This window comes from Arvicola amphibius, chromosome 11, assembly GCF_903992535.2.
Source record: "Arvicola amphibius chromosome 11, mArvAmp1.2, whole genome shotgun sequence".
Taxonomy (NCBI): Eukaryota; Metazoa; Chordata; class Mammalia; order Rodentia; family Cricetidae; genus Arvicola; species Arvicola amphibius.
Window position 1 is genome coordinate 97762043 of NC_052057.2, and position 144179 is coordinate 97906221.

The window sequence follows — 144179 nt, forward strand, 5'->3', positions numbered from 1 at the left end:
CGGTGATAACCAAAACTGGAGATGACCAAACTGTCACCTGCAAATATTTTAATTCACATGTCCTAGGGGACAGTGGTCACCAAGCTTCTAGTTCATTCAGTCCACCCAGGCAGCTAGCACATGAATTTGGAAGAGGTTCTGGAAGCCTGCTGGTCAGTCAAGGACAGCCATGCTTCTCATGCTGCCCTGGGACACAGCAGAGGCAGGTGTGCTGGTTCATCTTCATCAACACCTTGACGGAAGTCAGAATCAGGAGACACCGCTCCGGACATGCCTGTGGGCATGCTTCCTGGCCAAGAATTAGAAAAAGGGGAAGGTGGTAGAAATGGGAAGGAGGGGAAAATGATACCAGTATAGTCTCAAAAAATGAAAAATAAAAACGAGAAGATGGTGGCACTATTCCGTGTCTGAGGTCCCAGCAGGAACGCAAGAGCATCCACACTCCTGCCACCCTCAACTGTGAGGTTTCCTGTCATCTCGTGTCTATCCCTGTCACAGCGAGAAAGGTCTAAGTACACACAGCTACAGAGGCACTTCTATCCATGTGGTGACCAAGAGCGTTCCACGTCCCTTGAAATAGCAGGAGTTTTAAGGTGACAGTGAGGTCATTCAGAGCTGATGGCAATACCAACATCCTGGGCTGCTCATCATGAGCTGTGTGATCTTAGGAGGTTACCCCACCCCCAGCCTGTCTTTCCCCCACGTTAAACACTTCCAGGGCTCAGTGTGATCGACTGATAATGGGGAGAAGGCCCTTAGTAGACTGGGGTTAACCTGAGGGGTTCACTCAGGTAGGATGGGAGCCCAATAGCTTGGTCCATGGCTACAGACTCCGCACAGGGTCTGGCTCACATCTCAACACGATGACGCAGTCCTCTGGCCACGCTGCTCCTCCTGCCGAGGTCCCATTCTCAAAACGGTCACTCAGGTACCCAGAAAGTTAGCAAGCCCTGCCTGGAGCATGCCACTCTCCTTCACAGGGCCTGCTATGCCAGGAAGCCCAGTCCAGGAAACACATCTGCAGGCTCTGCAGAGACCCTCAGGGATATACTTTTTAAAAAAATTTAAAAATGGCTTGTAATATATATTAAATGACTATTTTATTTACACACCCTATTCATAAATAATTGCATCCTCTTCGACTGCACAATAGTTTCTTGACATCTAACGATTACAGAGTGTACATCTAAAAGTAGATGGGGGCTTACTCTGGCTTATGACATGGTCTCTAGTGTTTACACTCAATATGCACACCCAGAGACTCAGATGTGCACCAGAGGGGTGGCTCCCAGGTCCTCCTGGGCTCCCAGCACCAATGGGAAAACCTCGCCCACACAGGTAAGTTCGTGATAGCTGGAGAACAAAGAGATGCGGGCCAGGGCTCGGCCCCGCCCACCCCTGGGCCCCACCCACCCCTGGAGCAGCTCCACCTTTGTTCACCCTGGAAGGCATCTCTTTGGAATGCGAATATTTTAATTCACAGAAACTCAAGGAGGGGGTGGGGCACGGGCCGGGGTGGTGCGGCAGCAGGCTGTCCCTCTTCGTCCAGGCCTTCTCCAACCCTGTAAGTGACAACAGCATTCTGAGACATGCAGTGGTGTGCCAGGACCATACACACGACACACTGGACACCGATGGCAACACAGGGAGCTGGCCGGGGCCCTGCTGGCTCCTCCAAGGATCAGGTGGTCACAGAGCAGGGTGAGGCTGGTCTTTCAGAGAGTCCGCACAGCCACTGGGTAGAGCAGGGACAAGTGCTCCGCCCCTTTGATGGGCAGCTTCCTGGTGGTGTAGTAGTGGATGACTTCCGGGACGCTGTCGAAAGGGGGGCTGTTCTGACCCAGAACATACTTCTCTTTGGTCTTGGCCAGTTTCATGTGCATAAAGCCCTGGTTGCTCCTGCAAAGGAAACACGGATGTCAGAGAAGTGTGTGGTGTCTCAGGGGCAGGGAGGCACCCTTAGGGAGCCACTGGCTCCTGCTTCTGTATGCGCATGTTCTCCCCAGGAGCTACCTTTGATCACGGTCCAAGGGTGCAGCCGCGATCTCCCAGGGGTCTAGGACAAGGGGTCCCAGCCACACCCAGGAGCACCCTCCACTCCAGCATCTGATTGAGGTACAGGGTTAACCACTGCTTATGGAAAGACTTTGTATCTGGAAGGTTCTGGGGACTGGGGGTTTTACTCAGCCCTCCTGCTTGGACCTGTTTAAACTCTGCAGTTATACAAGACATCCCAAACTGAGAGGCGGCCTTGGCCAGCGTGGCCTACATGAAGAGCAGACAAACTGTTTTCTTAGACAGAGGATAACTGTCTCAGGAAAGGGCAGCTCTTCCAGGAGCTACACTTCCTAGGCAGTCAGCCACATGACAAGCTATACAGCCCATGGAATGTGGGAAGCTTTGCTCTCGACCCAGCAGTCTCCCAGGCACCCAAGGTGGAGTTTCTTCCTTCATATCAGCGGCCTGAGGACAGTGCAGACTCCACCTGCACTTGACTCTCTGAGCTGTGGTAACACATGCCCCACCCCAATACTCAGTTCCCCAAGAGCCTCTGAAGAGCAGGGCCAGGCCTCTGTGCCCACTCCCCTTGTTTCAGATCTGACCAGAACAACTTAAATAAACCAAAGGAGAGGCAGTGGCAGATTCTGACCACGTGTTCTGGCCCATGACAGTCTGGCAGTGGGTAGAGGTCATGGAGAATGAAGACCACTGCCTCAACTGCTGGCATTGTGTCCCCGAAGACCCTTCCCATTTGAGGTCATGCTCCCGCTCACACATGCCTCCATCACCCTGCCGCCCCGTGTAGGCTGCATGCCACTTCCTGTTCATTCACCCAAGCCTGAACTGTGACCACTCCTGTGCAATTTACCCAGTGCCTGTCATTTGTTAGGAACCTAAGGTTTCTGATTGGGAGTGTGCTGCTATCTCAGGGCTCACCCCTGGTAACTTGTGAACAGCCCTAAGGACCCAGCAGTCAGGGCTACCTAAGGAAGCGAAGAGTCCCATGTGGGCTCTGGGGGGCTGTGGCCTTCCTGAGCCCCAGTTCCCTTTCTGGTTTCTATGCTCCAGTGTGGTCCTTAAATCTGACCTGTCCTCTGGGTGAAATGGGAGAAGAAATGTCTAATGAAACGCAGGCACTGAGCAATCCATCTGCGCATAGTAATGTACTTAGAGATGTCACCCTGGGCTTAAAGGAAATCGTTCAGAGAGCAATTACATTTCGAGAGAGAATAATTCTTGTGAAGAACTGAAATTTAAATTGAGAGTTTTAAGGGTGTGATGTTCTAATTACAAAGCCTGTGGCAAGCTCTACTCCCAAGTGAAGGGTCACTACACCTGAATCACCTCGGTGCTAGAGGAGATGCTGTGTGGAATGCTGGCTCCGACACCTGGGAAGGTGAGCATGTCACACAGAAAACATAAAGCGCAGCGTGGCCAAGGACTCGTGCCCCCAGCATGATGTACAGCCCACAAACACCAGCCAGCTGGGAAAGGACCTGGAGCTGCAGTGGTGACGCCAGGTGTCCCAGAGCCCAGCTCAGCCTGGCTGGTGTACAAGGGTGCCAGGAGTGGCTATAATTCGTCACTATCCTGGGGGTGTGGGGGTGTGTGCATGCACTTGGGGGTGCTGAGTGTGCTGAAGTCATGGAAACCAAGCCACCTAGCTCTGAGATCCTTCCACAGTCCCACCCGAAGGAGCAGGGGCTGACATCACAATTCCCACTGTATGTCAAGGGGTCAGAGCAAGGAAGTCATAAGGCTAGCGTTAACAGAGATTTCCACGCTAGATTCTTGTGTGCTCTAGCAGGGAGTGGGTGGGGACAGCTCTAACTGTCACAGGTGGAGGAAGGTATGCCTCTATTTCTAGGCAGTGGCCAGTGGAAGGGCCCCACACTTCCTATGCACACGGAGGACTTGAGGATCCTTAGTGCTCCCTTAGGCAGGGTGGCAGGAGCAGCAGGAGGGCCTAAGCAGATATCCTCTCCATGCAGAGCCTCCATGACCCTGGTGTCAACCTCACCAGGCAAAGGCAGATCAGAGACCAGAGGGTTGGGGAGGAAGACGATACACAAACTGTTCCAGGAACCAGGACTGGCCTATCCCAACCTGTGAAGCTCCAGGTCATGAAGACGGGATGGTGGCCCTACCCTAAGAGGCTCCTGCATCTTCAGTCACTTCAACGGTCACGTGACACCCTGTGTGCATGCATGCACACACTGAAGTACGGGGTGGTATCACAGCTTGGCTGGTTATAAGAGATTAAAAAATGCCAGGTGGTGGTGGCGCACATCTTAATCCCAGCACTTGGGAGGCAGAGGCAGGCAGATCTCTGTGAGTTCGAGGTCACAAGAACTAGTTCCAGGACAGCTAGAACTGTTACACAGAGAAACCCTGTCTCAAAAAACCAACCAACCAACCAACCAACCAACCAACCAACCAACCAACCAACCCAACCAACCAACCAAACCAACCAACCAACCAACCAAACTAGGGGCGGCTTTAATCACTTGTAGCACTGCACGAACAGACAGCAGCAGGTGTGCGGGCTCGTATTTTTTTACTGTCTTCTTGACATAACCTGGAAACAGCATGCAGGTTCTCTGCTCTTGACTGTGGATGTGGTATGTATGATCCGCTGTCTCTAATTGCTGTCTGGACATTTCCTCAATGAGGAACCTGGAACTGTGAGTCAACTAAGCCTTCCTTCCTGAGTCTCTTTTGTTCTGGTTTCTTGTGGCTGCTCACAGCGAGATGGTTTAGTGAAAAGTTGCCTGTGGCCACTGTACCCTCCTCACCCCTTAGATACCCTGGAGGAAACAGGCCAGAGAGGCACCCAGCAAGGGGGCTTCAGAGGCCACCAGAATTCTGTGCTGACATGTCTAGGACTAGAGGGGTGGGCTCTAGGCAGATCCTGAGCCTACCCTCTGCAAGGCACGGAACAGCAGCAAGGATGGCATGGTGGTTCTGGATGGCACTTTTCCCAGGGAGCTCTGACAGGCTCCTGCCAACCGTTTCTTTGTTGGTTCTGTCTCCTTTGATAGGACATCTTGTGAGAGTGAAGTCACAATTAGGGGTGTTTCTGGTGGGTGACCTGTCAAATGAGTCTTGTAAGGCCCAGGGAGGCAGGGTGCTTGGGTTGTCAGGGCACTTAGATCGCTCATTACCATCACAAAAAGCACCTCCTTGTCACTGTCCCCAGGATTAGCAAGCACGCCTGGCGTGTGCTGGCCTAATAACAGGCCCCACCTCGCCTCCTAATCATGAGCTTTAATAAAACATCACTCAGCCCACAGCTGCCCGCCGCTAGCCAGGGTGCGGGGCCTCACCTCTCGCTTTTAGACCTAATTGCTTGATGCATATTTCATGAAGAATCCTGGGTAATAGTTATGTTAAATCGTTTCTTTTCATGATGAAATGACTTAAAAACACTTGCATATAATATTTATGTGGGAGAAAGGAGGAAACAGCCCTGGGACTAGCACGGCAGGACCAGCCACAGGAGTCCGCACAGAGCGTTTCTGCTCCGCCCTGACTTACTTGAGTCAAGTGCTTGAATTCTTTTTTAGCTCTGGATCATCATACATGGTTCCCAATGTCGATTCAAAATTCAAGATACTAGTCCTTAAGCCTTACCAGACTCAGCTAAGCTTACATATGTAGCCTTACCAGACTCAGAGCTAAGCTTACATATGTAGCATCACTCATAGATGGGGAAACTGAGGCTCAGAGAAGATGGGGCCAGGATTTGGATCTGAGTCCTTCCTTTCTCTCTTCCTCCAGAAACAGCCCATGCTGGCCTCAAACTTGCTATGTAGTCAAGAATGACCTTGGGCTCCCAATCCTCCTGCCAACTCTCAAGTGGCAGGATTAGATGTCTTCAACCATGCCTGGCCTCCAACCTACGTCTCTTGGTCTCAGCAGCCTGAGCATCCTTCTCAGCCTGGCACTCAGGCCTTGCAGCGGCCACTGTGACCTCATCTCTGACCAGATGCCCAGCTGGATGGGTCCATGTGGGTGTTTGAACCTGTCCTGCCTGAGAGAAAGCTTTGTGAGACCCACACACAGCTGGCTACCCTATCTGCTCACTGTGATGCTCCCAGAGGAACTGACTCCAGCCTGCAGCCAAGGTTCTCCAGGAATTCCACCCTTTCTCCACTGGCTGACTAGTCAGGGTCTGCCTGGAGCAGAAAACTGAGGCCCTGACTCCTCCCCAGCTGCAAGCTCTGGAGGGAGAGTGAGCCCAGAAAGGTTTGGGGGTGGTGTGGGGTGAGGCTGTCAGAGGAACAGTCCTGTGAGGTGGGTACAAAGATCCATAACTCCCAAAGCACGCCATTTTCTCCAGGGGCTAAGACTTCTTCCTTGGAGTTCAAAACTCACGTCCGGGATCCCTGAGCGGGCCACTGCCCTTTGCATGGGCTCACACACATACGCAAAACCCACAAATACAAGACCAGTTTCTTTCCTATGTTTTGTTTTCCTGAAGGGTGCAGCCATGCATTTCAAATGCATTCAACAATGGAGGAAGATGGACAGTCCACAGCCCCTTCCTCCACAACAGAGAAAGGACTAAGCTTTGAGGCCTGAGAGGACAGGTTTGGTACACAGGACACACCATCTGCCCATGATGGACAAGGACATTCATGCTAAACTGACAGGAAGTGAGGTCCTGCTCTAAAGACAAGCCTCTGGGATGTTAGGAGACAGAGTGGCTTGGAAGGTAACCATGGCCTAGTCCCTCCACGGCCACACAGCGACAGCCAGTTTTTCCCTCAGATCTCTATTCCCCTCTCACCCTTCCAGACATGGTCTTGCTGTGAGCCCAGGCTGGCTTTGAACTTCCTGCTTCCAAAAATACTTGGGATTTCATGAAGGGAAACCCAGGTATTTCCACCTACTCTGACTCTGAGGGACATGGTGCTGGGACTGCATCTCTAGGGAAACCCTTGGCACATCATGGAACATGTGCTCCAGCAGGGCACATGTTCTGCTAGGAGACTTGAGAACACAGGATCACCAGTTATCCGCTGTATAGCTGCCCTGCAGGGTTTATATACCCTCACAACCAGGCCTCCTAGCCTTAACTTTCTGGGTGGAGAAACAGTTGATGCTAACTGCCTAACTGCCTAAGGAGTAAGCCTTTCATCTCTCCTGGTGACACTTTACACTAAAGTGGGTAGAGACTGGCCCTGGTGACAAGATAATCAGATGCCATTCAGTAGATAAGACCTCAGATTTTGGGAGGAGGAGGAAACACATACTCCATGGGGGCCACGGTGATCTCTATGGACTATAGGTGATTTCTCTATGGACACCTTCCAAATCTCATGGCAACCTTTTTTGTTTTTAAAAAAGACAGGGTCGGCCGGGCGGTGGTGGCGCACGCCTTTAATCCCAGCACTCGGGAGGCAGAGGCAGGCGGATCTCTGTGAGTTCGAGGCCAGCCTGGTCTTTCTTGCTAGTTCCAGGACAGGTTCTAAAAAAGCTGCAGAGAAACCCTGTCTCGAAAAAAAAAAAAAAAAAGACAGGGTCGGGCTGGAGAGATGGCTCAGAGGTTAAGAGCATTGCCTGCTCTTCCAAAAGTCCTGAGTTCAATTCCCAGCAACCACATGGTGGCTCACAACCATCTGTAATGGGGTCTGGTGCCCTCTTCTGGCCTGCAGGCATACACACAGACAGAATATTGTATACATAATAAATTAAAAAAAAAAAAAAGGGTCTTGCCAGGTGGATCTCTGTGAGTTCGAGGCCAGCCTGGTCTACAAAGTGAGTTTCAGGACAGTCAGAGCTGTTAACATAGAGAAACCTTGTTTGGGGGAAAAAAAAAACAAAGACAGGGTCTTGGGGCTGCACAGATTGTTCAACAGTTAACAGCACTGGCTACTCTTTCAGAGAACCCAGGTTCAATTCCCAGCAGCTCACAACTGTTATTCTAGTTCCAGGGAATCTGACATCCTCACATAAATATACAGGAAAGCACAACACCAATGCACATTAAAAAAAAAAAAAAAAAAAAAAAAAAAAAAAGATGGTGGTGATACGCATGTTTAGTCCCAGTACCTGGGAGGCAGAGACAGGTGGTTCTCTGTGAGTTCAAGGCCAGTTGGATCTATAAAGGCCGGCCAAGGTTACCCAGAGAAACCCTGTCTAGAAAAAAAAAAAAAAAAAAACCCTCTCCCCTAAACAGGGTCTTTCTGTGCAGCCTCAAATTTGGATCGCCCACCCCCCAGGGCTGGGATTAGAAGTAACCACAGTAGGCACAGTAGGCAGTGCTGCCCAGGGCCTGATCGCCTGAGAAGATCTTGACTGTTCTCTTGATTCATGACAAAAGTAGGTAGGTGGACTGGGCTAAATACAGATGCCCACTCTACAGATGTGAAAAACGAATGCCAAAGTGAGAGAGAAGCCTCATGTTCTGGACCACAGGGCAAGGACCCTGGCGCCCCCCCAGACGGTAAGCAGAACAGTGTCCTTCGCTATGGACTGTGCTGTCAAAGTTCACACACAAGCAGATGCCCTATGAGTGCAAAGAGGTGGGAGGACAGGAACAGGCTGAACATCCGCACCCCACCACCTCATAGGGCCTTCAGCGACAAGCCAAAGACTGCCCAAGTTGTGAACAATGTCTAAACGTAATCCCTGCTGAGCCAAACAGCGTGATTTATAGCCAAATAATTACCCTTTCAGTAAAGACACTGAAGGGATCAGCCTTCCTCAAGCGCGGAGTGACCCAAGTGAAAGCCTTCTGTAAATCACGGTGTGTCCTCGCAGTGCCATCTTCAGGAGGAAAAGGCCGGCCCTGCCTGACACACAAAGAGGAGGCTAGGCAAGACAAGATTATTGGGGCACAACCCCACATGACGCATCACCCTAGCAGCTCTCAATGACAAGACTTGTACAGGAGTGAGCCGCCATGTCTGAGGTAGCAAGGCCATCTGGCTCCTTGGTAAAGGCTCAAGACATAACACTGGACCTGCCAAATGGCTTGGTTCTCAAGGCTTCTAGGCTACTTCCAAGACCAATCTCTACACCCATCCCCCCTATTCTCTCACAGGAGGGAGAGAGTTCTTGGGCCTGAGATCTAGTATACTTGGGAGACAAGGATGGATACAATCCAGGGCCCTAGGCCAGACGGCCCTGGGTATGAGGCTCACGCTACCCCTCCTATGCCATGCTCCTTTAGGCTCACTCTTTGATCGGAGCAAAGGGGTCCTCTCAACCTATATAAGGGACATCCTGAGTTTTTAAAGAGTTTTGTGCCAGCAGTTGAAGAACAGGCAGGATCTCTTCTAGTGCAAATGCAAGGGCCAGGGCCGGGCCCCCAATATGGGCCTCACTTCCCCTGCCGAGCAGAAACTGCCATACAACTGTTGCCCATCTGGTCTGTCTGCTGGCTCCAGTCTATCTGGGCCCAGGACCAGCATGTCCCCCCAAGCCTATCTGGTCTGTTGTTCATGGCCAAACTGGCAACCTCAAACCCATGATGGCCAAGTTGCCCTCTGGCTGCAGCCTCCCTAGTTAGTTGGTAGTTTTGTCTCTGAGCATCAACGGGTAGAGCAGGTGATACTGGCAGGGTGGTTACTGGCCTGAGATTCACTGCCCCACATGACATTCTAAAGTATAACATTTCCACCCAGCTGGTGGCTCAGGCCTGTAATCCTAGCCCTCTGGTTGGCCAAGACAGGAGAGCTGCAAGTTCAAAGACAGCCTGGGTGACAGAGTAGGTTTAAGATCACCCTAGGTGTCTTCAAGAGCCTGTTTGAAAATAAAAGGTAAATAGAAGGGTATAGTTCAGTGGCAGAGCACCTGCCTGGCATGCACGAGGCCTGAGGTTCACCCCACCCCCATACTGGAAAGACAAAACAAACCCACATTGCTATGTGAGGGATCCACATGAGAACAGGAGGAGGAGGCAAGCAGGGTGAGGTGGGAAATCCTGGAACCCCAACATCTGGGAAACAGAGACAGGAGGATTAGGAGTTTGAGGCTGGCCTAGGCTAGTCAGTGAGTTTCAGGCCAAACCAGGTGACCTGAGAGCCGTTTCAAAAAGCCAAGAGGAGGTCTCTCTATTGATAAACACGGTCTACCAATAAGCATGACCTCTAGCAGGTGCCAAGAGGAGAGGTCTCTCTATTGATAAATGCGGTCTACCCATAAACATGACCTCTAGCAGGTGTCGAGCACTCGCTGGGGATATTCCTGTATTCAGAGCTCTCAGAAAGAAGACATCACCGAGAGGCCCAGCAAGTGGCAGGGGCAAATCCCTCTACTCCATCCATGATCTGTCCATGCCACAGTGCCCTATGAGGTCATGGAGGGTGACAGAAGAAGCTGCCATCTTCCTACACTGGGCTCTACAGTCCTCTAACCTCAGGCGGGGTTTCTCCAGTTCAAAGGCGCATGGTGGACTGCCAACAGCCCACACATGAACACTGATTTACAGTGGGAAAAATCCCAGCTGTCTTCAGGAAACAGGGCAGTAGGGTTGAGAGTTCAGGATCTTGGCCTTCTTCCTCCTCCAAGGCCTCAGTTTCCCATCTAGACATTGAGAAGCACCTTTGTAGATCTACCTGAGGAGGCAGACAGCTCGGTGAGCGCTGCATGCTCTCACTGCTCACCTGCAGCCAAAGCCCCCACCACAGGGTCTCAGCTCTGCAACGCGAAGTTCCTCCTCACAGCTTGCCAGTGGGAGCTGCAGCTCCAAGCTCTGGTTCTGGCTGGCCTTGGACTTGGTTCTATATGCCCTGGAAGACCAAAGAGGAGCACCGGAGGCAGCTCCTCCCCAACTGTCCTCACCAGGCACACTCACCACTCCCCTCCCTCCGGTCGTCACTACTGGGTTTATAGCCTGACTGGCCTGGCTGGGGTCACTGGTGGGTTTATCTAGCTAGGCCACCTGCATTGGCATACATGCATAAACTCCATCATTAATGGTGGGTGTCTGCTGACCTCCCGAGGGCACCTCTTTTCTCTCTTCCCCTCAATCTCAAAGAACAGAATTCTACTGACCCCCACCCCCACCGGCCATTAGGTGCAGAAAATTCTCACCTCCCTTCCAAAACCAAAGGACACATGTTCAAGATGATTAACAAGCAAAAGCCACGGTTTAGGCCACACTAAGAAGATTGACAAACAGCTCCAAAAGATCATGATCACTTCTCAGTTGTCTGGGCTTTTGGAGGACAAAACCACTCATGTTCAACATTCATTGTGGCAGCTTACTGACATCCTCTTTCCACAAGGTAGAAAATTTTCTCAAAATTAAATCTGTAGCTCTTTGCTCCTAATGAAATTGATTTCTGCCTTGATACACAACAAAGCCTCCATTTTATTATTTGGCCAGGGTTTGGCTACATTAATTATGCTTCTCCCCCCAGCACGGCTGCATGTAATTAGTTACAGTTACTCACTCACCAGCAGAGCGAGGGACTCCCACAAAGTGTTCACCCTAGATGGTGTTTTGGCTTTGGAACCACTGTGGACAGAAAAGATTATTTCCATGGCCTGAAAACAGTAACTCAGAAGGGGTACGCTGCTCTGAGGAGGTGGAGCGCCTAGGTACCCAGGTCACATGGTCCAGGTATCCGAGTCTCAGTCAGAACTCATGCACTGTCCCAAGCTTGCCACTGTCCCTGGCACCATTCCACCTGACTCAGAGGACACTGGTCCCACAGCCTGTTTAAGTCGGCTCCCAACACCAGTGTCCAGAAACTGCATGAGACTTCAGGGTGCAGGGCGATGCCTCACACTTGATGGAAGACGGTGTCTAGCACACTGGCAAGCCAAGGTGTGGAGAACTGTGTAAGGATGCAGCACTATGATGGCTGATGGCTGGCATAGCTACAGGTGAGTAACCCCTGACGCCCCGAGCCCCCGATCTTGAGAGGCAAAGTGGGGTACTCTAGGCAATGGCGACCACTGGGCAGGATTGCTCAGTGATCTGTACTTACAAGAGGTCCTCCTGATCATAATCTCTCTATTGCTTCATGGTCACCCTGGGGAGACTATCAGAGCCTTTAGATATCTAGATACCCAGGTAGATGCAGCTCAGTGAATGACTTAGGTGCCAGCAGCCTCATCTATAAGGCGGCAACTTAGAAAGCAGGGTCGTCCCTGGGTTTACACAGACCAGTTTTAATCTGGAAAGGAAGCTGGGTAAAGATTACACCTCTGCTAGTCTACCTGGCTTTCCTGATCTGCAAGGATGTGCGCAAACTCCACCACTCTCCTACCAGCACATGCTGACCCGCTCGGCCGTCTCTGTGGTGGACTGAAACCAGGAGACAAAATAAGCCACCCTTCGCCTGCAGATGTTCCTTTCAGACACTGCGGTCACAGTGACAGGACGGCTAATACAAGTTTTGTATATCCTATAAGGCCCTGTCCAAATGTCACCATCTTCAAGAAGCCTCCTAATGTCCCATTGGAATTCGTCTCTTCTGCTTGTGTGAGCATCTGAGAATATGGCAGGGTGAACCCCACACCCACAGGCTACCAGACACGTGGATTTTCAAAAGAAAAACTTTCAAAAGGGGTGTGGAAAAGATAATCTATTTAAAGCATTTCTAATAAGTCAGCTTTGCCAAATGCAAATGTCTCTGCTATTCCTCTTGGGTGAAATAATCTTAAAGAGAAACAAAGGGGGAAAAGCACATGCATGAATAAAAGTGGCAAATGCTCTTTTGGGGGGGACAAGGACTGCTAACTGGGGGACCCTACCTGGACATGAACAGGGTGGAGAAGTGGCAGGATGTGCCTCCTCACTCACACCCCGCCCCCAAAGCCAAAGGGTGCTTTTAAAGCTTTAGCATTTGAGCTATGGGAGGCAAGATGAGGGCTGTAAAACCCGGTGTCTGATTTTATAAATCTGCCTCAAATCTCAAGAGCGTCTATGAGGAAAACAGGAGAGGGAAAGACAATGCTCACAGGGCTCAGAAGGGTCAGAGGTGGGACATGGAGACTCGGCCAGCAGCTTGTCACAGTCTCGACCCAAGCAAAGCAAAACTTGGCTCTAACTACTAGGTGACCTAGGGAACAGTTAAATCCTGTATATGGTCTGTGGTTTACTGTATGGAATGGTGGCTCTGAGATACAAAGGTACTTCTTTCTCATGCAGACAATCTCTGCAGCTGCCCTAGTGGCCTCTCTTCCTACAACATCCCAGGGATCTCCCTAGAGGCCCCAAGCAACCATTTCCTGGATGGCTCTGGTGAAAAGTTCATTAAGTACATTGTATTGATAAACTGGTGTGAGGGTGACCGGGAAGACGTGTTCCGGTTTGCAGAGACCTGACAGAACCCCTCGAAGGAAGTGCCCAGGCCACAGAGGCTTCCTGGTGACAAATGGCAGTTGGAATGCCTCCCCTGGCGGATGAGCTACACAGGCAGATTGAAGGAGGCTGATAGGAAATAATTAAAATCTGCTGGAAATGTAATCGGAGTGGTTCAGACACTGGAGAGGACCTGGGAGGAACAAAGGACAATACTGTGTGTCTGGCAGAGGGGAGAGGAACAACCATCACCTCCTGGCACAGAGGGCATGGACCTGCAGTGAGAGGCAGACTCAGCATAGGACCTAATTACCTCCCAGGCCTGCACAATTGGAAGGAAGGGGGGGGGGCAGTTCTTTTAAAAGCCAACTGTCCTGATCCCCTAGCTGCTCAGAAACCTGGACACAGTCCTCAACTATGCCACTCCTTCCCCTTTGTCACCATCCACCAACTGTCCTTGCCCTTCACTGAGCTGGTACAGCTGCCGCCCAAGCAGCCAGCTCTGACTCCTGACCTAAGCACCGGCAAAGGAGCCTCTGAAAAACCAATGGAGGTAACCCCAGCTCTTCAGCTGGCTTCAGCTTCTGCCTAGATACCCCAAGTTTCCATGCAGCACCTCCACATCTAATTGGAGCAGATAGCTAAGGAGGGGGGATCAGAAAAGAACAGAGTCTGGGGTCAAGGGGACTCTGCCTTAGCCTCCCGCTGCTCCATGGCCTAGAACAGGTTCCTATCTTCTGCGAACCTGGGCTTCCTCCATAAAGAGGGAACAGTGAGGGTGTACTTCCCACTTGAGTGGCTTGAAAACTGCACTCAGACAAGAAAGTAGAAACCCCATGGAGTAAGAGCCAGAGAGAGAGAGCAGCCTCATTTTTGGGAGTTTAAACCCACATTAAATGCTAGGGTCTTTATCTTCAGGCTTTTGACAGTTACAACTGACTGGAAAAGCTGCCAGAGGACGCCTTACATGGATTCTGCTAGGAACATCTGGTACAGTCCTGGTGCTAAGAACGAGGTGCTTTCTGCTCAGAGGGACCCCAGAGGGCACAAAGAGTGTCACTGACACCTGAGCTGCACTCACAGCTGCGGCACCACAGGACCTCTGCGATCTCAGGAAGGAGCGCACGGTTCCTGTTCTTCTCATGGCACTACCACAGGTGTCCCACCTCTCAGTGCTGTTCACACTGGACATGTCTCAGTTGCTGTGCTGGGAACTGCTGTGGGATGCCCATCTACCTGGGGTAATGCAGAATTTGAACCCCTGTGTTTTGAACTTGCCTGTACTTTTTCTAGTGTCTCGTCACTACTCCAAACTGTTGACACACAGGCTCTAGGTCCCGGCAAGCGTCTGCTGGCAGCAGGCACAGCTTGTTCCTTCTGAATGGCAACTGCCAGTGCTTCCTTTTCATTCTGTCGGCCATCTGCACACTTCAAACTCACCGCTCTCCCCAGCCCCCTGCCAAAAGCAGAGGGCCCCTTTGCCTAAAGCTGGAGTTCCTAATTATCACACTTCCTTTAGCCTTCCAGAAGAAAACACAGCACACCAATTGACAGAAGAGTCATCTTTACCTTCAGCGGTCCCGAAAGGACGGGGACCCCTCACGGACTGAGAGCCCCATTCTCACCCCCAGCCCAAGCTGACCTGTGTCAATACTGACTGAGCTTTGTGATGGGAGGTGGGGAACGACTTCCTGTTTCTGAGCTTTGCTTTCATCTGTTCCCTGAACCCCAAGATTCTTGCTCATGACATCTTCAGCACTCCGGCCCTGGCATGCTGCATGGCATGGGACAGGGAAGCGAGAATGAGATTCTGGTAAGAACAAAGTTTCACTGAGAGTGTACGGATATGGTGCGAGAACTGGAGGGGAAGCAGGCAGGGACGAGGGCAAGGAAGAAACGCCAACCTCCTGAGACAGTTATCATCTACAGCCTCCAAGAAACACAGGTCAGAGTCAAGCAACATCTCCAACTGCGCACAATCCAGAGGAGGGCGGCGGATTTGACCCCCGTTCTGTGAGACTCGGGTTCTCAGTCATGGAAATGGAGGCTTGCTCTAGTTGCAGCCACATAAGCTCTGTCTTCTTGAGATTTATCTATTTTATGTGTACAGGTGTTTGCCTACATGTCCACCTGAGCACCAAATGAATGTCTGGGGCCCACAGAGGTCAGTAGAGGGCATCAGATCCTCTGGGACCAGGGTTACAGAAGAGCGGGAGCTGTCACATGGGAGCCTTCTCTCCAGCCCCAGCACAAACTCTGCCCCCACTGTAAAGAGCATGGATATGGGCAGAGCCCCCTTCCCCTTTCCCTATAACCTGTGGCTTTCCAAAGTTCCCAACGAAGACAGCCCACAATCAATAGCCAGGCTCCTGCTTAAGGTGTATTGTGTGGGACACTTCCAGTCCCGGCCTCTTCGTTAAATGCCCAGAAGGGAGAAAACTGAGGCTCAGATAGCCTACGCTATTCACTATTCCACTTGGGGGAGTTGGTCAAGGGCTCCCAGTCAGGATGATGCAGAGCTAGAGAGAGCACCTGGCCTGCACTGGACCACCTCTACCCTGGGGAGGGCGCTGGATGCCATGTACTGCTAAGTGCTACTTTCTGCCCTCCCAGGCTCCTGCCCCACCCCTTTCTAATCCTCTGCACTCACCTAAGACAGTTCTTCTCCCTCCCCAGGCAGGGCCATCACTGAAGTCTCCTGTATGTCCCCTCCTCCAGCTTACACCCAACTCAGCAGCTCAGAAGACCACAGGACACACAGACAAGCCCAAGGCCCTGCGGTCAGAACTGGGTAATGCGGGGGTCACTAGACAAATAGTAACTGTGCTTGAGCCGGGAACTGCACACATACTGCCTTCCTTGAATGTTTGCCCTTACAGGGGTTCACCATGCTCTGAGACATGTTGGGGACCAGGGGGATGTGTGGCTGGACCGAAGCAACTCAAAGGGAACTCAAAGGCTGTGGGGAATCCTGGCAGTGCGGCTTTTGGAGTCGCCCATGGTTCTTTTTTGGTTTTGTTTCAGGACCTTGGGTTTTAGAGCCCTAGCCCTGGAACTCTGACGCTGACTCCACAGAAGGTAGTGAAATCTGTGTTCCCCACTGCTGCATGCAGGGCTCAGCTTCTCCTCCCCCTCTCCCTCCCTGCAAACATTTATTATTTCTTGCTCCTGGCTGTCAGCAGCAACAAACTAAGATTAATCACTCGCCTGCCTGGCTGGACCCAGACATGCCCACTGTTTGAAAACTCTCTCCTTCACCATACAAATCAATGAGGGGAGAAGAGAAAGAAAAATATCCCAAACTGAAATTCCTCCCCTGAGCTCTGCCAGACTCACGACACCTACCTACCCTCTCCTACAAACCAGGGTGCATTTGTTGGGCGGTACTGGGTGTACAGCAGTCAAAAGAACCCATTGTTCCAGGCAGATGCAAAGGGATGTCCTTAAGCATACAGGGGTCTTTCTTCATAAACTTCTCACCCCACCCCACAGGGTGGAGGTGGACCTGCCCTGTCCTCAGATTCAAGGAAGGTCTCTGTGGGCCCACTGCAGAGCTGCGGAACTAGAAGCCAGTGTGGTGGTCGAACCCCAGGCCCTCACCTTGTTATCACCTGCCGTTTGCAGCATGGGGACACGGCAGAGGCACTTGCCTAGCATCAGGTGGCTGGTGAAAGGCTGAACCATTACTCCACCCCAAGTGCCTGACTGAGCAGCAGGGTCCCCTCTACATCTGAGCTTCTACCCCATGCTCTCATGCTCCTCGCTCCAGCCCTTTCACGGGAGATCCCCCGCCAGTGCCCCGACTCTGCAGATTCAGGTCACATAGGTGTGGCACGTGGGACACAGGGAAGCCAAAGCTGCAGCCTTTCCCTTTCTTACTGATGTTCCTAGAACAAGGCTCAGAGAGCATTACTGTTGCAATGTACACTTGCAGGAACTCCTCCGTTCTCTGAGATAAAGCCCCATCCTTTTGCCAGGTGATGGGCTGTGCCACTCCCGGGCATGGGCCAATGTGGAATTTGTTGTTTTTAACATGTCTGTGCCTGCTCCCTCTCCAATGTCCACCACTTATAACCTTCCTATCTCTCTCTCCTGTTTCCCCCATCTTGTCCAGATTCTTCTGCAAATCTTGCAGAACTAACACTTAAAGGGCCCTTTTATAGTTCAACGTGCCTGAAGAACCCTACTAATGAGACTGTTCCTCACTCTCCGTTCCTTTCCCCAGGCCTGACTGCCTTTCCAGGGAAAAAAGAGGGCGTTGGCTTTTGCTATTTTCTCACCAATTGCTAAAGGCTCAACCTTTTGCTTGTCTGGCTGGAGAAAGCGTGTCCAGCACACCCAGGACCAGTGGCAGGCGTGAGGCTAGTACATGCTGTCAAGCTCAGGGGACAAGAGACACCTGCAGCAGGAGAGACTGAGAGTGATGAACGTCATTTGAAGGATCTCTGAACCAGCTTCAAAGGTGGGTGTTGTCCACAGTAGGGGGTGACAGACACATCTGAGGTGTGAAGGGGGATGGGCTTAGACCTTGCCCAACGCACAGGGAGCTAGAGGGAGGCAGTGTTATCAGACCCAGGGGGAGTCACTGATCCCCACGAAAACAAGTCACTGTCTTCATTGTCAGAGTAGTCAAATATGCACTCAAGGGCAGAGTTACGTCCACTGTGAATCTCCACTGGGGATGTTTTCTCATTTAGATAAATCCTTAAAGTCACTTACACAGCTGACACCCTAAGGCCTTCTGATCAAATGTAAGAGTGTATTTCTGTATCTGTGTGTGCCACAGTTCCAACCGCAGCCTTGCTAGACACCTTAGCAGGCATTCAGACCTCTAGCCTCAGACGAAGATCTGGGAATCTGCCCTAGCCCCTGCACGAGGCCATCCTAGCACAAGTGTGCAGGCCACAGACATCGATCTGCTGATGGATGAGAGGACAGACTCTGAGCAGAACCCATTAGCCAGTGGCCTTGTCACCGAGAATCTGACACACTCCTCTAGGAGACACAGAAGTCCTGTGAGGCTCCTCAACACCACACCTTTACCCTCTCTCTCTCTCTCTCTACTGAGGAATACTTGCATCTCCTAAGGGTGGTGAGCAGCTTTTGCCCTAAAGCTTCTGACCCTTGGTCGTGGTGACCACCCGCTAAAGGCCACCTCTGGGCATCCAAAGTCCTTGGTGCAGTCCTGCATGCTGCAAGGCAGTCAGAATGAGCATGGTTGTGAGTTTGCAGCTGGGTCTGGCTGTCCGCCTGGGCTCTCTCTCTACAGACCCAAGGTACGGAAGGTTCCAACAAAACTCTTCCAAGGGGAAGGATGGAACAGGTAAAGGGCCCTGTTCTAGGGCAATATAGGCTTCTCCAAGTACATTCTCCTCCACAGACCTTTCTCACAGAAAGACCCAATACCCACATGAAAATGGCCGGAGGCTGAGAAGAGAAATAGCTGGAATTCCAATGTCAGCTTGCAACCTGTCTACGTGTGATATGGGGCTGCCATTCTGCACCAAGCACTGGCAGCAGGCCTGAAGATGTAAGAGACCACATACTGCACACAGGCTGGCAAAGGTGGTGCTTGTCCAAAGCAGCCAGTACCCACAGTACCACGGCTGCCATTTGTGGACAAGGGTCACAGAACATGGCTGTTCTGGGAAGCACAGCTTCAAGGAAAGACACCTAGGTGAGCAGCACTCTGACCACCAGGGGTGGTACTCTAATGGCTCTAGACGAACAAACCCAACCCTCCTGCTCCGGCTCTTGTGTGGAAGAGCAGTCGCTACACAGCAGGCCTGGTGGTTAGATCAGACAGAGCAGGTACAACAAACCAGACCTCAGGCTGGTGGCCAAGGGCTCTTGTGCAGCAAGCTAGATGCCACTGGCTGGGGAAGCGCAGCTGATTTACCCAGAGAATGCCCACCAAGCAAAAGTAGAGGCCGAATCCACAGGCAGGGACACATGGGGAGCCAGTGGTGCCCATAAAGACTGTCAAAGTCTGACTTTTGCTGGTCACACGCTGACGATGCAAACAGGAAAGCGAAGTGACCACCAAACAGTGAGTGGCCGAACACGACACCTTCTATACTTTGGACCACAAGGTCTCGTGATATAATCCCAGCTGGCCTATAACCTGCTTCGTAGACCAGGCTGGCCTCAAACTCACAGATATCCACCTGCCTCTGCCTTACATGTGCTAGGATTAAAGGGTTCTCACAACAGCAACCCAGCACATGGAGGGTCAGACACGCTCATCAATCACCTGCTCTGCGGGCCTCAGTTTCCCAGTCTACAGAGTGAGGCAACATGTTCCTCAACAGAGGACTATATGAAGCTGAAGACAGGCGAGACGTGCTAAGAGCCAAGCACAGGTCTGGGCTCACTGCACACGAGAGCTCTTCCTAGCTAGTGGCCACACTTCGGAGGACAAGCCTCTTTCCTCTGGGAAAGCAGCAGGGGGCATCGATCACAGCTTGTCTGGGTCCCCATTAAAAACTATATTCTTCACTAGACCCATACAGGCACACTCCACTGTTCGGGGTAGGCAGAGGGCATGAGGTACTCACTTGAGGGAGAGGGAGTAGTCATGTTTGCTGGTCTGACTGTTGCGGACAAGGTAGCTACACTCCTTACAGAGTCGCAGCAGATTCTCGGCATCGCTTCTGCTGATGGCTCCATGATACCATCTGGGGAGAGGACAAGCGGGGAGTCAGAGTCGGGCGGGTCAGCACCCCCCCACCCGACCTCCAGGAGGCTCAGTGCCCTCAAAGGGCAGCTGCTGACTCCAGCCTCCCGTGGGGAGGCTCGACAGCTGCTCTGTCAGTGTCTGCCACAGGTCAGATTCTGAGGGAGAAGAGTGACAAACGCCTGGGTCCCTTCCCATGCAAGGCTCACAGGCCATGCCGGCAACCTAACACCAGGTACTCTGTGCCCATCCAGTTTGCCCTGTGGTGACAGGTGCTAAGGAGATGAAAGTGAGGCCAGATCCCACAGCTGGGGCTGTGTCAGGCGGGGCGACCAGGAAGCCTGTGCAGACCGGAGGAGGAAAGGAGGCCCCGAAGAACGGCAGCTAGAAAGAACCTGTTGTGGCAGAGTCTAGTGTGGGCACAAGACTAGTCTGGGAAGGGTGTTGGAAAGAGCAGCCAGAAAGGTAACAGGGCAAGAGTAGTGGAGGCAGGAGCAGGCAGCGTGGCCCAGGGAATTTCTTTCAATGAAATGGGCTCCTAGAACATGCCAACAGGAAGCCTCCTGGGCAAAGGAGAGGACAGCTCACTAATCTGAAAGAGCCTGGCTGGACCCTGCTCCAGTAGAATGGCCCTGGCACTAGCTGGGTACTACATGAGCCAGAGAAGGAGGAGGGGTGTGTGGTGCAGGGGGCATATGGCCCCACCTGGCCACAGAATGGGTCTGTCACCATGAATCTGTGACTGGGAAAGCTGGAGACAAAATCTCAACGGGGCAGCAAAGGCCTTCAGTGACAAGAAGGAAGGACTCCCCATACCTCTTCTGTGTCTGTGCTGGGTCCACGAAGGGAACATTGCAGCAGCAGAAGTGACTATGTGGTGGGTTGTCAGGTGTGTGTGTGTGTGTGAGTGTGTGTGTAAGAGAGAGAGAGAGAGAGAATACACTACAGACTGTCAATCTGTCTGTCTTTCTATGGTTGCACAGAAACAGAACACAGGTTGGGGATGTTAGGGTAACATAATCAGAAAATTTCCAGGGATGCCGGGCCCTAAGGCAGCCATGGAGAGAAACAGCCAAACAAAAACAAAGTTGGCTTCACAATCAAGTGGCCCCAGATGTGGAGAGCCCAGGCTCAGGAGGGCTGTCCTGAGTGACATCCCCCAGCAAGCTGACAAAAGCATTCTATTAGGATCACATTTCTAGCCAGCTGAAACCGAGCTGTCCTCAGGGAAGGCAGGAAAAGTTCCCTAGGGAATTGCTGCCTGTTGTCTGCCCTCCCTGAGCATAGGGACTGGAAGAGAGACAGAGAGAGGGGCCCCAGGGGCCTCGTTAAGGGTAGTTCCTGGTGGCAAGCAGGTAAGATCTAAGGTCCTGTCCTGGCTGCTTTATGTTCAAAGAAAGGAGGGGCTTGGAGTAGAGGATCAAAAAAAGGGCAAAGGGCACTGATCAGGAGCCAGGAGATCAACAGGCAGCCTGTCGGTAGGAGGCCAGAGATCACAGGCTGTCTCGGGCATTCGGCCTAGTATTGCTGGATCTGAGCAAGGCACCACCTGGAAACACGCTGAAGCCTGTGGAGATGGCAGCCAGGTCAGACTCAAGGGGTCAGGGAGACTCAACCACAGTCACTCAACCCAGCCAATAGCAACTGGTTTCTCCAGTATTTACTCACTATACCCTTGATCTCATGGGACTGACATGGAGAGGAAGCCAGTCTGGACAGCACCAGTGTCCCACAGGAACCAGGAGCTGGGATAACTACTGTGGTAGGAGGTCCCTTCTTCACCACTAACAGTCAGGAAAGCCCTGGAGGACACCCGGCCTGAGAACCGGTATCACCCAGGTCTAGACTGGTAAGAACTCACTGTATACGGAAGGACCGTTGCTGTAACCATGCCAGCAATAACTACCGCTCACTTTACAATGCAGACCTACTCTGTGCCGGCAACACCAACCGCTCACTTTATGCTCTCCTCAAAAAAATTATTTATTTAAGATAGGGTTTCTTTCTTTAGAACAGCCTTGGCTGTTCTAAGGCTGTTCGAGAACTCACTCTAGAGCAGGATGGCCTTAAACTCATAGAGTTTCTTCTGCCTCTGCCTCCCGAGTGCTGGGATTAAAGGTGTGCGCCACCACCACCCAGCATAACCTCTGTCTACAACAGGCACATGACCGGGCTGGGGACAAGAAAAGTCCCAGGCGGAGGTAACAGCAGGGAGAATGGGGTCCAGGTCATGAGGCTGGGCCTTAGTTTCCCTTTACTGCACATAAACTTGCTCAGCCTGGAGAAACTCACTGTAGCCCAAGTACTGGAAGCTGGGGCTTCATCCCGGAGTAGGGGAGAGTTGCAGCGACAGGGACCTGGCAGAGCAGAGGTGTCACTGTGGTCACGAGCAAGGGCAGTATGGGTAGACCTCAGACACGGCAGGTGAGAGATCTTGGAGAGCTGATGAAGGGCAAACAGATGCAGCACAGAAGCTGTGCAGTGACCTAATTTACACTGAGGGGAGGTTTCCTTCAGACTTAGCAACTAGGATGAAAAATGACGGAAAGTGACAGCTCAACATTTCACAGTCCCCCTGCCAGTCACTGAGGGTGAAGGTGGCAACATGGTGTGATAAGACCGGGCCTGGCCAGGGTCAGGAGCTTAGACCTCCCAGGAGCCTCTGTCATGAGGGGCCAGTGATCAACTGTACTTACAATAAAGACGTGGAGGAGGGCACAGCATCTAGAGGAAGCAGGGGCAGCCCCGGCGCTGCATCAGTGAACTTACATTTGTTTCTCCAGTGGAATGGTGGGATCCACTCTCTCTCCCAGAATCCCACAGAACTCAGGGCTCCCGTGTTTGATGGGCTTGAAGCCTCCTCCAGGAGCACGGAGCTGGCGCCGTCGGTCCCGAGAAGGTGACGGGGAAGATTGCCGCTTCTCATTGCCGTTGAATTGGGCTGTGAGAAAGGAAAGGAGAAGACAGATGCAACCATCACCTGGAGTCCAGGCAGCACTCAGTGGGCAATATTCTGTATGGTGGCGTTTTGTTTACGCTGTAAGACATAAAGCCTGCCTGAAGATCAGAGTGTGGAGCTAGCCACGCTCGTTAGCCACAGAAGCCAGGCAATGGTGGCACACACCTTTCATCCCTGTACTCAAAAGACAGGGGTAGATGGATTACTGTGAGTTCAAGGCCACCCCAACTACACAAGATCGAATCAATCTAAAAGAGAAACAGAGCTCACACCTTTGATCCCAGAATTTGGGAATCACACACTTTTAATACCAGCATTAGGGAGGGAGTCAGGAGTGATATGGCTAGGCGGAGAGAGGAGGAAACAGGAGCTCAGGGTATTCAGTCTGAGAACTTACAGAGAAAGGACACCCCATTCGGTCTGAGGATTTTGTAGAGGTAAGAACTAGTAGTTAGTGGCTGGCTGCTCTACTTCTCTGATCTTTCAGCTTTCACACCCTAACATCTGATTCCGGGTTTTTATTATTAAGATCAACTGGAAATCGCACTACAATTCTGCTTTGCATTTGACACTCTGCAAGAGTAAGGGAGGATCCAAAAATGCTGAGTTTTGCTATGGCCTAAGTGTGTCCCCAAAAGTTCCTATGCTGAATGAGTCAATGTTGGATAGCAGGCCCTTAAAGGAAGGACTTGAACTGTGAGCACCTCGGGAATGAATCCCGAGATCCTAAACTGGATCAGCCACCGTAAACAAGAGGAATGCCCCAGAACACCCAGGTTTTTTCTCCCACAGCTGCCAGACCAGATCATGCTTGCTCTTCCTGCACCAGGCCACGGAGCTGCCAGCATCCAGAACCATAATCTCCAACAGCCCGCTTTTGTTTGTGTATTACCTAGACTCGAACATTCTGTTATAACATAAAATGGGGCAAGGCAGCGTCCCAAGACAGGACATACAGAAGTTGCCAAAGTCAGGCTGCATCTGAGGGGCTGGCTGTATCTGGGTTACTGAGCCCAGTCCTGTCCCTGGAGAATCTCCCTCAATTTTTTAGCAAGGCTCACAGCTCTCCCACAAGGCCTCTGTTCTATAAAAGGCTGGGGCAGGGGTGGGGGAGAGCTCCTCCTAGGGCGTAAACTCTGCCCTCAGGTGACTACTCCCTGTCTACCCAAGGCCACATAGGTGCTCTTCAACCTCTCCGTCCTCTTTTCCTGGAAAACCCTACTGAGCTTCTACATGGGGCCGCAATGCTCCTGAGTCCGTTTCTCTTCATTTAGATATTGTGCATGGACAGACGCAAGGGAAGAAGAGAGCTCCCCCCCCCCCCCCGCAGGCAGAATGCTGCATGGTAACAGAGGTCCTCAGCTCTTTAGAGAGGGGAAAAGGTGTGTGTGTGTGTGTGTGTGTGTGTGTGTGTGTGCGCGCGCGCGCGCACATGCGTGGGTGAGCAGATGCCTACAGAAGACAAGAGTAAGCTGGAGTTATTAGCAGCTGTGAGCCATCTACTATGGGGGCTAGAACTCAGCTCCAGCCCTCTAGAAGAGCAGCCATGTATTCTTAACCATTGAGCCATCTCTCCAGCCCTGCGACTCACACTCTTAAGTACAGGCGACTAGGCCTTCTGACACCCAGCTTCTGCTCAGGTTCAGGTCTCACCCAACTCTGTGGCCTTCAGAAGTACTTCTCTCAGGAAACCCCAGAACTCCTCAGCCATGGCATCTAAGTCACCAGTCTCCTTGCCTGGCTCCCAAGAGTCACTGAGAATGGGCTGTAGCAGCACTGCCCCCACCTCACACAGTGCCTGCAAGGTAACAGGTGCTCAGTGCAAACTGAAAAAACCTTAACGAGCTGATGTTTTGCTTTACTGGGAAAAAAAATATCGGTTTTCCTACCAGATAAATTGGATAAAACCTAAGAATGTCCTAGTCGACACTATAATTCCCCACTGGATTAATTTATATACATCCTTTGGCATGCTTAATACTGCAGCCATATATTTTAGTGAGAACAGTGGTGATGAATGACAAGCTTAATTAGGCAAATCATTTCACCTAAAACACAAATATACAAACTCCAAGTGCAGTGATTCGACAGCCAAAGGGGGAGGGGGGCCTGAACAAAAGCTCCAAATACAACCGCTTCCATCCCTTCTAATTAAGTTTCTCTTTAATCTGCAATTTTAAATGGCAATTCTTTTAATTTAGTGGTTTTCTGTGAGAGATAAAGACGCAATTCCTCAGAATATCTGCATTTAGAGGAAAACATGCTGCCCCCGCGAGTTGTTCAAATGACAGAACTTAATGAGTCCCACCGATAGGCAATTAAAGAGCAAGTTGGAATCCTGCAGAAGGGAGGGCCACTCGGGGTTGTGTAGAATGAGGAGGTGAACATCTGACTTCAGTTCCCAGGCTAGAGACTAGTCCTGGTAGCAGGAGAAGGGTGACCCAGGCAGTGTCCTCAGGGTCAGCAAGTCAGCACCTTCGCTTGGCCCCAGATGTCTACCCAAGAGTTGTATTCAGGGGACGGGGTTCATTACTCAAGGGCTCCCATTTGTTTTACTGGGCTTTCTAGATCGTCTCGAAGCTGGTGCTCCCCCTCTAATAACCTCCATAGTACTCCTGTTACGGTGTGTTCCTGGCAAGCATGGATGTGTGCGGAACAACAAGGATGAGCCCAGGACTCTGTGTCCACAGGGCCAGGCTTACCCCAATCTGTCTTTCCTTCTTCACAAGAACAGCCAAGGTCTAGGTGGACAGAAGCTGTGGTCTCCCTCACTTGGTCGCTGCTCCATCTGAGTGGCGTATACAGGTTTCCCAGGACTGGCATGCCCACAACTCCCTAGAGGAGCTAGCCTCTCCCTGTGGTTCTAGTCCTTGGTAGTGTGTCTGCTGCTCCAGGGACATACAGTCACTCTACCCAACACCTGGGAAGGTTTCCCTTCAGCTCTCTCCAGTCCCTTTTCAGCTCAGTTTACTCTATAGCCCAGCCTGGAAAAAGCATGAGCTGTTAAGTTTAGCGGTAGAGTCCTTGCCTAGCACACACAAGGTCATGGTTCCATCCCTAACACTAATAAAATGATGGGGGGGGGATGTTGTTGCTTCAGTGTTGTCTCCTTCCTGTCCACTGTTCAGAGCAGACAGCAGCCGCCACAGCACAGCCCTTCACTGGTGCCTCAGTGGCCTGGGTTCAAAGGCAAAACCTCCTCACCCTACTTAGTGCTCAAAGTTCTTAGTATGGAGGCTGCCCGATCCCTAACATACATGCCTTCCCGCTTCCGCTTTGTCTGTCTAGCCTTAGTCTTCAGAAGGTCTTTCTTCATTATGCTGCAAAAAATTCTACCTATTCCACAAAGTACAGCCTGAAGGTTTTACCTCCCAGAGTGGCTTTGCCCTGGGCCCCCAGGCAGAATTCCTTTAGCCCTGAAGTGCTTGGTCCACACAGCCAGGTCAGCATGTGCCTATTACAGGAAAGAATGCAGCCATTTCCACAGAACCAGATGGATTCAGCCCAGTCCCTTTCTGCCATGCAGTTGGCTCCAGGGAATGGCCCACAGACTAAAGCAAGGCTAGGGAGGAGCAGCAGCTCTGCATCCCAACTTGGGAGTCAGGGACACCTGGCTTTCATTCTCCAGCACCATTCCGTACCATGATGTTAGGAGTATTTCTAAACTTCCCTAAGCTCAGCGTCCACATCTACCAACCAGGGCTGATAACAACCTGGTAAGGAGGGGCAGGCTGTGGAAATGGTTCAGGCAGGTCCTCCATCAGTGGCTGACACCTCTCCACGGTCACACTCACAAGGGGTATGTGGGTATATATGTGTGTTTTCATATATTCACAGGACCTGGTATACAGGTGATAACCAATACCTACTGAATGAGAAGTCTCCTCCTAGCTCTGCAGGGTCATCCCATCTCCATTCAGCCCTGAAGGCTGCACTCTCTCTGTGCCAGCGGGTTCTGGGCATTGAGGTCAGATCTTCAGGCTTGGAGGCAATGCCCTTCACCACCAAACCACCTTGCCAGTCTCAACCAAGTTCTTTTAGAACCCTCTTGGAAACGATGTCATTTTTATATTTAGTACGTCTATAGACGGATCTGAGAACACATTTCCCTCTAATCACCACAGACAATCTGTGAGACTGGTGCCCTTGTTATAAACAAGGCCTGTGTGGCCAGAGAACTTGGCCCAGCTAACGAGGCAGACTGCCATGCTAGGCTACTGGCTAGGCCTCAGCCCTTGAGCTCTCTGCTGAGCAGCCTTGGGGCCTCCTCCAACCTCGTGTTACCCCTTGTGGGGTGGGCACTGCCCTACTGGTCAGCCTGCAGCCTCTGACTCTCCATTTTCTAGCACAGGACTGAGCCTCCCGCAGCAGAGACAGCAAGGCCAAAGAGGAAGGAGATGGTGTGCAGACTCCGGCTGCCACAGGTCCCCTCAGCCTCTCTGCGGATAAACCAGAACTGAGGAACAGCCCTCTCTATAAACCTTTGGGATACACAGGCGGGGCTGGCACTGCTCTGAGTCTGCACTTGTTCACTGATGCCCTACTACTCTAGAAGAGACAAGGTGCCCAGGAGCCTCTTTCGTGCTGTGCTCTGAATACAACCATGAATGCAGGGAGCCAGGTGGACGTCGCCATGGTGCGGAGGGGAGACTGCACCTGGTTTCGGAGCTGGAGTGGGCTACCTAGCCCAGGGCTATGAACACCCACACAATGCACTCAATCAACACTCGTGCACAACTTCCCTCCTGTACTAGCAGGCCTCTGCGGCCAGTGTTCCAAACCTGCATCCTACATCATGTCACTGACCCTACAACACACCCGCAGACACCCGAGAACCCCGGTTTACAGATAAGGAGACAGAGGTCCCTCTCCCCACCCTCCTGTGCGGGCGAGCCTGTTCACCCCTCCCCTCGGCCCTCCCTCTAGGAAGGCTATATGGAGGGTAGCCTCACAGAGGTTTGCATCTCCAGGATCATGAAGAAGTCTCTGGGTTCACCTTGAAGACACACACACACACACAGGCTCTGGGCACTACTGTCACCTTCATAGGATGTGCGAGACAGGGCTGGTGACTCCGAGAGAAAGGTTGAGGGTTCCACAACACCATCATCACACAGCTGTGCCTGGCCTGGGAAGGTAGACACAGGACAAAGAAAACACGGACACCAGAGCTGAGTGCTGGCTGCGGAAGACCTAGATAGGACTAAGGAAGCACCGAGGCCTCCTCAGCTGAGAGAAGCCATCTTCTCCATCACAATTCAGTCCACAGATAAGAAACATGGGGCTAGAAATGGGACCTACTCCTCCAGTTAACCAGCCCTGAACGTGGGCTTGAAACAAGGTCTCCTCCATCTTAGCCTTAGCAAGTTCAGCACAATCTCCTTAGGGTACAACAGGTCTCAAGAGTCCACAGTAGTAATGACAGGGATAACAACATCCACCACCTACCGAGCATTCCCTAGCCCCAACCTTAGTGCCTAGTATCACCCTCATTCTACCGATGAGGAAACACAGACAGACTGTCACTGATAGCAAATGGCAGCTTTAAACGCAGATGCCTTCCTGAGTTCAGGGCTGGGCTCATCACCTGCCTGTCACCTGTTACTGGGAAATGCTCAAGGCTAAGGGCCTGTGATTTGTACCCTTTTCATCTGCAGACACTCACACGACTCCAGGAGCCTGGGGAAAGTGATTATCCCTCCATCTGCAAGCCCAGGGAGCTGCCTAGCCCAGGCTAGCACTTGAGGAAGTCAGTTCACAAGCCCAAGCTCCAGGCCATGGTGTATGTTTGTGCCACTGCCCACTGCAGACAATGAGGGTGCAAGAGGGAAGACGCGCCAGCGGTCGCCGCTCTCACAAGGCTGCTGGCAGTGGCTCCTCCCCCAGACAGGAAGGGCACACTTTCAGTTTCTTAGAGGGAATTCAGTCATAGAAGGAAGAAAGGAGGTCAGGCAGGGCAGCAGCCACACAAAAGTGTCCTCCTACTCAAGACTGGCCTCATGTGGCTAAGACACAGGTGTCTAGCACCCAAGAGGGACAAGAACACAAAGAACCTGCAGGCACACAGCCACTAGGGAGCCTAGCCTGGGACAGTGTCTGGGACTTGTGTGACCAGGCCTGACTGAGCAATGTTACAAACATCCCAACACTCAGTGGGCACCAGGCATGGGCTGGGTGGGGACCCAGCTGTGCACAAGGCAGGCTTTGACCTCACGCAGCTTACAGTCTCCACCCCCAGGATGATCTCTGACCTGCCCGCCCAGCAGAAGGACAAGGCTACTTACTGGCCTCCACACCGGAAAAGGCATCTGTGGGACCGTTTCTAACAGCACAATTAATAGAGGATCCACAGCTATGACATGCTGGTGCCTTTGTTTTTACTTTTTAAATATCACTAAACGAACTCATTAATGCATCAGATACAAAAACCAACCAGAGAAACCTGTCCCTCAGTAACATTTGAAGTGAGGGATCCCACAGCTCTCACTGAACCCCACCCCTTGGTAGACCTGTTGTTCACGTGCATGTTAAACATTAATTTCGGTTGTTACTCATTACACAGCAAAAAGTTCCCCAAACAAACACAATTATTCATTTCCTCACAGGCCCAAGGCATTCTGGGAGGTCATGAAAGAGGCTGGAGGCTTTCTGGGACTGAGGAATGCCTGTTGTGTGGCAGCCTGTGACCAGGTCTGAAACTCCCTGTGGGAGACCCTGCAGGTTCTGGGCCTGTTTACTCTGAGCCCTCAAGGAGACACAAGGAGCAGCAAGTGTGAGCAGTGTACAAATCACACAGCGCCAGAGTACCGTCTTCAGGGTATGTGCACCGTGGGGCACTAAGACAAGAGAGCAAGTGGAGCAATTGCTTCTACCCCAGGAACCGCCCAAGCTACCCTATACCAGGTTCACAGACACCTCTTCCAGATGAAGAAGATGAAGAAGATGATAGTGGCGAGGGTAAGCCCATCCTTCAGATGGGCCCAAGCTCACTGCCATGTGACTGCAGCTAAGCCACTCCCTCCCTCTGAGCTCCAGTGCTGCCCTTCATGCTAAGACGGAAATAATACCCACCCGGCAGGGCTTTATAGGGTTACTCTAAAGCGGGTTTGTAATTGCTGCTCAATAAAAGCTGGCTTCCTATGCACTCCTCCCTGCCCATTCACCAGACCCGGGTTCCTTTAAGTCAGCCACTGAGCTGGCTCAGATGACTCACAACTGTGTAGGAAACAGCCATACCTAAGTCACTCTCCCTTTCTCTGTCCTTTCCAACGCCCTTCCTAATGTTGAGAAGGTGTCAACTTCAGAAGGGCTACCTGTGGAGCGCTGGCACAGCATGAGCACCCATGGGATCAGGGTGACAAGGGTGTATGTACCTGGCTGGTCCAGAATGTGACAGGAGGCCCAGGCCAATCCGGGATGGTGAGAAGGGGCTGTCGTGTCAGGGGAGGCCTCCTGGAAGGGCTGCCACTGGTGTGACCTGAGAAGAGCTGGGATGCCCCTCCCTGGCTCCCTCAGCCCCACTCCTACGCACAGGTGTAATCAGTCAACTGGAGGTATCCACATGGGGTCTCCAGGGTACTTGTCAGTGGCTTACTTGCAACTCAAGTTCAAAGCTCCTAATCTAGGAAGAGCAAGCACATCACTTCTAGAATGGGGTGAACAAGGAGTGAGGGCTGGGTAGCGGCAGCTGACACGGAGTGGAGGGTCAGGGTCCCCACTGAAGAACTGCTTTCCGGGCCACCGGACCTGCTTCCCATTGCCAGGCAAACTAGGAGTGAGGCTGTAAACGAGGCCTCCAAGGCTGCTAAGAGCCTCTTCATGCAGCACTGTTTCCATAGTAAGCTTTATTTAATTCAGCAAGCCCCTCCTGAACTCCAGAAATAAACCTCAAAGGCACACCCCTTTAGAGCTCACAATGCCTTTTCTTTCTCTTTCTAGAGATTATTTATTTATTATGTATACAGTGTTCTGTCTACTCTTTGATTCACGCCAGAAGAAGGCTTCAGATTTTACTATATATACATGATTCTGGGTCGCCATGTGGTTGCTGGGAACTGAACTCAGGTCCTCTGAAGAGCAGTCGATGCTCTTAGCCTCTGAGTCATCTCTCCAGCGCTCTTTTTGTTTTTCTTTTTCCCCCCTTGAGACAGGGTTTCTCTGTCTTGGAACTCACTCTGCAGACCAGGCTGGTCTTCAACTTAAAGAGCTCTCCTTGCCTCTACCGCCCGAGTACTAGGATTAAAGGTGTGCACCACCTCCCCTGACTGACACATGTCTTTTTATCCAGAGATCTTCCTGGATCATTAGATGCTCATGTTGCAAGATTTGTGACCACCACCTCTCTTTAGATGGGAAAACTGAGGGTCAGGAAGATGAGCATCCTGCCTGGGGGCTAAGTTAACAAATGGCTGAGCTGGCAAGCAAACATGGGACTGTCTGATTCCTGCCCGTTGGTCTTAATGGATGAGACACACTGTCCTCAACTTTGAAAGGCAGATCAACATGCCCAAGAGATGGTATAGGGCACAGACAAGGGCCCCAAGTAATGGCTGAGAGATAAGCCCACCTGAGCATGTTCTGTTTTCTATCTCTGACTATGGAGGAACCCAGGACACTGAAGAGAGACAACGTTGAAATGTTGAGTGGCAGAAGAAGCAACTGTCTCTCCAAGGCCCACAGGCCCCCTCTCAGGCTTACACCCCCTGGTCCTGCTGCCGGAATGCACACCATCGAGTGCTCTGATTATCTCAGACCCGTCTGCACATCTCCCACATCCAGACGGCCTAGTCTTAGGCCAAGTTCTGTGCACAGAACCTGTTCACCTTGCAAGCAGTCACATCAACCTTCACTACCTCAATAAGCTCAAAAAGAAGGGCGTACCAAGGGTTAACTAAGGAACTGGTGAGATTTCTTGTCTAACTCCCCAAGTTCCGTGCACATTTATCTTTTCTTTCTTTTTTTTTTTTTTAAGCTATATACATTCTATCTATCTTTTCCCAATACATAAGTCCCCTCCGGCCAGGGACAACCCTGTTCATTTACCCCTCTTTCTCGGGTGGACTTCCTGGAACCAAAACCGAGCGAAGGACGTCAGGATTAACACATATACCCCAATCCACCCTCACCTTCTGAGGGTGACCTCTCAGCGTTCCCTAGTTCCCAATATCTCGGCTGGGACCTCTAATTGCCGCGCACCGCACCCCCGTGTCTGCGTTCGGTGCGCTGGCACCCAGTTCGTGAGCTTCGGGCAAGGGTCTGGAGGTTAAAATACACAAACACATACAGACAGAGAGACAGCGACACGGGTCATCCTTGAATTCCCCAAGAATGCCCCCTTTATTGTGTTCAGGGGCAGATTATATAGATAGCCATGCCGCAGCCAAACCCACCAGAAACTACTCTCCTGCCATCAGGAACTCCTGAAGGTTTCGTGCTCAGAGCAGCTGTAGGCACTCAGATCAGGGGATTATAAGAAATTCAGGATCTGGGGTCTCACTGCTCCCAACACCCAAGTCCTTATCCTTAACGAAATGTGCACTGCATAATCCTGAGCAAAGGTAAGACTGTCCTTCCAGGGAGCTAGGACCACCTCATCCTCGCACAATATCCTCCTCTCAGATGTAGAGCGACCACAGAATCGTCCTGTGAACTAAGGTCCCAGTGAGACACGGACAAGAGGGTCTGTCGGTCTGTCTGTCTGTCAGTCTCTCCTTCTCTCTCTCTCTCTCTCTCTCTCTCTCTCTCTCTCTCTCTCTCTCTCTCTCTCTCTCTCACACACACACACACACACACACACACACACACACACACACACACAGCTCAGGGCAGGGCAAGACAGCATCCTGCAGGCTATACAGCACCTGTTCTACAGACTGAGACCAGTGGTCTCCCTGCTTACTCTCACAGCATGCTGGGGCTCCAGGATAATAGGCATGGGCTCAGAACTGCCTACTGTCCACAGTCCTGCTGCAAAGTGAGTCTGTGCCCCCCACCTTTCTCACTGAAGCCGCTACAGCAGCCTCTGAGGCAGGAAAGTATATCCACACGGTCAAGCTCCACCCAAGCGCCTACCTCTGGATTCTGGTCTGGGTCTCCCCCTTCAAGGGCCCAGTTCTATGCCGTTTTGGACTTTGAAAGCATGGAAAAGACCCCCACTCAGGTTTCCCCAACCAGCCTGAGCAGGAAGAGTCACAAAAACAGAGCAGGAAAGAGAAGAGGCAGCTGTGCTCAGCAAACTTCATCTTCCACAGCTGTTCCTAAGAGCACTGCCAGTTCCCGAACACTCCAGGAACTCACTTGCATGTGCATACCTGTTCACGCACGCCCCATGTGTATGCACACTCAAGACAACATTTAGCAGCCACTCAATAGGAAGCTCTGCCCTTCATTCCAAGAAGCCACACTTCAGGGCTGGCAAATGGGACCATGATGACACTCAGCAATCCAATCAAGTTGCTGCAAAACATCATCATTACCTGAGAAGTGGCCTGCTGGCCTCTACCCACTGCTGCGTGAATAGAGAAGACAGACTGAAGGCTTGTGTCCTCCAGCTCAGGAGTGATGCACACACCTCCTTTTTCAACCCAGGAAATGAGTAGGGAGCTCAAAGCTGTCTGGGATGAGCATAGCCAGCATCTGCTCTGGAGTGGGGCATGTGAAGCCAAGAGACTTGATGAGAGAAGGCAGGGCAAGAATGTGAGTGGCAGTGGCACCAGAGATAACAAATCAGTGACTCGAACCAAGGCCAGAATGGATACTGTGGGTCTTACTGTCAGCTAGTTCTATCCAAGGCCTTTTGTGAACAACTACAGGTAGAGAAGTTCTAAAACTTCCTCCGAGCATGAGTGGGCAGGTTCCAGACAGACAGCCTTCTGAGAGATGATGTCCTCCAGGTTAAGTGTTTCTCACTTGTACTTCTACACAGATCACCTAGTGATGTGAATCTGGTACAGCATACTACAACTGTGTATGTCTGGTATAAGGTCCAAACTTAAATGATGCCTGTCTGGTGTGTGTGTGTGTGCACGCGCTTGGTTATATGTGTGCATGTACCAAGGTATATATGTGGAGATCAGAGGGTAAATGGCAAGAATTCTCGTTTTCCATCATGTGGGTTCCAGGGCTTGAACTGTGGTCAACAGGCTTGGTGGCAAACACCTTTATTTACTCACTGAGCCATCTCACTGGCCCAAGATGTGAGATTTCTGAGCAGCTCATAGGCAATGCCAACACTGCTGGTCAGAGACCATGTTATAGAGTCAAGTGTCAGACTAGACGAGAGCATCACAGCAACAAGAGTCCTCCAGGTCCCCATGAGGATCCAGGACAAGACAGGGTAACACTAGCACCTGTCTGTGGTGCTGACTCATGCTTGGACACAAGGTATCCGGGACAGCTGCCACTTGCCCTCTTTCTGCCCTTCAATCAAGTCAGTGTTTGCAAATGAGCTATGGATGGCACAAACTCCTCCTTGTTGGAGCCTACCCCCTTGGGTTCCCTTAGGTCTACAGAAGCAGCTCTGTGATGGTGTGAGAAGACTCACAGCCTAGAGGGCAGGCAAGGGTATCCGTAGCAGGCATGGCTAGGTACCAGGGTGGTGCTCACAGAGACAAGGCTATTTGAGCAGGGTACTGGGAGGGTTAGGCTCTTTCCAGGTAGGCTGTGATGCACATTTCAGGAGGGGTGTGTGCAGGGCATGTCATATATCCTGGGAACAACGTAGGGCACATGCTGAGGTGTCTAGAACATCACCCGAGGGGCCTACGAAGGGAAACAGAGTCTAGTTGTGCATAAGAAAGAACATTAAATAAGACTCTCCTATGACTTTATTGTGGGATTGGATCAGTCTCCCCGTGCCTCTTTTTGTGTCTAAACTCTTATGTGCAGTTAAGTGGCTTGGCATCTGGCTTACCCGTTTTAATCTTACACAGAAGCATTGCTCTTGGTTGTTATCAGCTCACTCCGAACCTCACTTACTCTTGACTGTGCAATATTCCACCACATGGATGCACAAAATTCCTCTTAACAACGCTTGTACCAGTCATCCCAGTGGCCCCGACTTCTCATGAGCATAAACTGTCTTTTCTCAACTTGAGACCATCAGGGTGAGCATAAAGTCTCAGGAGTGTGCCTGAAATCAAAGAGTGTGAGCAGGGGTTTCTGACTTGTGACATGTGGCCATATCATGTTGTAGAAAGGCTGTAGTGGGGTCACTTTGATTCTGGGAGACCAAGTAAGAGGAGCCTCAGCTCCGAGCGGGCTCATGTCACAACTACAGATGACAAACACAGCAGCCCCTGAAGCCATGAGGAACCAGATGAGACCCAAGGGACTCCATGAGGCCCAGGGGACCAGCCCTGCAGGTGGGGAGACTGGACTAGAAACCTGCAATGCCAGTCTGGAGTTTCTTTTTGGCCTGTCCTCTTTTCCCTCAGGAACCTTTATCATTTTTGCAGGGCCACTGGGAACTAGGAAAAAGAACAGCCCAATTCAACTGGTGTTAGCCTGGCCAGACTGGACCCCCTTGTATTTTGTTTACTTCCGGTGGTGCTGAGCGTTCTTCAGCGACTGCCTCCCAAGCAGGGCCATTGCTCCTACCTGCCAGGGCGGGGATGGTGACCCGATTCCATTCCCAAGGCTGGTCGTACTCATCGGCGGGCCTGTCATCATCCTGGGGTAGTTTGCTCTCCCGCAGCCGAAGGCTCACAGTGCTCTCCGAATCTGAGTCCACACTCTGGCCTTCAGGTTCATAAGGGGTGTCATATAACTGGATGCCTTTGTGTTGGGACCGGACACTCTCCTGCCTCTGGAATTCTGCAGGCGAAAAGGGAAGAAGGAGAGATGTTATAGACATGTAGTCCCCAACCAAGGACCAGGTCTGATGTCAGAGCTGCCAGCCATAGAGTTGGGGACTGGCGGAAACAATCCCTTTCTATTTCTGGCTGCCCTGCACTGAGACAGTGCCTTCCCAGCACTCTGGGTGAGGATCTGCTTCCCAGGACCATAGCTGACAATCTGACAGCAGCTCTCTCCACTGTCTTCTCTGTCTTCAAGAACAGGAGCCAGTTGTGAGCAGGAAACGACAAGTACTGTCTGCGGCTCTGTCCAGACCTCTTACCTGACAGCTTCACCACTGAGCCTTTCAATCCCATTCCCACAGAGCCACATTGGGGCAATGACCCTCCTGTGCCCACCCAGCTCATAGATCAAAGATTTTCCCTGAGAGGACCTGGCCAGGCTACTCTGCAAGCCTGTGAAGCTGAGTGGTGCCTCCCTGAAGTTCTATACCCCAGAGTCCGCTCAACTGAATATGCTGGGGATTAGGAAGGTGTGGAAACAAGAGGCGGCTTCTTCTGCGGAGGGACATGGATGACCTGACTAGTCATCCATGACAGCACACACATTTCAGTTGCTTATTCAGAAAAGAGAACAGCTACCATGATGTTGCTGGCATCCTGAACTCAGGCCTTCTTGGCCAAGCAAAGAAACTTGATTGGCTTCTAGATCACGAGAAGCACCTTTGCTGTCGAGGCTTCTCCTGGGGAGGCTTCTATTTCTAGGAGCCAACACCCATCACCATGAGACCGACCTGAGGATAAGGGAAACTGAGCATGGTGGGGCAGGGCAGGAGAAAGGAACCTGCATTTGAACTCACAGCTCTGCTCTGGTGTGTGGAAGCAGAGAAGGACGGCAGCACCTGAGGTAGAAGCAGGCTGAGCCAAGACCCCATCACAGAAAGAACAAGCTCATAGATTGCTGACTTTTCTTTCTGAAAGTCTCACAACGTAGTCCATAGAACTTCTATTATGTGGTCCAGACTAGACTTGAAGTCATGATTCCCCTGCCTCAATCTCCCCAGTGATTGGAGTATAGATAGGCAAGGACCACTGCACTTGGCTCCAATTTTAGTAGGTTTTTTTTTTTTAATTGTATAAAACAATATATGTAAAACTTCTCCATTTCAGCCATTGTTACCTGGACAGTTCAGTGGCATTCAGTACAAGCACCATTGTGCAGGCATCACCACCACTCAACCCTAAAACTTCCTCATCTTCTCAAACTAGAATTCTGTACCCATTATACGGGGCTCCTCACTTCTCCCCAGCCCTTAGCAAAGTATCTCACCTCCCTCAGTCTGACTACTATGGCCTGCTACTTCCCGCAAGAGAATCAGATCTGTCCTTCTGAGGTTGGCTTACTGCACATAGCATTGTGTTTCCAAGGCAGGGCCATGTGGCAGAACCTCACTCGTCTTCAAGGCTAATTAATTCCTCATCATGTGAACATTTGCTGTCCCCTTGTGCTGTGGTCCCAGGTTCACGGAGACAGTGGCAGTACAGCCGGCTACAAAGGTGTGTGGGACACACTTTCCAAACCAGAGGTTGGATGCTTAGAGACATGGCAGAGGCCACAGCCTTGCAGGACAGCTGCTGGAATACACGTGAATGACGGGCGCCTTCCCAAGCAAGAGCGCTTCTGAACTCTACTCTACAAGTCAAGGCCACCTCACCAAGAAAACAACAGCCCTCCTCCTGGTCTGATGAAACTGGCCAATGGCTGCACACTGCCCTTCAGGACTGCATTAACTCTTGTGCCAGTATTTACCAAAGTTTATTTTACCAAGTCCCATACCAACTTTATGGCTCTGGCTTCCAGAACCATTATTGTATTTGTTGTTAAATTCATTTTAAAAAGGAAGTTTCTGGCCGGGCGGTGGTGGCGCACGCCTTTAATCCCAGCACTCGGGAGGCAGAGGCAGGTGGATCTCTGTGAGTTCGAGGCCAGCCTGGTCTACAAGAGCTAGTTCCAGGACAGGCTCTAAAAAAGCTGCAGAGAAACCCTGTCTCGAAAAACCAAAAAAAGAAAAAAAAAAAAAAAAAAAAGAAGAAAAAAAAAAGGAAGTTTCTGTAAATGTCCCAGAAGCAGTTATCTTGCCCCCAAAAGCTACTGATTACAAAGCCTGAATGAGAAGCAAGTCCACTAGACTGGTACCCTGCAGAGCACCCAAGGCTAGCTAGCAAGTGTTAGACAGCTGGCGGAGATGCCGGCACAAACTACAAAACATAACAATTTTCATTCTCACTGGGCTGTGGTGGTGCACATCTTTAATCCCAGCACCTGGGAGGCAGAGACAGAGGCAGAGGCAGGACCATCTCTGTCAGTAGGCCAAACTGGTCTACAGAGCGAGTTCCAGGACTGGCTCCATAGCTATTGGGGAACCTGTCTGGGAAGGGGGGGAGATGACACTTTCATTTTCTAGAAAGGGAGAAAATGAACAGGGAAACCCCTCTGACTGTGGCTTGCAAGCCATGTAAATGTATCTCCGAAGAGATGTCCCTTTGGTAAAATGTGGCTTTTCTTGGCTTCCATGGTACCATGCTTCCCTCTGTCACGCAGAGGGGAAGGAAGAACAGAGAGAGAACAACACTGATTGTAAAGCACCACGAGCAACTTCACCAATCACTTCCTGAGCCCAACTACCCAGGCTACTCACTGCTTTGAAGGGGTCCTTTGACATCTCCCTATTTGTTCTGAGGACACAGATCCCGGGGACGCTGGGGCGCAGCTGATAAAGCTGACCTGGGAGAACCTCCCTCTTCCTCACTCTGGCACCCCTTTAATACAGATCCACATATACTGCCATGACCCCAACCATAAAATGATTTTTGTTGCTACTTCCTAACTGCAATTTTGCTCCTGTTATGAATCATAATGAATATTATGACTTCAGGCAACCCTGTGAAAGTTGTCTAGCCATCCCCCTGCTTCAAAGGGGTCAAGACCCACAGGTTGAGAACCAGGGCTCTAAGGGCATAAAGCAGCTCATAGGTACACTTTTGTGGGGACCACCGAGCTCTGCCCCCCAGAAACCAATACAGACATTCAAGTGAATGGGAGAGGTAGATGAACAAGAACTGACAGAGAGCCAGACACCACTCTATATCCCCGATTCCCGTTAATTTGTTAAAATCCCCGACACCAGTGATGACATGCCTGGAAATGCCACCTGCATACAGCTTCGTGTCAAGCAACAGTGAGAAGAAACAGGCACACTACATCCACAGCCGCCTAAAAGGAAAATGTGCTGAGAACAGATTAGCTATTCAATCAGAAGGACCTGCATGACACCTCTCATGCAGGATTGATTGTTCTTTGCGAAATCTGGGTCTGTAATGGCAGCTTAGGCTGTCGGGATGCCATTGTGGTCATTAAAACCAGCTTCCCTCTGTCTTACGGGGTAGATTTAAATTTTAATTAGGGCTCAACAATAGGGAATAGTTAAGTAAATTATGGCATGTTAACTGGATGGAATATTAAGCAGTCATTAAAATGATAAATAGGAAGATAATGTAGCTACATGGGAACACGGTTGAGCTAAAAAATAAAATACAGAAATGTTTGTGTGTTGAGAACCAAAGAATGTAACTGAACTTCCTAAACAATTTCTGGCAAGGTGAACACCCGCAAAGGGAATTCTGCTTCCTGCTTAGGAATTGCTCAAAACCAACATGGCACATTTTACCCATAACATCTAAACTGAGATGACAGCAGTGTCCCAAGTACAGACATGGAATAAAGAGCTGAGAACCTACAAAGGAAGGCAAACTGCTGCTATGGAGAGGAAGAGACCATTGTTTAATTAGTTTTCAAAGTTGTTGTGAATAATGAATAAAGATGCTAGTAAAGAAAAAGATGTAATTAAGACAGGAATACGTGACACACTAAGCAGACAGGCTCTCCGGGGCGGGGCTGTCTGTCTCAGAAACAGCCACCAGCCCGAGCCCCTGAAAATGAGAGCACAGCGAGCAGCTCCTTTCCCGAGAGGCTGCCAAGAGCACCAGCAAGACAAGGGCCACCAGGCCAGACCACCTGGCAGGACATGGCGTTTCCTGCCTCATGACCGTGGCACATCCCCTTTATTAACCAGGCCCGTTGGTGACAGTCCCCAGAGGATCTAGTAGGGGAGTTGGTGCCCATATGGTCTAAGCCACAAGTTAGAGACATCACCATATGCTTCTTAAAGGAAAATGACCTTCAACGCTGGTGGCAGGCTGTGATTTCATGCCTTTTGGGCAGCAAGCAGAAATATTAAATTGACAGTGTGGGTATTTCTCTTGACCTCTGGAGTAGTAAGGTTTTCAAGTAGATCAAGGAAAAATACAGAAACAACAAGGAACACATCGTACATTCCATAGAACCAGAGAATGTTAGATCTGGAAAAGCCAGGGTCATAACTGATAATCAAGGAAGAGAGAGGCAACCAGACAGGTGGAGCTTGCTACAAACCAGAAGCCTCCTGGAGTGATGCGGTGAGGGGCTAGATCTGGGATCTGTCGAGATGAGGCACAAGCCACACTTTGCCCTGTACTTGCCAACTCTCTCCCCATTTTAAAGCAGTTCTAGGTCTGCAAAAAAGCTGAACCCAAGACGGACGGATGTCCCACGTATCCTGTGCCTCTAACCACACACAGCCGTCTCCATTATCAGCACACCCACACAGCAGCTAGTTGTAGCTGACGAGCCTACTGATGTCAAACATGTGAGGTTCACTCCTGGACTGGGATTCAGACAGATGTGTAATGGGATGTTCTCCATTGCTGCAGTATGCAAGGCATTTCCACTGACACCGAATTATCTGTCGTTTGCCTAGTCTCGGCTCCTTCCTCCAACTTCTGGCACTCTCCTATCTTTCCCCATTTCCATAATTTTACCTTTTTCAGAATGACATATGGCAGGAATCAGGCAGTATGCTGACTCCTCGGATCAGCTTCTTTCTCTACAACAATTTTCATTTCCTTTATGCTTCTTCCCCTTTTTGATAGCTCAATTATAGCTGTCTCTTTAAGAAACAGTGTGTGTGTGTGTGTGTGTGTGTGTGTGTGTGTACACGCGCACGCATGTGTGTTGTACGCAAGTGCAGCTCCCTGCAGAGGACAGAAGAGGGTACTGGGCCCTCTACAGCTCCAGCTCCAGGCAGTCAGTTGTAAGCCTCCAGATGTGGGTGCTGGGAACTAAACTCAGGTCCTCTGCGAAAGCAGCAAGTGCTCTTAGCTGCAGAGTCAACTCTCAGCCCTCTCACTTCTAAGTGTTTTCAGCAATACTCCACTGTTGTGGGTGTTCCAGGAGTCCATCCAGATACTACTACAAGGATATTTGGTATAGGAGGTTCTTTGTTCATGTGTTGCTTTCATTGGTAATGAGTGAAGAAACTGCTTTGGGTCTGATAGGGCAGAACTTAGGTAGGCGGAAAAGACAGAACTGAATGCTGGGAAGAAGGACAGAGTGAGAGATGCCACGGATCTTCTGCCTGAGATGGACCAGATGCTGGTTAGAATCTTGCCAGTAAGCCAGTAACGTGGCAATACACAGATTAATAGAAATGGGTTAAATTAAGATATAACTAGAGCTAATGGGCCAAGCGGTGTTTTAATGAATACAGTTTCTGTGTGGTTATTTTGGGTGTAAGCTAGTCGGGCAGCCGGGGCTCTCCTTACAACAGATATTTTGCCTGTTTCGGGGCTTTGGCAATTACAAATATTAAATATTCTTGTGCAACTTCTCTGGGTAATATGATTTACAGACTGTAAGAGAATATGTTTACTTTTGGGGAAAACTGTCAAACTATTTTCCAAAGTAGCTGAAGGATTTTGTACTATCACCCAAACTTCTGTTGTACACATTTTCCTTTTTGCTTGGATGCTACTGAGGAATGGAAGAAGCCAAGGTCATAGAGACAATCAAAAGAGGGAGGAAGAAGGGGGGGCATGACTGGGACAGGTAAAGCTGGGTGCAGGCAGGAGCTGCATGGAAACAGTTTAAATCTTGATATGTAACTTGATATGTAACTGATATGACCCTCTGTATGCTGTGAATATATTTCATCACCATTGGTTAATAAGGGAGTTGCTTTGGCCTATGACAGGGCAGAATATAGCTAGGTGGGAAATCCACAGATATAAGGAAAAAAGAAGGCAGAGTCAGGGAGACACCAACAGCTGCCAGGGAAGCAAGATGTGAGGTAATGCCACAGCCATGTGGCAATACATAGATTAATGGAAATGGGTTAATTTAAGTTATAAGAGCTAGTTAATAATAAGCCTGAGCTAATAGACCAAACAGTTTTTAATTATTAATAACCCTCAGAGTGGGTTATTTGGGAACTGATGAGTGGGAGAGAAACCTCCAGTTACATGTAACCTCAGCAGCTATGTTAACTTGGGTGATGAGTTTTGCTCATCTTTTCTATATAAATTTTGATTTGTAGTAAAGTCTTATTTTTTTTTTTTCGGTTTTTCGAGACAGAGTTTCTCTGTGGCTTTGGAGCCTGTCCTAGAACTAGCTCTTGTAGACCAGGCTGGCCTCGAACTCACAGAGATCCGTCTGTTTCTGCCTCCCGAGTGCTGAGATTAAAGGCATGCGCCACCACCGCCCGGCTTGTAGTAAAGTCTTAATATATACATTTCTTTCCAATACAGGCAGCCTTTAATCTGGGAATTGAAAGTAGACATATCTACATTTAAAAAAAAAACATACAATATACTTCATGAACAATAACTCATCAGAGAACTAGAATAAAATAATTCTTTTGTTGGCGGGGGAGGAAAGACGAGGTTTCATTATGTAGCCCTGTCAGGCCTGGATCTCAGAGATCCACGTACCTCCACCTCTGAAGTGCTGTGGTTAATGCCATACACCATCACGCTTGGTCTGAAGTAATTGTTTTCATGACCTTCTCCAAACCCATGAGGAATCTTTTCCTTCCAAAAGATTAAGTAGCTTCTTCATTTTGGAGCTCCTATCTCAGGTGCGTCCTTCCCTCTCCAGCACCCACCTGTCCTGGAGCTCCTATCTCAGGTGCGCCCTTCCCTCTCCAGCACCCACCTGTCCTGGAGCTCCTATCTCAGGTGCATCCTTCCCTCTCCAGCACCCACCTGTCCTGGAGCTCCTATCTCAGGTGCGCCCTTCCCTCTGCAGCACCCCACCCTGTCCTGGAGCTCCTATCTCAGGTGCGCCCTTCCCTCTGCAGCATCCAACCTGTCCCGGAGCTCCTATCTCAGGTGCGTCCTTCCCTCTGCCAGCACCCCACCTGTCCTCAGTGTCACTCATGGTCTCTAGACTCCCAATATGAGAGAAGGCCCAATAGATAGAGGCATGGTCCAGGCTCTAGTGAGACTTTATGCATACAAACCCACGAACGGCACAGCTTTTAGCTGGGGACAATCTGTGAGGGGCCTTGAATTGAGACCCGGGATCATGCACAATGCTGTGGCAGAGAAATGGACACAAGATAGAGGAGACAAGGCCAGGGCACTGGAGAGTCTGCAGACATGCAAGGGTAGATGCGTTGTATGAAGAAGGTGGAGTGGCTTCTGGGGGCCTTGAGCACAAAGTTCAGCACCTGAGAGTAGACACTGTCCCAGAGCCTCTGGACGCAGAATGGAGTGGCACAGGTGTGCAAGGTGTGCAAGGTGAGTGAGACGGAGAAGCACAGGTGTGCAGCAGGCTCCCTGGGAACGGCAGTGCTGGCAGCAACTCTCACCTCTAACCTTTCCATCCAGGTCTCTCTGAGAATCCACAGCAACTCTCAAGTCACAGAACAGCAGGGCTCAGCAGGGACAGGGTCCTGAGAGTTCTCCACCCCCAGGTCTTGCTGTCACTCTCAGCCTAAGAAACCTTTCCTCTTCCAGAGCACATCAACCAGATGACATCACCAGCGTCACCACCATCTGACCACTCTTCCAGGCTGTGCAGCTATGGGGACACTGTGCCTGTAGGTGGGGGAGACTGAGTCTCAGGTAAGGTTAGGAAAGATCGCATAACTAGAACTGTGGAGCTGCTATGGACCAAGCTGGCCCACAAAGAGCCCTCGATGAGGAAAACCTTGGGTCTTAGAGTAGGGGAGGGCAACCACTTAGGTTGAAGGATGAAACCACCGAAGACCGCCTGGGTTGACAGGACGTTTCAGCACTTGCTGCCTTGGCTTCCTCCTCACCGCGTGTGAGACTAGCGCACCAGCCTGGGAAAGATGCCGTGAGCATAAAGAAGCTACACAAGTCAGAGGTGCCTGGCGCAAAGGAAGCACCCTAAGAGCATCACTGTTTAAGTTACATGGAGCTTCCCTGAGCCCCACACGACCCCTTCTCCGAGACTGTCTTTTCCCCCACAGCCTCAGTGATCCACGTGCTGTAGCTGGACAGGGAAGCCCTCCTATGGGAACTTTAAACCTCTGAACCTGTCTACACAACTTCCCATTTCAGCAGCTGCTTGCGCGGTCTGACCCCCCCATGTGGAAGTCAAGCTCTACGCTACTGCCGTGCGTGATCTGAGACAGCCACAGGGAGGTCTCGGCATGTCCAATCACCACAGTGCATGCGTGGGGAAATCTGAGGCCTGGAGGCCTGCACTCCTGGACCGGGTTCTTCCTGCCTCTCCAGATGCTTTCTGACATCTCTTTCATCAACTTGTCTTATTCTCATCTCTGGGAAGCAGAGCAGGCCTTTGAGGTATTAAAAGCACATCCAGCAACTCGACCAAGTGAGGCGCTCCATTTGAGTGGTGGGTGGCTGTTCCTAATTAGACACACAGCTAAAACTCAGCCTGGTGCCAGGGTACCACATCAAAGGGATAGACATGTCCTCCTCATAACATAACCTGAACTGTGTTATACCTGCCAGAGAAAACCCTCTCCCTAACAGAGGCACTTGCCTGGGTGTCCAGAGTTCAGGTGTTCCTTGGAGGTGCCTCAGGGATAGAACCTGGAGACAATCTGACCCTATACACAGGCCCCGTGTCCTGCCTCCTCTAGATAGTTCTAGTTCCCAAGCTGCATAGAGCCAGGAGCTGAAAACTAATTAAGACCTAGTTGACATCTCTTTCATCGGTGGGCACAGAAATACCAACCAGCAGAGGCTGGGCTTTGCAGAGCAGGAGGATGGAACCAGAACAGTCTCCGTGTGTCGGACAAGCCTTACAACTTATTCCTTATGTTTTATCCCTAGGAAGACAAGAACGACTCAGAAGGAAGCCAGGATGAGGTCCAGGTTGCTCCCATCCCTTGGTTATCTTCCCAGGGACAGGGCCTTCTCTTGAGCACCTTGTTCTCTGGCCTGAAGTACCAGAGCGTAGACAAAGCCCTGTTTACCAAACATGCCCTCCCTGATTTACAGAGCTCCTTGGTATTCTGTGCCATTTCTGCTGTGCCTTTGAGCTCAGGCCATCAATCTGTATCATTTAGTGACTGCCTTTGGGGCACTCTGTTGCCCTCCCCTGTAGAGAGTGAAGGTGAAGGAAAATGGGGGTGGGGACAGACTTCCGTTTAAAGGGGATCACTGTTTTAGAAGACAATGCCTTTACTTTTTTTATAAAAATAAAGATTTGTGTATGTCTGCACATGTGTGTACATGTCTGCCTACCCGCATGTATGGGTGTATGTGCACATGTGTTTGTGGGTAAATACACAGAGGGTATTGGATGCCTTCGAGTTACAAGATACAGGTGTTTGTGGAATGCCAGGTGTTGCGTGGGTACTGGGATCCAAATTCTAGTCCTCATGATTGTGCACCAGCAATTCAACTGGTGAGCCATCGGCCCAGCCATCACATCTACTTAAAGTCTATTTGAGTTCACAGGCAAGTGAGGAGCCTGCCGGCTTTTCTTCTCCAAGCACTCACTGACACCCTATTATGCACAACACTGGCCCCTACACCAGAAAAATGTTGAGACAGACTCTTGGTGAACTCATGGTTCAGCAGGAGAATCTAGGCACTATCATCTACCATCGACTGAGTTTAATAATGGTTCTTTGCTTCTAGCGCCCTGCTATAATGCCAGGTGCTATCCTTGGAGTTGGGAGCAAAGTTCCCTCATCCCAAGACACACAGAGAAGATAATACATGTACAAAATCTAAAAATTCAAAACCTACAAACTTTTGAGTACTGACATGACCTCACAACTACACACTGGGCCTCATGTTATAAATATATAGGCTGCAGTCAAAATTCGGCACGCTGAAATATCATATGTAACTATCTTTAGGCTATCACCAATAGGTGTGTATAACATATATAACCTTCGCGTTTACACCTGGGTACCAATACGTGGTTCCAATACGTCCCCAAGTCCAGGACACATCCCAAATCTCAAAACTTTTCAGTCGCAAGTATTCTCAATACTCAACCTGAACTGCACTGACAGATACAAGATACAAGGTCCAGAGTCAGGTTGGTGGGTTGCCAGCATCCTCAGGCCAACCCTGAGAGGGTGAGCTGAGCATTCCCAGGCTTCCCATGCTGCAGAAAGAGGCCAGGGCCCAGCAGGGACTCAGTCTCTGCGAATGGAGTCAGACACAAGTCCATCAGGACTGTCCTGGTGCAGAGGGCCTGTGCCTCTGGGGCAATCTTCCATTCTGCTGAGCACAAAGAAGCCTGGCTTCCAGAGGGACCTGGAAGGGCCACTCTCTAATGTGATAAAGCCATGGGGGATGAATTTTAATGGCAGACCAGTCAGAGCTACAGCCCTCACCCTTAGCAGGTCCTCACATGTCCTCAAGGGGGCGCAGAGCCAGCTCTGGAGGAGCCACAGGACCCTCCTGAACTGTCAAGTCTACAGCTTAAACTGTGGAGCAGTAGGGCAGAGTGTGGAAGGCAACCTGTAGTTCTACAGTTAACGCCACTCTGAGTACTGGGGGCCAGGTCTACTGAGCACAGTACACCCAGCTTCCCTTTTACTCTGACAGCTAGGAGGTGGTAACTCACAGACCTGGCTATTTTGCCATGGCGATGGTGTGAGAAACAGGCAGAGAGAGCCTGGTTCCAGAGTTCATGCTCTCAACACTTGGCCATCTGTACTACCCTTCCAGTCAGTCAGTGATATCCCCATTCCACTAGGTACAAAAAAGAGCATGAACTGAGGGTCACAAGTCCTGGAAGGGCCAGGTCTCGCTGAGCTGAGTGACAAGGGACGTTACTTTCCTGCTTCACAGTCTATCAGTCAGTCGGTCAGGTGACTGGGACTATCTGGCAAGGCCATAGGCAGGTGCCTACAGGCATCATTAGGGTCAGCCTTTGAAGGAAAGGGCAGTGTCCTGGACTGGCGGTTTTACCATTCAGCACTTTCTGGATGCTACACAGGTAGGCAACCCCTGTCGGTCCTCAATCCTGCAGCTCTAAGCTGGAAACCACAAACTGAGAGCAAGTATGGAGGCTTCCTTCCCAGTGCTGCCAGAAACCTCTTCTGGCTGGTGATCCCATCACCTAACTGAAGCACCCTGCCAGGCTTTCCAGGCACACTGGTCAAACCCCAACTGTCTGTAGGCTCCTTAATTGGTTGCTGCCTCATGCTGAGGGAACGTTGCTGGCATCATGCCCCATGCCCAGTGCAGCTGTCCAGGGGAAGGGACCTGGTGAGACTTGGCAAAAAATCTGCCTAGCCTTCCTCTTGAGAGAGGAGTTAGTTCCTCTCAAACCCTGGCCTTCTGGACAGAGGCAGTGAAGCTTCTGGCCCAGGACAAGCCTGGCTCTCTGCTCATGGGCTGTGTGACCATGTACCCAGTCCTCTGGAGCTGAGATTCTTCTCAGGTGAGACAAGAAAGTTGAGCAGATGATCTTAGGACTTCCTCACTTTGGAGTCCCTCACAACCTCTCAGAGCACCCTGAAGGCTCAATTAGCACTTTCTATTCTCGAGCAGTGGCCTAGCCCAGGAGACCACCAGCTTATCCAGTAAGGATCCTCACCCCACTCAAGAATGATGCCCAGACAAATTTCAACCCAAACCTAGCAGAAAGGACAGGCCTCAGGGAATTCCTTGTTCTCCACAGCTCAGGACAACCTCTGTACTGCTGGGATCTTACAGCCCCCAACTATAGGAGCCTGGCAGGCAATACTGCCATGCACACTTAATGGGGAAATGGGAAAATCAGAATGAAAAGGACTTGCCACAGTCACAGGTGAGGTCAGCTCCTGGGTAAGGGTTATTATTCCTTCCCTTTGGTCCTCCAGCTCTGCTGTCACCTCTTGTATTTCTCAGTGTCACAGCACAACGGACCCAGTAAGGAGAAGGGGAACAGGAAGGTGGACTGGAGAGCCAGGACCTGAAAGCTGATACTGCCCAGGTTAGCTTCCAGTGGGCTCCTTTCACCAAGAGCTCTTACAGACCACTCCATACACAGCCATCCTAAGAGTCTGTGGGGCCGGGCGGTGGTGGCGCACGCCTTTAGTTCTGGACAGCTAGTTAAACAGAGGAACCCTGCTTGAAACAAAACAAAAAAACCAACCAAACAAAAAACTATGGGGGAAGGGGAGCACCTGGCAGAAATGAAGTAGAAGAAAGCAAACAGCAGCCCCTCCATGGGGTCTGAAAAAGTGTCCTGCAGAGCTGCAGAGAGATTCCACACTGAAAAGTATCACCCACTTCTGGAAACCCAGAGCAGAGGCCTTGGAGACTGAAGCAGGGACAGACTTGACCTGACTCCTGGGGTAAAATGCCAAGTTTCTGTTTAGTTTTGGACACAAAGAATTGAAACCTGAGGGATCCAAAGATGAATCCAACAGAGGCAATGGAATCTTGGCTCCACCCAAGGGGCGGGGAGAAATTGGGGGACCAGGCGAAACTGCCTCCAACTTCTAGCAATACAGAAGCTCCCTCTGTGCTTCTGGGGCTGGGTTCAAGTCTAACCCATCTCAACACACACCCGCCATACCTAACAGACTCTTCTTCTCCAGATGCTCCAAAAATACTAGCTGAGGGGAAAATATAAACAAACAAGTCTGCTACAAATTCAGAATTTAGCACAGAAAAAATATTTTTAAAGTACTTGTCTATTCTAGAAAAGAAATAGCACCAACAGATTGCTAGAAGGAATATAAACTGAGGATGGCCTTTTCAGAGGTAAACTTGGTAGATTTAATGAGAATTCAACACCACATGGCCCAGAGTTTATTTCTAAAAATATCTAAACCCACAAGCAGAAATAAATGGACTTGTGTGTTCACTGCAGACAGAATGACAGAAGCACCTGCGCTCCAGTCACCTGATAGAGTCATCTACAGGAACTAGTGACCCCAGACAAGCTCTGTGACTGGCCAGCGTTTATGGAGAAGACAATGTGCTTGCTCATATGAATACATAAAGGTGCCTATTGAAAGCCAGCGAGGAAAGGGCCAAAAGAATGTGTGAATGGGCTGGTGAGATGCTTAGCAGGTAAAGAAGATTGCCACCAAGTCTGACAACCCGAGTTTGAGTTCCAGGACCCACGAGGTAGGAAAAAATCTCCTGCAAGTTGTCCCCTGACGTACATATGTGCACATGCATGTGCCTGTGAGCACACACACCCAAGCACATACAGACATGCGCACACACACCCAGGCACACCCAAACACATAAATAATAATTTTAAAAGTAAAAAGAATAGCTTTTAAAAACAGCTTTGATTTATTTATTCTTATTTTTTGTTTATTGGTGTTTTACTTGCATGTATGTCTGTATGAAGGTGTCAGATCACCTGGAACTGAAGTTACAGACAGTTGTGAACTGCCATGTGGGTGCTGGGAACTGAACCCACGTACCCTGGAAGAGCAGCCACTTTCTCTTAAGTGCTGAGCCATCCCGCCAGTCCCCTAGTTTTTTTTTTTTTTTTTTTTTTTTTTTTTTAGAAGATACAGACTATTGGATTGGGGAAATAGCTAACGAGCACTCGTTTGCTATGCAAACATGAGGACCTGAATCAGAACCCTCAGCACCCCTGTAAAAACTGTTTGGAACCCTAGCATTGGGGGGCAAGGATGGACACCAGAGCTTGCTGATAGGTATCCAAGAATCAAGGGAGGAAGGTTTCAGCTTCAGCGACAGACCGTCTCAAAGGAGTAAGGTGGAAGACACCTGGTGTCTTCCCCTGACGGCTGCCTGTTCACACACAGAAGGGAGCATACAAGTTACTAGCCACCCTTGCCCAGAACAGGCAGTTCTGCTCTTTCACTACAGGTTTGAACACTGGCTTTTTCATCCTAGTCTCACACATTTCTTTAGACCACCCGCCTCAAGGACTGGGTCTTACTATGTAGCCCAACTGGCTTAGGAAGTGCAATCCTCCTGCCTCAGCTTCTGGGTGCAGCAGTCTTCGTTACTGGTCCTGCCAACACCTGCTCCTGTCTAACTGAGACAGGCGCTTGCTTTACCTTAGCCTGGGGGCAGGTGGGAGCAGGAATTTCCCACATCTGCTTTCATCAGCCAACTGCACTGTGGAACCCCCTCATTGTCTACCATGTTCTGCTGTGACAGGCTCTGGATCAACATCTAGGGATTATTTCCATACAGTTCCTATTTCATGTGTTTACATGTTCAAAGCTTGAACTGAACTGGTTTGTCTTTACTTAAATTTCAGTTATTATTTTATGCATATGGTTGTATCTGTGCATCGTGCGAGTGCAGCACCTGCAGGTGTGAATGTGGGTGCTGGGAATCAAACCTTGGACCTCTAGAAGACGGCTAGTGCCCTTTCACTCTGAGTCATTGCTACTGCTCCTCTTTCCTACTTCTGAGACAGGGTCTCTCCCTAAACCTGGAACTCACTGATTCGGCCTGGCTGCCTGGTCAGGGCACTCCAGGAACCCACCCATCCCCCCTCCCCCTCTTCAGAGCTGCAGTTACAGATATATCACCATATCTGGTTATTACCCGAGTTCAGGGGATCCTAACTCAGGTTCTTGGGACTGAATGTAAGCACTGTAATGTCTGAGCCGTCTCCCTGGCCCCTATACCCTTCTTCTTCGAGACAGAGTCTCATTACACAGTCCAGGCTGGCCTGTGTGATGTTTTAGCTGTCACCCTGACATAACCAAAAACACCTGAAGAGAGCTTCAGCGAGGGACTATCTATGCTGGGTTTGTACAGAGGAGGCTGTCAACTGATGTGGGAAGACCCAGCCCACTGTTGGTGGCACCATCTCCTAGGCAGAGGGTCCTGCACTGTGAGAGTGGGGAAGTAATTGAGCCAAGGCAGAGAGCTACAAATAAGCATGCATGCGGTCATTTCTCTCTGCTCTTCTGTGAGTATAATGTGACCAGCTGTTTGAAGTTCCTGCTACCTCGATTTCCCCATGATGGACTATACCCTGCAACTATAGGCTAAAATAAACCTTTCTGCCCAAAGTTGCTTTTTGATCAGCAACAGAAACTACAATAGCTGCCAGCCTTGCCTCTATGCCTGTGCCTCAGCCTCCCTAGAACTAGGATGGCAGCATGTGCCACTACACCCAACCCCACAGTACACATAAACTAAACTGACACACCATGATTAATTCATCAACTGTGGTCTGATGGCATGTTTCATCTGTGGAGTGCCTCTGGCCAGAATCAAATGTCGTAAACACCACAGACAGAATCAGGGCCTGGGACCATCGTCTGTGCACACATGCACACACAGGCTCACACCCCCTAGCTTCTCTAGCAGCCACTGTTTGCATTTCTAATCAGGTATGTAACATGTGAGTGTCTCAGACCAGAACCAGAGACAGCAGAAGTGATTGACAGGTGAAGAAACTTTAATAAAAAAGACAAGCAGTATGTACTACAAGCAGATCCTCAAGATTTGCTGAAGCCACTGCCTCTTCCTTTCTTCCGGAGTTAGATGAAGCTTAGCACTTGCCTCATGGATTGAGTCGCATGACCCAGTGAATGAGTAGTAAGGGTGGGGAAGAATATCTGAGTCAGAGTGTGTGCGCGCGCACACCCACCCACATGCGTGCTAAAGAAGAAAAGGAAAGCTAGGAAGAAAAACAAGCTAAGCTAAAAATAAGGCAGCTCCAGCACCAGACAGAAAACATACGCTCAGCTTGGGCAGGGGGCAGAGTGAGATGGAACGGAGACCAGGAAGTTCCTACCTAAAAATAACTGGGTGGACTCAGCACGGAGAAACAAGGCATTTCAGCTGTGAGACTGGGGTGGCAGTCATGCTAGCAGAAGGTGCTCGTACTCTGCAACCTCTGGTTCTCTGCAGCTTCCTGATGGTGGAGAGAACCAAGGTCAACTCTCAGAGCATCCCCAAACTTACAGGAACCTCACTACATGAAGGCGTGTCTGAGGCTGAGCTCTAGTGGGTGGAGGGTGGGCTGAAGGAACAAAGTGTGAATGCTGTCTGGGGGCAGGAGCCTGGCCCAGCTCCACCTTTCCCTCTGGCAGCTTCCTCATCTTCAAAGTGACCACACTTAGTGGCCTACTGATATCGTCGTTCACTTGTTTACTGAATGGTATTTTCATAAACTGTCTTCTTTGGTGTCTAAAGTCATATGTGATTGCAGCAATGTTACAACACGAGTCAAGCAGGACACACCCTGGACGTGCGGACTGACTTGCTGGCCGGCCACCTTCTAGCTGGTGACCCCAGCAAAGCCTCCAGCCTTTTTAAGTTTCCAGTAGCTCCACAGCTAGATGGCACCAGCAGACCTCAGAGAATAAGAAACAAGGCACAAGAGGCACGTGGGCATTCTTCTCTTCTGCTCCCTGCATTGTGCCGGGGAGCTAACCCCAGGAAAGCCTCGAGCATGCTAGGCCAGCACTCTACTCCATCCACATCTCATCCAACCTTCCGCCCTGTTCATGACAGCATAATGCAAATACAACTCAAGCAACTAAGTGCTCGCTTTCATTTCAGTCATGGGCTATGGAGCAACTCTACGGATCCGTGGGCACACACGCTGGAGCTGGGTTCAACCCCCGGCTCTGCAATGCACTATAGTTCTTGACTCAAGAGCCTGCCCCAGTGGAGCCTTGTAGGCCCAGTTGTGGAGCGGGGAGAAAATTAATATCGACTGCACGGGGCTGTTATAAACTAAAACCAGACAAAGGATATAAAAGAGGCTTGTAAACCATAAAACTCCGTGCAGATGTTACACATTAGGGAGGGATAGACACACACACACACACACACACACACGGGCAGAGTCCCACAACCTCGTTCCTAACTGACATCTGGTACAGATGACTCACAGCCAGTCGGGTTGGTTCATGTCCACGGGAGAAGGCATGCCATTTTATATTGGACAGCTTTTTCGATAAAGTCGGCATCAACCCTACAGTTCAGTATTTTCCATATCTGCCTCTCTGCAAAAGGCAACTCTGCTCGATCCTAACAAGGTTCTGAGAAGCACGGTCTGGTTTTGTGGGTTTAAGAGTTTGACAGTTCTGCACCACAGAGGCCACCAAGCCCACGGGGAAGGAGCACCTTGGCACCGCGTCTGAAACCTGCTGTCTGGACCCAAGCCTCTCTCCTGAGTGCTCCGTTAAGTACATCATCTGCTGGTGCTTGGCATGTTTCCCTGAGCTGGGAACTACAACCACTGATGTGCTGTGACAGCTGAGTGCTGCTGCCAGACAAGCTTCCTCACTCAGCACCGGGGAGGCAAGGGCTGGCCAGAGCCTGAGGGGAGGGCGGCAGCTGTCATGGTGCAGCTGCCACCTCACAGACACTCACAGGCTCACACTTCAGACTTCACTCACGTCCTCCTGACAAGGAGGCACCAGCCACAGCCACATGACCAGAGGCTCTGGCTCATCTTCCTCCTGCTGCAGAGACAAAGAGGTGAGACACCCTGCACCTCTGTCACCAGGAATCTTTAAATGCCTGGATGCAAAGTACCTTTTATGGTGGATGCCTACTGCCACCAGACCCAACAGCTCAACCATCTGCATCTGCCCCAGGTCCTTGACTAAAGTACCTCTGCTTTTCTAAATCTTTCCTCCAGCTCTATCAGAGTGCTGGCTGGACACTAGCCAGCCTGCAAAAAGGCAGTGGTCACAGCATGTGCCAAGCCTGCCGGATGACAGAGCTGCAGAGATCTTGCTGGGAAGTCTCCCACCATGCCTCCTCCGCTGGGGGAGGCTCTTGTCCAGTTTGCTTTTATCAATGACAATGTCAAACACATTAATAAAAGAAGGTATCACATGAGGAGCTGGGAGCCCAAAGGGAGGAGGGGAGACGGAATCTAGAAACCTCACAAACCCTTCATGGGCCCACATCATACATAGGCTGACCGAGCTGTCCGGTGCTCCACCATCCCTACATGCTCCCCCAAAGGGCATTGCCACTAGGGCCCTTGAGCATACTCCACTCTACCTTCCAGAAGGAACAGCTTAGGATCAAGTAGCCCAAGACCGAAATCATCATCTCACGTAGATGTCTTTCCACATCCAGTTGGGTCCCATCCAGCAGTTCCACACAATAGGTCAAATCATTCTGTTTCCTGGGCTTTAATTTGCAACTAATTTCTCTCACAGGCTCAGCATGAAGCTCCTGCTGCTTAAAACGAGAACCTACCCCACACCCACGCTGCTTGGGGACTGTCTACTTGTCCTACAACCTTAAATGGCTGTTTTGAAGTGTCCAAATTGCCTTGCTGTGTGCCCAGTGCTAGCTAGGGGCCACAGGTGGGACCAGGAGGAGCAGCCACATGATGAAACTGTGGGCGACCTGTCCACAGGGCTTGGGTAAACACTTGAACTTCCAGAGGACTGAGCCTTCCTTGACACTCTGGGAGAAGCTTTCTGGGTTTTGCAGGCTTAGCTGGACTCGTGTGGAAGTTTGCTCATGATGGAATCAGTTCTTAGGGACAGTGGTCTTGAAGCTTGCCTAATTCAAACACATCTAATTGCCAGATCCCAAGCCAAAGCACATGCAGATTCCATGGCCAGATGCAGGGGCCTGTGTAACTTCAAAGGCAGTACTTACATAAGGTGACAGCTGGTGGAAAAGAAATGTTCGGTCAGTCAACACTTGTCTCTGAATCTACAACCCTTATCTCCAGGACACTGGCTGGACCCCAGCCCTTGAACACTAGAGAGACACACAGTGACAACCTCAGGGCGGCCACTGCTGGCCTGCTCTAAGTCAAGGTCAGCACCTGCCCTACCCACAAACGGGGACTTTCCCTGTCAGTTCCTGTTTTCCAAGACCAGCTCAGACTTTACCTCCCACGAGTGGTGCTGAGTGCCATCCCTGACCCTCTTTGGGGACTCCAATTGTCCCTTTGGTTCCAGGATGAACACTGATAGCACTATTCTGTTCTAGTATCAATTAATTACTCAAAGTTCCAAGACATTTCCAGTGCTGACTTTAAAAACTGCCATGTGAGCCAGATGGTGGTGGTGGTGGTGGTGGCGGTGGCCCATGCCTTTAACCCCAGCACTTAGGAGGCAGAGACAGGTAGGTCTCTGAGTTTGAGGTCAGCCTCATCTACAGCGTGAGATCCAAGACAGTCAGGATTACACAGAGAAACTCCATCTTGAAAAAGAACAATAAAACCACAATCAATCAAACAAGCAAAAACTGTCAAGTGACTGTGTATGCAACCTCTAGTCCTGGACTGTCTCTCCGTAGCCTCAGTCTCTGGGAGTGGAGGCTCTATGTGATGACTGTATCATGTGGCCCAGTGCCCACCTGCTATCAGCAGGATTCCAATGTGCTTAATAATGCAATCCAGGGAAAAGATCAGTTCAATGTTGGAGGGGGAGGGGCAGAAAGGTGAAGGTTCAGCAATTCCAGACTACACTAAGGGTAAAGCCCAAACTCCTTCCTGGAAGTGGGAATGGAAAAGTCACTGGACATGCTGGCAACCACATGTCCTCACAAACCTGTGCGGCTCTGGCCACGCTGGCTCCTGGGTGGCTCGCTCACCTCTGGCTATGGCTAGGCTGTTGTCACTCCTACAAATCTATCCCTAACAAAATTACATATCCGCATGGCCCTCAGGACCCAGCTCTGATATCAGTTCAGTTCATCTGAAGGTGATGGTAAGTCCTGAGGGCCATCATGCTGGCTCACTCCTCTGCTACCCACAAGAACCCTTCCCTTTTTCCTGCTCATCTTCTGGGGTTCAACTCAAAATTTGACCACTCAAAAGCCTTTCATGCTCCCTCTTTCCTGTAATTTTGGTGAGTACACAGCATACCTGCAGGGCTCCATGTCCAGAAAACCAAACCTAGGCCATGCTTGCCCCCTCTGCAGTGGCCTGTGCCCTGGTTGGCCAAGTGTAATATTACTACTGAATGAACAGTACTCAATTCTAAGAGCTGCCACCCTAACCCAGACCCTCTGTTACCTGAGCAGTCCAGCCCCACCACCCCAGGACAGGCTATCAAACAGTAGGTGTCAAACAGCATCCAACAGCTGGAAAAAAGCAATGGGGAGCGGCGTGCCACAACACACCTTGGGGTCTAAGTCCCCCACAGAAATCCTTGCTGGGGGAAAGGCTTTGGAAAAGGATGGAGACAGAGAGGAGACAGGCTCGCTGCATTACTGGGGACAATCACAGGTAGTGAGTGACTTGTATGTTGTGGTGGAGCTGATTGGACTACATGTAAAGCAGTTGCCTGGCTTATCTGCCCCCATAAAGGGGGACACAGTGGAGATTAGAACACAATTTCAAGGCTACGGGAGCAATAACGACCAGCAGCGGGCAGCTCTGTGGGAGAGACAGTGGGAAAAGGGGCCCTACTAGTCAGGCCATGATCCTGCTGGCCCCAGCTTCCTCACCACAACTGGCTCCATGGCTGTAAACTCCCCTGAACCGCAGACGCCCAAGAGACTCAGGACATCCCTCAGAGCCAGACAAATGGTCTCGGCATGGCCCGTCTTCAAACCCAGAAGAGCACATGCTTGGATAGTCCCCAAATAGTTTTTGGGATGCTCATTTTTCAGGATAGAAGGAAAGATCACACAGTTCAACTAGTTATTCTGTCTGTAGCAATGCAACAGACTTCAAAGAAAGGCGCAGACGGCTGAAAGAAAAGGCTCATACTCATCGTGCCTCAAGAAGTCCTAGGTCCTCCGCTGTGCTGCTGATGGAGCACTCAGCGAGGCAGAGCAGAGTCTGGGCAGGGAAGAGTGGCAGAGGATGGGAGGGCATGGCTGGAGGAAGACCTGGAAGTCTGTGGATCCGTGGGACAAAGCAAAGGCTTCTGGCAAGTGAGTAACATGATCCATGAGATCACAGACCTGGGAAACTCATCAGAGGACAGCAAGGAGGGGAAGAAACTGGACGCCCAAGCTAGCTACTCAGCCCTCACTCCCTCCTTCCCAAGATCTCTCGCAGACAGGGGTGGGAGACAGTGCAGCGTAGCCTAACTCCAATGGCTTCCCACTTTACTTCTCTCTGATACTGTCTGTGCACGTGTGCAATTAAGTACAATCAAGAAATATTTTTAAAGAAGCTGGGTATGGTACTTGTCTTTAATTTCTACACTGAGGAGGCAGAGGCAGAGAGATCTCTGTGAGTTCCAGACTAGCCAGGGTTAAGTACTAAAACTCAGTCTCAAAATTAGAAAAACATTTTTTTTTTTTTTTTTAAAAAAGCAGGCATGGTTAAATTAGGACCCATCTTGAAGCAGGTTTCCATAGAAAAACACCTCCCACCCCAGGGAAGCAAATGCTGTCTTCTGTTCGCCAACTGGTTTCTGATGTGCTGAGTGAAAGCTGCTGATACCTAGACCACATGTTACTTAGGGGTCTGACAGCAGCCAGGCTACCCTGGAGACCAGGAGCCAGCACAAGGGAGAAGACTTCTGTGTCTGGGAGATGGGTGTTTCTGAGCTCGGAAAGATTTGCACGTGTCTAGAGTACTGTCTAATGGACTGCTAGTACCATCAGTCCGAGTCTCCTAACACTGAAGCCCTTCAGGTCAGGTCAGAGAGACTGGAGAGACAGGGAAAACGTCAGACCAGGAGAGGGGGTGGGCCAACGCTCCTGTTCTCCACTCATAATTCACCCCTATCACCTGTGGCCCTGCTCTCAGAAGACTGCAAGGTTCTTCTGGTCAGAACCATGCATGGCTGACATCACCACACTATAGTAGGTGGCATCCATTGTTCCTTCAGCCCAACTAGGTCCTTGGGACTTGAGTGGGCATGGCAAGGAGACATCAAAACAGACACATACCTCCACCTGCAATAGACAGAAAAACAGAAAAGGAAGAGATGGAATCCTGGTCTCAGAACCAGAGCCATGCATTACATAGTGCAGACTCCTGGGATCCAATAGGGGTCTGTGAGGGACAGGGCCTAAGAATATGCATTCTCAATACCACCCCTGATGACCTTGCTTTTTCACAGAGCTATATACAAACAGACATGGCAAAAACCTGTGTGTGAGACTTCAGGGTGGCTTGCCCCTCAATATGATCTGGAGTGACGGGCAGAGAACCTGGAGACCTTTCAGAGTGCCTCTTTGCCATGTGCAGGATTCCTAAGCCTACAAAGCCTTTGTGGAATGCTCCCCATCACAACTCTAAAAAGCATGTGGCACCCGGCTCTCAGCAGCTTGGGGCCCAGCAGCTTTACGTGCCACAAGAAGGCCACAGTTCAGAAAATCACACACTCAACCTAGACTGGACTGCAGTAGCCTTGCGTATGGCCTGGGCTAGGTTCCAGGCTCAATTTCCTCTGTGACTTCCATAAAGTTCTTCAGCTTCTCTGAGCCTTCAAGCCCCCACCTATACAGAGGAGACAGTGTCCTTGCAGCGGTAAGGAAGTCTAAGAAGCAGGATGTGTTCAGCATGAAAATGCTGAGGAGTTTTCAGCCCACCTCACCGTTTCTTCTCTCTCCCTCTCCTCTCCCTCTCCCTTCTCTTTTTAGCAACAGGAAAGAACCTGTTCTTTCCTCTCAGCTTCTTAGACTAAATCAGCTGAGAGGTGCACTGGCATTCCACCGCTGCAGCCACGGCAGCAGTGGTGGTGGCTGCAGCAAGAAAGCACTTGCTTGGCATCTGTGGCTCACCCTTTCTCCTAGCCAGGAAGACAGGAGCCCTTGGGAGGCCAACTCTGAAACCTCAAGTGAGCATGTGTTTGTGTCAGTACATACACAGGGAGCTGGAACCACCCTGTCAGGAGAGGTGATTGCCAAGCCCATCTCCCTGGCACAGCAACATCGGGTAATTAAAGACGGTAATTACAACCGTGTCTAGTGTCAAAGCCAGGGCTCTTTCCAGCTTCGACTATGACTCTCCCTGAGTGCACAGGCATGCAGGTTCTGGGGGTTGGGGAGCCTGGCTGCTCTGTGTTATGGCTTCCGTTCTTTGAATGCTTTCACTTACTATTCCTCCGTGTGGCCTGGGCTGCACACTACTGAGCTGGGTCCTCTGCAGTCCTGTCTGACGGGTCCACAAGCAGCCCTGATAGTGGGAAGACAGCCACTGGCTCTGGGGGTTCCACTTAACTCCAGTGGAAGCTACATATTCCTAGGCCTGTATACTGGGCCCAGCTTGCTGATTCCAGTACTCTGTTTTGCCTGCCCATACGGACTTCTGCAGCCTTGAAGACAAGATGTAGGAGGAAACAAAGAATAGAAAAACTATCTGTCTCCCCACAGTCTCAAGTTCCGGAGGACAGGAGTGGTGACAAGCGACCCTCAACACAGGACCCGCCTGAACGTAGGCTAAGGGAAAGCCAAAGGGACTGAGATGACACAGCACAGAAGAGACCTCCTCCAGGCTCCTGCTCTTCTTCCGGATGCACTGGCTTTCAACTCCTTTCTTAGGAGAATAGCAAGGGACGCCTTCAGGGTTGTTTTAAGGACAAAATGAGATAATGCCTTAAAAGTGTTTTGTAATCAGTAAAAGAAAATGATTAGTCCCTCCCTTAAAAAACTGGGTGCTTCCTCCTGGAGGGAATTAGAGAAAGGTCAACTTGAAGGGTTTTCTCAAATCCACAGACTTCCTGAAACAAGCAGTTTCCCCTCAGACCCTTAGCCTATGAGAGGAGAAGAAACCACTGGACATAGAATTGGGGGTTGGGTGGGACTCATGGTGGGCCCCACAAGGCACAAGGACTTATTACATCACCCACCGCACTGGACAGAAGTGACAACCCCAAAGATATCAATCAAAGACCAGGGCATATACCATAAAGAAGCCACCTGCCATTCATAGGTAACAAGTTCCCAGACACCAGGAGACCTCAGCTATGGGAGACCTTGGAGCCTAGCCTGGGGTGGCTCTACCAGTGGCATGGAGTGGGACATTTCTGCCTTCTGTCTTCACCCTGAAAACATGGGGGTGAGGGGGTCAGTCAACAAGTGTCCCAGACTAGTCAGCCCTGACGTGCTCACTGTGAAGGGAGATCTCCTGAGAGAAAAGGTGCAGCTGCCAGTAACACCAGACAGCTCAGGTCAACATGGGCTAAACCAGACTGTAGTCCCACTGACTCCAGGGGGCTCTACTAAGAGCCCCAGGGCAGCAACGACAAGGGCTCCAGATTCTAAAGGTGAGGCTCTGCCCTGAGACAGCACATACTTCCTCCAATGTCCTGAACTGAGCCCAGGGTATGGGGCTGGGGACCATACGGCAGCCAGGAATCCCACAGCACTGGAGGTTCAGACACAGTGAGTCTCAGTCTAGATGAAAAGGAGCTGCAGATTTAGGGAGCTCACAGGCTGAATACATCACTAACAAATGGGCCTTCTCTCTTAACATCTGGGCATAAATTATGAGAGTAAAACATACGCCATTTAGTTTGTACTGGTAAGCAGTCTGGAGTGTGCTGGGGATGAGGGTGAGGCCTAGGCAACTGTCCTGGGTAGACAGACACTGCACAGGACTTAAGTCCTGCAGCAAAACATGAGGGTTTCTGCGGCTGCTTTTCAGAACAGACTCTCTGGCGACTCTTCCAACTCTAGCCAGCGTTATCACTTGCCTCTGAGTCTAACATCCTTCTCATCTGTAATCAGAGAAAAAAGTCTATTGTGGCAACCAGCATCTACAAATAGAATGGACCACATCTGTAGGCCCCATTTATACAATGTAAAAGTCAATGTGCACACTAGATAAACTCTGAGTCACTCACCCACTAATGGACTGATTCCCTTCAGGCAGAGCCCAGGTGGGCTCCATCTTGCAGCCCTGTGATTGCTGCCGTTCTGACATCAGGAGAATGCTCCACAAAGCCTCCTCAGCTCTCCTGTGATGTGCAGGCCAGGAGCACAGGCAGGCAGCCCTTCCTCTATTTTACTTTACTCTGATACCGCCCCACTCGTCTGTCCCAACAGTAGCTCTAGGTTCCCAGGCAACACTGCAAGCCTTTCAGCAGACTCTTGGGAGAAGCACCTCTTAGTAGGGAATGGGAAATAGCACAAAACAGAGAAGGTGACAAGCCTGGTAGTAGAAGTCTGCGAGCCATGTTTTGAGGCTCGGGAAGCGGGACCCCAAGTTCAAGGCCAACCAGGATAACATAGTAAGACGCTGTCTCAAAATTAGAAAACACAGGTGGGATGTAGCTCATAGGTAGAGTGCTCTGCCTGACAAGTGGCTTTGCACAAGACAGGCAGTCAGGGTGTGTGTGTGTGTGTGTGTGTGTGTCTGAGATGTGGGAGGCAAGGGTGATGAGGGCACTCTGGCATCTATCAGTCCTACTGGATGGTGAGGCTGACATTAAGTAGTTGTTCTCTCGGCTCCTGGCATCAGTTTTGTTTTTAACTAGGAAGAAAAGGGACTAGCCCCAAGGGTCTACTCACGCTGACTTCACGCTACCACCCCCAGGACCACAGCTTTCCTTGGCTCACTGTGGCTCCACTGACTTGCTTCTGCACAGCCTGGAACAAACTCCCTGAAGACCCACTGGGCTCTAGCAACCTCTGCAGCCCCTACAGCTTAGCCTTGGGGGACACAGAGGAGGGAAAGCGTAGGTTAACTCCATGAGCACAAAGACCGTGGGAGTCTAGGGAAAGCTGCAGTTTGGCAGGTGGAGGGTTTCAAGGGACAAGCAAGCCTAAGCTGGCTGAGCCAGGAATGCCACCCCCAATTCATGTCCAGAGTGAAGGACCGAGACAGATATCTACGTATTTGCTGAGGCAGCAGATTCTCCCCAGACTCCCAGTGTGCTAGGTCTCATATGGAAGGTGCCTGGAAAAGCCAGACAGTAAGACTGGAGGGGATGCGTGGCTGGGAAACTGGTGTCACGAGGGCGTGGTGGCAGTCCCCATATATATACTTAAAGCCTGGTAGAATGGAAGGCCCTCCAGAGTCACAAGTCAGCATCAGAGCAGTCCAAGTGGACAGCGGCAGAGGTGAGGTGGCTGGGAGACCATGAGGTCTCGTTCTAGGACAGTCTACGTTCTCATCATTCCCACGACATTCCACCTAAACCAGGAGTCATTTGTCACAGGAAAACCTAGCCAGAATCTCAAACCCTGACATTGCCAGTCAGAAGGAGAGTGATCTCAGCTCTGCCCACCTCCAGATTTTACCCCCAGTGTGGCAAAGAAATGGGATGTGGGGTTGGGGAGACGGCTCAGGGCTAAAGTGCTTACTGTATCAAGCATGATGGCTGAAGTCCAGATCCCCAGAACGTAAATGCTGCTGGGGGGCATGGTGGCCGGCCTGTAACGTCAGCCTCAGGAGGGAGCAATAGCATTCCCCAAGCAAGCTGGCTAGCAAAATTGGCCGTATTGAGACTAGTCAGCCACATCTGCCTAACTAAGATCCCTCCCTCTTCACTGAGTAGACAGTGATCTGAGGACGGTTCCCAGGATCAACCTCAGGCCTCTGCACGCATTCACATATGTGTATGTACACAGGAAAATGGAAAAGGGGTGGGTGATATTTAAGAGTCATTAAAACCTGCAACGGGGGGGGGGGCAGTGAGATGACTCAGCAGATAAAGCATGTTGCTACACAAGGCTGTCAACCTGAATTCAATCCTCAGAAGCCATGTAAAGGTTAAAGGCAAGAAACAACACCAAAGTTGTCCTCTGACCTCCACATGTATGGCAGAAGCATGCCTACCTTCTAGTGTTATATACACATATTTAAAACAAACAAGCAAGCAAAAGTATTAGCAATGCGGGGGCTGGAGAGATGGCTCAGCGGTTAAGAGCATTGCCTGCTCTTCCAAAGGTCCTGAGTTCAATTCCCAGCAACCACATGGTGGCTCACAACCATCTGTAATGAGGTCTGGTGCCCTCTTCTGGCCTTCAGGCATACACAGACAGAATATTGTATACATAATAAATAAATAGATATTTGAAAAAAAATATTAGCAATGCAACCCGACTATGGAGAGGCTTCTTCTCAATATTCAAACCCGAGGGTCAGTGACAAGCGGTCAGGCAGATAAAAAAAAAAAAAGCATTTGTGGTCATGTTCAGGCCATTTGCTTCAGAAAGAACCAGAGGCAAGTGTGCCACAGCGAAACACACTGGAGGGAGAAAGCCGGGACCGGAGGCACCTACAGGGTAAGTCTATCAAAACTGCCAACTTTGCTGCCTTCAGTATCCATCCTCCACAAGCACGACCAGACAAGAAAAGCCCTCTGTGAGAGAGAGGCCAGGAAGGGGGAAGAATTTCCTGGGACCTAGCTTTCTCACTCCTAAGATGGAAATAAACCCTCCCCCTAGCTTCCTCCCAGAGCCCTAGGGATGTTCCTGGCTAAATCTATAAAAGGCACCCTTTAAATACAGACCTGTCACCTCTAAGTTTCCAGAAAGACCACTTGAGCCCTACTTAGGAGAAGGAGGGGACACTAATTAGACAAATGACAGGGTTCAGAATAGTCACCAAACCCCTCTTCAGGCTTCAGAGGACAGAAGCCGACACTGGTGTCTTTGGTGAGCCCTGCAGATCCCTCAACCTAGGAACACAAGCCTCTCTGTCTTGGCCTAGGCTTCTGGGGCACCCTGGGACCTGCCCTGAACTGACCCCAGCTCCTGCTCCAAGACACCAACATAATTTGGTCTCTCTAGCCCCCAAAGGCACCGATATCTGAACTCAATGACTCCTGCCAGAGGAACCTCTCTCCCTCCTCCATAGCCAGATTGCTCCTAACAGGTAAGTGATGCTCCCATCCTCCCACTCACTGAGGACCCCACTGAAGTCACCGGGCTTCTCCTGTCCCTTCCTTATGCACTGCACTGGCTGGTAAGGTTTCACAAGTCCCCCTCTAGCAGCACCTGCACAGCCACTGCCAGGCTACTGCCTCAACTCTCTGACCTAGATAACTGACTCTCTTGGCCACAGAGCCACAGAACCAGTCTGCCAGCCAGTCCTCGCTGTTCTATCCCACCCCATACCCAGGCAGACACATCATCCTAAAACAACTTCCGAACTATGTCTCGCCCCTGCAGGGTGTGCCCAGGACAAAAGGAACAGGGCTGCAATGGACCTGAGTCCCTGAGCCTATGCGAGAACAGAAGTCTCCATTCTGCTCTTGATAAATACAGACCCTGAGTTCCAGGCCTCAGGAACCATGGCCAGCTGAACTGACTCCAAGCTCCATGAGAACAGGGGTTTTGCTCATCAATAGAACATCTGAGCGAGATAAAATATAAATAAAAGACTGAGACACGATCGAGCAGAGAAAAGGGTGAGTGAGACGTCAGACTAGATGCCAGCAGAGCCCAGAGACCAGGGCTTCCCTTCAGCATCGCCCTGTGTTGTGTGGCCCAGTTCCCGCCCTTGATTTTCACCCATCCCCATGTCCTTCCAAGACCAGATTATCTCTCCAATGTCATTTCTGACCTGCTTTATACTAAAGACAATCATGTGCTTGCAGGCAGGAGCACTTAACTGCCCACAGAAAGATAGGGTCTTGTTATATAACCAAAGCTGGGCTCAAACTTCTTTGGTCCTGACCTCCAGATGCTGGCTTACAAATAGATACACATCCGGCTCAGTTCTGGTCTTGCTGCATCTTTCCTGAACAACCTGGATGTACTCAGAGTCAGGAGTTCCTGTGGGAGAGGACGGAGAAAGCAACTCTGGGGGCCCCATCAACATGGAAACCCAGCTTCCCATCTCTCCACCCACCCTGTAGCTGGGCAGGTGAGAAGTACAGGGTTGGGTGTGTAAGCTCCACTCTTTCTCAAGAACAGGGAAGTCATCGCTGACTAATCCATAATCTATTTACACTTGATTATCTCCTTCCTGTCCAGTGGGTAAGATATTCCAGTAAATGACAGACTAACCAGGGAACTGCACCATCCCTGATGGAACCCTCCTGCCTGCCAGATGGGAGGAGGCCAGGTCAGGCTTCAAAACATTTCAAAACAAGGACCAGGAGGAGCCCCGCTCTGTAAGTCGGGAGACCAGCTCTGCTGAGTGTAACTGTGGCCAGTGGATGCCTTCTGGGTCCCAGGTAGAAAGAATGTCAGGCCAAAGGACTGTTCTTCATCTTGTCACTCCACCAAGGCAGACTAAATCATGAACCCACCTGGGGGCAGCTGGGGAGTAAGGGATACAAGCAGGTGCAGGGACCCTTTGGAAAGTAGATGTACAGAGCAGAGTGGGTGAGGATGAAGGGGACATGATGGGAACAGAATTCACTGCACTGTAAAGCTTGGAGAAGGGGGAGGCCTGTCCTCTGCAAGAAAGGCCCTGCACTCTCCAGAAACCAGACCAGCTGCCCAAAACAACACAGATGGCAGCGAACAGAGATGGGAATCTCAGGCGAGGCCCAGGGCCCTTCTCTGAGAAATATCTGCTGAACTCTAGACCAGAAGCAGAGACCAGACTAGCAGGGTCAGAGGGTACTCTTCCTGTCTGGGAGCAGAGGCCAACATCTACCATCCGCTAGAGACTTGGAGGTATTGCACAGGAAAGGCCAGGAGATTCAGGACTATCAGGGGTCTAGCAGCCCCGAGAGACTCCAGAAGTGGTACTCCATAGATTTACAGTCAATCCAGATCTCTTCCCTTTTTGGATCCATTTGACACTTGGCAATAAAAAGCAGAATCCAGCTTTACAGATGCAGGAATGAAGCAGAGGGGGAAGTAACCTATCCAGGGCCCGTGGCAAACCAAAGACTAGAGGCCCCACCATTTCCTGCTTTCCTCATAAAGAATACTGTTTTCAATACAGCATTTGCTACTATTTCTGGAAAGTACACGGCCACTAGAGAGGCTGCACAAGAGGAGGAGATAACACGCGATACGTCCCTCTGGCCTCTTGACAGCGCAACTACCACATACAGGGTTTGAAAGAGAAGACAAGCAGGACCAAGGAGGTCACGCACAGTGGCAGCGCTGTGTGTGTGGAAAGACGCTTGGTCTCTCTATTATGCTGTAAGGCTGATTTAGTAATAACGACGGCTAAGGAGTTTTTAATGTGTAATTACATATTTAAAAGTAAGTGAAAATGCTTTCAATTAATACCGAAGTGACTCATCTTAGGAGTCCTGAGTGCTGGAGGCAAGGGGGGAGCCCAGGCCACAGTGATCTCCCTTACTTCCACAGACCCCCTGGGAAGAGCTCTGACTGGGTTCTGAGGAAGGTGTTGTTAGCAAGCATGCTACAACATGGATCCTGGTACTACTGCTTCCCTCACTGGCCCAAGCCTCAATGTGCTCTGCGAACTGGCAGGAGAGTGGTTGGCCCTCCCATGCTCCACCAGGGCTAAATGAGTGAAGCCGTGGAGTGTGCAGGGAAGTCCTCCGCGAAACTAACAACCAACTGCCACCCATATCATCTCATCCAAAGCCCCCTCGAGTCAAAGGTCCCCTATCTGGGCTCTGCTCTAGTAGTCCCGCATACTGTCCTCACTGACCTACAGTCCCAATTCTTTTGCATTCTTATTTAATATTATTTTTGATTAGGTACGTAAGTGGGAGAACTGTAATGAATCTGAGTGTATGTGTCCATAGAGTCTCCTGGTGCTGAGATAGCTGGGACAGAGACTTGGGGAAAGGTAAAGGTAGCTGGGTCTGGTGGCACAGGCTCATAGACCTGGGTACTCAGGAAGCCGAAACCTACCTGACTTACCAAGACACCACAAAATAAGATGACTTGGGAAACAGCTGTTCAGTGTTGGAATATTTGTCTGAACTGGTATGAGGTCCTAGGTTCAACCCCAGCACAGAGGCAAAAAACAAAGTAAAAAAATACTTGGGCTTCACTTGAAGCAGTCTGAGCACTGGCCCAATAGGAAATTTGGTCTAAGGACGTCAAATATGTGTGGGGGCAAGAAAGAAACCTAGGAATATCTTGTCTTTCTTTCTGAGGTAGCAGAACAGAGAAGAAGCCAAGATCAGAATCTGAGAGTCGAGCCAAGGAAGACCTGTTCCCTTCATGGGGCCAGTCCTGAAAAACAGGACAATCTGTGTGTGTGAAAGGTAGTCACAATAAATCATGGCATCTCAAGGATTCAGGGTTAACATGGACCTCAGGTCACTGGGAGCCACTCAACCATTTGAAATGTAACAACCCTTCCCAATGTTCTCTGCTTTGACACCACTGAGGACAGGTTGATTACTGATTCGTAAAATAGCCTCACATTTAACCAGTGGCTTCAAAATAAATCTCACAAGGATTAACTCTTTGTTTTTTTCTACCCTCAGTTTTCCAATTCACCAAAAGGAATGGCTGGAGGTCTCTGGCTCTCCAGCTGGGTTTTTTGTCTTGTGGAGGGAGCTGAGGGTTTACCAAGTGAGGGCTTCTTCACTCAGGCAAGGCAAATGCTCCCCCACTGAGCTGCATCCTCTGATCTGTGCTGCCAGGTTTTGAGGTAGTTCTGCAGAACACTTGGGTAGTGAGGTAAACAAGGCTCTGATAACCAGAAGGCACTGGGGCACAGAAGCTCTTGCAGGTGTCACAAGCAGAACCCTGGAGACAATGAGCAGAGGCATCAGAGGAAGCTACTAGTGCTTACTTAGGGGCTGGAACCAGTTGCCTGTTTGCAGAAGCTCCCATGATCAACCACCTGCAGCTAGGATTGCAAAGGGGCAAAGGTCATCAGTGAATCCAGCATGAGATGGCAATGTTGCAGAGACACTGGAAACCAAGCCACAGCACCAGTCCCTCAAAGAAGGTGCTAGACGGTCCTGACGCAGGAAGCAACTGGGTTGGTGGTGGTGGTGGTTGGGGGGGCGGGGTTTCCAGGTTCAGTTCTCCACTGGTAAAAACAGGTCCTCCACTTGGATCCCACATTAACCAGTGCAAATGATGACTCGAGAATCTGACCACTTCTATTGTCATTGTTACTGTCGCTGACACAGGGAAACCAGAGGCACGGATGCTGCCCGAGTTGCCTCCAGTGAGCAGCCCAAAGCAGCCTCGCACAGCACACTGCACACTGTCTGACTTAAGGTTCTTACTCTACAGGAGAAACGGAATCCCAGAGGTTGTTTGGGTGGCGTGTGTTTATTCCAGATGTGCCTCACTACAGCCTGGGGCCTTTCCAGGCACGGGACAGTGCCCTGAACTAGATCCAGTACACACAAGAACAGAAATTACAACCGTGATCCTAAATGGGTCACTCTCGAAGTTTAAACAGATGGGCTGAAATATGGCTAGGTAGGTAGAGAGCATGCCTTGCCCAAGACCTGATTCCCAGCACTGTGTAACTGACTGTGGTGGCTCATCCTTGTAAACCTAGCACCTAGGAGGATTAGAAGTTCAGGGTCAGTCAGGGCTAGGGACACAGCCTAAACACTTAAAACTTCCTGGGCCACCCATCCCATGGCCACCTCCAGCACCAACCTCTCCCTGATTCTCCCCAAAGCAAGTTTTGGGTCTCTTCATGGCTCTGAATCCCGTCCTGGAGCACTTACACACTGACAGCTCACCCCGGACCATGCCCACCCTATCATTCACCACGGTGACGGTACACGCCAAGACGCCAGAGACACGACAAGCCCTGGCAAGATCCTCACAACCAGAAACTGCCCCTTGTAACTGTTGGAAAAGATATGGGTAAAGTGAGTCGTGGTCTCCCAGTGAGGAAGAGGACAGCAAGGGCAGCAAACATTAGGTACTTTGCATAGCATAGCGGCCAGCTGTTCTGGCAGCCAGAGAATCACGTTCTGGGATTATAAGGTATCCTCCTCTCCTACCAGTTAACCAACGCCATGAACTGGCCTGCTTCCACATTTGCCCCAGCTGGTAGTTAGCTTCAAGTAAGGTTTTCTGCCCACTTCTCTGCGCTCAGGGTTTTTTGAGCAAACTCTCCTATAGCTTTTGGTATCTCTAGTTGACTGTATTCTGATCTGAAAGTCTTTTTCTGATGTTGGTGAAATATAAGCCAATAAAACGTGGGGAAGGGGTGGGTGAAAGGGCTCAGCAGGTGAGGGCACTTGCCACCAAGCCTAAGGACCTGAGTTCAATCCTCAGGACTCACACTGTAAAACAGCCATTCCTGTCGCTCTGTCCTCCACGTGTGCACGTTGCTTATGTTTTGCACACACTCGCAATATTTTTTTAAACAAGGCAATGCTCTTAACCGCTGAGCCATCTCTCCAGCCCCGCTATATATTTATATTTTTGTGTGGTATAAAACAGCACACTGTCCCTGAGCTGTCACCGTGAGCAAGCACTCTTTCACAGTGAAGGCAACAAGACGTGCAGCAGGCCCCGCTCTTGTCTTCTAGTTGCGCTGTAAGTCCCGTGTGCTATGGCTTAACGGTGCTCTGTCCCCCAGAACTGGAGACCTGTTCACTAGCTGCTCCACACAGCAGGTGGTGGTGGTGGTGGTAATGGGGATGGAGTCTTCAAACAGAGACTAATGCCAACTTGTGGAAGTGGCTGGGCACTTAACTCTGTAGGGCTGGGGTTCTCGCTATGAGAACAGGCAAGCTCCTCCCTGTCTCTTCTGTGCAGTTTGCTGGTTCTGCTTTTTGCCATACTATGATGTAGCAGGAGGCCCTGGACAGTGTGTCCACCTGATAAAAACCTCAGTCTCGGGTATTCCGTTACCGCAATAGAAAACAAACTAAAACTCTGTGCGAGCCGCTCTACTTACCTGTCATGATCCTTTGGGCTTCATAGGGCTCCATGTAGCCAGCGCTTTCCCCCTTTCCGGTTTTGCTCTTGAGGTCATTCTTGGCATCAAAAGGATCTGAGTAGTCATCAGCTATGGTCACCTGCAGGGAGGAAGAAGAATGTGAGGCCAGCTTTGGCTTTGTTTCACCACCCTTCACAGCCAGGCATTGCTCTGGCCAACAGAAACTGCTCCTGGGCTGCTCAGCATGGAGGGGTGGGGGAGTCAGACACGTGAGCCTACCCTGGGGGAACTGGAGGGGCAGCTGGGTAAAGGCAGGAGCACAAAGGACAGAGATGAGGACCTGGAGTCTTGCGGAGTGTATGACTATGTTTAACCGAACAGAGAGAAAGTTGGGAGATCACAGAGTTTAGAAACGCTGGCAGGCCCTCGGTGCCAGCGAAGGCACAAGACCTCAGCCAAGGACAGCTGCAAATCAGCATTGCACTTGTCTCCAAACCTGGAACACAATCCCGCTGTGGGTCATCACACAACAATTCGGTGAGATCAACATGCTATAAAAGACGAGTGTGGCCCTAGACAGGCAAAATGAGAACACTAAACTCAGTGCTGTACAGATACCAAGGGTTAAAATAAAAGGCTCAGAAGCCCACGGAGGTCCGGGGTGGGCAGCAGCGTCCCCAGATCTTCCCTCATGAGGCCAATCCTAGTGCCCTTACCTGGCAGCAGGCCAGAACCCTGCCAGCCCTCTGACTAACAACAGGGGAAGAATGAGTCACCAGGGCAGGTCTCGGGCTGGGCGAGGACTCGGGAGAACTGGCGTTTGTGGGATTCCTGCGGCCCTATAGGTGAAGGGCGACAACATCCAGTTGAAAGCTTCAGAACACAGCACCTTTCCACTCCTTTCTAACTCCCTGAGTCCTCATCACTCTCTCAACCCACACTTCATCACAGATCAGCCTCACCCTAAACTCTGAGAGCCCTTCCCCCCACCCTCACCCTCCAGGTTAGGTGTCTAGCAATGGGCAAGTAAGTCCTCAGTCTCCCAGCTGCTGCCCCGGGGGGGGGGGGGGTTAGCATCCCCTTGATGAATTGTTATTTAAATTGTGGGTTTAATTAGAAACCACGGGAGCCGGAGCCGCTCTTTTCTCTGGGCTCCTGGAATGCAAGGTATTTGCAAATGCCTGTAAACCCAGAAAAGAGAAAGACCCGTGTCTGCCTGGTGAATGTCAGCCTGTGCAGCCCTGGCAGGAGGCACAAGTGACTGCCAGCTGCCTGGAATGTAATGCCCACAGAGGGACTTTCAATTGCCCCTGGTCATTAAACTGGACCGTACCCATCAGAGAGGACCCAGACCCAAAGCACCCAACACCCAAGTAGATAAACCAGGTCAGACTCTGGGTCCCAGGGGCTCCTCAGATGAAGACCTGGTAATCACTGCCTTTCAGGAGACTCTGGTGTCCTACCAGACCAAGAAACAAGGGGGTTGGGGCGAGCTAGGCATGTCTTTGTCTTTCATTTGATCTTTGCACTCCACCATTTGCAGAACACATTAAGAGTCATGTGCATGAAGCACCGTCAGCCAGAACAGTTCAGAAGTGGGTCTTGTGGACAGAGCTTTGAGTTCAAGGAACCAGACACCCCAATGGAGAATGTTTCCTACATAGCTGCCGCAGGAGACACCTAATTCTGCTGCTCCCGGCCCACACGCCTTCACTGTCTTTGCAATCTGAAAATCCTCCTCTGGTTTGCAGTCAGGATGGGAGCGAGGAAGTGTTTCCCCCAAGGGGGAAAATTATTTGGGGGTTTTTGCTGGGGACCATGGGTGGTAAGGTGGTGCCCAGCCTGGCTGGAGTCTCCGAGTGATTCAGCAATCAGCATTCCGGCCCCTTTCGGAAGTGCTCTGTAATTTGCAAACGCGGAGACTTGCAGGACATAAACCAAATCTTTGTTCACCATGGGATGGGAGTGCTGGGAGGCCTGTAATAAAGCAGGAACTATCTATATTTTCTAATTAAAATGTGCTCAGGCTGCCATAGGCCCCCAGCTGCCTGCCTTGCTTACTTCCTTTTTCAATAAGAATTTACAAATCCTAAAAGCAGGAAAACCCCCTAGTCTCTGATGACATGTGGTTCCGGTTATACCTGCTGACAGCTGGAAATGCTTCCGTTTTTTTAAAAAAAAAAGTTTCGAGTTCTGTTAGTTTAAGAAGTAAATCAGAAAGTTCCTAAAATGTATTTTTAATCAATTTGCTTTTGAACTTCAAAGTGAGGCTGTTGGAGGGGAGTGGAAGTTTAAGCAACCTGAAACTTGGCAAACACAGCCCCGAACGGTCCAACCTTACGCAAATCACGTCCTAGCTGAAAGTAAAATTTTAACCAGGTGGTAGAAGTGGAGCAAAAGATGGCAGAGCCCCTTGTGAACAGCCATAGCACAATTGTCCTGGTCACCTGGAGCTCATGGGCAGGAGGTGTGCCTCTAAGCTGCCATACATTCTGATGAAATGAGTGGCTGTCCACAGATGTGGGCCTGCTGGGGTTGCTGTGCTGTAGAACGCCCCAGTTAACACATATTCCTGTAAATCTGTATCAACTGCACAAGCAGCTTGCTTTGGGAAGCCAGGTCACTGGCCCCTGCATTAATGGACAACAGGACAGGGATCCAGGCCACATCTTCCTTGGCTCTCTCTCCCCTAGGAGAGCTTTCAAACACAGCTCACAAAACATCCCCAGAGCAGGGCCAGACCCAGTTGCTGAGCAGTCCAGCAGGAGGCCCTCTGGGCCAGCCCACAAAGCCTGACCCCCACACACTGGGATCTCTCCGGGCTGCTGTGTTAGCCATGGGGATTAGCTGTGTGGTAGGAAGCAATCTTCCTGTCCATCCCCAAGGGAAGTGCTAGAGCAAAGTGGGTGTTGCCCCTTGGCTACCCTTCCAGATGCCTGGGTGAGTATTTTCATTGCTGCCCCTGCATGAGTAACTGGAACCTCTCATGGTAAGTAGCAAGGGACACTCTGAGAGCTAACTTTTAGCAGGATTAATAGATATCTCCAAATACACATAGTCTGACTCAGCAATTTCACATCTCAGTATTTACTCCTAAATGTACACAAGGGAACATGGGCAAAGATGCTCACTAAAGTAAGTATTAATGGGAAGCCCCACGCAACCTCAATATTCACCAATAGAGGAACTGCTAAGCATGCCATCTCATTCCACACTGGGGATTATCATCTAGAACGTTAATATTCGTGATGCTAACAGCATTCTCCACGAGTTGTTTGCTCTGAAAGGGTTATAAATGGTATGCTAAATGCAACATACCTATTTATGAGAAATGAAACAGGAACCTGAATTGATCAGCCGGAGAAAAAGTCAGCGCAGAGCTGTGTGTGGGTAGGTCAGGGCTGCAAACAAGAAGGGCCTATTTATTACTTACTATGTGACATGCAAACCCAAACTTGCGGCAAACTGTTCTACCACAGACTATTTTTGGAACAGCAGACAGACTGCTTCCCAAACCTGTCTGAAGACAGAATGGCCTGGGATGGTTGTTAAGGCTCAACTGTCTGTGTACTTAACAAGCGTCCCAGGTGATTCTTATCAGGAAGAAAAGAAAGAGCAGGCCCCGCCCACTAGTCGAAAGGTAAACCTACAGTCACTATTCTGGAATTTCACTTTTCCCAGGGACTTCCCAGCGACTTCTCAGCTCTGCTCATAACCGACCGGTTACAGGAGGGTCGGCAGGAGTGAGAGCTGACCTTGGTCCACCGTTTGAGAACTGACTTTAGATGCAGGAAGCAGGGAATCCTCTGAAATTTTGAGAGCTAGTTCCAACTGAGTGACACGGCCTATGCAGGAGGGTCCCCAGGAAGCTTCCTACCTTGTACCCTCCCCCTCCCCGTCCCCGTCCAGGGACCCAGGGACCCAGGAGGTTCCCAGTCCACAAGACCACAGGACTCGCCATTCAGGTGTTTTTCAGGCCTTGTTTACCAGGCTCTCGGCACACATTCGCACACACCTAACTCCTGGAAGGACTTGCAGCACTGCCAAGAACAGCCACTGTAGAAACACACTCGAGTCCTACATCCAGTCTTCTAACCAAGAAGAGAAGGAGAGAGCTAAGCTCTGTGACTGTCCCCTTATGAGGACTAGACAGGCCTTGAGGCCCACAGGACCTGGCAGGCCTGGCATCCAGTAGATGGAGACAATGTTGCTATACCAACAGAGATGGTGCTAACAGAAACAGGGCTGTGAGAGTGTAGAGAGGGAGGCAGTGGGGGAAGCGGTAGTGGACAGATGTTTTGTGTACACTGAGAAGCTGCACAGAAATTAAAGAGCAAGCACACTGTCTGGGAAAGTAAGCTCCTGCTGCTGGTGCTGTCCAGCTGGAGGCTCTGGGTGGAAGGTCAGTTAACTGGATGCCACAGGCTACTGCTCTTGGTGTGTCTCTAAACTTGTACATGCAGCTCTGGGCAACCCATGGCACAAGCAGCCCGGCTTTAAGGGGCTGAACAAATGAGCAGTTGTCCTTGGAGCCCACACCAAGGCAGTGGGGCTGAGGGGCACCTGCTTGGGGTCACACAGATAGGCACATAGAGAGGGGTGGCACTGCACAAAGGTCATGGCTGAGCAGCAACAGTACAGACAAGCAGCACTCTGGAACAGGCTCTGCTAACCAGCTCTGTCTGGGTAGCTCTAGGCAACCTGCTTTATTTCTCTGCACTCTGGAGTTCCCCTGGGAGCTGGGCAGCATGGCTTGCAACCCAGCTTCAGAGATGTAAGGAGCAAGTAAGATGATTCTGGGATGTGTCAGTGTTTATGAAGAACAGGCTGAGTGTTTGTTTCAAAGCAGGACACACTTCCTATGTGCCAAGGACCCATACACACTGTGCAATGCAAAAACCTCAAGACAGGACCTCTACCCACAAAGCCAAAACGTAAAGGTGAAAACAAAAGATCTGGGTAGCCCTCACCCCTCCTCACTTAAAGCCCCCGTAATTACACAGAGGAAATGATTGCAATTAAGCATGCCAACAGCTGTCATAGTTCTTAGTCTGCCCCCCTTCCCCCTGGCCCAGAAGAGCCTCTAGGAACAGCCCTTTCTTCTCTCCTTCTGCACTTAGGGTACCTCCCCACAACTTAGCAAACTCCAGAGGTTCAAAGCCACCTGTACACTGAGAGATAACAGTGTGCTTCCCACCTCCAGTGTACCAGTCTCAGAGATGTCCACAGATCCAGTTGTGACACCCTACGTAGATTTACAAGCAAGAGCCTTTACTTGCCTCTCCCTGCCCTCATGGGTGTTGACCAGCGTAGACCAACCCCAGTACAGGCACGCCAATAAATCATTTCTGACACAGTAAGAAATTAATTTGGGAAAGATTAATTAGCTGCATTCATGCAATCAGCCGCAGCTTCTGGAAATAAGGGTGGGAGGGCTCTCTTCAACTCAGGACTTAGAAATGGGTTCCCTTTCTTCCTCTCTCGAGCTGACTCAATCTCAAGCCACTCTAAGCCCAAAGCCCCCTTTCCTTACAGACGAGTACCTACCAAATGCTCGGCCCCAAAACTCCAGCACAACGGAGTTCAGGACTTGGTGATTCTGTCATGTGGGATGCCATCACTATTGCTTTGTTTTGAGACAGTCTGTGTGTGAGACCTAGCTGTCCTGAAACTTGCTTTGTAGACCAGACTGGCCTTGAACTCACAGAGATAAACCTGCCTCTGCCTCCCAGTGCTGGGATGGCCCTGCAAGGATGAAAGTGATCTACACTGAGCTGAGCTCTGCCTCCCCCACGGACAATATGACCTTTTAGTTGACATTCTACCACAATGCCCTTTTGCTAACTGTCCATCCTGTCCCACATCAGGAGGCCAGGGAAGCAGATGCAGCACCCAGCCCCCACTTTCTAGTCCTGCCTCTCACACGCCACAGCTGCCTGCCTAAATACCTGCAGGTTCCAGCTTGTCACGAAAAAGACATTCCAAACCAGCCTCTGTCGGCTCCGGTCAGGCCCCACTCGCAGCCTGCTTTCTCTCTCAAGCTCCCACTCCACTTTTAGCACCCTCCACCCACCCAGACTGTTAATCTGGGTAGAGGCTGGAACATAGCCTGGCCCAACCCTGTTCACCCCAGAAACTTACTGTCGAATGTTAGGGACAGGCCTGTCAGCATCTCTCTAGCCGTGAGAGCTTCTATTTTGAACTCAGAAATAACTCAGTCCTAGAGCTTCCCAACTGCTGTCTCCACGACAGACTCGCCCAGCGCCAGACGTGTTTCACACTGCGGGGAGGACCCTGGAGGCAGTCCAATCAGTCTCAAGTCTTGTAAGACCTGCACAAAGGAAACCTTGCAGGGTTTACATACGCCACTAACGGAAGAAAGAAGGCCACCATCCAGTCTGGAGACCGGGAATCCACTGAAGATGAGAGGCCCAGAGAGGAAACAGGCAACCAAAACCACTTCCTAACTTTCAGGTCCTCGCCATTTCTGCACTCCCGTAGTTCAGTTTTCCTTTTAAACTCATCAATAAAAATTTCCCAGAAACCCCACCACAACCACCTTTCACAAGGAGCCCCACCCACAGTCTGGGCTCACTCTCTGTGGGAGGTGCACACAGGCAGGCCTGGCTCTATGTGTGGAATCTAACTCCAGCTGCTTGTTCCCCAGCAGCCTCCATCATGTTGGGCCAGCCTACCAGACAATCCTTCATCCCAGGCTTCTGATGCAGGGTGCAGAGCGGGGGCTAAATGGGGAAGCAAACATAGGGCCATGCCCTGGCCCACAAAGTCAAAAGCAGGGTTGTCACTTTCAGCCTCTAGAGCTGAGGTCAGAAAGGAAGGGATGCTGGTCTGGACGGCTGCCCTCTGCCTTAGCCTCCGTCCGTGAAAAAACAAAGCGCAGGGCTGGAGAGATGGCTCAGCAGTTAAGAGCACTGGCTATTCTTCCAAAGGACCTGGGTTCAATTCCCAGCACCCACATGGCAGCTCAGAACTGTCTATTACTCTGTTCCCGGGGATCAAGCACCCTCACACAGACATACACACAGGCAAAACACCAATTCACATAAAATAAGAATAAATAATTAAAATTAAAAAAAACAAAGCGCAGAGCAAAGAGCTTCACCAAGGTCACCTGAACAAGAGCAGCCCCTCACCACATGGACCAGGAGAGGCTTCTGCGCAGTCAGAGGGAGACAAGCAAAATGCTCATGAGGTGACAAAAGCAGATTCCCTAAACCTGAAGGACAAGAGACACAAAGTCATCTGGGTATTTATAAACGGTCTACTCCCAAAATGTAGCTTACACTGCCCAAGTTTCAGGTACCCTCCTGTGTCTGATAAGCATGGCCCACCCACTACCACTCCCCTCACAAGGGAAGACCAGGAATGCCAGTGCGGCTAACTCCCAGCATGCTCACGGGGAAGGCGTGTACAGCCAAACAGCAGTGCCTGGAAGCCAGAGGCCTGTCACTGACAAGCTAGGACCTTCAGAAACCAGGCATCCATGTCCCACATCCCCATGAGTTGAGAGAAGTCACCAAGCAGAGTTGGACCCTCCAGGGGCCCTCTCTGTGCTGAGGCTGCCAGGAAGGGGAGGCTGCCGGCCAGGAGCAGCTCCTGGGCACCCGTGCATTTCCATAGGCACCAGCAACTGCACTCAGTGAAGGGTCATTTCTCTCCCAATGGAGCCCATTAGGGTGATTCATGCGCAGTTCCTCTCTGCGCCCAGAGGCAGACACGAGCAGCAATAAAGAGCTGCCCACCCCCCACAGACACTTTCTTTTTATGGACGACACACAGCATCAGCCACAACTACCAGCACCATTTGAGGTTCCCAATTATGTTCAGCTTAATAGTGAATGCCCAATAAACGTTGATTTACTTTAAAGTAATGCTATCTTCTTGTCATGCCAATCCTGGACAAACTTATTCATGTACATACATGTACAGGTGAACAGACTGTCCTCACACCTAGAAGGCTGTGTCTTACACAGGCCTAGGCTACTTGCTGTTCAATCTAACTCACTATATACTAACCGGCACCAAAAACAAGCTCTGCGCTGGGAATACTAAACAAAGTCTGCTCTCAGGAAGCTTCCAAGGCCCTAGGAAGGATGACATCAATCGGTTTGCCCAATCCAGGAGAACAACATTGCTAAGGCAGGAAAGAGGCATCTGTGCCAGGCACACATAGTAAGTTAGGTGCACAGAAAGCCCTGCCCACAGGCCCTGGTCCACAACCTTTAGTAGGCTTGTCTTTTCCTACTTCATCTAGGAGGGAGGTCCTAGAGAATGCCCCTTAGTTCACCATAATACAGTCCCCTCGTGGGCAGCCGGGTTCCAGCAAGGTGTCCTGGGCAAGAGATGGGCATGGCAGAAACTGCAAGTGGGTGCTAGACTGAACCCTGAGCTTCGGTGTTCCCAGGTTTCTGCCTGTTGTGGGCTCTGGACATGTCTCATACCTTCTCAGCTGAGCGCTGCCTCCCTAGGAACACACCTTTCTCCTGTACATAGAGGAGACGGGGCCAATGAACCACAGGACAACAAAATGCCCAGCACATTGTACTGGCCCAACAAGGGCATTGGAGGATACATAAGGATGCCACCTTATGTGGGAAGATGTGGCCTCTTCCCACAGGCCACAGTTCTCTGTGTGAACTTCCCTAGATGACAGACCTTCCATCAGGGGCTGCCATGCAAGTGGCTTATTTGGGAGGGGACACTTATAAGAAGATAAGGAGATGAGCATAAGGAAGGAGGATAGCTAGGAAAGCTCCAGCTATCAAAAGTAGGCATGGCCCACCCTTTGGAGTCAAAGGCTCACTGTGGGGGCAATGCTTTAGGCCAGGTAGCTGACAGTGTTCTAAGAAAGCAACAACAATCCCAGCACTCAGGAGGCAGAGGCAAGTGAGCGCAAAGCCAGCCTGGTTTACAGAGCAAGCTTCAGGACAGCCAGGGCTACACAGAGAAACCCTGTCTTGAAAAAAGACAAAAGACAGAAGGGAGGGAGGGAACAACAACAATAAAAACCCTCAAGAAGACATGGGAAACACCAGAAGGAAAGCAGAAGGGGTCCCCCTGGAGAGAGACTGACAGGAGTCAAGAAAGCCTTTCTGGTCCCGCCCCCCCCCCCCACACACACACCCCGGAAGCAGAAGAGCACAGAGTCACCTCCCATTGCTCGGTTCTTGCTCTGCTCACATCCTTGATCTCACCGTTTCCATTTCTTCACTGTGAAAAGGAGAGACCAATATCCATGATCAACCCCCCCTTTGGGATTCTGAGCAAATTCTAGACTGCCCAGAAACAGGAGTCAGGTATCCCCAGAAAACACCTTCCCTAGAGCAGGCAGCGGCTCCTAGAAAAATCTCAAGTGTCACTTTGCTTTTCAAACAAGCACCTGGACAAAATCACTCGGGACCTGGTGGGCCTCTTCGGACCCGGCAGAGGCCTGCACAGCCTGACGAATGCACGGTGGTCATCCCCAGAGACAGTGGGCCAGACACTCAGAGAGCCCACCTCCTCCCTCCAGGGCTACCAGGCCTCACCTTGACAGCTTCCAGCTTTGGCTCCTTTCTAATCTCCAGCTACACTGAAGAGGTCTACAGGGAGCAGAGAAAATGCTCTCTGGGGGATCTTGGGTGTCTAAAAAGCCTGGCTCAATGCACTCCATTTCTTGGGTTAAGTACTGTAGGATTTTATTTATCAGGGACTTTGACATTTATGGTCCCCAGGGCCAGCTTCATGACATGTGTGGCCTGCGCAGTCACATAGGCCCTGTACTTGGTTTAATGTCTCACCGTCACCAAATGGAAAATTCTTTTCTTCTAGCATGAGGCATTGAAACCAGGGCCTCCAAAGTGTTAAGCATGAGCTGTATCTCTCAGCTACATTTCCAGTCCTCAATAAATTTTGAATAACGGGATTTCCATTGTTTTTAGGGGGGCTAGCCCTGCAAATAATGTTGCTGATTCTAACTGGTTTCTATACCCAGGTTTTCACGGAGCATTTGAGGCTCAAAATCTTTTTTTTTTTCCTTCTTTTTTTGAAGACAGTCTTGGTTATCCTAGAATTCTCTCTTTATAGCACGGTGGCTTCAAATTCACAGAGATTCACCTGCCTCTGTTTTCAGAGTGCTGGGGATTAAAGACATGAACCACCACTACCTGGCTGTGGCACAAATTCGTTTTTTCATTTTCTTTTTTGATTTTTAGGGACATTGCTTAACAGTCCTAGCTGTCCAAGAACTAGCTTTGTAGACCAGGCTGGCCTCGAACTCACAGAGATCTGCCTGCCTCTGCCTCCCGAGTGCTAGGATTAAAGGTATGCGCCACCACCGCCCAACCAAGGCTCAAATTCTTAATGCGTTATTTTCCCCAGCTTCGCAGCTTTTGCTAAATGGCATTGTCAGTGCCTCAGTTTCCCTATCTGTAGAACAGATGTCATTAAAAAATACTAATAAATAAAAATAAACAGAAACAAAACACAAACTAAATCTCCCCAACTTTTCATTCCCCTGGTTCTAAGAGCACCCAGCTTTTGCGAATCATTACAACTGCCTGCCTAACGTCCTGGCCTGTGCCAATCCTCTCCCCACGTGCCCGAACCCTCCACTCCCAGAGCTGCTTCTCCTAGGCTACCTCTGAACTATCTCCAGGAAACACCACAGTGCTCACTGCTCCAGCAGGACGGCACAGGTCAGGCCCAGAGCAGCTCCTACTTCTGAATGCACATCGTATCCCCATATAAACAGGTCATAATTCATCAGCCACAGGAAACATCTTGTCCTTAAAGGGGGGGTGAAGGTATCTGAACTGAATACCAGACTTATCCATTTCAGAAAAAGCTTGGCTGCTAGGTAAACTGGGAGCTGGGTAAGGGTCGGCCCCATGTTGGTAAGATTACTATCCCTAAGCCGTCCCTGATTCGTCGCCCATTTCATCTCTGCTGGCACTCACAAACCGCTAGTGCCAGGACCTAAGAGCCTCAGACTAGACCTTGAAGGAGCCTGCACACTCTAGAGGGGAAAAACTGACTGGCTCAGGATGAAGTAACCATAGATGCGCTGCTGAGGGAGTGCTCGACACAAGCCAGGCTCTGGCTCTGGGCTCTCAGATATCCCGATGCAGCACCTCAGTGCTGGCTCTCCATGCCACCCACTTCTTCCCTGCAACAGGAAATCTCCAAAGGAAGGTTTGACAGGAAGAGGAGGAGGCCTTGCCAACTTGGCTCAGATGTGCCAACCCTGGGCAAGGGCTGCACGACACTCCCTCAGTCAGCCAGTACTGGAAGTCTCTCTTCCTCACCCTTGTGTGACTGACTCCATACACCTGCCACCTGCCAGGGCCACACCTGGGGAAGCAGGGCTTCCTTCCTCAGGCAGTCTGTGCTAACAGGCTGCTTACTGCCTTCTAGCTCTCCCTCCCTCTATGCCTACACTAGGCTCATCCTGCCCAGGAAGCCCACAGCTCCACCCAAAGTAATACACTGTGGCACAGTTCCCATCCTTGGTGTCAGTGGATGCCAGCACAGTCTGCAGCCACTCACAGTGCCCTGGGAAGGATGCCCTGGGACCCGCTCTCCTGATCCCCAAACCTCTACACAGAAAAACATCCTGTGCAAGGGGAGGGAATGAAAGCTGAAGGAAACTGAGGACTTGCCTCCCTCCCTTTGTGGGGAGCTAAGAACACCCTGGTGAGTGTGCACAGAGGATGATAAAGTTCTGAGAGGCTGTGTATTGTTTGACACAGGCATAGCCACATCAAGACCCCAATGCCTCAGACACATGGGAATTGCAAAGCTCTCCTTGTTGCCAGTGTGTGCAAAAACTAGTAACCTCAAGCTTCCTCCTTCCCCCAGTGTTAACCTTCCCCCAGCCCTGAAAGAAATAAAAGCTCTCAGGTTCCTGGTTATCATGGAGTTGGTGCTGCCAGGATGGCCCACCATCCTGATCGCAGTTTTTCAAGAAAGTGCCTATTTCTCTGTTCCCCGGCTGCCTCAGGCAGGACAAGTCTCAGGTACAAGAGGTATGGTGAGTTGCCTGCAATAGATGTCATCTCCTCCTTACACATCCACCCAGGGCATCCTTGGCACCACAACCTGCTGGTAAAGTGTTCTCATGCAGTGCCAGGTACCCAGTGAACACACCAGCTTTTGACATTCCATGTTTTTAATTAAAAGGGAGAAGGAAGAAAGAAACTATATTTCCTAGTTAGAGCTACCAAGCTCAGAACAGTTAAGGAAGCATCAGCTCACTTTTCTTTGGAGCGAAGAGTTGAACCTAGCTTGATTAAAAAGGCCAAGTAGCCATATTTGCAATGGGAACTACTGGAAGGGAGAAGGTGCCAGCCCAATGGGAGTTCAGAGGTAGAAGTGGGCCTGAGAGGGCCAAGCAATGACTCACAGCAGCACCCTCCTAAGACACAAATGAACCCCAACGCCCTGATGGATAGCCTGCTTGCCCCTTTACTGGGGATGGTACAGGTGACCTAGAATACCCAAAATACATTTGGGAGGGGCTTAGACAACTCAGTGATTTAGTGACAAACCTCTCTGCAACATTTTTGTCAGCCATCCACCAACCAGTGTGCAATGAGGTCAACAGATGGCTCAAAATGCCTAGTCACAGCCTGAGCCTCCTGGCCTGGGGGCTGGCCAGGGTGGGTTTGCTTGTTGAGAGAAGCAGGAAGGGCCTTTTCCCCCAGGAAGAATCCACTGTGAGGTCCTGACACCCCCTTCCTGCACTTAAGGGAGTGGTGGTTCAGGCTTTACAGAGAGAACTGGATTCCCATTCACGAACTCCCAACACCAAGACACTAACAGGCAGAACAAGTTCTGCTGCTGATGAATGAGCTCCGGTAATAACAGGGCTTACCCTTCACCATTAAATATTAACCTTGTTCCCAATGATGTCATAAGACCAAGGCCCAGGAAACTCTTGCATGGCCACACTCCCCATCTGCTAAGGCAGGGAGTCAAGTGCTTACTTCTTCCCTGGTAGCAGGCCAGAGGACCTAGGGCCCTTTGGTGGACAAGAGAGTTGCACCGTGTGCCACACCCGGGGCCTTGGCTGCCTGAGAGCTGTGACACTGCACACATACGGTCTAACAGATGTTCCCCACAGCTGCCCTGATCTCAGACTTTGTTCACTTGGGAACTTCTACCCCCGGGGAAGCATCTCCCTCAATTCTCTGAACAAAATGGGGGTCCCTGGAAGAAGCACTTTCCACTCTGAACCCTAGAAGCCATCGTGTTAACATGGATTCTGCCTCACAGGCATCAGGGGAGGAGGGGCCAAGGAATGTGTTCTGAAGAGGACTGGATGTGTGGGGGTTGCCGGATGAATAGCTAATCCCTACAACGGACACAAAAAGTGTTCTGTGGGGTCAGAAAGGATAAAATAGTCACTAATAGGCAGAAGTTATGGGAGATTCTTTCACTTGATTTCAGGATGAGCTGACAGCTGTTCCACGCAGAACGGGATGCTTCAGGAGGCAGTGAGCTCTCTGCCATGGAGGACTCCAAGCAGAAAGGGGCTAGGATGAGCACACAAACACCCAACAGCTATCTTCTTATACTGGAAAGCTCTACGTCCTCCTAAGAGCTGCACAGCACTGAAAAGCATGGTACTGGGGACAGGTTCGCTGCTGCAGGGTAAGAGGAGACAAAGGGCATGCGACCCAGCCTGGTGTCTCAAGGGTAGCTTCAGGGAGGGTCCCAGCAGCATCAGAAAGTTTGGGTGCAGTGGGAGAGACACAGACACACACAGACAAGTCTCTGTCCTGGAATCGTGTCATATCCTCGGTGCAGAGAAAGCAGACAGCTCAGTGTCTTCCTTCAGGAGGAATGGATCTAAGACATAAGCAAACCTCTTCTCTGAAGAAACGAAATGATAAAGCGTTGGGCTTCCTGCAGGGTAACGTGTGAGGTTCCTACACACTCTGCTAAACCACTCAGTTACCAGTCACGTGAAAGTAACTATACGCAATAGGACCTAACAACATATGGACAAAGGCAGCCCCGGACTTGACTACCGCTGGTCTAGCATTTCACTACCCCTCAAGTTTTCCACCAGACATTCTGACTTAAGTGCTACCGGGTGGAACTGGAACCCACATTTATAAAAGCTCTCTGGGAGCTTGGGCACAATACCCAAGACTGAGAATCCCCAGTAGTATCGGGTGTGTACAAACACCTCACTATTAATCCCATGATTTCACAAACCCAGGGGAAGTGATTTGCTCAAGATCACACAATGAGTCAAGAGGCAGGGAACCTTCACCTTGCACAGGGCAAATAGGCAGAGCTTGGAGCACAAGAGCCTTCTTGGTCATGTCCCTCTACACCAAGAACCTGGGGACCCCAGAAAAATGCCAGTCACGTTTGCACCACCTCACCCCAATACAAGAGACACTCCCCTGTCCCAGAGTAAACCTTGATGACCTAGAACTACCATGGGAACAGAATTCTCCCAAACACCCCTTTCTTTCCAGAAGCAGCATTTAACCAGAGTTTGTAACTGTTTATTAGCATCTGGGAGGAACAAAAGGAGGCTGTAAAAACTGGGTCTCTTCAGTCCTAATGAGCACACAGCCAGAGGAAGCTTTTCTCCAATGACACCACCAGAGACCTGCCAAAACGTGCCGCCTGCCCAGAGCTCTGCCCACGCAGGACTCAGCACAAAGAACCCCCAGGGGCCTTGGAAATGTTGCAAGAGCTCGGCCGAGGCTGGGCCATCTCTAGAATGATGACCTCAGTGTCTGCAGAACAAGGAGTTCCAGTGGACAGAAAAGTCATGGTGTCCTACTCTTGAGAGGTCTCTACCATGGCCAAAAAGCCTGACTCCACTGAGTGACCAAGACGGCAGGACAGTCTCAGAGAGGGTAAAGAGAAGTGTGGGCCACACAGCTCAGGGTCAGGGAGCCAGAACTGCACACTGTCCTAGCCAGGCCAAACAAATCTGCAAATAAATCTTGACACCTCACACCACCTGCCAATGGGCTCAAACAAGAGGCCTAAGAGCTTGTGGAACAGGAAACAACCAGCTCCAGGACTCTGTTAGGCTGTATTATATACCAGCTGCTAAGGGACCAGCGCCATCTGGAAGTGTTCTATTTCTGGGGTCCTGGGACAGTATCCCCCTCTTGCTGCCCCATCCCATTCATACCCAGTTTCTTCCAGTGGCTTTCTGTCCACATTATACTCTCTTGGGATGATGTCTGCTCACATTATTACATGTTCAACACCTACCTGGTCCCCCACAGCAGAGCGCCGAAGACATCCTAGCCCTATCACCTTTAGATAATTCTTCTCATGGCCTCGGTTTCTTCACCTACCAAGCCAGGATAAGAGCCCACCTTCAGTGCTCCAACAGCAAGGGCTTGCCTGGGGTTGCCATCATTCCAGGCTCAATGCCCAGTACTGTTTTCTGAGGTTCCTCTCCAGCACACATACAAGTGAGCCCACAGTTCCATCTGCTGCTCCATGCTGCCTCCCCAGGCAGGATCCATGCTGGGCAGCTCTAGACACAAGACAGGAGACACAACCGTGGGCCTGCAGGAGTTCACAGGCTAGTCAGTGGACAGACATGGGTTCACAAATGGCAGGGACACAAGGTGCCTCAGAGGGGTTAAGTGATTTTTCAGCCAGATATGGTGGCACACGCCTTTAATCTCAGCCCTAGGGAGGCAGAGGCAGGTGGATCTCTGTGAGTTCGAGGCCAGCCTGGTCTACAGAGAGCTTCAGGACAACTAGGGCTACTGTCTCAACCTCACTCCACTTCCTCCCAAAAAAGATAAAGAAGAAAAGCAGTGACTTTTTTACACTCTGTCTCACGAGTTTTTATTTAAAAGTATGGCTCTTTCCCCACTAACTAGAGCACTGCCACTAACTCCTGACAAGCTGTACGAGTTTTTAAAAAATCAAATAAACTACTTTGGAAAACATCACAATTTTCTTTTTTCTGTCTTTCTTTGCAATCTAGCCTGGCTAGCTGTCTTGTATTGTCTGACTCCACAGTCTCAGACAACCAGGCCTTGCCCTGGGTGTTCTACTCACCAGAGGCTGGTGGCCACAGGACAGGGTGTGCACACAGGCACCATGCATGGGGGGATTGCAAGGCTTCAGTGCAAACGAAACAAGCCTTGTAATACCACAAAAGCAAAAGTCCAGCATGGCCTACAAACACACACTTCTGAGATGTACAGCCTTGAACAGTTCTACGTCATTTCTGTGTCTAAAGTGCTCTTTCCTAAACACCCACTGAGTCACCTTTTATGCTCATTAAGACTCCGTGAAGTGTGTTCCAGGGCAGAGTCCATTCATCTTTATGATCTCTGAATCCAATGCAGGGCCTGACATACAGAACATGAAAAACTGAATTCTGCTAAGAGAGGAAATGGGCTCAGAGAGGCACACCCAGGGTCACAAAGAAAGGCAGCAGGCCTGCCTGATCCCTCAACTCCTTCCTGCCTCAGTTTACTGCCTGTCCTCCACACTATGACCACTGCTACACCACTGGGGTCCCAGGCAACCTGTGACCTACCTGGGCAGGGAGGTCTAGACACCATGGCTACCCATCAGGGAGCTGGCTGGAAATGAGTGACGGGGGAAGGGGGGGAAGGTCAGATATGACTTGGAGGGAGGATGTCTGCTAAAGACGACAAAGGCAGGGGCTGGGGTGGGCAGGATGGGAGGCTGAGGAAGTGAGGGGATGGAAGTTTCTTGGCTGGATTGCCAGCTATGAAGAAGACAGCGCTTATCAGGCCGGGTTGGCGGGACATCACAGTGCAGGAAAGGGTCCAACCCAGGCTGCTTTGTTTTCTTGAAAACACTGTGACAACGAAAAGCACTCTTAGGTCCTCTCAAACACTGCTATCTGCCCTTCAAGCCTCTAACACTGTCCCTGCGACAGACTGCAATCTTTAACAATCCCAGCCCTTTCCTGATTTACCACCAGCTCCATCAAAAGAAAACAGATAAAATGGGCTTTTATAAAACAGTGCTTTGGGGAACTCCAAGGCCATGAACAAGTCATTGTAAAACTTTATACAGGGTGAGCATTGCTATCCTTTACTGGCTTGTGCTGCCTGATTTCAAAGAATGAGAAATACAAAGAAGGGGGAGTTATGGCTCCTGGCTCCACACCTTTACTTCCCCTGACAGTGGATCCTGATTCCTGGGTTTTACTATCCTCTGACCAACAGAGGTCACAAAGTCACTGCAAGGTCCCCCTGCAATCTTATTCCTGTTGCTGCCACTTTGGCTTTCCGAAGAACCCTTTTAACCACACAACCAGCTAAAGGTGGGAGAGGCGGGTCTCCAAGATGCAGCTCAGACTTAAAAAGCAATGCCTCCTCCCGGAAGCTCATCTCCCCCACAAAGCCCACTGTGGTCATCCTGACCTAGTTATCGGCTTCTCAGGGGAGTAGCCATGTACAACCCTGAGGACAAGACCTCCCCAGGGACACTCAGTGCTAGAAGGTGAGAGGATTCCTCTGAGCAGTTCTTGATGGGAGCCTGGCAGCTCAGGCTCTGCGCTCCACATATCCCTCAGTCACAGCTTTTCTTGAGTGGGCTCAGGGCTTCAAACCAGGCCACATTTGTGTTCACAGCTGCTTGAATTCTCCTGTGCCTATTTACAAAGGACAAGCCTTGTTACGTTTCTCAGAAAAGCAGAAGCCACGCCCCACAGGCCTGAGGGGTGGGCAGACCTGGGCTGCGAGAAAAGCCACTTCCTTAGAAGCTGGGGACTCGTGGGGGGTGGGGGGTGGAATCAGGCTGAGAGAGGCACAAAGGACACAAGACTAGGGATGAGGTCCTGCCTGAGCCACCCGCTGGAATGTGTCTAATCTAGACCAGCAGCCTTATGGTAAAAGAGGTGATGGTCCACTGAGAGGAAATGAGACCATGAGTGCAAAATGATCTCACCCAAATCAGCTGCAGCCACTAAAGTCAGGCTCCTGTGCAGAGGGGGCATGACCAACCCACAGGCTGTGCCATACTGATGGAGGTCAAGAGCCAGCTGGACCTGATGTTGATGCCAATGGTGGGCTGAGCTAGAGTGGCCCAAGGCCTTCCTGGATGGGTGGTTTCTGTTGCTCCCTCTAGGAGCACTGAGGCCTACGGTGATGGGTGTTTGGATGGAAGAGACCAGTTTGTGATGCCGAGGGTTTAGTGTAGGTTCTAAGACCCTCCATACTACAACTTTTAGGACTTATTTTAGTGTCTATGTACATGCATGCATTATTTGTGTGGTACATGTATATACAGATATATGTGTTATGTGGAGCCCACAGGTTTCCTCAGGTGTTGCTCCTAAATACCCTTGGTCTTTAAACACTCTCTAGTTGGCCTGGAGCTCACTGATTAGGAAAAGCGCTGGGAATCCTCTTGTCTCCATCTCCCCAGCACTGAGGTCACAAGTGCATGCCACCATGTCTGGCTTTTCTTTTCAGGGCTTTAGACAGATACAGTGGCAGAGCTGAGGAGAAGGCAGCAGGTGGGTCAGGCCCGTAGCCAACCTGTGGAGAGGGAACAGGCAGGTGAAAACCATTGTTCTGAAGGTCTTAGCAGGGAAGTCACTTCAGGGGGCCTGAGGTCACTTTTGTATAGGTAAAAACTTAAATCTCCACCAGGCCTTTATTCTTTGCAGAAACTGAAACAAGTCCTCTGGCCTGAGGCCCCACACAGCCCCCCTTCCTGGTAGAGAATCTTTCTTTGACTTCTTGCCAATAGGTTCACTCTGGTTGCTATGTCCAGAACCAGCCCACACAGTGAGTCCCATGGCTAGAAAATAGCTGGACAGGCATTGTAAAACTGTTGAGGAATAGCATAGGTCTGGAGCCACCAGCAAGGCCCAGTGTTACTAAGGAGCAAAATGTGAGCAACAGGACTCACTAGGCAGCTGGGGGCAATTGGGAGGACGGGTCTCCCAGAGGACTCTTCTTTGGTGAAGCAAAGAGACTGAGACCACAGTGTTAGGAGGCACTGAAAGCCAGATAAAAGCAACTCCGTTAGTCCAAGGCAGAGGAAGCTCCCAGGAAGCCAAGCGGCTGGTGCAGAGTTATAATTTATGGGAGGGATACGGCATGTGCTGTCCTGATTAAGACTCATGACTTGGGCAGGACTAAGCACAAAACACAAGCAGAAGCCAAGGTAGCTACAGTGAGAGCCTTTAAATGTCCAAAACACAAAGCTTTCAAGAATTCTTTTAAGTAGGCCTTACATTCTGGTACAAACCACCTAAATCTCTGCCTTTTTTTCTTCTTCAATTTCCTCCCGAGTGTCTGAATATTAATCCCACAGTGACGTCATTAGCTAGCACTGCAGTCTGGTCTAATTATAAAGCACACTGGGAGCAACAGGGCTGACAAGGGGCTGTGCACACACCTGACTCTCAAAAGACCCTGGAGCATCAGGGCAAAGAACTCAGGCCCTGGGTAAAAATCAAGATACTGGGTCTGTGGTTTCGGAGGACTCCCTTAGACCCCATGCCTAGGTCTCATTAGGAAAACAGAACTGCCTACCTACAAAGGTTGTCACAAGAATGAAGGAACATTCTTACACAGTGCCAGGCAGGCTTAATATGTATGAGAAAATCCAGCCATGGGGCTGGGAATGTGGCTCTGTGGTAGTGAATGCCTAGTGAAGCCCGAGGTTCAGTCTTTGGCACTAAATAAAGCAGGCCTGAAGATGTGTAGCTGTAATCTAGGGAGGATCAGGTAGGTGTCCAAGGTCATTCTTAGCTATATATCAGGTTCCAAGCCAGGCTGTGTTACACGAGACCTTGTATTAAAAGGGGAGGAGAGTAGAATCCAGATATCACCCACTGTCTTCAGTTGTCATTTAATTACAAACCTTACCTCCAAAGTGTGCACATGCCCTTTAATTACTGAAGGGCAGTGCTGTGTGAATAACATACTGGGCTGGCAGTCACAGCCTTGCTTGGGGTTTCAGTGACTTTGGGGTGACTTGAACCAATTCACTTCTCCACCCATAAAATAAAATGGGAAGGGGGAGGGAGGAAATCTTTCTCTCTGCCTTCTGAGGCAGCTGGGACAATAGGGAGCTGATGGCTGAGGGCAAAGTGTAAAGTGCCCACCTGGGGCCAGTGCATTCTGCCTGCACAGGAGAGCCAGCTCCAACCTGCCCATCTGTCAACATCCCTCAGAGCTCACTTGTGAGGGTTCTTGGAAGGCCAACCCAAGAAAACAGCGGGCAACAGCAGGAACAACAGGGGCCCAGTTCCAGCCTGGCCAAGCACTGGCTCTGCTGGACCTAGCCTAGTGGTTGAATTCCTGTTAGCTCTTGCCAAATGCCCACTCCTGGGTTTCCTTGAATCCCTGCAGGGACAGAGGCCCAAGCAGAGGACACTCACACCTCTTATTAACACATGGCTGACCAGTTCTACAAGTCATTCATATGCTCCCCTCAGCCAGGCCCCAGATTCAACCTATCTTTGCCAACTTCCATAATTGTGGCAAGTTGTGCCCTGTGCCTAGCATGCTTTCATTCCTCCCCTGGCCAAGCTGAAACCTAGCCCCACTTCTTCCAAGGAGTGCACACCCCACCCCTGGACTCCCCCCAGAATCCGACATCCATCTAGCACTCCGTTTCTCTTCCCATCATCACCATCTCTCTGCCTGGTCCACAGGGCCTGGTCCTGCACTGTACATCAGCACCAGAGCAGATGAACTGCTAACTTCCTCCGCCAGTGACTTCCTCTCACAATTAGATTCTGGGGACCGAAAACAGCAAACCAGCATCTTCAGGTGGGGAAAGCCTGAGATTTCTGAGCCTGAGCCCAAGTTAGGGCATGGGGTTCTGGAGAAAAAAAACCATGGATCACTGGTATCCTCCACCTGCCACAGGAACTATCAACTGTGTGGCCAGTCCTGGAGGGGCCAGCATTGCCTTCAACCCTCCAGAGGGCATGAACAGCAAGGACAACAGGCTGGAGTCAGCAAGCTGAGTGGTAATCAGGGGAGGCGGGCAAGCCCTGGCTCTGCCTGGCTGCCTCGTCCAACCTGCTACTGCACATGAATTACAGGGAGGAGGCCGGTGGCCAGCTGGCTCCAAGACTGGCCCTGCCTCTCTCCAGCACAAGGAAGCACTTTATGTAGTCCAACGCCTCATTATCTGGCATCTCTGTCACACCGGAAAGAGCAGATAATGGGACGCACGTCGCACTCTGAAGTCCCTCCCTGCACAAGCCTGTCCTCGAGTCCCCACTTCCTGTGTGGCAAAGGCTCAATTAATTCCTTACTGAGATATCTGCAGCCCTTCAATCTAACCACAGCATAACTCACCCCCCCATCTCTATTTAGCTTAATTCACTCCCAACGTATTTGCTGAGTGCCTCTGACATGCGGGTGCTGCACTAAATCAAACCACTTCAGGGCCCTACATCCCACCCCCAGAACCCTGAGCAGATCGCAGCCAAGTACCTAGCTCAACATGTTGTCCCCCCACTCAGGGGTACTCAGCAGTTGGCAGCTGTCATCTTCTCTTCCACCTGCTACTGAAGAAAACTGCTCTCCCTAGACGCCTACCTGATACTCACCCAAAAGTCTCTGCGCCATACCAGAAAAGCAGGCAGCCCAAGCTGGCTACTCAGCCTGTTGAGCCACGGATGCCTACAATGAGGCGTGTCTTGGCTCCACCACAGGACTCTGGGCTTTTAGGTGTTTTCCTGTGTTGGAGTTACAGGAAGTCGAGGGACTGACGGAATTACAGAGCGCCTTGGGTCTGAGCGCATTTCTGACATGGGGCCCTAGGTCCACTCTGGGGTCAACTTGTATAATGTATGGAGCTCTCGCTGCCTCTTTCCAGCAGACAACAGACACCGGAGAAGTGGTATAGCATGCATGACCCCTCTTACCAGGGATGCAGACATGCACACAGAGAAAGAAAGAAGATAGGACGCTGTCTTGAGTGGCACGGCAGGCTATGGGGTATAAATGAGATGCAGAGGCGTGCAGGTTAACACTGTAACTCTAGGCAAGGAAAGAGGTTTTTTAGCTGTCCCGGCCCAGAAGCAATGAGGCAACAGGAAGCCTTTCTAAGAGGCCAAGGGCAGCCAGACAACACACTAGGAGGCTGAACATAACAGAAGTCATGAGGAATAATTAAGCAATGACATTACCTAGAGTCACTAACCAGAAAAATCAACAAGAGGTTAACAAGATGGCTCAGTAGGTAAAGGTGCATGCTTGCTGGGCAAGTCTGATGACCTGGAGTTCAATTCCTGGATGCCACAGTGGAAGGAGAGAACCAAGGCTTGACTATCCTCTGACTCCCACATGTGTGCTATGGCATGAACGCACCTGTGTACCAATCGTCTTTTTTTTTTTTTTAACAAAAGCATCAAGGGCTATGAGGCAGAGAACTTTTCTTCTGACACCAGTTAGCAAAGTCACAATAAACAAGATGCCACTGCGTCCATTTAATTCTTTTCTATGAATCAGACACAGAAGAGAGGTCCTCTCCCAGGACAACAGCATTGCTAGAAAACCAAAAGACAGTAGTTCAAAACAAAACAAAACAAAACAAAAAACAAAAAAGCCAAAATAAAACAGTTTTGACATGAGAATGTGGGTAACTTAGGTGCAACTCAGACGAGATCGAAGACCTTCTGCATGTCTGGACCAGAGGTGGCATGCAAGGAACTAAGGGGGTGGAGTGGGTGGGATTCTCCATGCACTCAGAAGGTCAAATGGGCTTGGATAAAACATAGCAAGAACAAGTCTATATGGGCTATGATTACAAAGAGGTAACTAATACTGCAGCCTGGGATGAGCAACACTTCATGTCAGCAGTGTATTTCTGGAGCCCAGCCACACCTACTCATTTGCATACTTCCAAAGCCCCTTTTGCATGGTTAGGGCAGAACTGAGTGGCCAAAAACAGAAGCCAGTTGCCAAAAACCCTTCTTCATCTTTAGCCTGATAGAGAAAGTCTGCTGGCCTGTGTTAGACAAATGAGGAATTAACACTGGCAAACACATTGTCACCCTCGGGGCAACAGACTCACCTAAAACCCCTGCCGTCCCTCTTATCTGAGCAGTTCCCCCAGAGGCAGTCTCACAGTTCCTAGAAGCTCCACGCCTGGTAAAATGTGTATCCTCAGCAGTTTTAGAGGTTAAGCACCTAGGGCTTTTCCGAATCCACTCAGGTGAAGAGATGGGTGATCAGCTAAAGAACCACTACAGCAGGATGTGTGCCTTCCACACGGGAGGACTGGAAATCACAGGGAGAAAAGTAGTTTTCTTATGAAGTTGTGCAACTTTCCTCTGTGCCATTAACGGAGGGCAACAGTCATGTTTGGGCCTTGGCCTGATACTTAAAAACCTTCACTCACTTGTGGTTTCCGAATCCCTCTTACAGATGACGACATTCCAGGGGAACCTGTGGTCTGGAGGTGGCTGAGACCTTTGGAAAGAGAGTTGTGAACAAACCCAACACTGCCCATTTTACAAATGTAGGCACAGTGGCCCCCGACAGAATGGGACCGGCCCAAGGCACCTGGCCTTGGAAGTTCAAAGTTCATCTCACCCCAAGTGGCTACTGTGTTTGAGGTTCCATGCAGGCTATAAGGTGTCAACCGAAAATAAGTATGTGTTCTCAAGGAACCCAATCCTGGCGTCTAAATAATGCAGGCACGGCAACATAACAGAGAAGCCTGGCAGACCTCAGGCTTGGCCCTTGATCTTCCAAACACTTCCCACAGGAGAAAGATGGTGGTGCTTCCTTCCACAGTTCCACATGATCACAACAGGGCAATGCGGGGAACTCAAGCCGGAGAGCACATCATGTCTGAGGACCAGAGGGAGCACAAGCGCAACCACCTTCTCCCTGTGAGACTCGGGGTTCCTCTCTCCCAGTGCAGACACACCTGCAGCACAGGAAAGCACCCAGGCTCTGAAACTGCAGCAGGCACCTGTCACGCAGTCAGCCTGCCTCCTGCTGAGGACGGAGGAAAAAATGTACACCACACTCTGTCTCTGGAGCAGCAACATTCCACGGCACGACCACAGACATCAAGGCAGGACAGACAGACAGGACTTGAGAAACAGATGAGATCAAAAAGCAGGCTCCTGCTTTGGCAGGTAGCCAAGATAATCTCCACCTCCCCCCCCCTTCCTGGGTCAGGAATAAAGCCAGTCAGTCCCTCTACTATGGCCTCCCTCTACCTCCTCTGAGGCCCACTGGGCCTGAGGGAGTTAAGCAAGACAGGGTGTGAACTTCACCTTCCAGGGCCTGACAGTGCAGTTCCCATACAGGGCTAAGCACAGGCTGGGGCCACAGAAAGAGGCAGATGTCAGTCCACATCCAGCACCAAGGGCTAGCGCTGGCACGGATGAGCAAGCCTGGTGAGCTTATATAACAAAGGGCTTGTCACCACTTCCTGTGATCACCAGCATTCCAACACAATGAGACATGCTCAGCCCTGGCTTTGAAGTGTAGCAACTCATTCAGATGGCCCCAGCAAACTTCAGCTGGAGGCTGCCTACCCTCCCTACCTTCTCACTCCCTTCACAGGGCGCCTGAGACAGCAATGGCTATTGTTTGTGTGTTTTGATATTCTAGTTTAAGTTGTTTTTTAAATTTGCTTTTGTGACTAAATAATCTGCATTTGTTTTTGAAAATGCAAAATAATCCAACTTTTCTGTGACCTGTGACAACCACTGTTGACATTGTGGTCTATTTGCTTCCAGCCCTTTACAAGTATGTGTGGAAAGGGGGAGAGGCAGGGAACACAAACACACGGCTTTTAATTTTTTTTTTTTTTTTTTTTGTAAGGGGGGAATGTTTGAAGACAGGGTTTCTCTGCATAACAGCCCTGGCTGGCCTGGAACTCAGATCAGGCTGGCCTTGAACTCACAGAGATGTGCCTGTCTCTGCCTCTTGGGATTAAAGTCATGCATCACACCTACCAATATTCGGCTTTTTATGCCTTTCTTAAGCGTTTCACCTCCAGCTTCTCCACAGTCCCAGGGTATCACCGAATCAACCTCTGCTGACTGCTCCTCTTTAACCACTGGCAAGTGCCTCACATTAGCCGGGAGGTTGGGACTCAGGAAACTCCCAATGTTTTCCTTTTCTCCTAAATGTCCTATGACCTATAACTAAATCATTATAACTCTCTTCTTTCTATTCTTAAATAAAATCTTCAGACTCTCGCAGTGCCTCAACTGTGCCACCATATTCCCATGTTCCCTTGTTTTTCTGGGCATTCTTTTTGACTTAAAAACAAGCCAACAACTTTTCTGTTTGTTTGTAACAAGGTCTTGTGTACCCCAGAGTGACCTAAAATTCAATACATTTGTGCACCACTATACCCGGTTTACATCCTGCTGGAGTGAATTCAGGGCTTTATATTATATAGAGTATATGTGTATGTTGTTCATATATAAACAGGTATGTGGGTGAAGGCCAAAGGTGATTCTTGTCTCATGCCTTGATGGCTGTCCACCTAATTTTTTGAGACAGGATCTCACTTGGCAGGAGTTTGTCAAGTAAGCAAGACTGGGTGGTCAGGACACCCCAGGGATCTGCCTCCCTTTGCCTCCCTAGTGCTGGGATTATAAGCATGTTCCATTATGACACAGAGGTTCTAGGGAGCAAACTCTACGGTCCCACAGGGGCATTTTGAAATCAAACACATGACACATAACAATCTGCAACACACAGACTGCTACAGTGTGATTCCAAAGTCAAACTCATGATTTTGAGTCCCCCCCCACCCCCCAGATGCCAGTCAATGTTTGAACATCTCTGGAGCAAGGCTGGTAAATGCCAGAACTCCTTACAAAACGGTGGTCTTTCATTAAGGAGCAGGGTAAATCACACATTAGCTACCAAGGCGGACTAAGGGTGACAATCTGACTCACTGGTCTCCAAATTCTATACTGAATGCAAGGTTACTTCTGTGTCTAGTCACACAAGACTTTGAAATTCAAATATATAGCTTTTCAGAGGAAGGCAGGTCTCAACCAGAGCAGCTCTGATTCCTGTTTGAATTTTTTAGAAGTCCGGGGAAAGGCACAAGAATGCATGAACCTGGTGTCCTGTTTCAGTCTACTTCTATCACACAAGCATAAAATAACTCTAAAAAGGCAAGAGAGCATACCACCGAAATTTACTCTCATGGTACCAATGGAACACAAGCTGCTAAACTTTAGGGAACCTGAGGCTCCAAAGTGTTTGCTACCTACAGTACAGGTGAAGCCAGAGCCATCAGAGTAGAGGTGCTCTCAAAAGGAAAGAGGTTGCCGGGCGGTGGTGGCGCACGCCTTTAATCCCAGCACTCGGGAGGCAGAGGCAGGCGGATCTCTGTGAGTTCGAGACCAGCCTGGTCTACAAGAGCTAGTTCCAGGACAGGCTCTAAAAAAGCTGCAAAGAAACCCTGTCTCGAAAAACCAAAAAAAAAAAAAAAAGAAAAAGAAAGAGGTCCAGGTATCTGAGATAGGGTCAAGGAGGTGCCAGAAAATAAAAATAAACCCCACTAAAGAGATGGGGGAGGAGAATGGTATTTAAAAAAAATGAAGAGTCCATCTATGGACTACAAAGTGACCAAACTACTTCATCAGTAGCCCTCTGTGAGCTGCCACTATCAGCAGTGCCTGCTACACCAGAGGTGTCATGGCTAAAACCTTTAGAGATGCCTCCAAACAAAAGGCCTGCCTGGATAGTTTCTTGTTTTAGAATCAGGCCCAAAGCCACTTTACCCCACAGGGACCCAGAGTTAGACCCTGCCATGATGCAAGGGCAAGTAGGCAAACCCAGCCACACACCGGAGTTCGGTGTTTGTACCTGGACAACCTACGGCCCAAGTTCTGGCAACGTAGTCCAGGCTGTCACAACATTCTCAGCTGTCCTCTGGGTGACTGGCAAGTGATGATACCGACTCCCACCAGCCTGTCATTTCACAATCACACCACAGATGGATTTCAAATGAATCCAGGCCCCATGGAAGATGGCTAAGAGGCAGAGCAATTCCTCGATCTTTGAAGTCTTCCTTCTGGCCCCTAGCAGAGAGCACTGGCTGGGGGACCCCAAGACCGGCAAGCACCTTCCAGAGGCTGCTGCTTTCCTCTGGTAACCCAAAGGACTCTCAGCATTTACTGTTTCTCAAAGACTTTGTCCCCTGGAAGGACACTGACCACAAGTCACACGTCAGCATGAGCCTAGAATCCCAAGCTCCCTTTGCATTTTCTCCTTCAGAGGACATTCAGGACCACAGGGTGACTTCACTTTGGCTTCCTTCTAGAAGTCAGCATTGGTCCTGACACATGGGAATGCTTCCAACTCCATGTGATGTCAGATGGGACAGCAGAGCCGCCAAACCGAGCCTCAATGGCCAGCTCCATCCACCCTCAGAACACCATGCTGTTTCCACCAGCTCCTGAGTCCCACGTAGACGAGCCAGGCAGTTGTTCTGCCCGTTTTTGCTTTATGTTCCTCTGGAGGTGAGCAGCCAGCAGTTACAGTGGGATGCACTTCCACGCCCACCTAGCCTTTGGGACCCTGACAGAAATATGGATGGCTGTCCTAGAAGATGAAGTAACTAAAGATTTCCGCAGAGGGGATCTGGGTTATCAACAACAGTGATTCAGAAAAGCCTAGACCTCGACAAGTGCTTGGTCTGTTTCCCTCCACTGACCAACAGTGTCGTTCAGAGAGCTGCCTGAAAGGCCAGACACATGCTTCATAGCTTAAGTATGCAATCTTGGGTCAGATCCTTGCGGCCAGACCTTACACTTGCTTAACTGAGGTCTCTACCTCAGGGCTCCACTGAGGGCCCCCTCTGTAGCTCATCCCTCTGGGCTGCAGACACACGTTTTCCTAGAAAACAGATATGACCCCATTGCTTCCTAGCTCCAGTGTCTTACATACCCATCCTGGAAAGACTGGTGAGCTCTGGCTGGCCTCACAGTGCTGAGACCACCAGAGCTGATACAGAGCGGTGTTCTCAACATCCCCTGCACCTGAGCACAGGAGGTTAGGGGTGGACACAGCCCCAGGTCCAGCTCTGTCCATTACTAGCTGCATTACCTGTAGGCCTCAGTTTCCTCCTCGAAAGACTGAGGCTCGTAAGCCTCATAAAGCATGTGTGGACCTGTGAGCAGCACATACAGCCCTAGAACTGCCCTTCTGCAAGAAAGAAAAGGGGAAGGGCCCTTTCCGAGGACAGCCACAGGCTGAAAGCAAAGCCCTGAGTCTAAAGCTGGGCTAAGGACAAGGACAAACATTGTCAAAGTAATACAAAAGTCATAAGTTTCTTCCTACGCATCAGGCCCTGTGCTCTGCCACAGAAAGCAATGGCTTTCAACCCTACAGTGACTGGCACACTTCCCCTAAACATCATCTCATTTTGCCACCTGTAAAGTGGGGGAGCCTCATGATACCCCTTCAAAGACCAACCATGAAGCTCACACACAGCAAAAGTGACATAGAGTAAGTGGTCAGGAAACACTAGACTCATTAACCCTCTGTAACAGATGGAGCAATCTAGGCCTGGAAAAGCTAATATCGTATTCTAAGTTACACAGCATCCATGCCCAGGCACAGCATGTGAGATCAGGCCTTCTGATGCTGGTTTCATGACACAGTCAATGGACCACCAATAGGGTCCTGCAATGTTTGGGTCAACAGTTTTGAGTCTCCTGTCCTGCTGCTCCCCTCTATCTCTGAACCTCCCCAATTCACCCATGACTGAGACCCAGCTCCTCATCCAATCACTGTGCTAAGAACTTCTCCGCATGGATCTTGGCCCACCTACTTGGAACTTGCGCTGACCAGCCTCTTCTACTTCCTAACAAGCTCCTGAGTTTGGGCTTCATCAAGTCTTCCGCTGTAATTCTTAGCATTTGGTGCCCTGGCTGGGAACCTAGCCCTGTAGCACAGTTATTATAGCTTGCTCTGAGGTGATACCATCACACATTCACAGGTCATTATGTGGAAGAAGAGAGGTCAGACTGGATTTGCTTGACCCCACCAGAGTTTTACCAAGCTATACTATGTGCCACAGAGGAGGGAAAGGGATTTGGTCAGCAGAGCTCCAGCTGACACAATCACAAGCCAGGGGAAAATTCTCTAGAGAGAGACAGCTCAGTGTTGAATGTGCTCACTCACCTTGCACAGGACAGAGGTTCAATTCTCAGCACACATCATGGTAGTTCACAACCATCCGTAATTCCAGTTACAGGGCATCCCACACCCTCTTCTAGCCTCTAAAGGTACCAGGCATGCACATGGTGCACATACATACATACATGCAGGCAAAACACCCATGAGCATAAAAATGAATTACAAAGAAAAAAATCAATCCAAGCTGTGCAAAAGGCTAGCCTGGGTGGTAAGGGACAAATGCACTTATCATTGACGTTTTCAGGGATGAATGGGGTGGTCAGCTAAGGGATTTCCCAGGCACTCCCAAGGGCCCTATGGTCTAGGAGAGCAGGTCACACAATCAACCACCATGGGTTACTTAAAAACTGACATCCTGGCATAGAAATCAGGTATGGTACATTCCTATAATGCTAGCACTTGGGAAGCAGAAGCAGGAAGCTCCTTGCAAGATTAAGATCAACCCGATTTACACAGTGTGTTCCAGGATGCCTAAAGCATCATACAAGACCTGTTCCAAAAGAGAGGAGGAAGAAAGAAAAGGAAAAAGAGGAGGTAATGAAAGGGAGAAAGAAAAGAAACAACAAAACACAACATTCAAAACGTATGTGTGCATGCATGCACACACCCACACATTCTTGAACATGGTTGTGCACAGAGCACACATGCATATACGCTCACACACGTAAGCAAATATGGGCACATGCTCACATCCATGTATGCACACCCCCACACACATGTGAGCATACATACACACAAAATTAAGAGGAACCATGGCTCAGTTAATCTAAGGTATAAACTGAGCAACTCAAACTTTAAAATCTGTGTTCCCGTTGGTCCTATCGGCTGTCAGGCTGGCCTTCTGTTGAATGGAAGTGTTACATACAGTGAGTGCACTGAACTAGACAGATACTCCGTGGCCTCTTCAAACTACAGAAATTATCAAGAGTTCAAACATCTGTCCTTTCCTGGGTTTAACCCCCTACCTCTAAACACATCTGGTCTAAATCTGGTACTCCAGCATGAATTCATTAATGTCAGAGTCCCCATAACAGACATGGAAGGATAAACTAGGACCTAGCCGAAGCTGGGAATAAGACAGGCCTCTGAGTGAGAATGCAAACACCTGGGTTGAGGGCGACAGAAAAAAAATGAAGGAAACGGAAGAGATTTGTGAATACTATTTGCGCTGGATTTTGTTAAAGTGTTAAAAAGTGAACCTGTAGTTCCTACACTTTCCAAGGTCTCATCCATCCTTCACATCCAAGTGATCCTACCCTTCTATCTGGACGTCCATTTTCTCCGTCACTGTAGCCATCCTTCATGTGGCCTCCTTTGCTTCCTGCATTCCCACTTTCTTTTGCAGCCCCAGACAGAGGTTCCTGTGTCCTCAGGAACCCCTAACAAAGCCAGTGGCCACACATCTTCCCAGCTACTCAGTCAAATCCTAGCAGACACATTGACTTTTTTCTTGCCCATTCATCTGTCAGAAAAGCTGCTGAAGGGCACCCAAGTTCCAATGGCCTGTCTGTCCCCTCCACTCAGCCAAATCCAAGGTCTCTCACTCAGCAGGCCAAGTGCTCTACCCCTGAGCTACATGTCAGCCCTGAAGCAATCTTCTTTAGAACCTACATCAAATCATTCAGCAACTCTGCTCAGAACCTTCTATTGGCTTCCTAGAGTACAAGTGAAAGACCTACATAGGAGGCTCAAGGTCTCTCTGTTCCACACCCCTCGGAGTTGACCTGTCCCGCCCAAGGGTGTTGACCTCCGCACTGCCCCTTGAGCAGCCCTGCCAGCTCCTGCCTCCCCCTCTTGCCTGGCCCTTCTCTGGTACAGCTCGCAGTATCTGGCCTTTCAGTAAAGTTCCTTCTAAACTCTACCCTACATCTTAACCCCGGGGGAACGAGGTATTCATATTTAGTTAGGTTCTATTCCTACCAGCTACACAGAACAGCACCTAGCATGTAGCACTTGTTTTTTGAGACAGGGTTTCTTTCTCTATATAGCTCTGGATATGTCCTCGAAGTTGCTCTATAGACCAGGTTGGCCTGGAACTCACAGGGATCTGCCTGCCTCTATCTCTGCTGGGATTAAAGGCTTCCGCCACCAGCGCCCACCAGGCAGCATGTAGCACTTCTAAGCAAGAGCTACTGAATGAATAAAAGAGAATACATAAACAAGGTCATTCTCATTCCAGTTGGAGACTTTGGGTTCAGCCAGCAAATCCTACTCAGTGAACCTCCACTCTCCAACACACACACACACACACACACACACACACACCTGTCAAGCCACAAGTTACTGTAAGCGCCTCACCAGCAAGGGCTGAGTCACTCCCCAGGGTCCTGACTAACCCTTTCTCCATCCCCAGGACACCCCCGCCACACAGACAAGCTCCTTTCCCTTCCAGCATGATGGGAAATCCAGAGCTCCCCTTGGAGAAAACAGAAAGGAACTGAATGACCAAGAGGAAAAGTCAGTCCTTCCTGGCTCAACATTGAGAAAGCTCACGCTTCTCAGGAAGTCAGTACCTCTGAAAGTGAAACATTAATAGAAATATTACTGGAAAATACCAAACAGGAAGCAAAGGAAAATTCCATTGTGGAAGCAAGGCCCTCAGTCCATGTGCCTCAATGGTCGCAGCAAAGCACTGAATCGAAACACAGGAAGAAACGGAACTCAGTCAGGCTGTCACCCTTCCTGCCAACTCCAGCTCTGGCCAAGTGGCCTCCCCACCCTGGTTTAGAGGGCATTGGCCTCAGAAGACAAGGCTGCCAGTTCAGCTAGAACTTGCAGAAGGGCAGGGCAGGCTCTGCTCAACTCTCCATCTGCAAACGGGGAATTCAGCGTCTTCCCCAAAGTGGGTCTGAGAAGCCAGCGAATTACAGGCATAAAAGTGACCACTGTGCTGTGGAATAATTACAAGATCACAGTACCGGTCACTCTTACGCGGTACTGGGAAATTACAGAGTAAAGTAAACGACAACGCAGAACTACTCGGGTGTGAGATGCAATTGGAGGTGATACAGCACAGTGGTTAGAAACAGACTCTGGACCCAGCTCCAAATCTCATCTCTGCGTTGTACAAGCAAAATAAATAAATAAATAAACGGAAATTATAGTAGCACATACATCAAAGGAGGGCAGTGAGAAGTAAGAACTGCATATAAAGCACACAAAACAGCAGGTGGCATGCAAGACAACCGGCTAGCATGACTGTGCGAACTCCCCTAGCCACACTACTCTTTCTCTGCCCAATCATCCCCTCCTCAGAGGAGGCTTCCTGGCTTCTCCATTGAAGGTATTTCCCCTCCTCTCTCCACCTGAGTTCCATGGTGCTGTCCAGACCACCCTCTTTGCAGGGTCACTCTTAGCTCACCCCAAACCTGTTTACATATAACTTCTGTCATGCACACAGGTCTGTGTTACCCAACCATGCAGCAGCCCCAGCTTTCAATTGTAAAGCTACAAGTCTCAGGTTCTATTCTGGGCCGGTTGTGTACAGGACCTATGTAGAGGTCACAGAACCACCTCAAAAGGTAGGTCCTCTCCTTTTACCACGTGGGTTCCAGGGATCAAACTCAGGTTGCTGAGCCACCTCTTGGGCCCCAAGTCCAGGTTTTGTTTTGTTTTGTTTTGTTTTAAGACCAAAGCTGACCTCTGCTTCTAAAACACAAGTTAAACTCACCAGAGGAAGGCTTGGCTGCAAGACCAGAGGAAACCACACCTGCTTCAAATTTGCCTTTTAAAGCCAAGGTTATAGGACAGCAATGCTTTGGGAGCAGGGAGAGGACAGGAACAAGTCTCAAGGTTAAGTCCTAATCAGTCTTGTTCCAAGACCGTCTCATTAGTGAAGACGGTCACCTGACTGATCTACTTTTAGGAAACTTAAGTTCTTTCTTGACACAGGCAGAGAGAGGTACCACCAGCTTTCATCTTAAAGCAGCACACACGCACCCTAGCCAATCCTTCGGGAGAGGGAAGGTCTGGTGTCATAATGAGAAGACATGACAATTACAAGGCACACGTTTTATGCAGCTGTCCTCTGGGACGCGCCTACCCTGTGTGCAGAATTTCTCTATAAAATAACTCAAGTACAGGATTAACATCTCCTTTGTGGAGTTCAGCAGTGGACAGAGAGGGGAGAGAGAATCCAGCTGTGGTTTTGGAAAAGTAAGGAAGGGAGGCAAGGAGGTGAACATTCGGTGTGAGGGAGAAGAAACACAACCATCACAGTGAACAGCAGGGCCTGCCAGTGGTCGTTTAAACTGGGAAAGAGTAAGCCAGATTAGTGAAGAGCACACGCATAGTGGGCTCAGAGCACAGGCGTGCACCTTGCCCTGACACTTGGAAGCTGTGACACGAGGTTCATCACTAACTGCTCCATACCTCATCATCTTTATCCGCAGATGGGCCAACAGTACCTACAGAACAGCCCCAGATTCCAACCTCAGGAAACTTCATGGGTTTCTGCTCTTTTCTGGAACCCCATCCTGCCATCTGAACATATGTTGAAGATGACTCAGTGAAGCCCATCAAGACCGGAAATGAAACTCAGTATTTTATGCCTAGGTAGAAAACTACGACCCATGGGCCAGCTGCCTGGCTTTGAAAATAAAATTTTATCAGAACACAAGTATTCCTTCTAATATATTCTTTAAGGCCGCTTTTAGCTGCAATGGCAGAGCCAACCAGCTGCAGTAGAGACCACCTTGCTCTCAAATCTGAAAACATTTACTACTGGCTCTGGCCCTTTAAAAAAAAAAAAAAGTTGGCTGACTTGTAGTTTAAAGCCCAGGAGGCCGGAGTGCCCTGTGATAGAGCAACAGCTGTTACAGTATTTGGACCTAGTACCTACAGTGCCCGTGAGGACTTTGGGACCATGGAAGTTGTTAGAACAAAGCCTTCTGGGGCATTAACACTGGAAACGGCTTTGACAGCCATCACTTCTCATGAATGGGGAACCTGAACTCAGCAGAACTACAGCAATAAACTCTGGTCCTAACCTTTTCCAAAGAGGACTTTTTTAAGGGCTGGAGAAGATGGCTGTCAATCAAACAGAAATGGCTGACATTTTGACCCTGGCTTCCATTGATCCTGACTAGTGATTTCTGTGAAAAGACAAAACAACAGGTCGACTCCCTCAGGAAGGCCCGGAGTCAGTTCTGTCAACTGTGGGCCCCTCTGTACCTGCCCATCAGGCCCACCACCCTCTGCATGGCAGCGTACTCTTCCTCCCTTCCCTGCTCAGGCCTCTCCATTCATCCCTTCCCAAGAGTCAGCTCAGCTGAAACCTTGCGGCAACCCTCCTTCACCTGCCAGCATTCAGGCCTGTCCAGCCCTTGGTACACACCTCAGCCTTTCCACAGGTTCTGTCTGACACAGTCTCGGGCTTGAGAACCTAGTGTCCTTGTTCATTTCTCGATACCCAGGGGAAACTGTCTTCAGATCTTTCCTTGGATACCACAAAGTATATATAGGAGCTTAAGTCTCCTATATAAAATAACGGAGTAGGACCAGGTGTGATGGCACACATCTTTAACCCAGCACTCGGGAGACAAAGGCAGGATGATCTCTGTGAGCTCAAGGCCAGCTTGGTCTACACAGTAAGACCCTGTCTCAAAAGAATAAACAAAATAAGGCAAAAGGCACAGCGATATTTGTCTTTCATGTATATTATGCCCTGACTGGCAAACTTATAAGACCTAATACAAAATAATACTACATACATACATAATACTACATACATAGTTATACAAGTGTTAAGAAATAACAAGATTTTCTCTCAGCTTGGGATGGGAGGGAATTCAAGGTACTGGGGATTGAATCCAAGGCCTGGTTGCTGTGCAAAACCTTCTTCCGAGATTGAAACATTCCATCCTTCAGGAAGTTCCTTCAGCAGGAAGGTAAACAATTCAAACTAGCTTCCTGAAGTCCCTGAAACTGACCAGACTCACTAGGCCCCTCCCTGCCTGAGTAAACGAGAGAAGGAGGGAAGCTGAGCTGGGAAGCCTCTCAGAGAGGAAAAGCTGAAAAGACTGTGCTGTGTCACACACTAAGTGAATGCTAGACAAATAAATATTCTGCCACTAAGCAACACCTCAGCCCTCTCTTTTTTTCTCACTTTTCTTTTATGTTTTGCCTGCATGCTATCTGTGCATCGTGTATGTGCCTGGAGCAGGCAGACACCAAGAGAAGGCATTGGACCCCCTAGGCCTGGAGTTACGGATGGTAGTGAGCTTATGTATCAGCACCATGTGGGTCCCAAGAATGGAACCCAGGTCCTCTGGAGAGCAATGAGCACTCTAAACCATTGAGCCACCCATCTCTCCAGACCGTCTTTTTACTTTGAGAGAAGATCTAACCTGTCCAGGCTGACCTTGAACACACTCTGAAGCCGCCCAGATAGGTTTTGAATTTATTATTCCTCAACTTCCAGAGTAGCTATGAATACAGACCTGGCTTTCCCTCGCCCCATCTGAGTGCCAGGTGGTTATGGTTAAGCTATGACCAGGCAGCTGCAGAGCCCGGACACACAGCCTTCTGTACCCTGATGTACCTCTTCAGCCACACTTACTTCCTCTAAACTCCCGCTGCCTAGAGAAGAGCTCAGAAACTAACTGCTAGGTGTTTTCCTTTTTCTTTTTTTTCAAGTTAAAAGTTATTATTCTGTAGCTATGGAAAACCTGTTAGCTCTGTGGATGCTGACAATATACCAAGTGTTGGTAGACATTAGCATGTATTTAAAACTTGGCAAAACTGATGTCATGATACATCTTGACTTTCCCAGGTGTACTGGAAACACCATTTAATTATGACAAAAGAAACACCACCAGCAGAAAACGTAACTGGATGAGACCGGTTTGGCTGCATCCAAGGAGACCCACAAATACCTGGCTTCTCCACCCCTCCCCACCCCCTGGCTGTCCTGGACCTGGCTATAGACCAGGCTGTATGGAACTCACAGAGATCTTCCTGCCTCTGCCTCCTGAGAGCTGGGATTAAAGGTGTGCGCCGCTACTGACTGACTTTTTGGGGGAGCAGTGTCGTTTTTCCCCAACAGCATGACTGCAGGACTATTAGCTCTGCCTATATCCACCTACTACAGTTTTCTTTCCTCTCCCAGGAGCTCAGACCCTTACCACCCCCTCACCTGAAATATATTACAACTGCCCCCTAATTCTGGGCCATCTCCTCCAGATGTGTGGTTCTCAACCTGTGGGTCGTGACCCTACGGGGTCACATATCAGATATTTACATTGGAATCAGTAGCATAATTAACATCTGTGAAGTTTCAATAGAATTATCTTATAAAGGTTGGTGGCCACCACAACATGAGGACCTGTTTATTAAAGCAGCACTAGGAAGGTTCAGAACCACTGCTCTAAGAAACACCCCCTCCCATGCAAAAACTCACCTGGGAGAATCAAACTGAGGCCCCCACCCGGTATCATCACCCCACCCCACCTCTCCTATGGTCTCACCTCTCATTTCCCAAGAAGACCCACTGCGTATAGGCTCTGGCTTCAAAAAAAAAACACCCTAAAATGATGCCTTTTGTTTGTTTTGAGACAGGGTTTCTCTGTAGTTTTGGAGCCTATCCTGGAACTCGCTCTTGTAGACCAGGCTGGCTTCGAACTCACGGAGATCTGCCTGCTGCTGCCTGCCTCTGCCTTCCAAGTGCTGGAATAAAAGGCACGCGCCAGCATCGCCCGGCTTCCTACAATGACGTCTTACAGCCGTGGGAGTATATGCACACGTTGACACACAAGCCCCGTTACAGCCTACAGTCAACTCGTCCTGCTTCATACCTCTGCCCCCAGTTTCACCTTAAAGGCCTACTTCCCAGATAAAGACCTCCCCAAGTTCTCAAGGCAAAAGCCCCATAGGGGAAAATGATGAAAACTTGCATCCACTTCCTCCAGGAGCTCAGACCGAAGATCACTGCACCCTTAACCTCAGACTCTTTTCCCACTCAACTCCCTCTCTTACCCCATCTCTGAGCACAGGATGCTGGTTAGCTAAGTTATGTTACAGAGACTCCGAAACAGTGAAGTCTCTTTCCCAAGAGAGTCTATAAGGAAAATAGATGTGGTAGTGGGACTGGGATGCAAGTTATGTGCCCCAGGACTCACTTGCCTGGAGAACAGGATGACATCGTGTTCAAAAATGAAAGGCAGTGTCAAAGGGCAGGAATAGGACCCCAAAGCTGAACCATGGTGTGAGCAGCACAGCAAGATGGCTGCACGGACCACCAGCTCCATTGCACGACACAGAAACTCTTGACTCAGGTTTGGGGTTAAAACTGGACCCTGGCGCCGGGTGGTGGTGGCACACGCCTTTAATCCCAGCACTCGGGAGGCAAAGGCAGGTGGATCTCTGTGAGTTTGAGGCCACCCTGGTCTACAAGAGCTAGTTCCAGGACAGGCTCCAAAGCCACAGAGAAACCCTGTCTCGAAAAATAAAAAAAAATAAAAAAATAAAAAAAAAAAAACTGGACCCTGGCACAGGCCAGTTCTCTAAAGGCAACAATGGGAGGCTAGGCTGCCCCAGACTAACTAGGGTTCTCTGAAGCCACTGGTAGGGACTGAAGACAGGCTCAGGGATGTTCAGGGGGATCACAGAAGGTCTGGACTTCCAAATGCTGTCTGCTAGAAATAATGTGAAAACCAGACTGCCATCTGAATGCCAGATGGGAGATACTGGCCACATACTGAGCTGGAGATGTGCACCTGCAGCCTGGACCCAAAGTGGTCCTGGTAAAGAAGCGCCATCATGGCATCCGGCTCGGGGTTCTCAAAGTGGACCCAGGAACAATCACTCAGACACTTGTTGAAAAGCACTCTCAAGGATCCCACCAGAACTGTAGAGTCACAAGTTTCAGGAAATGAGCCAGAACAAGAAACACGATGGGGAGAGGAGCCGTTTAAATGTTTGCTGTCCTCCAGCCATGGCATGGCCACTGTACTCATAAACTCACAGCAACTACAGTTACCCACAGGAGACCTGTACAAGATCAAGCCGGTCAATAATCCTAGTATGGGGGTGGGGGACCCAAGAGGCTCCACCCCAGCTGAGGAGCTACTAGCAACTGAGAGCTGAGGATGGGGTGGCCCTTGGTAGTCTGCCCATGCCCACACAGGCAGCACTAATCCAACTCAGGAGGTGACTTCTTAAAATAGGAGATTAAGGTAGGAGCAGCTGTTGTTGGGGAGGAGGATACAGAGGGAGACTGGGAAGTTAGGAGTGGATTTCATCAAGATACAATAGTATATATGGGGGCTGGAGAGATGGCTCAGAGGTTAAGAGCACTGACTGCTCTTACAGAGGTCCTTAGTTCAATTCCCAGCACCCATATGGTGGCTCACAACTAACTATGGTGCTTTCTTTCATGCAGGCACACACGCAAGCAGAATACTGTATACATAGTAAATAACTAAATCTAAAACAAAAAATAGTATATATGTATAAAGCTGCCAAAGAAAAAACAAATGTGCAGCAGTTTTTTGTTTTGTTTTTTTAAATAAATTGCAGAGGAGGGGGCTGAAGATGGACGTAGCTCCCTGGATGGAACTGCTTGTTTATCATGTACCAATTGTATCATGCTGGGTTCAATTTCCAGTACTGCATAAAACTAGAAGGTCCATGCCTGTAGTCCCCACACTTGGGAGGTAGAAGCAGGAGTCAGAAATTCAATCCTAGCACTCCAGGAGGCAGAGGCAGGGCAAATCTGAGTTCGAGGCCAGCCTGGTCTAGAGAGTGAGTTCCAGGACAGGGCTACACAGAGAAACCCTGTTTTGAACACCCCACACACACCAAAAAAGGAAACTGAAACCCATCCTTGGCTACCCAGTAAGTTTAAGGTAAGCATTCTTTGAGCCTTGTCTCAGAAAATAAAATTGCAGGACTAGATTCCGGTAATATTTTAGCCAGCCTTCCAGGGACACTCAGTGCCCCTGTGCTAGCTAGTCTGCGGCCTTGCAACCACTCCCTTGCTGTCCCCTTTCCTCCTGATAGAAGGAACATCTGGTAACTTCCTCCCTTGTCTCCCAAGACAGACAACTCTTGAAAGATCAAAGCTATGTACAACAGAGGAAAAACAGCCCAGAGAGAGTTTTGTAAAAAACGTCATTCCCTGACACCATACAACCCAGTTTACAAGACCAGGGCCCTGCAGCCCCTCCAGGGTCCTCTCCGTCCCAGCCCCAGATTTTACCTGCAGTCCTCTAAAGGGCAGACACTTCTCCAGCTACCCGCAATCACTACTGGCTCCAGTTCAACAATGGTCCTGCCTCAGAGATGCCCTCCAGAAGCCCCCATCGCAGGATGGCCTCTGTCACAGCCCTCAATACAGACATGCACAGGACAGGGTTCCCCTTCCAGTACCTGCTAGAGGAGCGCTAAGACCCATGGGAACTATCTGGTAACAATGAAGCCAAGTATTAGACACACTTTAAGTTTCAGTATCATTACCAAGCATTTCAAAGTCTGAACTCTTAATTGACAAAAAAATTTACTATAATTTTGAAAGCCACCAAAAAAAAAAAAAAAAAAAAAAAAAAGACTTAGCAAGGAGGCTGAACCACTAGCAGTAGGACAAAGAAAGTCTGCCCCCTGGGGGGTGGTCTTCCAACAATGGTGAGTGGGCTGCAAACCTCTGGAAAGCTTAGTTATAACTTTCAAATGTAAAAGCTCCAGGTTCTCCCAGTGGGCAACCAAACCAAGCTTGGCCACTACGAAGCTGCAAGAGCCTTTCCTTCCTGAAACACCAACCACAAGCCTCAACCAGACTCAGCACTCAGCAAGGACATCTCTTTCGCCCCCTTGCTGGGTGTGCAGTCACAAGGGCTTCCAGCTCACTGTCAACCGAGTGTGGCATCTTGGGTGCTTGGGAAGTCCCAGAGCACAAGCTTTCAAGGTGAGCGCTCACACAGTTCCCGGGAGCACAAGACTGCTTCACACTGCACGCATCGCACCACCCATCCTGGACAGACAAAGCAGGAGGGATTGACCCCAGGAAGAAAACTAAAGGAGGGCACCCCCCAACTCATCTCTCCCAAGCACCAGCAGACAGGTAGAAAATGTCTCCCTGTTTGGAGATCCAGGCTCCACCATCCCAGGCAAAAGTTTGAGCTTCCAAAAAGAATGTGGGGGAGAAGCCAGAGCAGAGGCCTGACAGCCAAGCAACCCTGCCCTAAGGATCGAGATCTCTCGCTGGGCCTCAGATTTAATCAAAACACTGCCTCCACTAGAAGTAGACAGAGCAAGTGTTTTATGGGGGAAGGGAGAGCAACTCTGGAGTGTGAAGAGGAGTAGAGGGGCCTTGGCTGTAATTAACTCTTGCTAAGAAGCAGGGGAGACTTGATGCGTGATTGGCAGGGGGTTACCACAAAGGCCTCTCGTCCCCGAGATTGTACTATAGGGATGGAGTCAGGAGAGAGAATGAGGTGGGCAGAGATTGGTCTCCTTTTAGCAGAGCTCCTCCGGAGCTGGGGAGAGGAGGTAGGAAGTGCCAGATCGGTGAGTTCTCTGGGAGGACGGACATTTGGACCGGAAAAGCCTGCGTGGGGGTTCCCAATACCGCTCCAGTACAACAGGCCGCCTGGCTTCGGAAACCTGGCACGCAGAGTGCGAGATTCAGAAACATTTACATAGACACATTCAAGGAAAACTATAACCCAGAGAGTCCCTTTCCTGCTCTGGACCTCAATTCTCATCTATATCTGGGAGGGGGACCACCACACAACCGTGAGATAAACGAGCAAATGCTTTTTTAGGCCCGCCAAAGCTCACTTTACTGGGGGAGCAGGAAGGGCTGGCTGGGTCTGTCTTCTGGGTAAAGCTAGGCGGGGTGCTCTCGCTCAGGCTGTGGGCTCGGTAAGGAGGCGTTTAGGGAGCAGTAGCCAAAGAGACGGAGTCTGACCAGAGTGCGCGCCGGAGCCTAGACTCCAGGGTGCCAGACCAAAGTTGACTCGTAGGGCTTGGTCAACGTGGCAGTGCCTCAGCTTCCCGTGCCCATCAGTAGGTTCGGGTCTTACCTTTTCTTTCTGGCCGGCTCCGGTCTCCTCGGAGGCACACTTGTTGAGCAGCTTTTTGCCTCCGCAGGTCGTCGGGCTCCAGGTGCGACCGCCGGAGCACACGCCTCCCGGGGGATCCCCCGCAGCACCCGCACTCTCCACTTTGATAAGCCGGTGCTTCGGGGAGATATAGCGCACCTCGGCTGGCGTGGCGGGCCGCCGCTCGCTGCTGCTGCGATAGAGGTGCGGGGAACCGGAGGATGAGGACGAGGACGCGGCGGCGCCCGCCCCCGACGCCGCGCAGCAGCAACCCGCAGAGCCCGACGCCGCCGAGAAGGCTCTTTGGCTCCCGCCGGGCTCCCCGCCGCCGCCGCCGCAGTAGTCCAGGCGGCACATGGCGCGCAGTTTACGCAGCGACGAGCCCGGCCCGTTGTACGGGTCCTCGAAGTCGCGCTCCTTCTGCGCGCGGTAGGCGCGGATGAGGTCACTCGTGCTGCCGCTGTCGTCGGGCAGAGAGCCCGACGAGGCCGAGAAGCAGGCGGCGGCCGACCCGCAGGACGCCGAGGAAGCCGAGCAGGCCTGCGGCAGGGCCTGTGGGGGCTGCTCGCGCCGCTCGCCCCGGCGCCGCTGCTCGCGGTAGTCGGGCCTCGGCGGCTGCGGCGGACTCTTGGTCTTGCTGTTGCCCAAGCTGAAGTACTTGTTCAGCCACTTGGCCATGGCGAGAGGCCGCCTAGGGCCGCGGCGCGCGAGCCCCGTCCGCCGCCGCGGCCATTCGGGGGGCAGCGCTGCCGCCCAGTCCCGCAACGCCCCGGCCCCGGTGGGGGGGCGTGCGGGGTCTCCGTCGCCAAGTTCAAGTTCTCGCAGCCGCCGCCTCCTGCTGGCCGCCGCCCGGCTCCGGCCGCTGCAGCACAGTCCTCCACCCGCGCTGCGCTCCGCCCGAGCTTCGGATCTCGCGCCCCTCACGGGCGCGTCTCATAGGGTCCCCGGCCTCAAAGAGCGGAAGGCCGGGAACCCCCCGCCTCTCACACCCGCACCGAGCGCGCCCCCCCAGCGGAGCGCGCCCCTGCCCCGTGCGAGCCGCGACCGACTGCGGGCTTCTCCAGTACGCCGGGGCAAGCCCGGCCCCGCCGTGGGTCGGAGAACAAGCGAGCGACGGAGAGAGGCGGCCCGCGCCCGGCGGAGCCCGGCGCGCCCCTACCCGTCCCGGAGGCGCCTGCTGCTACAGCGGCCGCCGCCTCTGCCGCCGCCTCCCGAGCCGCCGCGTGTGTGACACTCGGCCGCCAGAGCCCGCCCTGCGCCGCGGCTCGGCCCCGTAGGCCCCGCCCCTTGCACCGAGGCCCCGCCCCCACGTGAGACCGGGAACCTCCCCTCCTCAGCACGAGCCACCTCCTGCGGCTGCCTGGGCGCCAGCGCCCGGGTCGTGCCCGAGGGATTCCCGTGTCCTTCCACTTGGCCGGCCCTGCCTCCCTCCGACTGAGACTGTGGCTCTCCGAGGCCAAAGCTGTCTGTGCAGTTCCCGGGGACCCGGGACCCGTGCACCCCAGGAATAGATGCCCAGCGTTGGGGTAGTCGGCTGAGTAGACCAACGCACGGTTCCTCTTTTTGACAGAGAGGACCGTGCGGAGGAGATGCCCTTAACGAAAGAGCGTGAGTCCCTTTTCTTTTTAAAGGGACAGAGACTCCGGTTCAGTTTTTCCGGAGCCGGGTCTTTGAAAGACTCTTTATGTTAATGAGCGTATTAGCAATCCAGATGACGGATGCAGACGCGATAGGCGGCTGGGACCCGGCGGGGCACCAATCCGGGAGCAAGGCTAAGGGGAGGTCGAAATGTTTGCTTACCTTTTCACCTTGCAGGAAGTGGGGCTTTAACCCCGTTCACTGCCAACCTAGTGGAACCAGCTATGTAAACATTTAACGCTTAAGGTTGCAGGAGCTGGCGAGGCCCTATTTGATCCAGAAACGATTTTACAGATGGAGAAACTGAGGCCCCGAGGTAGATCACACTGATGGACTTAGATACCAGTCCTGGGTTCTGGTGGCTCCATAATGATGTGACTTAATGTGGTTATTTCCCAAATGTGAGGAACCGAGGCCAAAGGTAACTTTCCTTGGGGTCTACTCTCAGAGAAGGTAAGCATGATCCTTGTCAAGACCAAAATTCTTACCTGAAAACAAGACATCTGCCTTGTAAACCTTAATTCTATTTGGAATTTAGGCACCCCCTCTCCCTATATAGCTTAGGGCTAAGATGTGTGTCCCTGGGAGCTGAGACATTCCTTAAGAGTGCTGATTTGCCAAAGTAGCACTCTGCACCCATAATCTCCATCTGTCATCTGGACATTGTGAGTCTGGCACACTGTCCGGTGTCTTGTAGGAGTAGTAATCTATTAAAGTAGGCAGCAAGTCCAGGTGGATCCTGAGACTGTGGGACCTGGTGGGCCACAGTGTCATCTCTTCTAGACTCTCCCTGTGACCTATCCAGGCTCAGGCCTGAGACCACAGTGAAGAACAGCCAGGCCCAGCTCTCAGAAGGCTGCGTTCCACCTACGCACAGTCAAGCTATTTGTCTCTCTCATTCCCTATGAGCACTTGAAGTTCCTAACCCCCACTATGTTAACCCCCATCCCAACAATATCAGAAAACACTGCCACTTACTTCTTACCTGAGACCTATTCGTTTAGCATAGGAAATAGTCCTATAGTGTGCACGCACCACAAGGCTGCCCATATGGTGTCTAGAGCATAGGCAGAGGCCCCAGAATGCTTAGATGTTTATTTTGGGTATTCCCTAGACTTAAATGTCTCAAATTACCCTTTAAATCCTTGCTCTGCTGCAAAATCTCTTAATCATTCTGCATGGACAGAGGCCCCAATTAATGAAAACATACACACACACACACACACACACACACACACACACACACACCAAAGGCCAGGACATCTTCATCTGAAGCCTCACCTCCATTCAGCTCCCTCCCTTCAGCTTCTAGGTTCAGGAAGGAAAAGTGGTCAGATCCTGGCAGTATGCCAGGACACCTGGGCCAAGAAAGTCCGCCCCAGTATCTGGATGCTTGCTCCCTGTTCCCTGAATGTGGGCTGCACATGGTAGCATTGCCTTTGCTTTTCTGAAGGTTTAGGACAAGAAGTTGTATTTCACAACTTATTTTTCACATTGCGCTCTCAGCCGGCCATGGAGTCAGAGATGCTTTCCCCTGCAATGCTTTTTCTGGGCTATAATTTGCAAGCCAGAATTATTGTAATGCTATAGTATTATGCCAAGAACTTCCAGAGTCCCTGTGTAACTGCCCTGCTCCTAAACACTGTATATAATTAACCGCAGTCAGTACCCCTGCAATCTGATGTTATTCCTGGTTTACAGATGGGGTGGCTGGCCTAAAGTGGTATTTACTTGATACAAGCAAAAAGTCTATGGGTGTTTTCCTTGGGAACATAGAGTGACACACCTTCAGCGGTGAAGTCAGAACTAACAACTCTTAAAAGAAACGAGAAAATATTAAGAAAGATAGTGGAAAAGCCTCATGCCCAGTGTTCCTGGGAGCCAGATGCTTGCCGGAAAATCATCAGAGCACCAAGGAGATGGACACACTCTCTTTTCAGTTCCAGCTACACGGTGATACAGCGGAGAAACTAGGACCAGTGACAGACAGAAACGGAGTCAAGAGGCACAGGTGCGGGCTGGAGAGATGGCTCAGAGGTTAAGAGCACTGGCTGCTCTTCCGGAGGTCCTGAGTTCAATTCCCAGCAACCACATGGTGGCTCACAACCCATCTGCACTGAGATCTGGCGCCCTCCTCTGGCATGCGGGCATACATAGAGACAGAATGTTGTATACATAATAAATAAATAAATCTTAAAAAAAAAAAAAAAAGAGGCACAGGTGCAACAGACAAGCATTCTCTTGACGCACAAACCCAACCCTATGTAATGTAAAAAAAAAGTATGGCCATCTCTCTTGGTTTTCAGGTGCTGGAGATCCAACACAGGGCTTTACACTCACTAGGTGAGGGCTCTACTACCAGCGTTTACTCCTAACTCCTGCCTTACATTCGCTAGGTGAGGGCTCTACTACCAGCGTTTACTCCTAACCCTGCTTTGGCACTCATGCTGTTTGTGTCCTTCCCTACCCTGCCTCAATTTCCTATGAAGGTGGTGTTGTGTTTTGAGAGCTATGTTTCTGTTTCTTGTAGGCGGAAGTTTCTGTCCCACAAGCTGCTCCTAAGTAACCACACAGAGGTTTAATATTAATTATAAATGCTTGGCCAATAGCTCAACTCTTACATTTACATTAAGCCTAATTTCTTAGCTATGCTTTGCCACGTGTCATGGTACAGAGCGTGCCCCTGTCCATCTGGCTTCTTTCTATGTCTGCTCACAATTCCTCAGACTCTGCCCTTCTTCTTCCCAGCATTCTCAGCTTGGCTTTTCTGCCTAACCTTATCCTGTTCAGCTATTGGTCAGCCAGCTTCTTTATTAAACCAATCATCGCACAGTGTAAAGGAATATTCCACAGCATTTCCCCCCTTTTGTCTAAATAAAAAGGATGGTTTTAACGTTAACATAGTAAAATTATATATAACAAAACAGTTATCAAATAAGAATTACAGTTACAATGTCTAGTCCATTTGTATTTGACAAAATCCGAGAAAAAAAATGCTCTATTACTTATCTTTGTGAGTCCAAAGTTTTATACCTAATTTACTTTTTATCATAACTAAGAAAAACTTTAAGTCTAACTATTTAATATTTAACTCATTCAAAGACCCCAGAAGGGTATAATATTACCTAATGACAGGGACGTCTGACTGCCTGGACAGTCACCCAAAGTTCTTTTGTAACCTTGAGACATCTAACTTTGGCCTACAGGCCTAGTATATCTCACAGACTTTTCTGAGAAGCAGGGAATTTTGAAGGACTGGTCTACCTTGGCTTGACAAAGTTTGGCAGTTGCTTTCTTTTGCGTCCGGCTGGTCCAGTTTGGACAGTATACTGTCAACAATGGACATGAGGGCATTTTCTTTTCTTGAATGGCTAACTTTTGCCATAAAGAAAGCAAACTCCATACAGAGATTCTTCGATGCCCATTATCTTCTTTTGAAGTAGACTGTTGCTGTCAGGAGCAGACATGTCTCACTGTCATGAAAAGTCTTAGTTTATTAAACATATTAAATATCATATACTGTAGGTCTTTGAAATGTTTGAATGCCATCTATCTATCTAAATATATCTGTGTATGACTGTGAAAACATACTTAACATGACTTTAAGTTTGACTGTTATAGATCACTATTGATTTGTATTTCTTAATTGTATTACATTTTTAAATGAGCTGCATACGCACAATACCCCAAACAAGAGTAGAAACATACATATGGTATAGTAAAAATAACTTTAAATTTGTATCAACAAACCAAAATCCATACCAATGCAAAATATTTTGAGATTAATAGTTGTCTTTTGGCTTAGACTCAATAATCTACATTTTTATCTTATCATTTCTATATCCCCCCTTTTCTTTTCAGAACAATATCCCTGAGTCTGATCTTCTTTGTCCCAATTTTTTTTCTGACCATTACCAGTAACAACTTGTAACCAACCCCCATAAACAATAGCAAATATCCAAAATCCACCTTTTGGAAAGTTGACATTGTTTTCTGCTTCCTATTGTTTGTAGGCACTCATAGCTTTGGGGGAACCTTGAGAAAATCAGAATAATTAAGTCTTGACTGGAGTATTCTGTGAGGCTGGATCATCTCAGCCAGCAGCCTTGGAGCTGTTTTGGATGCAGAATTCTGAGGAGATTGTAACAAAGGCATTTTGAGATGCTGGATCACCTGGGCCCTCTGTTTTCACTGGTATCTCATCTCCTTGTTCTGAAAATGCACAGACTAAGCTAACATACATATTTGTATTAATACAAGTGTATACTATTCATTGTATACAAGTTAGCCAAAGATGATTTTTTTTTGTTTTGTTTGAGCAACTAAAATATATGTTACATGTCTTGTAGTTTTTCTGGGCTTATTTGTGTCTATAGCCAGAATTTCAGGAGGTCTTCTTTGATTAAACCTGATCATCTTTAACCTTGAACAAATCAACAGCCTCTCATTTCCTGTGGAAATAAAAGCATAACCTCTTCCTCAAAGTAACATATTTTTTTTTTACTTCCATTTTGAAGTCAAGACATTTTTTAGAATACATAGGTTAGTTTATGTTGTCGGAGACTGCTCATTCGTTCCTGGCTGCCCACACATGAATAATCACACAGAAAATGTATTAATTAAATCACTGTTTGGTCTATTAGCTTTAGCTTTTTTATTTATTTTTATTATTAAAAATGAGCTCTAGCTTCTTATTGGCTAGCTCTTATATCTTAAATTAAACCATTTCTATTAATTGGTGTGACGCCACATGGCTTTGGCTTACTCCTGCGGGCGGCTACATGGTATCTCACTGATCCAACCTTCTTTCTCCCAGCATTCAGTTTGCTTTTCCCACCTAGCTTTACTCTGTCCTATCACAGGCCGAAGTATCTTCTTGCTTCATTAACCAACAAAAACAGCACATATACAGAAGGACTTCCCCCATCAGGTTTAATCCAGCAGTTTTCATAACCTAGTGTATTTTAGCAGCTGTGGTTCCTTCACTTGTAATCAGAAAAAAATCTAAAGACAACACAATAACATACAGAATCCAGACTCTGGATTCCCATCTTTATGTGGCTTTTTTTTTTACATTACTGTATTCCCTTTTTTAAGGACTTTATTATTTTAAAACTTTATTTTTTAATCTATGACTGTATATACTACTTCTTTTCTCTCTCCTAAACATATATATATACATATATATATATATACATATATATATATTAACACACCATAACCTGTTTAGAAGGGTTTTTTTCATATGGGTCTGTCTTTACTGAATATTTGTAATCTTTTTCTGAACGCATGAGCCTTTAAACTGCTAAGCAGTGTGGCTAGTACCTCTGTTTTTGCAGCTGGCTCCCTCCTTCAGGCACCTGCCAGGAGATGCTTTTCTGCATTGTGGCCAGCGTAAGAAACTATGGACACTTTCCCCAGCACATGACTTATCTCACGGCACAAGCTGGTACCCAAGCCCACAGGCAACAGCCAGGAGATGCGTCTCCAAATCATGGCTGGCACGAAACACATGAGACTAGGAAGGCGGCTCTGTTTTTGTGTGCTCTAAATCTTTTCATAAGTTTTGTTAGATTTTAGATGGGAATTCTGGCCATTTGCAGGCAGACTTTTCTTTCCCACCTGCCACTTCCTAAATAATGCTGTGAAATATTCCTTTACACTGTGAATATAAATCACTGTGATTGGTTTAATAAAGAAGCTAATTGCCAATAGCTGGACAAGATAAGGTTAGGTGGGAGAGCAAACTGAGAATGTTGGGAGGAAGAAGGGCGGAATCTGAGGAGTTGTGAGCAGACACAAAGAGGAGCAAGATGGGCATGCTATGTACTGAGAAAAGGTACCAAGTCATGTGGCAAAGCATAGATAAAAAATGAGTTAATTTAAATGTTAAGAGTTAGCTAGTAATAAGTCTGGGCTATTGGCTGAGCATTTATAATTGATATTAAACCTCTGTGAGGTTATTGGGAATTATTGCTGAGACACAGTGCCTGCCCTATCTAAGCTTATTCCATTAGTCCAAGGCCAAAAGGGCTAGAGCATGGCAGCTGCTTTTTCTGTACTTCCTATTAGTACCAATACAAAGAAAATGCCATTTGTAGAGGGTCCAAAATGTTGTCGTCAGTTCAAGACTCATCTGCGGGGGCTGGAGAGATGGCTCAGCGGTTAAGAGCATTGCCTGCTCTTCCAAAGGTCCTGAGTTCAATTCCCAGCAACCACATGGTGGCTCACAACCATCTGTAATGAGGTCTGGTGCCCTCTTCTGTCCTGCAGGCATACACACAGACAGAATATTGTATACATAATAAATAAATAAATAAATAAATAAATATTTTAAAAAAAAAGACTCATCTGCTTCTTTTATAAAACACCTTTGAGTCCGCTGAATGTTGATTATAGCATGTATTCTAGTTGGTCTTAATAAATTAATCTCAGACTTCATCCTCAGACTGCACCCTCAATCTCAGGGCAACCCTCAGACTGCAACTGTCTCCAGTAAACCTCAGACATCAGAGGCAATCCTCAGACTGCATTGAGCTCCTGTCTCCTGCTGCCTTATATTCCTCTCTCCACCGAGCCATATTACTCCTGTCTCCGCCTCCCTAGGGCTGGGATTAAAAGCGTGGGATTCCAAGTGCTGGGATCACCTTTGTGTGAGCTCTCTTTCTCTTTTAGACAGAATTAATCTTGTGTAGCTCAGGGTGGCCTTGAACTAACAGAGATCCCTCTGCCTGTCTCCCAAGTCCTGGGAGGTATGTGCTACTACTCCCTGGCCTCTATTGGATTAGTTCTGTACGCTGATCTTCAGGCAAGCTTTATTTGTGAAAACACAAGCAAAATATCACTATAGTTGACTCTCCAGTCTTCGCTGTTAGTGGCAGGGTCTCATACAGTCCAGGCTGGCCTCATCCTCAAAAACTCATTATGTAGCTGAGGCTAACCTCAAATTTCTGATCTTCCTGTCTCCATCTCCCAAGTGTTAGGATTACAGCTGTGTACTATCACACCTGCACAGCTCTCTTTTCTTTCTTTTAAGGAGGCAGGGTCTTGCTATTTAGCCCTGGTTAACCTGGATCAAGCCGGCTATGAACTTGAAGCAACCCCCCTACTTTAGCTTCCCAAGTACTGGAATTGCAGGTGTGTACCACCGTGCTCAGATAATTTATCAAGTATTCCCATCTATTTCCTGTTTGTATACAAGGCCTCAGGGACACTGGGACAATTCAAATATCACTTGTGTCTTTTCCCAGTAACTGATACAAGGCAAGGCAAGACAAGGGCAGGGGAACAGTTAGAGAAAGAGCTATGATTCTATAGGGAAGACCATGGTAGAGAGAAAGTTCTCTGAGAGGATGTCTAGGGGAACCATTGAAGAATGAGTGACATGTTAACTAATTTTATTTTATTATTGTTGATATATATGTATATCATATGTATATCAAAAATTATATATATACACATATATGTGTGTGTGTGTGTATATATATATATATATATATATATATATATATATAGAGAGAGAGAGAGAGAGAGAGAGAGAGAGAGAGAGAGAGGCAGGGAATACTGTAGTTCAGGCTGGCCTCAAACTCCCTATGACTCTGAACTGTTTTTTCCTGCCTCTCCTTCTCAAGTGTCTCAAGGGTGCCACTATAGGTGATCCAGCTTCTCACTGTCCCCGAGAATGGCCCTTGCGAGTCTCACAGATGAAAACTTGTTAAATGTGGAACCAATCATCTTTCTCTCTGTCTTACCTCACACGTGGCTTCTATAATGGCTCTTGAGAGGTGAAGGCAGGAGTATCAAGAGTTCAAGGTCATTTCTGCCTGTAAAGTGAGTTCAAGGCCTATCTGGACCACTTGAGACCTGAGTCTCAAAAAGGAAACAAAACCAAAAAGAGGCAAGGGAATTCCAGACAGAAGATCCAGCATTAGCAAAAGCAGAGAAGCAGGACGTGGGGGAAGTCACTGGGGCAATAGTGGGAGTCTAATGCGAGAACTGTAAGTGTCTGATGCCTTGTGAGGGCTGATAATGTGGATAAAAGTACAAGAGGAGGGGCTGGAGCAGTGGCACAGTGGTTAGAGCACTGGCTGCTCCTCCAGAGGACCTGGGTTCAATTCCCAGTACCCGCATGGTGGTTCACAACCAACTGTAACTCCAGTTCCAGGGGATCTGACGCCCTCTTCTGCCCTCCACAGGCGCCAAGCACATACATGTTGGACAGACAAACAAGCAGGTGAAACATGCACATAAAATGCAATAAAAAAAATTTTTAAAAAAGTACAAGAGGAGCTGTCCGTCAGGAAAAGCTCTGCCTCCAGACTAGGAAAAATGGAATTTCATCTGTAAATTGGGGGGACTGTGAGGGGTAGGATGGTGGGGAGGGGCAAGAAGGCAGGGGGTGGGGGATCATTCATGATCATTGCTAAAATAATGAAATTACTTAATTTTTTCCTGATTTTTGCAAAGATCTTGTGGGGAGCAGCATGCAGGATGCACTTCATGGGGGCGAGCCATAAGGTAGGCAGAGCAGACTCTTGTCTTTCTTATTCTGCTATTGCATTTGCCTGTGCATCCCTTTAAATATTAAAGAAAAAATGGTGCCGGGATGATATCTAGTACACAGAAAGTACTCCATCTCTTCTGTTGAATGAATAAGTAACACTGTAGCAGAAGAACGTTAGGTAACGGACTCTGAATGACTCCCAGATTGTTGGCTTGGGCCGCTCCTTAAACAGCAACCAGCCCATGCCCCTTGACAGGTAATACTGGAGGAAAGCTAAAGGGGTTACTTAAGGAGAAAGAGAGGCTGAGCTGGCTTTAGCCACTCGTGTATTCGTTACTTTTCTATTGCTGTGCTAAAACACATGACCAATGCAACTTACAGAAGGGACGGCTAGTTTTGACTTATGATTCCGGAGGGGTAAGAGTCGCTGAGGAGGAGAGGAGCCATGGCAGCAAGCAGCAGGTATGGCAGCAGGAATGGGAAGCTGAGAGCTCACATCCTGAACCACCAGATCAAAAGTAGGCAGGGCTTTTTACTCTCAAGCCTGCTTGAGTACTAATGATGTACTCCCTCTAGTGAGGCCTTATCACCCCTGCCTCCCAACAAGCACCACCAACTGGAGACTAGTGTTCAAATGTCCAAGACTGTGGAGGGATGTATCGTCACAACTGCACAATAAACACCTGAAGTTCAGTGTAACGTGTCTTTCTCTTCCCGCCAGCCAGCTCCCAAATAACAACACAGAAACTTCTTAGGATTATGAGAACTCGGCCTTTAGCTTAGGCATGTTCCTAACTAGTTTTTGTAACTTAAATTAACCCATTTTTTAAATTAATCTACACTCTACCACATGGCTTTTACCTCTCTCCCATTCTGTGTGTCCGACTTGTTCTTGATGGAGTCTCCCTCTGTGCCTAGATTCTTCTTCCCAGTCTCTTTCTCTCTGCCCAGAAGTCCCGCCTATACCTCCTGCCTAGTTATTGGCTGTTCAGGTTTTTATTATACCAATCATAGCAATACTTCACACCATGTACAAATATCCCGCAACAGTTTAGGTCCTGAATCTGGGCTGGATGCATAGATCCAAGACAACTGCCCAGTCTCCTTGGCCCTTTCCTTCCTACTCATGAAGCCCACCGGATGTGGTGGTGGCACATGCCTTTAATCCTAGCACTCAGAGACAGAGACAGGCAGTTCTCTGAGTTTGAGGCCAGTCTGATCTTCAGAAAGAGTTTCAGGACAGCCAGGGCTACACAGAGAAACCTTATCTCAAAAAACCAAAACAAACAAACAAACAAACCCTACTTATGCAGCCTGGATTACTACAGAAGTTTTCCTACTTCTGTCTCAACCCAGCAGCTGCCATCCTATAATATTTATGTAAGTTTGCTGGTGTCCCTTCTCTGCTCAAATCCCACGCACTCCCCCAAATCCATTCTCCAGGTGGTAAATGCCAAAATCTTTTTGTTGTTGTTGTTATTTTGTTTTGTTTTGTTTTTTTGTTTGTTTTTCTTCTTTTGAGACCAGGTTTCTCTGTGTGCCTTTGGAGCCTGTCCTGGAACTTGCTCTGTAGACCAGGCTGGTTTCGAACTCACAGACATCCACCTGCCTTGCCTCCCAAATGCTGGTATTAAAGACATGCGCCACCACTGCCTGGCCACCAAAACCTGTACAGTGGCTCACGCATTCTCACATGACTAAGCTCCTGCCCTCACAATATGTTCTCCTTTCTGCCACAGCCAGAGTGTTGCTCTGCTGCCTGACCCTTCCTCTACTTAGATTGTTTTTCCAGCACACAGGCATAGCTCCATGCTCACCCCTGGTGCCCTTTGGGTCTGTAAATGTCGCATGCTCAGTGAGGCCTTCCCTAAGAGCATTATCTACAAGTGCAGTCCCAACTTGATGTCCTGCGTCCTTGTTTTGTTTGTCTGAGTGTAGCTCACCCCATTTCACCTACTGCATATTTACTTATTTTTCTTATTTACTTTTTATCTTGCCCCGCTACGGTTAGAGGATCTTTGCCCTTCTGTTCACCGTCATTTCCAGAATAGTGCCTGACATGTGGCAGGTAGGCAAACATCTTCTGTTTGCTGGGTGAATGTGTGCGGTAGAGATCACAGAAGGCGGCAGGACTATGGTTTGGCATTTCTATCTATTTCCATTTTCTTTTTTTTTTTTCTTTCTTTTGGTTTTTCGAGACAGGGTTTCTCTGTGGCTTTAGAGCCTGTCCTGGAACTAGCTCTTGTAGACCAGGCTGGCCTCGAACTCACAGAGATCCGCCTGCCTCTGCCTCCGAGTGCTGGGATTAAAGGCGTGCACCACCACCGCCCGGCTTCTATTTCCATTTTCTAGAGGCCAGTCTTGGCTTGGAGGTGGAAACGTCAAACTTGACCTATTGGGGGGATAAGGAAGATATATTTAAGATACATGACATGATGTCATTATTTTCCCTCTACCACTAAACTGTATGCCTAGTCCTATTTTTATTGTAGATTTTAAGGCAAAGTTTTACTAAATTGTCAAGGCAGGCCTTGGACTTGTAATCCTCCTGCTTCTTGTGTTAATAGTTTCCTCTGAGGTTGAAACATTCCATCCTGCAGGAAAGTAAACCACTCAAAATTAGCTTCAGGAAGTCCCTGAAATTGACTAGATTCACTAGGCCCCTCCTTGCCGGAATAAGCAATAAAAGCTGGGGATTCCCCATCAAAGGGAAGGTAGTTGAGCTGCAGAGACTTGCAGAGGTGAAAAGCTGCAAAGAAGACCCTAAGACCAAACTCAAAAGCCTGATTAGCTCCCTGGAAGAGGTGTAGACCAACTGAGACACCTGGAAAGGACACTCTCCAACCTGCTGAGCTGCCTGCAAGCCACATTCTCAGTGGGCTCTTGGTTCCCAGGTTTTGTGAGCTGTCACCCATGCTGGGGTGGGCCTTGGTGATGCAGCTCTCTGAGTCATTTCTGCTCCTGTAAGTTACTCCTCAGCCCTGTTTCTGTAAGTAACCTCAGTAAAACTAATTGGTCCACCAAATTATGTTTTAGTGGTGTCTCTGGTCTATGATGAGTTTCCTGTCTGGGGTGAATAGTCGTCTATTGCACATCCCTGGGAAAAGTTTTATAACACATCAGCCTCCCAAATAACCGGGGTATGGACCTGCGCCAGACAGCACCTACATACACCCTAGTCTACTAGCAACCTTCCCATCTTAGCTATAGTACTCATGCTGCACATTAGATCCCTGGACTTACTCATCATATGTAGTTATAGATTCTCTCACCTTTCTCCCACCACTGCTCCATCCTGCTTGTTGTTCCCATTTTATTTTACTTGAAATATGTGAGAGCATATAATATTTGTATGTCTATAATGTTCTCCCAATTCATCTGTGTTGTAATAGCTGGTGATATCTCTATGTGTTATTTCTCTGTATGCATGTTCCTGTGTGTGCACTCATGTGTGGGCTGTGCCTGTGCTTGTGTGTGTGCACACGTGTGTAGGCTGTGCCTGTGCTTGTGTGTGTGCATGTGGAAGCAGGAGGTCCACATGAGGTGTCTTTTTCAATCACTCTCCTTTTTATTTTTTGAAACATGGTGTCTCACTGAGTCTGAAGCCAATTCAACTAAAGAGTCTGGTCAACAAGTTCCAGGGATCATCCCGCCTCTGTCTCCTCAGCACTGGGGGTTTTGGGATGCACTGCCATGCCTGGCTTCTTGTATGAATCGGGGGAATTCACAACTTAAGTCTTCAGTGTTTCCATAACAAGCACCTTACTGCCTGAACTCCCTGCTGTCCCCCTCCCATCTCTCTGAGACAGGGTCTGCATTATGTATATCTCTGGTTATCTAGAGCTTAATATTGTAGACCAGGCTGGCCTTCAACTCCTAGACAATCCTCCTGCCTCTGCCTCCTGGGAGCTTAGAGTATAAGCATATATTATCATGCCTAACTTTTGTTTTGTTTTTTGGAGACAGGATCTCACATAGCCCAGCCAAGTCTCAACCGTTGCTACGTTGGCCTTGAACTCCTGATACCTCCTGAGACAGAATATCTCATCCTGTATCACATGTTCACGGTGACACACGCTCAGGCTATTTCCATACCGTGGCTTCTTGTGATCGGTGCTGCAGTGAGCACTGGAGTGCCGATGTCATCACTGAGTGATGGCTTCATTTTATTTGTGTACACACCAGCAGAGGAATTGTGGATTTTATGTGTACAGGTTTGTATGCAGTGCCTACAGAATCCAGAAGAGGGCATCAGATCCCCTGAAATTGGAGTTACAGAGAGTTGTAAGGTGCCATTTGGGTGCTGGGAATCAAACCAGGGTCTTATGGAAGAGCAACCAGAGCTCTTTACCACTGAGCCATCTCTCCAGCCCCAGTAATCCTTTTTTAAAATAGATTTGGAAGTACCCTGTGTGCTTTTCCATGACGGCTGCACCAATCTCATTCCCATCAGCAGTTCAGAGCCCCTTTTCCTCACACCCTCCTCACCTACACTCATGATTTCTTATCTTTCGGATCATAACCATCCAAGCATGTATGATATTTTACTTTGATTTTAATTTGCATTTCCATGTTGATTAGTAATTTAAGTACCTTTTACTACTCACATTGGCCATTGTGTGTGTTTGGTGTGTGTGTACTGTGTGTGCAGGTGCACGTGTGTGTGTATCTGGAAGCCAGAGGTTGGCAGTGGGTCTCTTCCTCAATTGACCTCTACCTTATTTGTTTATTTATTTGTTTACTGATTATATCATTTTTTAAAATTTTTATTCATGTGTATGCATGTTGCCCTTCATGTAAGTCTGTGCATCATGTGCAAACCTGATACCCTCAGAAGCCAGGAGAGGGCATCAGATCCTCTGAAACTGGAATTGAAATTGTTATGAGCTGCCAAGTAGGTGCTGGGAACCAAACCCAGGCTCTCTACAAGGGCAACAGGGCTCAATTGCATTTCCTCTGCCTCTGGGCCTACCTTTTTATTTATTTTGACAGAATCTCACTGTGTAGACTAAACTGCCCTTGAATTCAAAGACCTGCCAGGTTAAGGGCCTCCGCCACCATGCCCAGCCTTCCACCTTATTTTCTAAAACAAGGTTTCTCACTACACCTGAAACTCACTGGCAGTGAGCTACTGAGGCCCCCCATCTCTTTTCTCCCCCACCTCTCTAGCACTGGAGTTACAGATGCATTCTAAACAGGCACCTGACTCTTCCTTGGGGTCTGGGAATCTGAACTCGGGTCCTCCTGCTTGGGTAGTGGGCACCGCCTTTTCATGTTTCCTTCTCTGTGTAGCAGCTTAAATTTCAGTTTGATGTCATCTCTGGTTAGTGTTGCTTTTATGGTCTGAGCTTTTAGAGCAGGGCTTCTCGGCCTTCCTAATGCTCAGACCCTTTAATACAGTTCCTGATGTTGTGGTGACCCCACAAACCATAAAGTTATTTTCGTTGCTACTTCATAACTGCAATTTTGTTACTGTTATGAATCATAATATAAATATTTTTGGAAAAAGATGTTTACCAAAGGGGTCATGGTCACCAGTTGAGAACCGCTGTTTTATCCAAAGACCTCATTATCAAGGTCAGTGTTGATGACCTTTTCTCTTAAGCTTTTATAGTTTCTGGTTTTACACCTAGGTCTTTAATCTATTTTGAGTTGGGTTTTCTTTCCTTTGTGTGTGTGTGTGTGTGTGTATGTGTGTTATAACACAAGAGTCTAATTTCATTCTTCAGCAATAGATGTCCAGTTTTCCTCACACCGTTTATAGACGCTGTCCTCTCTCCACTGCGTATTCTTGATGCCCTTGCTGAGAGGTACCATGGAGACTTGGGCGTATTTCCGCGCTCTGCATTCTGTTCCCTGGTCAATGTGTCTGCTTTTTGCGCCAGGACCATACTGTTTTCCCTTGCTGTGTTTTTGAAGCAGATGTGTCTGTTCCCAGGTTCTGTTCTCAGACCCTGTCTCTTCAATAGAGAAAGCAGACTGTGACTCATTCCTAGTCTCCCGGCCTCCCAAGGGGACTCTGGGAAGGCTGTGACTTCCAAGTAGCCCCTTCCACAGGAGTGCCAGTTGCGCTGAGTTGCAAGCCCGTCCCTAACGATGTCACTGAACCAGCCACTTCTTCCACATCAGGTACAGCTAATCTTAGGACTCTCATTAGGAATCCAGAGATAATCCTCTATATCTAGATTAAAGGCAGTGTTTTGACCATTACTGTGCATTGAGCATTGAGCCGACAGCTTAATTGAGCTGTTTATGCTGCTGCCTTGATCTCTTCCCAGAGAATTTACAGCTAATTCCAAGTGTCTCTGTGAATTAGGTGGGCCTCTCCCAACATGCTTTGCCTGTGCCAAATCCCACTTGTCCTTGTGTTACCTAATTGTGTGCTCTTGCACACAGCTGTCCCTGGCCAGTGTCCCCTCCAGCCCACTCCCTCCCTGAGATGACCATTGATGGTACAGCCCTGAGAATGGCCGTGCCTCAAGACAGCATAAAAGGGGGCAATGGAAGTGAGGACTGGGGTGCAGCAGAAAGGACATAAATCACTTTGACCCTTTTTTCTTTTTTTGGTTTTTCGAGACAGGGTTTCTCTGCAGCTTTTTTTTTTTAAATATTTATTTATTTATTATGTATACAATATTCTGTCTGTGTATGTGCCTGCAGGCCAGAAGAGGGCACCAGACCCCATTACAGATGGTTGTGAGCCACCATGTGGTTGCTGGGAATTGAACTCAGGACCTTTGGAAGAGCAAGCAGTGCTCTTAACCTCTGAGCCATCTCTCCAGCCCCCTCTCTGCAGCTTTTTTAGAGCCTGTCCTGGACCTAGCTCTTGTAGACCAGGCTGGCCTCGAACTCACAGAGATCCGCCTGCCTCTGCCTCCCGAGTGCTGGGATTAAAGGCGTGCGCCACCACCGCCCGGCACTTTGACCCTTTTGAAGTCACCTCCAGGCAACTAAATGACAGCACCCCTCTACTGAAAAAGACTATGCAGCCCAGCACTAAGTATAATGGAAGAAAAGCATTCCAGGCTGGGCTCAACACTCCTGAGCTCTTACCTTGAACCTTATTCCGATTTCCTATGGGACTGCTGGACCTTAGTTTTCCTATCTGTAAAATGGAAGCTGAAAGGCTGTTGTCTGTCTTTCTTTAGATTTATTTTGATTGTTTTTAATTCTGTGTATGCACATTTGTGCAGGTGTTCACAGCCCCAAAGAGAGCATCAGATCCCCTGGAGCTAGAGTTATGGGCAGTTGTGAGCCGCCCAGTGTGGATGTTAGGAACCAATGGGTCTGCCGTACAAGCCGCATGCGCCCTTGACGGCTGAGCCATCTCCCCAGTGCAGGCTTTTCATTCCGTGTTTCAGAGATGTCACAGGGGGAGGGGGAGGGAACTTAGAAAAACAGACAACAAAGGACTGCCGTGGACCAGTTAGGGCATGCTTAGGGTCATCAAGCATACACAGTCAAGTTTGAAAACAAATGGATCAGAATGCAAGAGGGTTTCCAAGCTGAAGACATTGGACCAACACATTTCTTAACCTGAGGCTGATTGGAAAAGCACATTTTTGAAGAGGTGTCCAGACCCTCAGAATTAGAACCTGGCATCTAATGGTCCTGTAGGTCATTCTGATATATGCTGAAGCCTGACAGTCAGTGGGCCCAAATATCTTGGAGGTGCCTTGTGAATAAATGGGGTTCTTTACTTAGGGCCAGACCCCAGAAGACTTGGGGAAGCAAATGACTGGTAGGGAGACATCTTTCTGAGCAAACTGCCTACCACCTAACAATTACAGCAGAAACTATGAGATTGCCAATCGGCAGGGCATAGCACGTGCCTTTAATTCCAGCACTTGGGAAGCAGGGGCAAACAGATCTCTGTGAGTTCAAGGCCAGCCTGGTCTGTAGTGCATTCCAGACTAGTTAGAGCTGTAGTGTGACCCTATCTCAAAGAAGAGGGAGCAGGGACATCTCTGAGATTATAAATCCACTGAGAGCAAGTGGCCTTTTCTATTCCAAACATTAGTCTGATACCGATCTTGAAGGTTATTATGGGCATCCAAGGCTTATTGAGAATAAGGGATAAGCAAAGTTGGGCCAGGAAGGAACAGGAGTAGGCCAGAATGGGTAGGTTCATGGATGTGGGCCTGGCAGTCTGGAGGCCTGGCACAGGGGCATTGGAACCCATGGGCCAAGAAGTGAAAGCGTGGGGAAAGGAACCAGGCCCAAAGGAGGCAGAGAGAATTCAGTCCCAGGAAGTTCCAGGGCTAGGAGGCAGGATAAAACATTGCTTCTGTACTGTTTCCGGTAAGCCCAGAGGAGCCCGGCAGCAGGCAGCTGTCAGAGCTGGGAATGAAGGGCTAAATTCGTTCTAAGAAGTAAGTGGCAATTGGAACAGAACAGCTTTGTTCTGCAGCCGAGACCGACACCTACAACTTAGAGACTAGTGCTATCAGGTTTTCTTATATGAGGTCCCAGCCACACACAGATGGATTAGTTGGGGATACTAGGGGCCCAGACCATGAGTCTCCTGCCCCCTAGAGCCATCTGGAGGGTAGGCAGTGGGGGCTTCACATGATTCATTTCTGTCCACTTCAGGAAGTCTCTCGGTGCCTGCCAAATGCTAAGCCCTGACTGATGATGTGTGGGGTTGAATCCCGTCGAGAGAAATCAAATCTCGGTTTCTAAATATGAGCTCTCACCTTGGGCCTCAATAAACCACAATCCCAAGTATCCAGATGTTGTGTGTAGAAGAGTACTTTTATCCCTGTATAATCCTACAGACTTTCTCTCCTCTTCTTCCCCCACCCCACCCCCACATCCTCCTGCTGAGCATCCCAGTAGCCTGAATATTAGACCCTCACCGCTTCCCACCCCAGGTTCCTCATGCATCCTGTCAGGAACAACTAAGAAGGTCTCCAGGCACAACAGCACACACCTATAACCTCAGCACTTGAGAGAGTCGGGGGGATCAAAGCTAGTCTGAGCTACACAGCAAATTGGAGGCAGAGTGGACAGCATGAGCTCCTGTCGGAAAGAAAGAAGTGGGGAGTCCCCAACCTAAAATATATAAACAAACAAAGGCATAACGATTTTACACATGGAAAACCTGCGTTTACTTGTGAATGGCCTCATGTGCTAGGGTACAAGGAAGGCACCCTAAATTGAAGCGTTTAAGATGATTCTTCTTATTCCTAAACTAAGCATCTGAGTTTCTGGAAAAGTCAAAATACTACTTTGAGACCTGTCTGGAGGTGGGGGCTGAATGGAGCGTTAGCTGGCGATTGAGAGCCCTTGTTGCTCTTGCAGCAGACTCCGGTTTGATTCCCAGCACCCATTTGGTGTTCACAACTGTCTGTAATTTTAGTTCCAGGGGTTCCAACACTCTGGAACTGACCTCCACAGGCACCAGGCATGCACAGAAAACACACACATACATGCAGGCAAATGCTTATGCACATAAAATAATAAATCTAAAAACATTAAGAAAAAAAAAGACTTGCCTTTGGGGACTAAGAAGATGACTCAGCTGGTAAGAAAAAATGCCTATAAAGACCTGGGAGGAGGGGTTGATGTGTTCCTGTAACCCAGTGCTGGAGGAGAGACAGGTATCTGAGGCTCATTGACTGCCTACTAGAGCTGTACTAATGAACTTGAGATCTCTGGAGCTCATTGACTGCCCACCAGAGCTGTATCAATAAACTTTAGATCAGTGAATGATTCTGCCTCAAAAAACAAATGAGATGGCGGGCAGGTTAACTTTTTGTCAGCTTGACACAAACTAAAGCCACTTGGGAAGACAGATCCTAAATGTGAGAAGATGCCGCCATCACATTGGCTCAAGCCAAGTCTGGAAGTCTTTTCTTGATTACTGATTGGTGTGCAAGGGCCCAGCCTTGGGCAGCTGGTCCTGGGTTCTGTAAGAAAGCAGGCCGAGGGGGCTGGAGAGATGGTTCAGAGGTTAAGAGCATTGCCTGCTCTTCCAAAGGTACTGAGTTCAATTCCCAGCAACCACATGGTGGCTCATAACCATCTGTAACGGGGTATGGTGCCCTCTTCTGGCCTGCAGGCACACACACATATACAGAATATTGTATACATAATAAATAAATTAAAAAAAAAACTATGAGAGCAAACTATGAGAGCAGGCCAGTAAGTAGCACTCCTCCCGGGGCCTCTGCTTCAGTTCCTGCCTCTTGGTTCTGCCTTGAGCTCCTGTCCTGACTTCCCTGAATGATGGAGTGTGATATGGAACGGAAGAGGAAATAAACCTTTCCTCCCCAAGTTGTTTTTGGCTAGTGTTTTTATCAGCGCAACAGAAACCTAACTGTAACGGTCATTCGTCTGTGTTCGATCCCAGGCACCCCCACGGTGAAAGGACCAAACTAACTTTCACAAACCATCCTCTTGACCCCCATACTCATGCTGTGGCATGCACATGCCCACACATACACAATCACATATACAAAAATAAAAATAAAATAAAGATTGAGAGCTATCAAGGAAAGACACCAGACACCAACTTCCACAGACATGCATGCAACCTGCACATACATGTGGTGCGCGCACACACACACACACACCTTTGGGAAAGTGATTTCTTCAACATTTAACCATATCCAAGCAAGTTGTTGTTGTTGGTATCCTTCTTTTTCTTTTTTTCAAGACAGATTTTCTCTGTGTAGCCTTGGCTGTACTGGAACTCACTCTATAGACCAGGCTGACTTCGAACTCTTAGAGATCGACTGTCTCAGCCTCCCAAGTGCTGAGATTAAAGGTGGGCACCACCACAGCGTGGATTAAAGCAAGTTCTGATGAAATTTCCCAATTATTTCTTTGGCCATAATTATTTAAAGACAATATTTAAAAGTCACTATTCATGCATTATTTTATCCCGCTACTCTTTGCTATTTGTTTATTGAATTAAACTTTTTTTCTTTTTTAGCTGTGTGGCCATCCAAGGTTTTGCTACATGGGATGGGGGGAAAAGGCCTCAGAGCAAGTGAAACTTTCACCAGGCTGTCTGCTGACCTTCTCAGTTGGAGATGGACTGGTACTCGCTTCTTCTGTCTAGGGCTTGGATGTTGAGCCAGTCAAATTAACTCAGACCCTGGGGATAGATGCCTGCTGTGAGTGAGCAGAGGCTGGTGTGAAATCCACTCCTTAGGGTTCCCTGAGCCACGTAGTCTGATGCCGAGGGAGGGCTGGAAAAGAGCGGAGCCCAGCCACCTCCTAAACCAAATGTTCACTAAGAAGCTGGGTCTCCTTAAGCATCCCTTATCAAGGGCATCTGACAGAGTGTGTATGTCCCCAGGGCCCTCTGAGGCTGCTGGACACAGTGTAGAGAGGCAGGGTGGGGACCGGGAGCTGGGGGAGAATCTTGGGTGATCAGAATTTCTGGTGCTGAGAATTGATGAGATGCTGTGTAGAGCTTGCTGCTGTCCTGAGAAGGCAGCGGTTTCCTAGTTCACTTGTTTGAATTTGGCTTTCCAGCTGTGGTGAGTAGAGGGCTTCCTTAAGCTCAGGCTTTCATTTTTAAACATTTTATTATTGCGTGTTGGGGAGGGGGGGGATAAGGAGGGAAGGGGAAAGGTAGGAGGGAGGGAGAGGGAGAGGAAGGAGGGAGAGAATATAGGTGTGTTGCGTTCCTGCCATGGTTCATACGTGGAGGTTAAAGTTCAGCCTTGTGGAGTCGGTCCTGCCCTTTAATCTTTACACAGACTTCAGAAATCACACTTTCAGGCTTTATTATTTTTTTTTATTGTGGTTTTAAAGGTTTGCTTTTATTTTATGTATTCCGTCTGCATGCATGTCTGTGTACCATGAGAGAACAGTGCCCAAGGAGCCAGGGGTCAGAGCCACTGGAACTGGAATAACAGGTGGTTGTGAGCTGCCATTTGGGTGCTGGGAACTGAACCTGGGTTCTCTGCAAGAACAGCCAGTGCTCTTTTTTTTTTTTTAGATTTATTTATTAATTATGTATACAGCATTCTACTTGCATGTGTCCCTGCAGGCCAGAAGAGGGCACCAGATCTCATTACAGATGGTTGTGAGCCATCATGTGGTTGCTGGGAATTGAACTCAGAACCTTTGGAAGAATAGACAGTGCTCTTAACCTCTGAGCCATCTCTCCAGTTCCAGTGCTCAGGTTTTAGAGCCGCTGGTGTCTAAGTTTCCTAAGACACTTAGTGTCCTAAGGTGTACACAGTAGTCAGTCTGAGGTCTCAAGATGGTGTGTAACAAAACTTTTCCTAGGGAGACATTACACACAGGCCTACTCATTCCAGGCCTGGAACCATGACAGACCAAATTATGCATACTATCAAAGTCCAGCATGGTGAACCAAAGTTTTATTGAAGGTACTTCCAGGAATATGGCTGAAGAGTTACTTGCAGAAGCAGAAATGACTCAAAGACAGCTGAGTCACCAAGGCCCACCCCAGCATGGAAGACAACTCATAGATTTGTGAACCTCGGAACACTTTGCACAGCCTGCAGACAGCTCAGCAGGGTGGAGAATGCCCTTTCCAGGTGCTTCAGTTGGTCTAAACCTCTTCCAGGAGGCGGGTCTGGTTTCTGTTTTTGGGCAGCTGGTCTCAGGCTACTTTGTGGCTTTTCTCCTCTGGGTTTGCAATACAGCTCTGCTTCACTTCCTCAGAGCTGGAGGCTCAACTTCTACTTACTCTGGCAGGGAGGGGGGGTCTAGTGAATCCTACCAGTTTCAGGGACTTCCTGAAGCTATTTTGAGTGGTTTACCTTCCTGTTTAAGGAATTTCCCTGGAGGGCGGAATGCTTCAATCTCGAAGGAAGCTGTTACACAGCACTAGACTAAAGGCCTTCTCTGAAGGTCTGGCCAGAATTTCTCTTACCTGCTCTGAGTCTGAGATCCCAAAGCCCAACTTGAAGTACTGCCTTCTTCCTAAGTCCCAGGCTTTTATTATCATGTAAACTCCCTGGCTGTTTCCACTGGCTCACACCCGCAGACATTTTTGTGGTGGGTATAGCCTTTTTATGCTATTATTAGGCACTGATCTCAGGAATTTGCTTTCCCAACAGACCAGTTTTGCTATTATATAAAGTAGCATACTTCAGCCATAGGTACCTAAACCACTCCAAAGGAACTGGCTCAGTGTAGCTGGATGGGAACCTACATTTTCACATGAACCCTGGCATATCTTGCCCAGAACACTCTGGAGATGGGAGCTTGCTTCCCTTAGGCAGTAAAGGTAGACCCCTTGATGGACCATTTGAAGCTCGGCACATAGATAGCACTTGGGGCCCTTCCTGGAAGTAGACAAGTAACTCTCTGGCTGAGCCAAGAAAGCATGCAAAAGGCCTGTGGAGTCCTTAGTGAATCATTCAAGATGTGCTCAAAACGACCAGTCCCAACAGAGATTGCCTCAGCCTCCATCCCGTTCCCACTGTAAGGTTCATAGAAGCCCGTTGGGCAGGGCTCTGAAGTTCTTCCTCCCTCGCAGACCCTCTTATTCTTTAGGGAGTTCCTTCTCACTTTTTAACAGATCTATGCTTACTCCTTGTCTGTGTTGAATTCCTTACTCACTCTTCTTGGGAGTGATACAACAAAGCGGCTTGGTATGGCATCTCCGTTGCTGTTCTGTTGCTGTGAAGAGACACTATGGCCAAGGCAACTCCAGTTTCAGAGGGTTAGTCCATTGTTATGATGGGCAGTGTGGTGGCAGGTAGGCAGGCAAGGAGCTGGAGAAGGAGCTAAGAGCTCAAAGCTGACATATGAGCTATAGGCAGAGAGAGAAAGAGAGAGAGAAACTGGGCCTGGCTAAGGCTTTTTTTTTTTTTTTTAAAGAAAGTGAGTTAATCTTTTGTAACTTTACTTGAGAGATTTTATTTATTATTTATTTTATTATGTATACAATATTCTGTCTGTGTGTAAGCCTGCAGGCCAGAAAAGGGTACCAGACCCCATTACAGATGGTTGTGAGCCACCATGTGGTTGCTGGGAATTGAACTCAGGACCTTTGGAAGAGCAGGCAATGCTCTTAACCTCTGAGCCATCTCTCCAGCCCTGGCTTAGGCTTTTAAAACCTTCAAGCCGACACACTCCTCCAACAAGGCCACACCACCTAATCCTTCCCAACAAACAGGAATATGAGCCTTTGGGGAGCTATTCTTATTCTTATTCAAAGTGGTGGCTTTGATCTTTGGGACTTTAGCACCCTGAAGCAAGCCCTTGAAGAGCCAGGACAAGCTTTCTCATACTCAAAGGTTCCACACCAAGAGGGCATGGGGTGTTGATTCCTGCCTTCTACTTTCTTGTTTGAGGCAGGGCCTCTCACTGGACATGGGACGTCAGGCTAGACAGCTGGTGAGCTTCTGGTTATACTTCTGTCTCACAGAAGTCCTGGGACCACAGATGCCAGTGATAACCCCACCCACCCACCCAACCCATTTGTCATGTGTTCTGGGGCTTTATGGAAGAGGGACACTAGCTTTGCTTCTCTGATGTCCCAACACTGCCTCTCAGGTTTGGACTGAGTCTGGCCCTTCACATTATAAAGGGACCTGTCATAGAAGAGGAACATTGGGCTGGGATAAATGTAAGCTGTGAAGCAACATTTTAAGTTCAAGCCCTGGCTCCCATCTCTGGTCCCTTGAGCATATCAATGACTGCTCCTAGGGCCTGGGTTTCTCCTTCGCTAGTATAGATACTGTCAGCCTTGTGTGAGTATGAGTAATGGAAGCCAAGAGCCTCCCACATCTCCTGGTGTATAACCAATGTAGGTTGGCAGCAATTCCTGAGTCAAGGGCAATATGTGCCTGTTCTTCCTGCTGCTCTCGGAGTCATGTTTTCTCACATTCCTCATTCTGGGCATCTCTATTATCACCGCCCCCCTCTGTTGCTCACTTTATAACCTGTGCCATGCAGACAGCTACCGTGGCCTTAATGTGTGGCCCCTGTTACTGTGTTCACCTGGCTGCCTTTATCCCTGGCGCTTCTAGCCCTCACCCTCCCTGCACACACCCCACCCTGCTTCTCCCCACAGGTGTGGCTGCTAGCCTGCTCTTCTTCCCCTTGTCCTGTCACACGGGCAGACCCCTCCTGCTCCACCACAAGAAGGTAAGCATATATCAGTTAGGGAATACAAACAGAAACCACGCTTGATATCTCAGATGGGAAGGAATTTAATGAAGGCAATTAAGTGTTTGAAAAATCTCCACAGAGTTCTAAGACCAGTCAAAAACAACAAAACAAGAAGCAAGAATGGTTGGTTTTTTTTTGGGGGGGGGGGCTGGGGAGGATTGTTTGTTTGTTTTGTTTTTTGAGACAGGGTTTTCTGTGCAGCTTTGGAGCCTGTCCTGGAACTCGCTCGCTCTGTAGATCAGGCTGGCCTTGAACTCACAGAGATTTGCCTATCTCTGCCTCCCAAGTGCTAGGATTAAAAGCGTGTGCCACCATCGCCCAGCAGAAAGGTAGGTTTTGTCACTCTTGTCTCAGGTAGCCTAGGCTGGCCTTCAGTTCCTGATCCTCCTGCCTTTACCCTGCAAATGCTGGGATATAGACATGCACTACCGCCACTAACCACTGGCTTTTCTAGACACGCATGTGGAAAAATCCAGGAAATCACAAGGAATGACCACAGTGACCTCTTAGCTGAAGGCTCAAGAGTTCCAGGAAAGCACCTAAAGGCAGCTTCAAAATGTCAGAGCTGCCTAAGCCCAAAGCCTGACATTGACCAAGGAACAGAACTCTGTCTCCCACCTTCTCCAGCAAGTGCCTTCTCCAGGATGCCTTCTAAGCCCGACTTCCTGGGCTTTCGGTTCTCAGGCCACTAGCACCTGTGCTCTAGAGGGCAGCAGAGCAGGTGCCGAGGCAGGGAGAGCATCCTTTGGGGTGCTTCTGTGGAGCCCTAAGGAGGCCTTCTCTTGTTTCTGCAAGTTGCAGTCCCGGGAGCTGTGACCTACACTTAGAGGGAGCACAGCTGGGTAAGGGAGGATGAGTTTCACAGTGCGAGGGGCAGAGTGTGGAACTGCTGGTGATGGAGAGAAGAGGGGACGGAAGAGGAGAGATGGCAGAAGGGACACAGAGAGAGAGAGATTGAGCATGCCGCTGCTAGGTTTTTCAGAACCTTTGCCAGTGTTATTCATGTCGACTGCTGTTATTTTAATCTGTAAATTTCCTTTGCACCCAAGCTAATTGAAGTTGGTTTTCTGTCACGTGCAACAAAAGGGGCCTAATGAATGGCAGGAGGAGGAGCATAGACGCATATTACCGTCAAACTCATGCTGAGCATTGCGAAGAGAAATGACCAAAGGGTTCACGGAAGCCATCTCAACTTCACCTTCTGTCTTGGGGATGCTACTTTAGACATTACTGGCTTTCGGGAACAAACTCGGGGCCCCACACATGCTGGACACTTTCTCTACCACCGTGCTACATACCTGAAGCTGTCCTCTTAAATTTAGTTCTAACTTCCTGGGGATGCTGTTACCTTTCAGGATGCTCTGCTCTTTTTTTTCTGCCAATTGTTTCCACAATGCTTCTGCCTTCCAAAGACTGAGTCAAATATGTCCTCTCTAGGGGCCTCCTAAACTTCATCTTTGATCCTAAATTCTTGAAGTTCTTGGTACAGGTCAGTCAAAACTCAATTGCACTAATTAATTTATTAACTTATTTATTTTTGAGACAAGGTCTTGTGTAGCCCAGCATGGCTTCAGATTTACTGTGTAGCTGAGGATGGCCTTGAACTTCTGATCTTTCAGCCCCGGTGCTAAAATCACAGGTGAGGGTCTTGGTGGGACATTTATGCGGTGGTGAGGCGCCAACTCAGGGATTTGTGCGGGTGGGAGTTTTTGACTCCTTATTATGAACTACAATGTATATCCCTTTCGTGTTACCATCCCCAGATTTATCACCCTCGACTGGCGCTTGCTGCTTAGGGATTGATAAATTGACTGCTCGGTGGGGGCTGAGGTTGCCAGGGGCAATTAATTGAAGGAGTAGGAGTGAGGAGAGTGCTGTCACCCACGCACCATCAGCCGGAAATAAGGAAACCTTTCCAGCAAAAAAAGTCAAGATAACTCCCGAAGTGTCTGACTCCTATGAGCCCACCCAAATCCCAAGCCATGCTGCTCTCTTTGTGGACACAAGGGGGCGGCAGAGAGCACGTCCCAGTGCCAAGCCTCATGTGGCAGCTGTTGGCTGGGGTCATCCAGTTGGCTAGCTGTGTCCTGGCTTGGGTTGGGTGTTTTACACAGGAAGTACGTGATCCTCCAGTCGGAAGGCTTGGAAACAGGTGCCCCAACCAAGGACACGTGAAGGTCAGTAGGCCTTTGAGACTATGAACTATACTCATCTAATAACTAAGCAGTATAGAGCTGGGGAGACAGCTCAGGGAGTGAGAGTGTTACCGATGGAAGAAAGAAGACACTAGTTCAATTTCCCAGCACCCATGGAAGATACAGGGCATGGCCACACTTGCCTGCAATCCTAGCACTGTGGGATGGAGACAGAAGGGTCCCAGGAGCTAGCCAGGTTCAGTGGGAGACACCTCACCCTGAAAAACACTGAGAGTAATAGAGGAAGATGCCCAGTGTCCTCCAGCAGCACACATGTGTGACTACATCACGCACCCCAAATTGTTTTTTTTAAGTGGTATGGACTCTCTCTCTCTCTCTCTGCACACTGACTTCCCCAGGCCTGTATATGCCCCCTCTAATAAACTCCTGGGGGGGAGCTAAAAGTGGTAAGGGACCTTAAAGACAAAGGGATACCTCCATGCCTCAGTAGAGGAAGCAGGAAGGACAGAGTCAGCATATACAGTGGGAAGGGCAAAGCCTAGGGTACAGGAATCTGGGAATCTCATTCCTAAGCTTATAGTTTCTGCACCCTGTGTCTATGCCCCCCCCCATTAGTGCTTTGCATTGTGACCTAAGCAATGACCTCATCTTCTCTGAGCCTCAGGTGTCTCATCCTATTTACACAGAAGGGATGGTGTCTGGAGACCCAGAGGCCAGCCCTATCTTTGCGTGGGACTCAGTGATAATCAGGGTCCTTCCAGCTTAAGTGGTCTCTGGGGTGGCATGAATAAATCAATTCAGTTGCTCACAAAAGCATTTCTTCATTACCCCTTACTGCGTGCACCTGCTCTCCCTAAAACTTCCAGTGGTCCCTGACTCCCCTGGTCCAGTGTTGTTCAAAAACCTGTGTAGAAGTTTAGCAACCCGACTTTTTCAGACACTCTGTAACTCTGCAATGCCCCACAGTCTGTTTGCAAATGCAATTCATTTTCCCCTTGCGTACGTTTGAGGGCATTGCTATAGTTCACTTTCAAGACGATTTCACTAATTTAATTTCCAGTGCTTATGATTTCTTAGAAGTCATTGTGCATTGCTAGGAATTCCTTGACATGGATGAATCCGCTAATTGTTTTCAAATATAACAACTACAGAAGAGATTAGGCTTGCTAAATTGAGCAGTTTCTAGAGCTGAAACTCGGTGCAGTTTCCTGAACATTTAGTTGTATTTCGCTTGGGAACTTTCGTTCCATTTTAGAGTCAACAAGAGTGACTTTTGGTTTAAAGGATGTCTTCTGAGGGTCTTGCATAGCCTTAGCTTTTGAAGGCAGCTGAAGTGGGGTTTGGTGTGTGGGGTATCGTTTCCTCCAGTTATTTTGCCTGTCTGGTGTTTTCTGGCCTGAGCCTGGAAGGTTTCAATGCATCAACAAGGAAAGAATCTCCCTCCCACCTCCCTCTAATCTCAGAAATTCTATTTGAGGAGTAGTCACACACGCAGGAATTGAGGTGACAGACTCTCTCCACGTCTAGTTTTTGTTTTTTTGTTCCCCCCCCCAAAGCCACCTTTCCCTGGTGCTTTTGGGCATTCTGCATTTAAGCCAGACACAAGTCCCATTGTCAAGACTCCCACAGAAATGGATGCCCCACAAAGGGCAACATCTCACCCAAGAGTTTGTTTTCTCCTGGTGATAATTCCTCTCCATAAACATTTTTGAGAGAGATGAATAGGTGTACCTTTCTGGAACAGTGCTCAGACGCTGGGGCATGAAATGACTTTGCATAACATGTTTTATGGATGAGGGGAGGGTCTTGAACACCGCCTTCCATCTCCTCAGCTTCTGACTTGGCTGTAGGTTGCGAGGTCCTGCCATCGGTGAAGCTTAAGCAGCGTTGCTCCCTGGGGCCATCCTGAAGCTTTGACTGTCCAGTCCAGCCTGGGAGGAAGCTGAAGAGGTTCAAAGAATTGGCAAGTGCAGGGGGGTGTGATGGGGGGACGACGGTGGAATATGGGGGTATAGCTCGGTGGTAGAGCACTTGCCTGGAGGTGTATGAAGTACTGGTTTTGATCTCCAGCATCTCGAAAAGGCACAACAACCAAAAATAAACATGAAACACCTCCAGCCTGTGGCAGCTCTGGGTCGTTCCCCACCCCCCCAAGAAAAGGTCTCCCCAGGGCATGCCACCACTGGCCTCCTCATTTGCAGGTGCTTGATTAAGCTGGTCTTCCCTGACCCGTCTCTGCTGAAACCATGAAGGGAATGGACTCCTCCTATCCCTCCCATCCCTCCCATCCCCCAGCTAATCAACTCCAGGGTTTGCCTGTATGGGGAGATTTGACCTCAAAAGGATAAAGAAGCCAATATAAAAATGGAAGACTATCACCTTCCACAAAACGAACAAAGGTGGAGTTTTCTCTTTCATCTCTGTCTGGGGGAGGTGAGAGCCACTGCTAACAGCGCAGTAGCACTTGACAGCCTGCTGACTCCTCAAGGTCCCTCTAAATCTCAAATGACTCTTGAAGGTGACAACCCCAGAAACTAGGTCAGAGGGGACCCAGAGCTCTCGGGCTGGGAATGGTTTTCCCTCACCTGAGAGGAAGGTGGCCAGATCCAGCAAGTGAAAAGGCAGGAGCCGGTTTATGTTTGAGGTTCTTGGAAGCAGTTGCTGTTTAGTGCATCTGGGGAATAATAAGGCTAAAAATGCACTTGATGTTTATTTGAAATTCAAATCGAAATGTCGGTGTTATGTATTTTCTCTACAACTCTAACCTAGGGGCCCGCTGCCTCCCAGTTCTCAAGGGTTCCACCGACGGCAGCACCACCTGGAGAAGGTGGGTCCCAGCGTCGGATTTGTGGCTCTTACCTGCTGAGATCTGGTGTCAGACTACATTTCTGTAATGATGGGTTTTCCCCACAAATCTCTTCTTGTTATTCTCTGCCCTCTTGCCTCACCGAGTTTTATTTTCCTATTTGGGTTTATGTTTAGTTGCTCTTAAGTTTTTTCCCCTCTTCTAGACTAGGAACAACTTAAAGGTATTGACTGTGCCCCCCCCCCTTCCTTCTCTTCCTCCTTTTTTTCCTCCCTCCCTCCCTCCATACATACATACATAGATTTTTTTGAGACAGGATCTCATTAGCCCAGGCTGGCCTTGAACTTGATTTGTTTCAAGAATGACCTTGATCATCTTCTGATCCTTCTAACTCCACTGCCCAAGTGAGGGGATTACAAGTCTGTGTAATAAGCACACCCAGCTTCCTGTCCTCTTGGCCTTGCTTTCCCCAGCATGGACCGGCTCCATCTTCCTCTTAGACCTGCAAAGCTCAGAGGCTACCGTTGTCTTCTGGGGAGCTCAGTCAGGAGTTAGGGTATGCACAGCAGGTCACTCTGACCGTGGGGCTTCCTTGTCTAATGAACTAGCCTGGTCTTGCCATGGATGGTCCATGAAGTAACTGGAGTGATCCACGGAGGGAGGATGCTTGTCATTAAGCTGTTAAAGAACTGTAGTTCAAGTCCATGGAGGAAAAGCAACAGCGGCTGATCATTCAGCCTGAGCTTTTGTGGGTGGGGTTAGAGAGGTCAAAGCCAAAGCCAAGCATGCTAGGCAAAAGCTGCATCACTGAGCTACACCCAGCCCTTCCTCTCTTAAAACTGTGGTAGAAACAACACAACACAAGCTTAAACTTGTTTTGTTTTGTTTTGTATTTTTGGAGACAGGGTCTCACTATGTAGCCTTAGTTGGTGGCAAACTTTCTTTGTAGACCAGACTGGCCTGAAACTGGCAGAGATCCACCTGTCTTTGCCTCGAGAGTGCTGAAATTAAGGGTGTGTCCGGTTCTTAAATGAACAGTGCAGTGTTACTAAGTGTCCCCAAAGTGTTTCTTCTTGCTAACCTGCAACAGTGTAGTCATTAAAAGACAGCTCCTCCTTCCTTACCCCAGGCCTTCAGGCCTGGTAACCCCTCTAACTCTGCTTCTGTGGATTTGACTGTTCAAGTGGAATCATGTAACATGTATTTCTCTTAGCATAGCATGCTCAAGATTCATCCATGTTAGAGCTCGCGGTGTGAATCGGAATCTCATTCTTCTACCTCCTCCTTCTTTCCCCCTCTTTCTTTTTTGAGAAAGGATTCACACTATAGCCCAGGCTGTCCTGGAACTCACTGTATAGTACAGACTGGACTTGATCTATAGGCAATCCTCCTACCTCGGTCTTGCTAGTGCTGAAGTTACATGTGTGACCACCATGCCTGGCCTTGCTCCTTTCTAAGGTTGAGTGATATTCCAGTGTGTGTACACCGCAGTGTGGTTACTACATAGTGTTGCGGCCTTTGACTCAATTCCATCTCTTGGTGATTATGAGCATATGTGTGAGGATATTTTTGGCACCCTGCCCTTGGTTCTTTAGGAAGTACACATAGAAGAGACATCGGCAGATTGTATATTTCTAGGATTTGTTTGGTTTGAGACGGGGTTTCTCTGTGTAAGAGCCCTAGCTTTGTAGATCAGGCTGGCCTCAATCTCACAGAGATATCTCATCTGCCCTACCCCCTACCCCCACCCCACTCCTTCTGCTTTTCAAGGCTGGGATTAAAGGTGCGTGCCACCACACGCGTTGATTGTTGGGGAATATTATTTTAAGGTGTGCGACTTTTGTTAATGCTGCATTTGTTTAACTCTGTGAAGCTGTGATTCTTTTGCCTATCTAAAACATCTGATGGTCCTAATAAAGAGCTGAATGGCCAATAGCAAGGCAGGAACAAAGGATAGGTGGGGCTTCCAGGCAGAGAGTATAAATAGGAAGAGAAATCGGGGTGGGAGGGAGAAAAGGAGCAGAACCAGAACAAGGGAGGAGGACATCAGGGGCCAGCCACCCAGCCACCCAGTCAGCTAAGGAGTAAGAGTGAAAGATATACAGAAGTAAGAAAAGGAAAAAGCCCAGAGGCAAAAGGCATTGGGGATAATTTAAGAAAAACTGGCAAAAAACAAGTCATGCTAAGACTGGGCATTCCTAACTAAGAAATAAGCCTCTATGGGTGATTTATTTGGGAGCTGGATGGTAGGCCCCCTCAAAAAAGCCAAAAGAGTAAACCATCACACAGTACTTGATATTTCTAGTTTTTCATTTGGGAGGAATCATGACACTGTTATTCACAAGGGCCAAAACATTTTCCATTCTCTCCAACAGAGAGCACCAAGTTTTTCACTTGGAATGTGAACTTGTTGCCTTGAACCGATTTTGAATTAGGAGGCCGTGTTTCTAGAATGGCTTAGAGCAGTCTATAATTATCTGTCATAATTGAGCAGTGGGAAAGTAGACCACATTCTGAAGACAGATGACCGGGTACCCTAGAGCTGCACACTCCAGTTTGCCATTGCCATGGCCACGGGCAAGTGGTACAGTTTCTGACTTCCATTTGCTGATGGGGATGAGGCCTCCTCTCTCTGATCTGATGTCTGTTCCAGAAAAAGGTGTGCGTGTGTGGTGGGGGTGGGCATAACTTGCTAGATGTGGGTCTTAACCTCATTCTTCACCATCCTGTGTACTTTCTCCCTTTTCCTTATAAAAATAATACGTGCTTTAAAATTAAAAAACAGGGGCTGGAGAGATGGCCTGCTCTTCCAAAGGTCCTGAGTTCAATTCCCAGCAACCACATGGTGGCTCACAACCATCTGTAATGAGAATTGGTGCCCTCTTCTGAGCTGCAGACATACAGACAGACAGAATATTGTATAAATAAATAAATAAATAAAAGAGAGGGAGAAGGAAGAGGAGTGTCCTGCTGGGTGAGACAACCAGAATCTGTCCAGATGGATAACTTCCTGTCAAATTTCTGAATTTGTGGGTCTGTATATTGAGAAGAAGACTACAAACTATGGTTCTGACTCTGATTTATCCAAATGAGTAAAATTCAACTGGAAAAGCAGAGAAAACAAAAGCATGGAACCAAAGAAATACTTTGGTAAATGTCACTTAATTCTTATTTACTTATTCAACATGATCT

At 49.4% G+C, this 144179-nt stretch overlaps 1 protein-coding gene across 1 annotated transcript; it reads right to left on the reverse strand.

Annotated features, from left to right (window-relative positions):
• Positions 1-1083: 1083 nt before the first annotated feature.
• Shb (SH2 domain containing adaptor protein B) lies at positions 1084-111995 on the reverse strand. Its single transcript, XM_038347874.2, has 6 exons — positions 110756-111995; positions 69604-69724; positions 35500-35715; positions 22713-22884; positions 19825-19944; positions 1084-1899 (listed from the first exon to the last, which is right to left on the reverse strand). The coding sequence occupies exons 1-6, from the start codon at positions 111449-111451 to the stop codon at positions 1716-1718; spliced, it is 1509 nt and encodes a 502-aa protein (XP_038203802.1). The 5' UTR covers positions 111452-111995; the 3' UTR covers positions 1084-1715.
• Between the last annotated feature and the right edge of the window lie 32184 nt (positions 111996-144179).

Excerpts from the sequence above, each read along its gene's own strand:
- Shb (XM_038347874.2), bottom strand. The coding sequence starts at position 111,451 with ATGGCCAAGTGGCTGAACAAGTACTTCAGCTTGGGCAACAGCAAGACC. Across the intron at positions 69,725-110,755 it reads GAGCCGGCCAGAAAGAAAAG|GTGACCATAGCTGATGACTA; the intron begins GTAAGACCCGAA and ends TCCTCCCTGCAG. Across the intron at positions 19,945-22,712 it reads ATTCCACTGGAGAAACAAAT|ATGGTATCATGGAGCCATCA; the intron begins GTAAGTTCACTG and ends TCCTCTCCCCAG.